The sequence below is a fragment of the Capricornis sumatraensis genome, chromosome 1 (assembly GCF_032405125.1).
Source record: "Capricornis sumatraensis isolate serow.1 chromosome 1, serow.2, whole genome shotgun sequence".
In the NCBI taxonomy this organism is placed as follows: domain Eukaryota; kingdom Metazoa; phylum Chordata; class Mammalia; order Artiodactyla; family Bovidae; genus Capricornis; species Capricornis sumatraensis.
Genome location: NC_091069.1, coordinates 173,258,986 through 173,383,446, shown reverse-complemented (window position 1 = coordinate 173,383,446; position 124,461 = coordinate 173,258,986). Strand labels below are relative to the sequence as shown.

The following is a 124,461-nucleotide window of genomic DNA, read 5'->3' as shown; positions in this document are numbered from 1 at the left end:
TCCACAGTTTGGCTCAAATAAAACTCTTTTCTATTCCTATTATAGATTGTTTCTTGATTATTTTGTGGATAGAGGTATGTATCAGATTCTTATGTGTATCCCTTGAGGAGGAATCAGGACCCTGACCGTCACTGCACAACTGCTTCTTGACCTCTTTTCCTTTGTTTCTGCATGCCCTCACTCTAATTAGCAGCTGTTTGACCCTTCCCTTTGGAACGCAGGGAAGATCTGGGAGGCTGAAATGTTCTTGTTTGTTCTACAAACAAGAAATGGGGGACCCGAAAATGCTTTTGTACCCAAGAGGACCCTGCGTTGTTCTGCTCAGTTTTGTGGGGCACCTAGCGAGGGCATGGAGGTTCCATGACCTTTCCCCATATGCATCTCTTCCATCACCGACACCATGGACATAAGTCTGAACAGACTCCAAGAGATGGTGAAGGACAGAGGAGCCTGGAGTGCTGCAGTCCTTGGGGTCGCAAAGAATTGGACATGACTGAGCGACTTCACTTTCACTTTTCACGTTCATGCATTGGAGAAGGAAATGGCAACCCACTCCAGGGTTCTTGCCTGGAGAATCCCAGGGACGGGGGAGCCTTATGGGCTGCCGTCTATGGGGTCGCGGAGTTGGACACGACTGAAGTGACAGCAGCAGCAGCAGCAGCAAGCGACTGAACAACAAAATCTCTTCCATCTGGCTGTTCCTGAGTTATATCATTCTATAGTAAACAGTAATCTAGTGAGTAACCTGGATTTCTGACTTCAGTGAGCTGCTCTAGCAAATTAATTGAGCCCAAGGAGGGGGTCGTGGGAACCTCTGATTTTATAGCCATTTAGTCAGAAGCACAGGAACAATCTAGACTTGTAATTGGCTCCTGAAATGGAGGGCAGTTTGGTGAGATTGGGCCCTTACCTGTGGAATCTGATGCTATCTCCAGATAGTGTCAGATTTGAGTTGAATTGAAGGACACTCAGCTGGTGTTGGTGTGCTTAGGGGAAAATCCCACACACTGAAATTTTGCAGGAACTGTCTTTAGGGAAACATCAAATATCTCAATATTACTCATAATTCTTTTTTCTTTGGAGACAAAGGTGTCTTGATTTGCCAGTGCCTGGTGAGCCATCTCGGAGAAGGCAATGGCACCCTACTCCAGTACTTTTACCTAGAAAATCCCATGGACGGAGGAGCCTGGTAGGCTGCTGTCCATGGGGTCACTAAGAGTCAGACAGGACTGAGCGACTTCACTTTCACTTTCATGCGTTGGAGAAGGAAATGGCAACCCACTCCAGTGTTCTTGCCTGGAGAATCCCAGGGACGGGGGAGCCTGGTGGGCTGCCGTCTATGGGGTTGCACAGAGTCAGACATGACTGAAGTGACTTAGCAGCAGCAGCAGTGGGCCATCTGGGTAATGCAGTTTTAATGCTGGAAAGGTGAAACGAAAACTGTTGGAGCAAGGAGGGACAAGTGTACTCTGCTAGGTTACTACATATGCTTTCTTAGGAGAGAAGACGTGAAACCTGCAGCCGACTTTTACTTTTGTAGTAATCTATGTGTTAAGGAGGAAAAATAATAAGAAATGTGAATTTTACAGCTGAACATGGCTGTGGAGTTAAGAGTAGTTAAGTCTAATGTGATACTACTTAGCAACAGCTACACGCAAAACTGGGCTTCTCAGGTGGCTCAGTGGGTAAAGAGACTGCCTGCAATGCAGGAGACACAGGAGATATGGGCTCAAGTCCTGGGTTGCGAAGATCGCCTGGAGGAAGGCATGGCAAGCCACTCCAGTATTGTCTGGAGAATCCCATGGACAGAGGAGCCAGGCGGGCTACAATCCACAGGTCAAAAAGAGTTGAACATGACTGAAGCAACTGAGCACAAACACAAAACCAGGCAAAGGCATCTGCCCAAGTGGCATGCTGCACACTGACTGTATTGCAGGAAACACCCAGAATCTCAACCTTAGGAAAAAGAAAACGGAAATGGAAAAGAACACAGGCAATATGCTCCTTAAATGGAAATAACTTTATTTGTAGCAAATGTTGACAATAATACCTTCCACAGAGCAAAAGCAGTAATCCAAAGGCTCGACAACCACTCACACTATGAAACTTGCACACACGTTGCAATCAAGGATCCAGATCTTAGCAGGAACCAAACTTTTCTTTTTTGAAGCAAATTTAGCTACAATATCCACAGACACAAAACAACTAATTATAACTCTAAGACTTTAATGAATCACCAAAAACTAAACATCTAATCTGATTTGAAAAAATATATATATACCATTTACCTTAAATTTCCTCAACTCTCTAAACAAAGAAAAAAATTCTGGGGTTTAAAATTTTTCAAATAGGACTTCCTCAGAGGAAATCTACTTTGAGTACTGTGCAGGAATCCATTTCTGAGAGAAGACCCCTGTCGGAGACAGTACAACTCTGGGCACAAAAGCCTTTGAGTCACCCTAACTTCTTCCAATTACAGCACCGCTACTTATTATGGGACCTTTGTCAAGGTACTTACCCTCTCTGCACATCAGCTTTCTCAGTTATAAAATGGGGATACTAATAGTATCAATAGTTCAGATACAAAGTTCTTATAAAGGGGACAAAATAAATACATATCAACTATTACTGTCTGACCAACAAAATTGTATGCATGTGTTTTTAAGAAAACAGCATCTCATTCATCATTTTTGGAAAAAGACTGGAACATGGATAACGAGATAGTTTGCTATTAAAACTTGTGAGTTGGAAAACCATTTAGAAGTACATTTTGGCATGCTGACATTCCTTACAGTAGGCGCAACTTGAGCCTTTTCTCTGTCCAGTCATTCTGAGGGAGAAATAATTTAAAGGAGAAAGCATGACATGGTGGGACTTAGCCAAAGGAAGAAGAAAGTGCTGTGGGGACTACAGTTACTGAGAAAATGATAGTCTATGGACATTTTTGTGATTTATCTGTTGAAACACAAAATGGGGTATGCATAAAAGTACAATAATATCCAGAGAGAAAAAATGCCCAGAGATGTGTAGCATTACTATGGCAGGGGAAGCGCACACCATTTGGCAGATTAGAAGGATCAGCAGGGAGCAAGGACAAAGTTTGGCCATTCAGAGTTCAGAGGCCATGAGTTCTGGAGTAACAAACTCATTTTCCCCAATAAGTGGTGAGGAGACTTCCAGAAATGGCTTACAAAGCCAATGGCTTCCAAGAGCTCTGCCAAAGATTTAGGGAATATATATTTCTCTGCTGGGTTATTAGCAATTTGAGTCAGGCAGCAAAAATTCAGTAAGCATCAACTATACTCCAGGTTCTGTGTCCCAAACACTGGTGGCTCAGATGGTAAATCTGCCTGCAGTGCAGGAGATCCAGTTTTGATCCCTGGGTCCAGAAGATCCCCTGGAGAAGGAAATAGCAACCCACTCCAGTATTCTTGCCTGGAAAATCCCATGAGCAGAGGAGCCTGGAGGGCTATAGTCCATGGGGTTGCAAAGAGGTGGACATGACTGAGCAACTTAAAGAGAGAGATTCCATTTATTACCAAAAGTTGCTCAATTTCTGTCCTGGACACCTTTCTGGCCATGGGATAGGGAAAGGAATGTGGTTCTCTAATTTTTCACAACCAAAGCCTTCCTCCCCTCCCCTGCCTCCATTCAGATTAGGATTTTACTCTTAGGATAGAGTTTAAATGGCAAACAAACCAAACTAAAGGACTATCGCAGAGATAGCAATAAAAGGAGGATCAATTGGCATCGAGTACTTCAGCTGAACAACACAGAAGGTGATTTCAAACTCAGCACTTCACCCCTGTAACCCCAACAATGATGACATGTGAATGAGGTGCAATACCTCTGCAGCAAAATTACAAAGATCTCTGGGACTTTTTTCATCCATAAAATGTAACACTCCAGAAATGACAACCTTGCATATACAAACCACTTCTTGAGATGAAAAAATGTTTAAGGTGTTTTTACACAAGGATTTAGATTAGAATTTACTCTACTTCTTCAACTGCGCCTTTTGGAAACTTGGCTTGAGACATCCTTTTAATACAGTCTTTTTACTCAATTCCTTTATCCTTCAGCTCTTGTTTGACACGTTTCAGATAGTGAGGATCAGGGTAACCATACCTGCAGAAGAAAAGATGCCCTTAGTTTCACCACAGATGTTTTTTAAAAAAATCTGTACAGTAGGTCCTTGACATTAACATTCAGAGGTGCAGATATTTACAAACCATCCTGAAGGCTGATGACTGATAATCATTTGTAAGTGTGCTGAGGTGAATCTTTTAGCTGGTGAATATGTCTAGTTACCTGCCCAGGATCTGCCTTCTAACAAGACTTTAATTTCAGCTCATGGTTAAGCAATGATTCTCATAAAGTTATAATATACTGTATTTCTATGGAGGGTAATAATTTTGCTATAAGAAGATTTTCAAATTTGGGAAATTAAGTCAGGATATATTCCCTTTTGAATACTAAGGGTCTGAAGTATTCTATCTGAATTTCATAAAGAGCAATTGGATTGCCCATGACACAACTTCCATCACCATTAACTAAGACTTCTCTAGAGTTCTATTGGTCAAGTGAATTTAGGATCTCTACTGGACTCATGGGAGAGGAGGGCAGAAGAAAGGGTGATCTTAAAAGAAGGCAAGTGACATTCCTAGGATCTGCCCTTCAAATAGATGTGGAGTATTAAAATTATACCAAATTAAATCACCTTAGATACCATTTATCTTGCATTCTGAAGATCCACTGCCCTTTGATGCAAAATTTATGAACTGTATGATACCTTGTGGTTGGAAGGTAGAAGGCCATGGGAACCAGTCTTTCTGTCTTTGAGATTATCATCCCTGATTAGCATCTGTCAAAATACTGCATCCAGTCTCAGTGATATAAACTGTCTCCTTACAGTCACATCTTCAAATTGCCATGTTTTATGACCTCTAAATTCTATTTAGCAGCCATTCTGTTTCAAAAGGTTCTCACCTTTGTGGTCCCCCAGTCCAGGACGTTTTGTGATGGATATCATTCCACGTAATGACACCTGAGACTCCTAACGTTCGAGACTCCCCCACTGTGAAAATCAGTTTTTGGTCAAAGGCCCTACGAAGCAGAGCCAAAACCTCGTTTCCTTCCTTGTTATCAGGCAAGTATGCAGTTCGCTGTATTCCAAAAAATCTCGCCCCTGGGTTTGGGTGCTCTTTCTGTATGAAGGCAAGAAAATGTCACATGAAAACATCTGTGTCTAAATTTCACTACATGTGTAGATGTGTTCATATGCAGATAGAGCAAACAAAAAACAAGAGCACTGAAGGGAAGCTCAGATTCCCCTTATAACTCATATTTCTCCTCTTTCCCCAAATTCATTCTGGGAATACAATCCTCCTTCCAACGCACAATCACCATCCACCCCTTCTCTGCCTTAATAGACAAGAAAGATACCTGTTATAAGTAAACAAAGTACTTTTTACTACTTACAAAGTTCACTTTATAAGCATTTAAAATCCTTTCATATGACCATGGAGATAACTGGGAAATCTACTGCCAATTGGTAATAGAACAGTCCCTGTGGCTTTGATAATCTCAGTTTACTGGAAAGAAATCCATGGAACTCAGAAACACTTACTGTTTGTATGCCTCCTTCAATATTATAAGTAATTACAATGGTGCCACAGGGTTCATAACCTGGAAGTGAATCTCTTACAACAACGACGCTCATTCTTCCATCTGGCTGATTCCCTTTCTGGACACCATAGGAAGTCTGGCACACAGGACAGACTGGCTTATATGAGAAGGCTTCCTGGATACAAGGGCTGCAGAATTTATGCTTGCACTTTGAGAGCACTCGTTTGTTGCTAACAGTGCTCAAACAGATGACACATGTGTCCTGCTCCTTATTCACTTCTGACACCTCAGAACTGGCGGGGTGCTGCAATGTTGGTGAAGCTGCTTTAGAATTATGACTATCAGTGTCCATGAGTGTTTCATTCCATTTCTCTGTAGCTGATGGAGACACTCCACATCTGTTTAAGACATACTGTCTTGCCTTTGTAAGATGATTTGGCAACCCAATCAAAGTCATTGACTCTTGATTTAGCACAAAGTGTATATCTGGATGCCTTTTCCTAAAATCATCAGAGAACTTTGCCCCATGTAAGTGTTTTCTCTCCTTGCCCAAAAGTTTCAGGGAAAGAACTTCTCTCGTAATCTGACAAGAGACATGTTGATAGGTGTCGATGAAACTTGAATAAGCATGTATGGATAGATCCAATCCCTTGGTTTTGGGTTCAAATCGAATGCAGGTTTTCTGATTTATCCCCAAAATGTTACTTTGAGTGTCGTACTTTTTTTCTATCTTTGATATCTCCTGGGATAATTCTGCTTCTAAAAGCTTATAGTGAGTGGTATCAACCTCAATTCCCTTCATCATGTCCTTAGGAGTCAATATTTTCACAGGTGGCTTGACAAAACTTTCAAAATTCTTTGAGGCAAGAAAATGTTTGGCAGCTGAAATGTCATCTGCAGTCCCAAGGAGAGTTAATTCTCCTCCTTTCTCCTTTATGAGGAGCTTTGCAAACTGGTGATTTAACTCCTCTTTGATTTTGGTTGCCTGCTTACTGTCTGCTAGGGTAACACATTCCTGCTTCAGAGTCTCTACACACTTCTGAAATTCTCCGACAAAATTCTTGCCAGCTGCTTCGAGGTCACCTGATTGACTGGAGGTGAAGTCTAAATAGACCATATTCGGAGAACTTGCCTGACTTATTATTTTTGTACCAAATCTTTTCTCTATGAAGGCTATTTTTTCGGGCCAGGAGTGTGTGAAGTATTCAAAGAAAGCCAAGGGAACTTCAAAATGGTTGCTTTTGTCTTCTGACCTGCTTTCTGGTTCGAAGGGAGAAACACAGCTGTTCCTGTCCTGCTGACTGAGTGGCTCCCTCTCTGATGTCAAAGGGGAAGATTCATGTTTCTGCTCCCTTTTCAGGAGCTGGTCACTTAAGAAGCCATGTACTTTTTCAATTTCTCTGAAGTTACCACAGATTCTCTCAGTTCCATCATGGTCCTTCACTCGTGCGACGTTGGGGCAGTGAACAGTGATGAGATCCCTTTGCTCTTTAGAGAACAGTTGACAGTTCAGTTCCGCCGTGACAGTAAGAAAGATCTGAAATTTTAAAAGGGAACCAATGAAATATATTAAACATCCAGGTCTATGTTCTCCTCTCAGTAGAATGTCTAGAGATGAGAGAAATAACCACGATGACTTCTTTCAGTTCCTTTCTGCAGAGCGGGCACTGTACTGCAGCCCAGAGGCACTCTTGCCCTGATGAAACAGCCAACTCTGTTTGCACACTGGAATCGCCCAGGGAGAAGAAAAGGCTGAGGCCCAGGCCCATCTTCAGAGACTGTGATGTAAATGTAGACTCTGGGCATTAACATTTTTAAAAATTCCAAGGACAAAAAGTCTGGATTCTAGAGCTGCCACTGTTGGTTTGACCTTGGCAAGTCGGGTGGAGGGTAGGCACTTCATTTTCTTGGTAAATTGCTATGTTTCTGACTAAAGGGTGTGAGCCTGGGAGGGGGCCATACATGTGAGGATGAAGTTTTTTCCTTTTATTGTTTTTTCTCTCCTATGAAAATCCCATGGACAGAGGAGCCTGGTGGGCTGCAGTCCATGGGGTCGCTAAGAGTCGGACATGACTGAGCGACTTCTTTCACTTTTCACTTTCATGCATTGGAGAAGGAAATGGCAACCCACTCCAGGGTTCTTGCCTGGAGAATCCCAGGGACGGGGGAGCCTGGTGGGCTGACGTCTATGGGGTCGCACAGAGTCGGACACGACTGAAGCGACTTAGCAGCAGCAGCAGCATGCTCCTTCTTTAAAAACAAAACAAAACAAAAAAACTAACCCCCTAACTGCATGCAATGTTGCTAGTCCCTCTAAACCGTGGCCTTTAGAAACTCAAATATGAGAGAAACCCCAGATTAGGCAAAAAAAAAAAAAGTAGAGTGGCAAATTGAACATAATATAAACATAATATAAAAGCAAGATTTCTAATGTTTTGTTCTCCCTCAAAATCTTTGCATAAGCTGTTCCCTCTGCATGTAACACTTTTCTTCTATCGTCCTTCAAAATGTTTCCTGAATCCAGCTACTTCTCACACCTCCATCAGGATCACCCAGAGTCCAAGCCAATGTCATCTGGCACCTGGCTCACTACAGCCCCTCCTACTTGGATTCTGACCTTCCACTTCCGCATTTTCCTAGACTCAGTCCTCCACACAGCAGCCAGAGGGATCCTTGAGAAATGTGAATCAGCTCACTCTACTCCCCTGCTCAAAACTACCTAAGGATTCTCTTAATATCTAAGCTGAAATCCGAAGTCCTGACCCTCATCCCTCAAAGACCAGACTTCTGCTACCTCTTCAAGGTCCTCTCTCACTCTCTTGCTCTCTGCCCTCCAGCCACAGTGGCCTCCCTCCTTGAAGCTTCTGGGCTCAGGATGTAAGCTCCAGTCTGGGTGTGTTTGGGGTAGGGGTGGCTGTGTCAGCTTTACACTTGTTACTTTCCCTCTGCCTAAAATCTTTTTCCCCTAGAAATCCACTTAGCTAGCTCCCTTACTTTATTCGTGTCTGTACTCAGAAGTCACCTCATTTGAGAGGTTTTTTTTTCCTAATATCCTATTTAAAACAGTAGTCCTTTACTATCATTTATCCTGCTTTATGGGCTTCCCTGGAGGCTCAGTGGTAAAGAATCCACCTGCCAATGCAGGAGACGCAGGTTCAATCCCTGGGTCTGGAAGATCCCCTGGAGGAGGGCATGGCAACCCACTCCAGTATTCTTGCTGGGAAAATCCCATGGACAGAGGAGCCTGGCGGGGTACAGACCATGGGGTTGCAAAGAGTCGGACATGACTGAGTGACTAAACAACAACAAATTCTGCTTTGTTCTTCTTCCTAGCAGATATTTATCACTGGCAGATATTTTATTCCCTATCTATATGATTACTATTATTATCTGGTTCCCTAGAAGGTAAGGTCCCTGAGGGCAGGGTCTGCTTGTTCCTGGGTATACCTTTGGCTCCTGTGACAGTGCCTGGCACATAGCAGGCAGCTGATTCTGATTTGTCAAATGTCTCTGCATGGCTGGTCCCTTCTCATCATTCAATTCTCAAGCCAAATATCATCTCCTTAGTGACTTCCGATCAGAAATAACACAAACTCCTTCTCTTTCCTTGCCCCATCCCTGTCACTCTCTAAGGCAAAACCCCATTATATTTTCTTCTTAGCACATATCACTCTCTGAAATGACTTTAGTTATTTTGTTTACTTGCTTATTGTCAATGTACTTCTCCATCCCCAGCAGGGACCTGTCTGTTGTGTTTATCTCTGTGTACCTCTCTGCTTCCCTGGTGGCTCAGATGGTACAGAATCTACCTGCAATGTGGGAGACCTGGATTCGATCCCTGGGTTGGGAAGATCCCCTGGAGGAGGGCATGGCCACCCACTACAGTATTCTTGCCTGGAGAATCCCCACAGAGGAGCCTGGCAGGGTACAATCCATACGGTCACAAACAGTCGGATACGACTAAGCAACTAAGCACAGCTGTCTTCCAATGTCTACAACAGTGCCAGGCTCATAATAAATCCTCAGCAAATGGTCCTTGGACTGGAGAGGAAGTTGCAGGGACATACATAGCTCCCTTCAATACCCACCTTCTGGAGACAGGAATCCACGTCATTATGAATGTCCTTTACATTTGGAAGCTTCTCATCGTGGCTTGCCCCTTTTTGTGACTGTGTCGAAGAAGACATTTTGGTCTTCTTCTCTTCTGCATTTTCATTGGGTTCCAGGAAAATAGTCACAAGTTGGTTGTCAACCACAATTTGGTGCTCTCCTTTTTTCAACACACCATCCTTACCTTCAGTAGAGATATTAAATATACACATAGAAATGAGAGCAATTTCAAATAACCCTCTTACTCATGCATCTGTACCTTGCCCCAGCACCCTCACAGTAAGGGCTGCTCCCTGCATCCTGGAATGGTGGGTTAACCAGAGGGTGAGGGGCCTATACAAAACTCTAAAAAAAAAGAAAGTTACTCAGTCGTGTCCTACTCTTTGCCATCCCATGGACCATACAGTTCATGGAATTCTCCAGGCCAGAATACTGGGGTGGGTAGCCTTTCCCTTCTCCAGGGGAATCTTCCTGACCCAGGAATCAAACTGGGATCTCCTGCATTGCAGGCGGATTCTTTACCAGCTGAGTCACCAGGGAAGTCCTAAGACTCTAAAGAAGGCAGCTTAAGTTATATTGTAGAAAGGAAAGCTTAATGATGATGGAATATCATCCACTCTTGAAAAGTCACGTTCCTGAAACTGTCATGAGTTTCCCATTTCAATGCCATGGAATAATGCTCATCACAAATCAAGTGAGAGGAGCAGGAATCAAAGAGTAGATTCAGGTTTATAACTACATATATGTTTGCTGACACTCAGAGGAAAAGGCCAGGAGGAAATACACCAAAATATTCACATTGTTTTTCTCTGGGTGTTTTCTTCTTTATTATTTTCTCCCCTTTCCTTAGTATCTATAACTCTTGCAATTCTAAAAAACGAATCAATGGAATAATAATGGAAAACATCAAAGTGAAATACCTAAGTGACAGGGGCGTCTGGGGGCGGTACGGGTGCTCTGACAACACGGGGACACTGGCAAGTATTAACCAGACCAGAGACTGGGCACTTCTGGGCTGTGTCCTCTGCGTTGGGGTTGCGTCTGTCAGCAGGAGCCCCCACTTCCTGGCTCCCACCGGACGGTACCAGACTTTCTCCCACCCTCTCTCCTAGATAAGCTTGAACTGGGTCTGCATGGAACGCCCGGGGGGCCCCTCCAGGGACGGCGGTTCCCCCCCCCCGCCCCCCCGCAAGCCCCGGCCCTCCGCTCACCCGCCCTTTGCTTGAACTGCACCCGGAAGGTGTTCGAGTTGCGGTCGCTGCGGTCCAGGGCCACGACGGTGCACTCCCCGCCGCCCGATCTCCGGCTCTGGAAGTACTTTTCCAGCTTCCATTCCAGGCGCGTGCCGGGATGGGACACCCGCACGAGCAGCGGGGACGGCGGGCCGAGGCTCGAAGCCATGGCTGTCCGCTCGGGGATGGCGGCGCGAGTGGCGGCGACGCAGCTGGGCCGGGCCGGGGCCGGGGTGCCTCCGCCCCGCCGCTCTGGGGCGCAAAGTTTCAGTTTCGCTTCCCCGGAGATCCTTCTCGGTTCCTGGCAGAGCCGCACCCCCTCCTCTCTTCGCCGCCCTCCTGGCCGCGGACTGCCAGGTGAGTAGGTCCTTTTCTCTGTTCCGCGGGGGGTGGGCGCAGAGGCTTCCCGGGGGTCCTCTCCTGCGGGCTCGCGCCGGGGCGGAGAGAGGCGCGCGAGGCACGGGCGAGTCCTGGGCTTCCCTGGGGAGGGTGGAGACGGGGCAGATGCTCAAGACAGATAAAGTTTCTCCTGAGTTTGTGATTCCTTTTAACTCTTATTGTTACTGTTATTTGCAGGGAAAATGTAATTCACATTCTAAGTTCAGGTTAAACTTACCTACATTACTAAAAATTTGAATTTGTTCACCTGAATTGTGCCATATCACCTGTTACCTCTCTCTCACTCAGTGCTTTAGACTGGCTCTTCGGGCTTTTCCGCCCTCCTTTCTCCCTTTAGCCAACAATGCTGGACTTCATGGGGGCTTCCCTGGTGGCTCAGGGTTAAAGAATCCGCCTGCCGATACAGGAGACCCAGTGACACGAGTTCCATCCCTGAGTGGGGAAGATCCCCTGGAGTAGCAAATGGCAACCCACTCCAGTATTCTTGCCTGGAAAATTCCATGAACAGAGGATCCTGGTGGGCTACAGTCCACGGGGTCGCAAAGAGTCAGACAGGACCGAGCACGTGTGCACTGAACTGCACGGCTGCCCTGTGTACTATGGAATAAAGGTGAGAGCCGAGGTACCACACCTCACCTGCTGGTAACTGGAGTCAGACTTGGGATTCAAGAAGCAAAATCTCTCAAAGCCCTCAAGAGGACTTTGAAGTAAAGCAGAATCTTAAAAGAGAGAAGGAGAGGGAGGGATGGGGCGCATCAAAGGCACAGGGACCACCCTATTTGAAGCACAGAGGTAGCACGGAGGCTTTGGAAAGGATGTGATGGATAAGGGAGATGACAGAGGAAGGGTCTAGTGGAATAGAATGTGTCTAATAGAAATATTGGGCTTCCCGGGTGGCTCAGATGGTAAAGAATCTGGCTGCAATGCAGGAGACCTGAGTTTGATCCCTGGGTTGGGAAGATTCCCCTGGAGAAGGAAATGGCTACTAACTCTAGTACTCCAGTATTCTTGCCTGGAGAGCTCCAAGGACAGAGGAGCAAATATAATGTGAGCTACATATTAATTTAAAAATTTTCAATAGCTAGAATTTTTAAAGTACACACAGGTGAAAATAATTTAGGTTCTTTTGCTCACAGTATCCTAAATTAATCATTTCAGCATGTAATCAATGTTAAAAACTTATTAATGAGATATTTTACACTCTTTTTTGTCATCGTAGGTCATTGCAATCCAGTGTTATCTCACATTTGCATCATCTTTCAGTTGTGTTTGGCCACATTGCCACATTTCAAGTGCTCCAGAGCTGCACGTGGCTAACGGCCCGCACTGGACAGCACAGTTCTAGATGTCGAAAAGTCTTGAAGATCGATAGGGAGATATGGAAGACAGATGAGTAGGGCAAACGAGAGAGTGATTCGTCAGATGTGCATTTTAGAAAGGTGGGGTTGGCAGTGATGTGAAGGATACATTTCCATGCAAGGGTGAATGGAGGTGAAGAGGCCAGAGATAAAGTTTTTGCACATGTCTGGTAAGACTGGAAATGGGTGAGTCTTTATACAGAGCAATTTGGCTGTACTATCAGAATTATGACTGCATATTCATTCTTATTTTGCAGGTGCACTTGTAGGAATTTGTCCTGTTGATTGATTAGCACCTGTGTGAAGTGACCTATGTACTAAGTTGTTCTTTACAGACTTTTTTATAATAGCAAAAGATTAGGAACCACTTAAGTGTTCATAGGGCTTCCCTGATGGTTCAGATGGTAAAGAATCTGCCTGCAGTGTGGGAGACCTGGGTTCGATCCCTGGGTTGGGAAGATCCCCTGGAGGAGGTCATGGCAACCCACTCCAGTATTCTTGCCTGGAGAATCCCCATGGACAGAAAAGCCTGGTGGGCTACAGTTCATGAGGTTGCAGAGAGTTGGACACAACTGAGCGACTAAGCACAGCACATAGCAAGTGTCCATAAAAGGGGTTACTAGTAGTTGAATAGCTTACAATGCATCTATACGATGGACTATAGGCTAACATGGAAAGATCTCTAGGATACCTTAAATGGAAAAGGCAAGATGCAGAATAGTGCATATTAGATGCCACCTTTTGAGGATGGGCCCAGGCTCTGAGGAGCACTCTGACCAAAGCTGGTGTCCCAGAGCTTCCTCCCCAAGAGGGCGAATGCCCAGAGGTGAAGGAGAGTTTGGAGAGCATCAAGTAGTGCCATTCCGTAGCACTGAAGTTCTGCGGGAGCGTTAGGTATGTAAAGGGGAGGCTGGGAAACTGAAATTGCAAAGAGACCCTTGGATGTCAGGCTGAAGAGCTTGAGCTTTACCATAGGCAATGGAGTCTGTTGAAGGTTTTGAGCAGACAGTGCTTCTCAATATATGTCTACTTTATGAGAGTGAAAAAAAAAATGCTACCTTTTGTGTAAAAATGCCCCTGGAAGGATATTGGCAAAGCTAATAGCATTGATTGCCTCTGGGAAGGGGATTTAGTGAGGGGAGTAGGAGGGAGCCTTTTATACGTTCTGAATTTGAACGAGTAAATGTAACCTGTTAACTATTCAAACAATAAAGCATAAAATAACGTACATTTAAATCTTTAAAGAGAATGTTTTGCCATAGCTCAGTCAAGGAGCCCTGAAAGCTGTGAAGTGGTATCCGTGGGCAAGGAGGGTAGGGCCATATCTAAAAGTGATTTAGGTGGACAGGACCCTGTGATGAACTGAATATGAAACAGAAGAGAAGATTCTAGATTTCTGACTTGAGTAGATAAATGGTGTATTGTTTACCAAGCTGTGGAATCCAGGAGATAAAGCATGGATTTTGGAGGGATTGAGTGAGGGTAGGTAGCAATGTGGGGAGTGGAGATGAGATTATGGATCCAGATTTTCAGAGGCTATGTTTGAGGGAACTATGGGACGTTCAGGTAGACTTGAAAAATTCAGCTTAGGAGAGCCATAGCCTAGAGTTACAGGTATGGGAGTCATATTGTCAGCTGGTGATTTGAAGTCATGAGAGTAGATGAGATCACATTTGGAGAGTATTTAGAAAGAGTTGAGACATGCCTCTCATAAAATCCCGCGACAGCTGATGAAGGTTGAATCCAGTTGAAAGGTCTGTAGAGGCAAAGTGAGAGGTAACAAGAACCAGGGGAAGATGGCACTGGAGAAGCCTAAAAGCTGAGGTTCAGGAATCAGATCATGAAATGAATGAAACTATAGAGAAGGGCCAAATAAAGAGTAGGAAAGAGGAGAGGAGAGTCCACTGGGGTTAGCCACCTGGAAGACACTGATGAGCAGTTTCAGAGAAGGCTGGGGGTGAACTGGGAGCCAGACTGCTGTGGGCTGAGCAGGCAGATGGACAGAGAGTCAACTCCTTCAGCTGCCCATGAAGAGAAAGGAACATAGTAGGACCAGCAATGAAAAGTTGGGAAGGCTTTTGTTGCTGTTGTTGGTGTTAAAATAGAAGAGATTGAGTGTTTGGGGCCGTATGCTCCTTTCCTTGTTTCTAATTACTTTGGGGTTAAAAGAGTGCCTCCCCATACTGACCAGTCTGTCCCAATGCCTTAAAAACTCCCTGATGCCTCAGCGGTAAAGAACCCGCCTGCAATGCAGAAGATGTTAATTCCATCCCTGGGTCAGGAAGATTCCCTGGAGAAGGAGATGGCAACCCACTCCAGTATTCTTGCCTGGGAAATCCCATGGACTGAGGAGCCTAGCGGTCTACAGTCCACGGGGTCACAAAAGAGTCGGACACGACTAAGAGCTAAGCACAGCATAGCACATCGAAAGCAAAAACCCACCGGAAGCCCACAGCAGAAGCTGACTCAGTTTTCCTTCTTTTTGTGAAAACTGCAGTGCCCTCTGGAGGCAAAAATGTGTCTTCCCCTTGCATTTTAGGATTGTACTTGGACTTGCTTTTCCTGACATTTAATAATAGTGCTCTGATACTGCAGATAGCTGTACAAAATTTTCCTTTTGCAAAAGCATTAGAAATGATTTCAGAGGCCCTCAGGCGACTATGTGGCAACAGGTGTGAGCAGCTGTGTCTTTAAGCATTTTTATTCTTATTCTCCACAGTCTTTAATTCTTATGTTAGAAAAATCATTAAAACGTGTTTTCCCAGCGTTTCTGATTTTTATCCACATAATCCCCCTTATAATTAGATCAGGAATATTTATCACAAATTCAGTAATGTACATCCCCACAGGCACAAATACAGTTTTCTCTTCAGACACTGTCCAGGGGTCTTCACTCATTCATAGGCTGGTTTTCTCTTTTCTTTCTCTTTTGACTTTCCCATGTTTTATTAAAAATCTTTCAGGGTTTAAATTTTTAATTTTGCTGTTGTCTTTTTTCCTGAATGCAGTAGTCAAATTGCACGAACTGCAGTGTATTCTCAAGTCATTTTTTAATTAATTTTAGCTGAAGGGTAATTACTTTACAACATTGTGGCGGTTTTTGCCATACATTGACATGAGTCAGCCATGGGTGCACGTGTGTGCCTCCATCCTGGAGCCCCCTCCCACCTCATCCCCCTGGGTTGTCCTAGAGCACGGGCTTTGAGTGCCCTGCTTCATGCATTGAACCTGCACTGGTCATTGTTTTACATATGGTAATATACATGTTTCAATGGTATTCTCTCAAATCATCCCATCCTTGCATAGGCTTGTTTTTCCTCATTGCTCTCTGAATGCTGTGCTCACGTGTCGTCATCTTTCCTCTTCTAAAAATGCAAAAGCCTGCTTCATCCTTCAAGACCTGGCCCTAGCCTCACCTTCCCCATCCAGATTTCCCTGCTGTAGCCCATACAGCTCTTTGCCTTCTTTGAACTGCCGTTATGGTTTCCACTGGAAGCTCTCAGTAAAAGGTAAAAGGTAAACAACAGAAGCAAAAACAGTGTTTGCGTCTTCACCAATGGAATGAAGAATAACTCAAGATCAGAAATCATTGTGTATCCTTACCTGTTGTGTACCCTATCCTGTTGTGTATCCTTACCGAATTCCCTAAGATGCTCATCAGTGCTTCTGCATCCTTCTATTCATTCCTAGAAGGGGGGCTGCCGTATTTGGGAAACGCAAAACAGAGCAGACATTAAAAGACCTCAGAGACCTGGAGGATGGACTTTTCCAAGGTAAAAAGCGTACATGTGTAAGTAATAAACTTTGATCAGCACATCATAGTTCTTTCTATGATAGCAAAAGTTCTGAGATTTTCAGTTTATACCTGGCAGTCTTGTTTGGTTTTAATATCCCAAAAGAAAACTTTTATAGTTTTCTCCTTGCCTCATGTGACAGATGGGGAATCAAGGATGTGCGAATATAATCAACAGAGTCAACATGAGGATGGGTGATTTTTTCAGAATGTTGCCTCAGTATCTGTCATTTTTATTTCCTCTGCTTAGCAATTCTACTTTTGTAGCATGAGAGATGGAGAAGGAAATGGCAACACACTCCAGTGTTCTTGCCTGGAGAATCCCAGGGACAGAGGAGCCTGGTGGGCTGCCGTCTATGGGGTCGCACAGAGTCAGACACGACTGAAGTGACTCAGCAGCAGCAGCATGAGGGGAGGAGGTGGAGGGGGGAGAAATAAAAATAAAGGACGAGGAAAAAGGCACCTCACTGGTTTATCCTGAAAGTTCCACATTCAGGTTTATGTCATTGCTAAGTCACTTCAGTCGTGTCCGACTCTGTGTGACCCCATAGACGGCAGCCCACCAGGCTCCCCTGTCCCTGCGATCCTCCAGGCAAGAACACTGGAGTGGGCTGCCATCTCCTTCTCCATATGTCATTACATAAGCCATTGAAAGTGGGTCCTTTCAGGCTGATGGGGAGGTGAAGCTGATGAGGCGTCTGTCCCCACGTCTTCTATTCTGTCCAGGGGAACCCCACAAGGCTTTGGAGATTGGAGTCCTCTCTGAGGGTTTGGGGTCTTTTTGTTCTGTGACCTTTGAGCCTTTTCAGGTGGTAATCTCCAACCCTTTCTCTCTTCCAGGATTAAAAGTACACTGGCCTCTAGGGAAGAGGGGTAGAGTCAGTGTTGGCTGGAACACTTAGCATTTCAAGCATTCCAGGCACATTGATCAAACAAACGTGTTCCCCTTCCCCTCTCCAACCCAGTGCTCTCAGGAAGATTTCTGTTGCTATGTGATTGTGAGACTGTATTTGTCATCAGTAATCTGTAAATTATTCCGTCTCAGTATTTTTGAAACCCCTCTCGCTTTTCACAGGGTGTTGGAGCAGCAGCTGGCAGTGAGAAACCAGGTAGGATCACCTCACTCTCACTCTTGCCTCAGAAAATCTTTGCTCACATCTTTCCTCAGTGGAGAAAGGGGAATACAGAAGGAGACTATCTCCCCCACCAGTGCTCAGCTGCGTGACTGCAGGGCCTTGTGGGGACCCGGCACGTGTGTTCTCTCGGGCTCCCGTTGATCCTGTCCTTTGCACAGAAGATGGGAGACTCTTCTGACCACAGCCCTAGGACTGAAACTGGCATGAGAGGTGACCCACTGTTTGTCTTCTTGCTCAGCAAGGCTTGTAAGAGCCAGATGGAACCTGCCTCATCCTAGGGTGACCCCTTTGCGATTTTCAACCATGGCACAAGCCTATAGGCTCTGACAACTCATGTGCTGCTGCTTTGGGGTAATTGAGGCCATTAAAGTTCTTTCTAGATGGCTCAGATTAGAAATGGGAATTGAAGTAAAAAAAAAATCAATTACTGTTGTTCAGTTGCTAAGTTGTATCTGACTCTTTGGGACCTCATGGACTAGGCTCCTCGGTATTCCACTATCTCCCGAAGTTTCCTCCAATTCATGCCCATTGTATGGGTATGCTATCTAACCATCTCATCTTATGCTGCCGCTTTCCCTTTTGCCTTCAATCTTTCCCAGTCAGTGAAATTACTACATTCTATCTATTTTAGGACACAGATTTTTTTTTAGGTGTCTGAAATAAGGCTGCTTCCTATCCACTGATAGGTTTAGTTGGCATCGTTTTTCCTTTCTTGGTGGCATATAATAATGCTTTGGACCCCATGAACTACAGTGTCACAGGTCAGGTTCTCCAGGAAGCAGAAAATGAGATGGAGTTAGGAATGCTGAAGGCTTATTGTGAAAGGAAAAGAGAAGAAACTGGATTGGGTAGGTGGAGCCATCAGACTGTAATGAAAATCTGGCAAAGCTCTGCCAGCCCAAGATTGCTCATGGGCGAAGTTGGACATCAGTGGCTTTGTCCAGCTATTGATGGAGCCCCCTGAGAATAATGTGACCTGGGCTGGAAAGCTGAGGGGCTAACACCTGGAGGCTGTTGGCTAATCATCCTCCCCGCTTCACTGAAGGAGGATATGAGCAGCTAGCGCATCATCTTGCTGCCGCCTGCAGAAAATACTTTTTAGTCGATCAGTTTTAATTCCACCAAAATCATGCTACAAAACTAGAATATGATGAAGAATTATTTACTGTCCTGTTGTCAGTGCTCCTCCCATCTCCTGGACCATTCCCCCAGGAGCATCCTCGACCAATGACTGATAGAAGCTGGATAACCAGCTCCTTCACCCCTCTGGTGATATAATTCTAAGACACATGGTCTACACTGCCCCTCTGTGGAGTTAAGCTTCATTTTCTTTGTAACATCCCCGTTATTCATTTCTTTCCTTTCTCTGTCTCACTTTCCCACTTGATTCTCCCCATCCCACGCCCCTGGTGTTTCCTGGGATAACCTTCCAAATAAACTTATACTTAACCCCTACCTCAGAATCAGCTTCTAGGAGAACCCAAGCCAAGGTATTGACAAAGGCAAACAAGTTATAAATAAAGCCTCCAGATATTTTTGACTCATAATTAAGTCTAATACTTGTGAATGGGTCTTCCCAAACTTGCTATTTTTATGTAGGTTTTTAAAATCTATGAACCTTGATAAACAGTTTCATACCACCGTTATTGCATCATGGTAGCTACCACTTAGTGGGTATTTACTGTATGGCAGGCACACAACTAAGCGCTTTATGGTGATACCATGGAAAACTCTTAGATATTCTTGGTCTAAGGAATAAGGGAGAAGCAGGAAGAGGCCTAGAAGTCATCTCTCTTTTTGCATAGAGGAAGCTCAGTCTCCTGGTGTGAAGTAGAATTACATCCTTTTCAAAGGACTCCTTTCTCATTTCTTTATTTTTTTATCTTCTCTCCTCTTCCAGAGATTGATACTCTCAGAGGAAACTACAGTCAGCAAATTTCCATTAGTCATGACAACTTCAAACTTTTAACATATAATGAGAGTCTGCTGTGTGAAGTCCTCCAGAATAAATTTGGCTGTAACTTTACCCTGATGTCTCCGGCCCCGGAAGGTAACAACGAGTCTCTACGAGTCTTCAGAAAAATGCTGACTCCCAGGGTAGAGTTATCTGTCTGGAAGGACGACCTCACCAGACATGCTGTTGATGCTGTGGTAAATGCAGCCAATGAAGAACTCCTGCATGGAGGGGGCCTGGCCCAGGCCCTTGTGAAAGCTGGTGGCTTTGAAATCCAAGAGGAGAGCAGATCACTGATTTCCAAACGTGGCAGAATTCCAGCTGGTGAGATAGCTATCACAAGAGCAGGGAAGCTTCCCTGCCGACTCATTATCCATGCTGTTGGGCCTCGGTGGGCATCGATGTATAGCCAGGAATGTATTGATAAACTGAAAAGAGCCATTATAAATATTTTGGATTTTGTCAACAGTAAAAATTCTATGAACATTGAGACAGTAGCAATTCCAGCCCTGAGCTCTGGGATTTTCCAGTTCCCTCTGAATCTGTGTACAGAGATCATTGTGCAAACTATCAAATTGTATTTCCAAAGCGTGCCAATTGCCAATAATTTTAAAGAAATTCACCTGGTAAGCAATGAGGACCCTACTGTTGCTGCCTTTAAAACTGCTTCAGAAATCATCCTAGGGAGGAATGAGCTGGAATCCCAGCTAAGTCAAGGAGCCACCCAGCCTTTCAATACTATGGTTGTGAACAGCATGACTCTTCAGATTGTCCAAGGCCTCATTGAAAGGCAGGCGGTAAGTCTTTGTTTTATTCTCTTGCACTGCCAAAGGGATTCCCTGAACTATGCATTACCTAGCAAGTATGTTTTGAGCATATACTATTTCAAACACGGTTTAGAAAGTATCTTGTTTAGGTTAAGAGCATGGATTTCAGAGCCAGACCATCTGGATTTCAATATTAGCTTTGCCATTTACTAACTGGATGACCTGAATTGAGTTACTTTACCTTTTGGTCCTCAGTTTCTTCATCTGTAAAATGAGGATAATAATAGCACTTATATCTCAGAATTGGAATCAGAACGCATAAACTGCTTAGGATAGAACTTGGCATGTGATAAGTATTTATAATTATTGTTACATTATTCTCAAGCACCATGAGAAAATAGAACAATCTTTGATTCTAAAGAAGTAAAAATCTACTATAGTCTTTTCATATAAAAAGATTCTCTAGTTGAAAAGTCTCACTGGGAAGACAACTCATCTGAATATTTCTAAAGCAACCTATCAGTAATAATAAACAAAATCAATACAAAGTGAATTCATAATATTTCAGAGCATGTACATTTTGTCACAAGAGTGGAGTATAGTAGATCAAGAAGGATTATTTCAGAAGATACGAGTTTGAATTTGATCTCAAGTTATGATGGTTATGAATTGGCAGGAGAAGAGGCCTGGGTAGTTAGAATGACTTACCAGAGAGACACAGAGAAATTGACAGATCAAAAGTTATAGGCTGGACCAGTCAGGAGTACTAGGTGGAGCTGAAAATTGTATGTGAGTACATGGCTCTGTGCCAGGGGCTGTGGAGGATACAAATCGTAACGTAGCGTTTAGCCAGGGATAGTAGGGCACAAAGATGAGGGCATTGACAGGGAGGGGATCGAGTCGAGGTAACAGTGAATTAGGTGTTTCTGGATTAGTGCAGCTTCTCTACCAGCCAGAGAGCACCTTGACGGTGGGGATTGCCCCGTGTTCATCTCTGTAGCCCTGGAGCTGGTCTCTGGGCATGCATGTTGGTGTTCAACAAGTTACTGACAAATAACAAAGAAGGCAGCAGAGAGCAGGGGCTGCAACAGAGGAAGAGGAAGAATATAAGGCTATATTCTCTATTATCCCCATGGATCCGTGACTCTCCTGTGGCCATAGTCAAGCAGGATTAATCACAAGTGAAAAAAGTCCATTTATTGCTTACAAGACAATTAGAAAGAAGACTGAGGGGACCCCATGAGATGAAATATTTATTTGATAAATCATTAATATGCCAGTTTAAAATTAAAGTGGAAACATCCTGGTTGAACAGCTTATTCCTTTAACTAAAATTTTATTATATTTAATTATTACCAACATTAAGAATTTTAAAATTTGTAAAGGGTGCCAGTGCCTCCAACTTGCAAATTCTGGTTGCATTTTCAAAGTGACACATTCATTAATACCCATGAGAAGTACATAAGTTACCCCCAAAAGGAGCCAAAGCCGTCAGGATGAATTAGGGGGATCTGGGGACCCCCACCAAGAGGGAGACCTACTTCCTACTGTAGACTTTTTCATCTCATTTGTGCTTTCTTTAACCATGTGCCACTTACTTTAAAAAACACGAACTTTAGGGGGTAGAAATCTCCTTATAAATGTTATTCCCACTCTGTGTAAGACAACATGAACATTCACATAGGAACAGCGAAAAGTGAAGACAGTGGATTATAGAATGAAACTGCTTATTGATGAAGCTTAAAACAAATCATAGAGAAGGTTCTGAATCTGGGAATATTGGGAGTATAAGCCAGCAAGGGGCTGACAGATGTTTGCAATAAAAATTGTATCATCTACATGTTTTATGTAATTTCTGATTAGCACGAACAGACTCGTGGTAATCAAATGATCACTCTTTGGAAATTTTATATCCATTATTAAGTGATAGTTTTGTGGATTTAGGATCTTCAAAAGTATTTTTCAAAGCTCTTCAGGAAAATAAATATTTAAATTAGTCATTTAAGAAAAAATAATATAACACTGAACCCTGTTCATTTTTTTTTCCCTTTTCAGACAGATGTAATTGTTAATTCTGTGTACCCCTGTAATGGTCTTAGAGATGGGTCTGTGTCAAAAGCAATTCTAAAAGCAGCCGGAGATGAAATAGAGTGGGAATTACAGCAAAAAATAACTAAGACTCTACTAGATTGCCAGTTGGTACTGGTCACAAGAGGATTTAAATTGTCTTGCAAATACATATACCATGTGTTATGGACTTCACAATATTCTGAACAAAAACTGGTAAGGTCAAAATAAATTTATCTTTCTGTGTCTCCAAAGTCTATGTAATAGTCTGTTGAATTTCCATCATGTCATGACATTCATGATATGTTATTGTCAAGTGGAATATTCCCCATTCTCTACTACTGTGAATACCTGAAACAGTAAACAGATGTTGTGTTCACAAATTGTCTTAAGAAGTTTAATTTAAATTATCACTTTGTCCATGTCTGAATTTTAAGTGGGCATACCACAGATAGACACAGAAACATCAGGGCTCCCTATCTGCACTTGTTCACCTCTGCACCCAGTGGCCCTACAGGCCTCTTCTTACATACAGTCCAGGCATTCAGCCTCTCCATATCTCCTGCCATCTGTTAAATCCCAGGATGACCTTCCAGTACCATTCCAGTCAAATCTGTTACCTGTGACGTCTTCCCTGTGGTGAAGTACCTGTGGTAAAGCTTAGCTTTCTGGCTGACTCTACAACTGAAGGGCATAAATTGCATACATTAAGGACTAGGGGGAACCCACTGAAATGTAGAGAGAGGGAAACTTAATCTCCTTTTCTGTCTTTGTCCATATTTATTTTATCACCATTTCTGATCTTCTCTTGTCTAGAGAGCCCTCAAATCCCAAATTGGTCATCCAGTCACTCTCTGCTTCTTCCAGTCACTCAGTTTTCCAAGGTCCTTGCACATCAGTATAATCTTCTTAAATTAGTATAACTAACGTACTAGTATATTAGTATAATATAAGAAAGTTATCCAATAACCTTCCTACTACAATGTTCAGTTTGAATGTTGAAATATTGATGGAAGTTTAAATCTGCCAAAAATAAATTACATGACCGATCTTAATGACTTTAAATAAATGTTGATCACTTACTTTAACCTCTCCCTCCTTTATTAAAGCTCTTTATGTTGATCCAGAAGTGGCAGGTAAGTGGGGATAAACTGAAAATTGGCTCTCTAATCTAGGGAGAAGGCTACATAAATTGAGGGCAATCCCAATGCCCAAATGTCCTGAATGGCACAAAATATACAGTCAGTCACTTCAGTTTCTCAACCCTTTCATGTCTCATCATCTAACCTTACAGCTGTAATGGGTCCCCTACTGAGTGGTACCTTTCCTGTTCTCTGAGGAGGCATGGGCATGGCCCTGAGGAATAGTGGAGGTTGGCGTTATAAAATATGGGCAGGATTAAAGGGTAAGTGGGTAAGTGAAGTCTTATTTTTGACTCAAAAGACTAATCTTAAATTTGTGTTTTTCCTGTAGACATTGAAAGCTGCGATGAAGAAATGCTTGGAAAAATGCCTTGAACTAAATATAACTTCCATTTCCTTTCCTGCCTTTTGGACTGGAATCACTGGTATGAAGAAAAGTGAAACAGCAGAGATTATGTTTAATGAAGTTTTAACATTTGCCACACAAAATCTGCAACAATTAGCTGTAAAGTTTGTGATCCTCCCTGAAGAATTGGAGACATATAAGGTAAGTTAATATCTTAGAAATGTCCTGCGGTTCGTTCACATTCATTTACTCAACAGCATCTATTTAGTATCTCCAAAGTAAGATACAGGGTTTGTTAAGTGCTGTGGAGCATGATGATGGTCTAACTTGGTGAAATTTAATTTTTATAAATTATTCACCTCTGACCTAGTAAGCAATGTCATTGTAGAAGCTGTGTCTACCCCACTACCTAGCTTTTCTCTTGTCCTTTGTTGGCATTTATTCTTCCCTCTGCTCCTTAAAGGTATGCAACCTCCTAGTTTTGTGGGGTCCTTTGCTCCCCTTCTGTTTCCCACTTTCCAGCCTGTCTCCATTGTGGGTAGTTGCCATTTTCTCTCTCTCTACAAGAAAACAAGCTTAGACTTGTTCTAGCTTGCGCTTTCCTGGAATAAGTGTAAATGTTCTTATTCCTCTTGCTGCCTTGCTAGACAGGGGGAGGTTTGTACAGTTTGCTGATTTCCATTGCTGACCTCAAGCTACCTATGTTACATCACTGAAGGAGGAACTGTAAAGAGACATTCACCGTGGAGTCTCATGAGCCAGTTTAAGCCAGCTCTAGTACACCACTGTCTCATCCACAGCTGACCTGCAAAACTGGTGAATTACCCAGGGATGTAGCTTATCTTCTTGACAAAATTAAACATCCTGTCATTCAAATGAAGTTCACCAATTCCACCCACCACCCACTGCAGAGGACTATAACTAGGCCCAGATGGGTGCTCAGAATACATCCCTGGACTGTCCATAAAGCACCATATCCCTATAAGAGGAATTAGCCACAACTAGAAAGGAAAGTGGGGCTTCCCTCGTCAATAAAGACTCAGTAACGCTTGGTCAGTAAAGAATCCTCCTGCAATGTAGGAGACCTGGGTTTGATTCTTAGATTGGGAAGATCCCCTGAAAAAGGAAATGGCAACCCACTTCAGTATTCTTGCCTGGAGAGTCCCATGGACAGAGGAGCCTGGCAGGCTACAGTCCATGGCATCACAAGAGGTGGACATGACTTAGCAACTAAACCACCACCAGAAAAGAAAGTGCTCGTGCTCGTCAACATACAAGCAAAAATGTACATGGCAGTTCAACAATACAGAAAAGATCAACCATAGTCTGAGAGTTCCCATGGGAGCTAATAACAAAAGTGGTTGCCATGAGTTGCATCAGCCAGGTCCTGTGCCAAGAAGCTAGCCATTATTGTCATCTCCATCTTACAAGTGGGACCAGAGATTAATATGTACATACCTAGTCCAGTGGCTGAACTAAGAGGCTAACCTCTTGTCTGTTGGTCTGACCCTAAAGCCTGTGTTCTGAAACACTAAACAAAAATACAGGGAAAAAAATATCTTGAAAGATGAAACAGCTTTCAGTTTTGTGACTCAAAGGAGAAGATTATCTTAAAAAGTAACTTAGATTGACCATTCCTTCAGGCTTTTTTCAGTGTTAACACTACATTTTAGGGCTTCCCTAGTGGCTCACATGATAAAGAATCTGCCTGCAGTGCAGGAGACTCGTGTTCAATCCCTGGGGTTGGGAAGATCCCCTGGAGAAGGGAATGGCAACCACTCTAGTATTCTTGCCTGGGAAATCCCAGGACAGAGGAGCCTGGTGGGCTATATTGTCCATGCAGTCACAAAGAGTTGGACATGACTGAGTGACTAACACTTACTTACTACATAATATCCATGTGGAAGTATGACATGTGCATACACATATGTATACTCCTCTAGTCTTTTTCTAAGCACATCTTTTCCTCTTAAATAGGTCTTTCAACAAGGACTTTATATTCAGAAAGAATAGAGGTAGTTTGCACACTTCTTCATGGGGGGGGGCATTACCTTGGCAATGTCCCTACAATCCAGAGAATGGATTTGTCAGACCTGGCTCAGGAAGACCAGCATATACTGAACTCACAATAAAGTGATACTTATGTTCACACACTGATGAATTTCCAATTCATGAATAACAATGAGCAAATAACTCCTCAGCTGACCTATATACTGTGTTCAGTAGTATTTCATGATGATAAGGCTCCTGGGTGGTGCTGAGTATGTATGAAAGGCAATGGATACTCATTCATTTGGTTATTTAACAAATATGTGTTGCATATCTACCTTGTGCCAGACACTACATCTCAGAATAAGAAACTCCTTACTAGGAACACTCCTCACATTCTTCACATGAGTTGTTGGTCTTTTGTGGACAGAACTGGGAAAACTGCCAAGTTCTTGCCATTTGGATCTGTATTTCCAAACTGCTTGTTATCCACACCTTCTAAATTTTTGGTCCTGATTAAGTTACAGTTTTCTTTCATTTTCAATTCAAAAGGCAAGGCTTGCCTCATTGATTTCTAAGCCAGGAATGCATACTGACTTTAAGTGAATTTGGAAAAGAGCTGATTTTTATCCATTTTGTGTTTGACAGCTATTGTTAGTCCATTTATCAGCAGATAATATTATCTTGTTTATTTTGGAGGGCAAGGAAGCTCCTCCCTGTTATGACTACTCCAGGTACTAAGTAAATATGAGGGCTTTTTTGCTCTGGAAATAGCAGTTGCAAATATAAGTTTTGAAGAAAAACTACTACAGGTTCAGTTCAGTCGTTCAGTCATGTCCGACTCTTTGCGACCCCATGAATCGCAGCACACCAGGCCTCCCTGTCCATCACCAACTCCCGGAGTTCACTCAGACTCACGTTCATCGAGTCAGTGATGCCATCCAGCCATCTCATCCTCTGTCGTCCCCTTCTCCTCCTGCCCCTAATCCTTCCCAGCAGCAGAGTCTTTTCCAATGAGTCAACTCTTCGCATGAGGTGGCCAAAGTACTGGAGTTTCAGCTTTAGCATCATTCCTTCCAAAGAAATCCCAGGGTTGATCTCCTTCAGAATGGACTGGTTGGATCTCCTTGCAGTCCAAGGGACTCTCAAGAGTCTTCTCCAACACCACAGTTCAAAAGCATCAATTCTTCGGCACTCAGCCTTCTTCACACTCCAACTCTCACATCCATACATGACCACAGGAAAAACTATAGCCTTGACTAGACGGACCTTAGTCGGCAAAGTAATGTCCCTGCTTTTGAATATGCTATCTAGTTTGGTCATAACTTTTCTTCCAAGGAGTAAGCGTCTTTTAATTTCATGGCTGCAGTCACCATCTGCAGTGATTTTGGAGCCCCCAAAAATAAAGTCTGACACTGTTTCCCCATCTATTTCCCATGAAGTGATGGGACCGGATGCCATGATCTTTGTTTTCTGAATGTTGAGCTTTAAGCCAACATTTTTGCTTTCCTCTTTCACTTTCATCAAGAGGCTCTTTAGTTCTTCTTCACTTTCTGCCATAAGGGTGGTATCATCTGCATATCTGAGGTTATTGATATTTCTCCCAGCAATCTTGATTCCAGCTTGTACTTCTTCCAGCCCAGCATTTCTCATGATGTACTCTGCATATAAGTTAAATAAAAAGGGTGACAGTATACAGCCTTGACATACTCCTTTTCCTATTTGGAACCAGTCTGTTGTTCCATGTCCAGTTCTAACTGTTGCTTCCTGACCTGCATACAGATTTCTCAAGAGGCAGGTCAGGTGGTCTGGTATTCCCATCTCTCTCAGAATTTTCCACAGTTTCTTGTGATCCACACAGTCAAAGGCTTTGGCATAGTCAATAAAGCAGAAATAGATGTTTTTCTGGAACTCTCTTGCGTTTTCCATGATCCAGCGGATGCTGGCAATTTGATCTCTGGTTCCTCTGCCTTTTCTAAAACCAGCTTGAACATCAGGGAGTTCACGGTTCATGTATTGCTGAAGCCTGGCTTGGAGAATTTTGAGCATTACTTTACTAGCATGTGACATGAGTGCAATTGTGCGGTAGTTTGAGCATTCTTTGGCATTGCCTTTCTTTGGGATTGGAATGAAAACTGACCTTTTCCAGTTCTGTGGCCACTGCTGAGTTTTCCAAATTTGCTGGCAAATTGAGTGCAGCACTTTCACAGCATCATCTTTCAGGATTTGAAACAGCTCAAGAAACTTCATTATTAAAGTTCAGATGAAATGAAGATTCTAGACTTTACCTCATTATCTACCATCTTTTTCAATGAAGAATTACTGCCAATTGCATCAACTTTAAACAAAGAAGACCCTGTGTATGGTGGTTCCAAACCCCAGGAAAGATGAGTTTTTTTAAACGGATACTATGATAAAGGATCTACATGGCAATATACATAAATCTCAGTGTGCATACTGTCATATAATTAAAACAATAGCTAACAGCTTGAATATTTACAATAGCCTGGGTACAATTTTAAGCACTTTACAAGAATTGATCATTCAGTCTACAGTGTGGTGTGCATATAACTTTTTAAAATGAATTTGTTTTATTGATTACAAGAACATCCGCCACTATTTGTCTCTTCAGTGATATACCCACGCCTTTAGTTCAGTGCCTAATATATAATTTGTTATTGTTGTGGGGTGTGTGTGTGCTCAGTCATGTCTGACTCTTTGCAACCCCATGGTAGCAGGGCATTAATATCTATGAATGATTATATTTTGCTTTGGGATGTACATTCTCCTGTTTTGTGCCAGATAAGAGTTTTCCCTTTCCATTTTTCCTATACTTGTTTCCCCTATATGTTCTCATAGATTGTAGTGCTGCATTGGCTGTTCCCGAGGACTTTCTTAAAGATTGCTTTAGATTTGTGACAGTGGGAATAGGGATGACAGAGTGGGTGAGGTCAGGTATGGTGAGTGCAAGTAAAGAGAGGGATTTTGATGACAGTAGCTAAAAGCCCCACTTAGGACTCTCTGCTCTGTTTTGCTTCCTGCAGGCTTTCAGTGCTGAAATGGAAAAGAATAAGTTCAAGCTGCAGGGTCCCAACAATTACCCTGGTGGTGAGTAAGAAACTCATGGGTCTAGAAATATAGTCTCCCACTGTAGGCTCATTCTGTTCTTGATCATCTGAACTAATGGAGGGGAGAAGATGAATACATAACCCACATATGTTTCATTGTGCTCCTGCCTGGATACCTGTGTGCTCTATACCTGGCCATGATTCTATTTTTGCTCATCCTAGTTTCATGATATGAGCAGAGAGAGGCTAAGTTACAGTCATAGTAGGTAATCCATAATGTGGGTAGTTCATTCACAAAAAGCTGGCTATATTTTTTCATTAGCTTACTAAACCAGTTAGTCTTTCTGTTTTGAATGGAGTGATGTCTAAATGGGGTTATTCATTAGTAATCATAGAAAATACATCTCAGTAATACCAGATAATAATAAGTAGATTAACCCAATGCTAGTCACCCTGAGGAATCAGTGGGATCATGATGGAAACTTTAAAAAACAAATAAAAATATGTATGGCCCAACTCTACAGATTCTAATTCAGGAACTCAGGGTCTGGGCCAAGCATGTATATTTTTCAGTGCTTCCTGGTCAGTTTGGCTGCTGAACCCGATTTGGGAATCACTGGATTAAACTAGTCCTGTTGTTGTTGGAGAAGAATTAACTTTGTCTTAGAACTTCATTCCTTTAGAGGAGTTTGAGTAGACTGAGATGGAATTGTGTCATGACAATTTAGATATGTAGTTCTGAAATAGTCTTTTTTTAAAAAGTAGATTTATTTATTTATTTATTTATTTTTAATTTTTTTGGCTGTGCTGGGCAACATGTGGGATCTTATTTCCCTGACCAGGGATTGAACCTGTACCCCCTGCAGTGGAAGCATGGAGTCTTCATAACTGGACTGCCAGGGAAGTCCCCTGAAATAAATTTGTAATCCACAACATTCTATAGATGTTAAGAACCCCAGACATTCAACCAGCAATAGAAACTTTTAGGACATTTTCCATTCGGATCAAGATGATTTGCTTATTCCCTTTAACATAGGAGTTAATTTATGGACTTTCAGTGTCCAGCAGTGTTGAAAATGAAGAAAAGGGAACTTTAAGAGCTCTAGCCTGTGACTGCACCTCTTATGAGCCCATTTATCTATCTGAATAATGATGATAATGACAGTGTGGTGAGAATAACTGGAGATTACATATGTAAAAATGTTCTGTAAATTATGCAGCATTAAACAAAGGCCAGGGGATAAATAATGAATGAGAGGATGGACAAACTCCTCAGGTGACCTAGAAGAGGGAGGGATGCCCTGTAGCTGGAAGGGTGCAAGAGTGAATTCATGGACAAGACGATTCTAAGTTGTGCTTTGAGGATGGCAAAATTTTTCTTTTTTCTTACAGAATCTTTTTTATTGTTATTATACTTTATTTTATTGGAGAATAATTGCTTTACAGTGTTGTGGTGATTTCTGCTATATGTCAATGTGAATCAGTCATAATTTTATATATATACACACACACACACATATCCCCTCCCTTTTTAACCTCCCTTCCCAACCCTGGCAATATTTTTCAACGTCCAGAGTTGGGCTGGTGGGGTTAGGGCACCCAATGTGAAGAAAACTCACAGAAGCAAACAAATGTTGTGCATGTTTGGGAAACCACAGTGAATGTAGGGAACCTAGATAGGAGGAGTTTTAGGAGACAACAATATGGAAGAGGAACATACAAATGTCCCTATATCATGAATCTGAAAAATGGGGCCAGACATTGCCATTTCAGTAATTCTTGAGGATATCTGTAAAGGAATTATAGCACAGGTTAATAACTGACATTAATGATGATGATAATCTCAGATAATTAAGGAAAAGTTGGACTATTTAGGAAGGCAAAGAAGTATGCTTCCATTATAAATATTTAACTAACCAATAAAATGAAATATGTTTTGGTGCTAAAAGAGACTCCAATAATGTTTTGAACAATTTAGTTACCTGGAAGAACAACTCTTCTCTCCTGATAATGATGGATAAACGAAATATCACCATGTATTTTTAAAATTTTCTCCTAAAAAGTAATATAAGCTCCCAAATAGAACACGGGTTTTTTTTTTAAAAAGTATGTCATCAATTTACGAATCTCTTGTCATTTCTTACAGTTGTATAAAACTTTGGCTTTTATTGTTACCAGAGGGAGGCCATTCTCCCCCTTCTACTTCTAGGTATGTTCTGGTACTTTTTCATAGCTCCTGATACCACCCAGTTACTATATGAATGGAAAAGATGCTAATGACCACTAATGAGATACTGAGATCACTCACTGGGAAGCAAGATTTTGAGCAATGTGGTCGGGTTGCCCACATCTACAAGCTTCCTGGACACCACTTAGTCTTATAACTATGGGCATGTTACTTAATAATATTTCTGAATCAATTTCCTCATTTGTAATATGGAAACTACTAATAGTACCTACTCATCTCATAGGACTGTGAGAATTGGAAACAGAATACATTTAAAGTACTTAGAATAATGCCTAGAAATAGTAAGTGTTCAACTTACTTTTTCCCCCTCAAAATATGTCTCCGAGATTCATCCATGTAGCTAAAAACTCCTTTTCATTGCTATGATATTCCATTGTTGAAGGACATCTGGGTAGTTTCTAGTTTCTTGTGAACTCCTCGTGTACATCTTCTGATAAACAAGTGCAAAAGTTTCTTTAAATAATATAATTATAGGAGTGGTTGTCCCACTTTTACATCTGTCATGAATATATAGGAATGCCAGTTGCTCTATATGTTCTCCTAAACTCTTGGTATTGTCAGACTTAGAATTTTTGCCAATCTGGTTATTTTTCATTTCCCTGATTATCAAAGAAGATGGGCATATTTTCACACATATATGGGCCATTTATATTTCCTTTTCTATGAAATCTTTTGCCCAACTGGCTACTGGTTTGCTTGTTTTTCTTAATAATTTGAGGGAATTCTTTATTTATTCTAGATACTGCCTCATCTAGCAATTCCCTCTTAGCTAGTCCATTGGCCTCCCTCCTTTTTTTCAATTTGGATTCAGTCACTCTAATCTATCAGAGATTCTTCTTTGTATAAATCTTTTCTCCTTGTGGAGGCAGATTGTGGAGAGAGGTACAGTGGGTGCGTCGGAAACAAGTTCCATTTCCTTTTCTGCTGCAATATATACTGTGTTCAGTATCAATAGCTATAAAGTTCCAAATGCTGGTTATGAAGTTGCAAAATGTCCTGTCATAAAACAGATAAGATATAAAAAGGAATCTCAGGTTATGAAATTATGGGTATTTCCTTCTTTCATTATACTCTGATAATTTCTAATTTTTCCATAGTAAACATGTATATTTTTTACAATCAGAAATACATGTCATTTTTTAAAAACAATTTTCATTCTAAGTTCTATGGTTTTCAGAGATGTCTGATTTTAAACCTGGTGGTAATAAGAGTTTATGGAAAATCCTATCCAGTAAGAAATAATTGTTGGTTAACATCCAGGATGAGATTACAAGGTGAATTCATCTGTAAATTGACCAAAGCAACACAGCAGGGGCAAGACATAATAAACTCTGTGTTTCCAAGGAGACTATAAGCTATGCTTTTAGATTTTCATTGTACCCAACACAGCTCTCAGAGATAGGTACTTAATTGAAGCTGCTACTGTTAAGGATGCTAAGGGCAAACACTGGCTATGGTGGTTTAAAACCCACCTGCCTTCTGTGGTTTCTTATGATAGTGTTTTCAGTCCCCCAGGAGACCAAAGAGAAGAAAGAAAACAGATTTCCTGTCATCAGTCTGATGGGATCCTACTGGGAAAAGGTAGATGAGGCCCAAGCGTGGATCCAGAGGATACTGAGCTCCGAGGATTGCTACATCATTGAGGACAAGCACATCCTCTACCTCGGAAAAAAGGAACACAATGATTTGTCTCTGCTTCAGGAAAACTTATGCGTCTCTATCTCAGAGATCGTCACCCTGGGAAAGGCACATTTAGAGATTAGAGGAGCTCAGGCTAACCTCATTGAGGCAGTTATGAACATTGAACAGATGCTATGTGAAGTTCAAGAGAAAATGGCAAGAACAAAGGAGCAAGTCCTTTGGAGCTTGTCAGGTGAGTAACTTTCTATTAAATTAGAAAGTCAGCTCTTCCAGCTTTCGAGTGTGAGCATTCCTATGTGTAAGTGGGTGAGAGAAAGAATGGAAGAGGAGAGAGAGCAAATTATGCTGGGTCTGTTTTAGGCCATAAACTTTTTTTTTTTTTGGTTGGTAACCATAAAAGGCCATAAAATTTTATAACCGTTTTTTGACTCTACCAGAAAGGTTAATTATTAGTAACTGAACACACACACACACACACACACACACACACACACACGCACGCATACACAATTGGATTTATTGATGATGACATGGATTGCCTAAGAGGCAACTACATGCAAAACCCAGGGTATTCCAAGCCCAGGCTCTAGGAAAAAAAAGTACATCCCTAATTCTGCAGATGGAACATTCAGATACAAACACATTCCACTTATTTAATTCATTTCTTTGAGTTTTATTGGAGTTATTTATTGCTGGCAGAGTTAAGAGCCCTAAAATTACTTACTTTGAGCCTTCTCACCAGAGTAAATTGTTCATTGGTATTGTGAGATCCAATCAAACATCACTCATTCAATGGGGCAAAATCCATCAGGATAACTGTGAGAATTTGGGTCTTGAGAGATCCTTTAACTTAGTCCTAGAGCTCACTAGGAAATTATACCATTAAAAATACTGCCTTGGGAGACTGAGGCTAATTTTTTCATTTATTTGACTAATGTAAGCAGGTTAGTTATGAAACAGGAAGGTGAAAGTGCTGTGGACACAACTAGGTGAGGCACCTAACCCAGACTTGGGACTTAAGGGAGAGGTGTTGCAAACGGAGAAGTGAAGACTAGGTAGGAGTTAGTAAACAAAGAAAGAACTTTCAAGAAATCAGACCATCGCTAGGCCTAGGTTATGCAAGACTTTATAAATCACATGAAAATATTCAAGGTTTTTCTTGAAATACATGGAGAACCTTGAATGATTTTAGGCAAAGACAAGGTCGCATTTGTATTTTAGAAAGATCATTGGTTGTAGTGTGGAGAATGAATTTAGTACAAAAATTCAGATGCATAATTTCAAAGAATACCTTATTTTCCCCATGTGTTCTTAAAAATAGTTCAGGCAGATATAGTCGAAGTGAGTGGGAGTTCACAATAAATGTTGAGTCCATACTCCACAGAAAACCCAGTGTCAAAAAACACGGACAAAAGTAATATTCAAGAATGAGACCCAATATTATTACTGAGCTTTTGAAATGTAGTGAATGTGGGTCTTTAAACTGACATTGATACTTCTTAAGAGAACAAGGTTGAAAATAATACTGATCTCCTCTAAAGCTTGTGACATTAAGTTCATTCATAAAGTCAGCCTACTTTCCCAGCCACTGGCAATTTAGTCATGTAAGTCCCCTGCTATGCTGCAAGGTGGCATTTTTTGGCAGTTGGTGACTAAGCATAGTATTCCATAGCAGTGTTTCAGAGGTTCATAAACCCTCAGCCCCTTCTAATCAGGTTAAGATCTTCATTAACAAAATGGACAATTTTGAACATCAGCTGTCCACATGAACAGTATGTTTTAAATAATAGAAGTTAGGCATCTCCTCTTTTATGGTGCTCTTTTAATCTTTCCTGGTGAGTGTTCCTGATAGCAGCAGTTTGTGGATCTTTGAGTTTCCAGTGCTCAGCCCAGTGCCTGGCATGTAATAGGAACTCAGTAAATGTTTGCTGAACTCTGAGATGGTTGGATGGCATCACTGACTCAATGAACATAAGTTTGAGCAAACTCGTGGAAATAGTGAAGAACTGGGAAGCCTGGTGTGCTGCAGTCCATGGGGTGGCAAAGAGTCGGACACTAATTAGTGGCTAAACAACAGCAACAATATTATACTTTATAAATGTGAGTCATTACTCTCCAGATTTTTTTTTGTCATTTGCCACTTAGTTTATTTCATTTTGGAAGTTACCTCAATTTTTAAATAATTTTGTTAATACGTAATTTATATACCATGAAGTTCATTCATGTAAAGTATACAATTCAATGGATTTTAGTATATATACAGAGTTGTACAATGATTGCTATGATCTTATCTTTTTCATTTTTCACTGGAGAATAATTGCTTTACAGTGTTGTATTGGTTTCTGCTATACAACTCTCCACATTTAACTCTTCCTTTGAAATGTCCTGGCGTGGGAGTTATCTGCTATGGAGTTATGTCCCTCCTGCTCTGTTGCTTTCCAGAGTTACAACTTGGCCCTGGCCCTCTCTATGAGTTTCTCTGAATTAATCATATGTTTTTTTTGTGGTTAAATTGAGCCTACTCAGTTACATAATGTGCTGGGGATTAGGTCATTTTAGTATATTCAGTCTTAAGTCAAAAAGAAAGTAAACTGAAAGAAAAGAAGCCTTTTGGCGGGTTTTCATTTGTTCACCCATGTGTAGATATTTAGTCCAATAAGGAGCTCCTCTGGGCAATAAACAGTTATCCCCTAAATGTAAAATTAGAATGAAGGAAAGAAATTAAGGAAGGAAAGAAGGAAGAAAAAGAGGGGAAAGGAAGGAAGATAGGAAAGACATTACACCATAAACTCAATCTCCAAATTTTGTTGTCCTTGGCTGGGTGGCATATGAATAACATATGTACTAAATATTCTGCCTTGCCTCTTACAGAAAGCACTGGGGAAAGCCAGGTTTATAACCTTAGATCTGTACTTACTAGCTTTGTGTTATTGAGCAAGTCACTTAACTAGTCTGAGTTTCTATTTTCCTGTTTGTAAAATTGTGTTAATTATTTCAGTGGTGGTGTTGTAATACTCAAATGAGGTAGAAATATGAAGCTGTTTTGAAAACTTTGAAGTGTTACATAAATGTCTTATTGTTTTCCATCACTCCTTAATATTTTCTTATGTTTTTCTCTTTTTGTTGATTGGCATCCTGGCTAGAAATATAAACATTTCCTATTAACAAAACAACTATACATCATCATTATGGCATTGATAGGGAAAATATATATTAATGCTCTTTTTCCTCTTATTCCTTCAACTTCATAATCTAAATCAATCTGAGGACAAATTTATTACCCACCCCCCATTTTATCCTATGATTTCTCATGGGATTATAGCTGTCATTGCATGCCATAAATACATGAGGCATACAAATTAAACTGCTAATCTTCTCCAAAATTTTATAATTTATTTCATTTAATTTCTGCTTATTTATTTATTTGGCTGGGCTGTGCTGCTTTTGGGATCTTAGTTTCTCAACCAGAAATTGAACCCAGGCCCTGGCCGTGGATACACTGAGCCCTAACCACTGAACTACCAGGAAATTCCCTCATTTAATCTCTTTACAAACCTTTTCCTCTCATAGATCACTGAGACAAAGTTTTGTGTTACTTATTTTTAGGGCAGCACACTGATCAGCAACCAGAAAACCAGAATCAAATGAAGGAAAATACATTTCTGAAATGGCTAACGCTTTCAGCTCCAGAAATTCAGGATAAAAAAAAACAGTTTGAAGACTGTGGTTTGCGAGTTATAAAGGTATACTTAATTAAGGGAAGAATTTGACTCATCTTGCTATCATTTGGTTCCACAGCCAGAAGAAAAACTTGCCCACTGATGACTAAGCTAGTTGCTCACTGTCCTGTAATCCTAGGAGTTTGTCTGAAAGGAGGGCAGGGATGGGTAGGGATGAGGGGTATTGTTGGAATAAAGTGGTAGAAATGATGTTAGGATGTATAGAAGCATAGTTCAAGACTCAGAGAAAAACTATCTGCCTATCTTGAAACAAAATGTTTTATTACATAAAATATATATATGTATATATGTCACATAAAATATATATGATAAAAGAAGCATTTATCACACTGTATTGTAATTGTTTACCTATTTTTATCTCTCACTAAGCTGTAAGCTTTAGGAGAGCAAAGACTGTGTCTGCACTTGCCCATTTCATTACTAGTTCCTGGCACATAGCGACGGCTCAGTGAATTTTTATTAAAGAAGGGACAGGGAATTTTGAAGAGATAGAAGTCAAAACAGGAGAAAGTTGGAGTCAGGAGAGACTCTTCTGCAACTTTATATGAAAAGCAAATCACATGCGAAGTAATAAACACATAAGTGCTTTTCTTTTTGAAGCAGAGTATCAGGCAATTTAAGTAGCATTTCTCCAGCATCTTTTTCAGTTTTTCATTTCCTTGGGCTGTAGGTAGAGAAGATAGACAATGTGCTTCTCATGGCTGCCTTCCAAGAAAGGAAGAAAATGATGGAAAGGAGAACCCCTGGAAAACCTGTGAGCTACAGGTTGTTTCAGCAAGTCCCACATCAGTTCTGCAAAATGGTATGCCGAGTCGGCTTTCACCGAGTGTACTCCGTGCCCTGTGGTAGGTGTCAGCCCCTCATAGTTGGGTTACTGTATGTGGGAGTTGGTGAGCAGACATCAGCAGGTAACTTACCACTAAGAGCATTTGTTGCTTCAGTGAGGGCATCATTTACACCTGGGATTTAGTGGTAAAGTCATTTGGAAAGGGTAATATTTAAAATTTATCTTTTATGTATTTTGTCACTGGTGGGTTTTATTTTGATGAAAGTGTTGGCAGTAAGAACTACATTTCACTGTTTTCCCCCTTTCTGTGTTTGTGGCCTCTCTACAGAGAACACCCTGGAGCTTTTTTTTCCTTCTCTTATCTTGACAAAAAATTATCAACACTACCAAACCATCTTCCTCCTTAATTAAAAGAGCATTTTCCTGAATTTAATAAAGTTAGTCTTTTCTCTTCCATCCTTTTCATTTCCTATAGCTGCTAGAGAATGAATTAGGCATCATCTGGCAGGTGAAATGAATATTTTAAGTCCCTTCCCAGTTATGGGAGTCCTATGTATAGTAGCTTCTGTGTCTCAGTTATACAAAAATATTGCATATTTTACCTCTGTATTTTCCACTTTAAATCTCTCCAGTTGAAGGTAAGTTTTTGTAGCCATCACAGAGGATACCTGGCAATGCAGCTTGATTTTGCCTGGTCCATTAAAGAGGTAGGTCTTGATCTTTACCTTTCAAATATGTAGCATGATCCTTGTTGTAGAGCCTACTCCAAGTCTTGATTTCCGGAAGGCAAAGGGTCTGGGAATCATCTTCTCTTTGCCCCAGAGAAAACATAAGCAATACCTAGGGTAAAAATTGAACATGAACAGTTTTTCACCGGGGAATACAAACTGATAAATGAATCCCCACCAAGAAGTTTTTGAGTATAACCAGGAAAGAAATAATCAGTATGGTCCTTTCATTGGCAAAGTCTTAAAAATTTATGACTCCCATTTGCTCCTAAACCCATTGTAACTGGCTTTTCTGCACTCCACCACTGCCCCTTCTATTTTAACTTAAATTACTCCAAAAACATTAAGATCCTCCTATTTTCCAAATCCAGCAAGTGCCTTCTTTTCAGTTCTGTGACAGGTACTGCTAATTGTCTACCTGTCTGTATATATTTCTTCTCCAAACAGCTAAGACACACACCATTCTCCCAAGGAAGACAGTCCCAGACACTCATCTTATTTCATCAGTCTCAAGTTCAGGCAGTCTTCTCTTAAAGCTTAGAGGCAAACCTATTGTCCTAATACACTCATTGTATAATGATGTGAGAGCGAGCAGGAAAATTGCAATAAAAAGTCCCCATTTCGAAAGGGGAGAAGGAAAACACACAAGTCACTGGTCTGTACCACTAACCACATGCTGCTGAACTGGAATAGTAAGAACTCTATTCGGGGAGTGAAGTAAGACCCTTGTTTGCACTCTGGGGAAATCTTCATTTTGTATTGCTGCCTTTGGTCACTTCTAGGTGTACTGCTTACCAGGGCTTGCCCCAGGGGTCTAGAATGCTCCCAGGCTACTGATAGCTGGACTTGTAGGTGTTTTTTTCAGCCATACAGCTCCTTTAAAAACTAAGCAGCATGAGGCCTGTTTGTTTCTGGCCAAGTTTGTGTCTTTTTAACCCAGCCAAAGATCTTGTCTCCATCTAGTCTTTAAGCCTCAAGATTCCAGTCTTTTACCTACTGGCCTCTGTGCTCTGCTCATCTCCCTAGCCTTTAGCTTAACAGCCACTACCTTGAGGCAAATCAGACAGTAGATTCAGTGGGGAGATACTACTCATAAAGTGACTTGTGCCTATGTGTCTGGTGAGAATGCTTAACTGCAGGTGCCTGAAAAAAGTGTCCTCTGCTAGATAAACCACTCTTGTTGTTCAGTCACTCAGTCATGTCCGACTCTTTGCAACCCCGTGGACTGCAGCATGCCAGGCTTCCCTGTCCTCCACTGTCTCCAGGGTTTGCTCAAATTCATGTCCACTGAGTCAGTGATGCTATCTAACCATCTCATCCTCTCCCGCCCCTTTCTCCTTTTGCCTTTAATCTTTCCCAGCATCAGGGTCTTTTCCAGTGAGTCGGCTCTTTGCACCCGAAAGCCAAAGTATTGGAGCTTCAGCTTCAGCACCAGTTCATTCAGTAACTGCCTCAGGGCTTGGTCTGAAGTCAAGCTGTGGGGTTGGGATGTGATGGCGTCGGGCTCTGACTGTGTCTGAGGCCCAGTAAACCTGACACCTTTTCTTTCTCTGATATTCAGCCATCTTCTCTAACAGACAGGCAGGGTTTTAGCCCCTGGCATCGTATCCAAGCTCTAGGACACTTACTCATACATAGTAAAGTGACTGCAAGCTGCAGATCTGGAGATGTTTCTGTTCCTCACTGTGGGTATGTCTCAAGGGCCAGAACTAATGGGCAGGTGAACGATTACATGGCATGATTTCAGGGATACCAGAAAGGCTGCCCTGGGTCTTTGTTGCTGCACAGGCTTTTCTCTAGTTGCAGCAAGCAGGGGTTACTCTCTAGTTGCAGTGCGCAGGCTTCTCATCACGGTGGCTTCTCAGGAGTACGGGCCCTAGGGCGTGTGGGCTTCAGTATTTGCAGCTCCCAGCTCCAGAGCATAGGCTCAGTAGTTGTGACACACAGGCTTAGTTGCTCTGTGGCATGTGGGGATCTTCCCTGACCAGGGATCAAACCCATGTCTCCTGCATTGGCAGGATTCTTTACCAGTGAGCCAGCGGGGAAGCCCTATTAGTGACAATTTGCCACCACTGAACAACTTTGGGTGTCTTTGCTTCAGACACAGGGACTTGAGATCAGGAACTAGTGAGTATTTGGAGGACTAGGGAGTGAATACATATTAGTACCCAAATAGGCAATACAGTTTGTCAGATCATAATAATCTTTAAATATTTTTTCTCTTATCAGACCAAAAATATGGAGCTGGAATATACTTCACCAAGAACCTCAAAAACATAGCACACAGGATCAAGAAAACATCTGCCACAGAAAAGCTGATCTGTGTGTTTGAAGCTGAAGTACTCACAGGCTTCTTCTGCCAGGGTAATGAGTTAAATATTGTTCCCCCACCATTGCAGCCTGGAGCCATAGATAGCTGTGACAGTGTGGTTGACAATGTTTCCAGCCCTGAAACCTTTGTCATTTTTAGTAACACACAGGCTGTGCCCCAGTATTTGTGGACTTGCATCCAGGATCATGTACAGGGTTACTCAGGACAAATGATGCTCACTCCACAGCAGTCTTACAGTATGTTCTCAAGTGGCAGCTCTGTTGATTAACCTTTACATTATTTTGACCTTGCTTTGGAGGAACTAATCAAATAATAACTATCAGTGACTCAAAGAATGGTTTGAATATGTCAAATGGGTTGTCTTTATGGACTGACTGGGTGATTGAAGGATCAGCTACAAACCAGCATCTTAGTGCCTTCATCTTTGTCTCTGTCTCTTGGGGTTGGGGTGGATAGATACCAACTAAAACACTTTCAGGACTATTCCCTCTCCTTCAAGTTGTCTTTTCATCTTCTTTACCATAGGTAACAGCAAATATGCTTTATATGTAACAAAGAAATTTTCCAGTATATAATCCAGATCCTTTTATTTTGTAAAATGATAATAGTGTAACATATTAAGACAGCAAGATGATTTCATATTTTCCAGAAAATCTTACAAAGTGCTTTGGATATCAAAATAAACACCTTTATCAAAGTAACTGGCTCTGAAAATTATGTGTAAAATGAAATTATTTGGAGTGGAAGGATACCAGAAGGCTGATATTCTACTGATCCCCTTTTTGGATCAGTAGAGCTTTTTCAACCAATGCCACTCAAGCACCATGAGGCAAAATTATTAATTCATCCAATATATCTTGGCCACTAGATGTGTTTCAGTCACTTTCCAGGTGCTGGGAATATGATGCTGGACAAGACAAATGTCTTCTTAAAGCTTCCAACCTAAATAATCACAAAGGCGGCTATGGACAGCTTACCAAGTGTGACTTGGTATAACAAAGAGGAATTACAAATTCTTTGGAAAAATTTGGGGAGGAGAGGGATACATGAATCTGGGGTTGGGAGGAAGTCCTTTAAAAAGAAAACAAAACTCAAGTTGAGACGTGAAGAATTTTTAAATTAGGTAAATTAAGGATAGAGCACACTGGGAGCAGAGTTGGAAGAGTTCTTAAAAAGCCTGAATCTACTTACTGACTGCACTCATACTTGACTTCAGATTTCTGCTATGTAGTAGCCAGCTAATCTCAGCAGGTGTCTCTTTCCTATTCTGAGATCAATATTTCTCTACACTTCCAGACTTTTCTGACCCTCCTATCCTCAACCTCTTATCTAGAATACTTCTTCTTCCTCATCTTACGTTAACCAGCATTCTTTATCTTGAAAGAAGCATATCTACCATCTCATATGGTACTGCCCTTGAATTTGGGGCAAGAGGCATCCCACCATGGACTTCCAGTTCGAGAGGATTTCACTCTGACCTTCATCTGGCCATGCCTATCTCCACAAGGTGAGGAATGCATGGGGTCAAGAGAATGTATCCATTTGGGACCTGCACACCTTACTTCTAAGCCACCTACTAGGTACCTGGAAATACTAATTTCCTGGCTAAATGTTTACAAGTCTGTTTCCAGGGCCTAATTGGGCCTCTTCTCAGGTATTTCCTTCCAAGGGTGGACTGTTCCACAGCCTACATCAAGAATGGTCATGGGGTGACTGTTTTCAGGAATGGAGCTTAGACATGAGGGCTGATACGTTCACAGGTCTGTGCATGAGGCTGTGATACAGAGCCAAGGGTAAGAGGACTGATCTGAAAGATCTAGCTTATGTTTAACAGAGATTTCAAAACATGATGGAGAACAGGCAGTGTTCACAAGGATAAGGAAAAGAACCAAATTCATACCAAGAATATTGAAACTGTAGGCCACCAAAGAGGTGAACTTAAAAGCAGGCAGAGAGGACAGTCATTCAAGTCACCTACAAACGAATGACAATTAGACTGACAACATATTCCTTGTTGTAGTTAGTATAATGTCCTCCCTCTGCCCTTGCAAACATGTCCACGCCTTAACCTCCTGAATCTGTGAATTTATTACCTTACGTGGCAGAAGGCATTTTGCAGATGGGATTAAAGTTACCCTTCAGATGGGAAGTTACCAGGATTATCCAGGTGGGCCTAACCTAATCACCTAAGAGATGGCAGCATGAGAAGAGTTTGATGCCCTGTGCTTCTTCTGAGATGTAGGGGATTATGTGCAGGGACCAGTGAGAAGCTTCTAGGAGCTAAGGGTGGCCTTTAACTGACAACCAGCAAGGAAACTGAGATCTTAATCCTTTAACTGCATGGAACTGAATTCTGTCAATACCTGGAGTGAACAAGGAAATGGACTCAAAAGCTTTCAGAAAGGAGTGAAGCCTGCTAACATTTGATTTTAGTCCAGTGAGTCCTACACATAACTTCTGACCTACAGAACTATAAAGCAGTATAGTTGTGCTCTTTTAAATCCCTAAAGTTGTGCTAATTTGTTATGGCAGTAATAGAAAACTAATCTGAAGCCTGAAGACATTAGTGTAATATTTTCAAAGGGCTGAGAAAAATGAACTATTAACCTAGAATTCCATAATTAGCCAAACTTCTATTTTGCCATAATTTTTGAATAAAGACACTCTCAGATCACCAAGAATGGAATTTACCAACAATAGATAAACTGTCATTAAGGAATTTAATATTTAAAGGATATAATTCAGGGAGGAGGTAGAAAACACAAAAATCTAGGCTGCAAGAAGGCAGGATAAACAAAAAATGATAAATATGTAAATGGTAAACAATCATTGTCTATAAACCAATAATTTGGAGATTAAATAAGACAAAACACTGACTAAAAAGAACGATGTAAAAAAGTAAAATGGTGAAGTAATGAATACAGTTAAGTAGTTAAAAGGGATTTAAAGTCCTTGTGTTATTCAAGAGATTAGTATTATTAAGTTTATTATGTAGATTAAAATTTAAGGACAGCCACTGAAGGAAGTAAAGTACCTAACTTCTAAATAGTAGACAAAAAATAAAGTAGTTAAAAATTCCAAAAAAGGGAAAATTGGAAAAGAGGCAAAAAAAAAATCAGAGTTAGTTTAACCATGATACCAAAAAATAGACAGCAGTACAAGATAGGAAAAGTACAGATACGCATTTACATAAATAGATTCACAAATTCGAATCACAATATTAAGAAATGTAATTCAGTTCTGTATAAATAAATTATGGTCGAGTTGGGTTTATTTCAGAAATGCAAACATAGGTTAACTTTAGAATATCTACTGATGTAACTCACTATATAACTATATTAAAGGGTATGTTCATTGGAATATATAGAGAGAAATCATCTGATAAAGAATTTATAAAAGGATATCTACCAAAAACCTAGAGCAAGCATCATATTTCACGGTAAAACATTAGAGTGATTCCCTACAAAATCGGGAATGAGACAATGCTGCTTCCTATCACCATTTATCTTCAGCAGTGTATTAGAGCTTCTGTCAAGCACAGTAAAGAACAAACCAAAAGACTAAAAATGGAGAAACAAAAATGTCATTAAATCACCGTAAATATGATTGTTTATAGAAAGTCCAAGAAAATCTGGAGACAAATTACTAGAATTAATAAAATCATCCTGCAAAATTCTAAATAGGAATTTATATAAATCAATTTCATTTCTATGCATAAGAAACAGTAAATGTAAAGGCTTTTTTTAAACTAATATAATAGCAACAGAAAAAATAATATAAGTAGAATTAAATTTACAAAAGATATATAAACATTTCATGAAAAAAATGACAAAACATCATTGAAAGGAATCAAAGATGACCTAAATAATGGAGAGATATACTATATCTCATTAAGAGGAAGCCTCAATGTAATAGAGATGTCTATTCTCCAAAAACTTAATCTCATCAATTCAATATAATTTCAATCAAAATCTTAAGAGGTTTTCTTCATAGGAGCTGATGGAGTAATTATAAAAAATATTAAACAAAAAGGTCCAAGAAGATCCAAGGCAATTTTAACAAAGAAAAACAAAGTACAGGTGACTTGACCTGTAATGTACTATGACTTATTATACTAATACAGTTATTAAGACGTGTTATTGGTGTAGGGATAGACAAAGAGACCAACTGAACAGGATAGAAAGCTCCAAAACAGACCTGTGCCAATATGGAAACTTAAGAATATGTGTATTTTGAATACATATATCAAATGTATATGTATTGCTGCTGCTGCTAAGTCACTTCAGTCGTGTCCGACTCTGTGCGACTCCATAGATGGCAGCCCACCAAGCTCCCCCATCCCTGGGATTCTCCAAGCAAGAACACTGGAGTGTGTATAGGTATTGACTACCCGCCAAATATGTAAATTTATATGATAAAGACAGAAGAATTACAGTGAAACAAATTAACAGGCCGGTTCTCCAAAACTGTCTAATAATCCTTGAAGAGGCCCAAAGGAGTCTAGAAAAGAATGAACCAACTGAACCTGAATTATTCAATATTATATGCATGTTGTGACAAAACTTCAAAAAGTAAAAAACCAATTTGTTGGAAATAAGACTGTTTCAGACTTAAAAAACCCACTCCAGTATTCTTGCCTGGAGAATCCCAGGGATGACGGAGCCTGGTGGGCTGCCGTCTATGGGGTCGCACAGAGTCCGTCATGACTGAAAGCGACTTAGCAGCAGCAGCAGCAGCAGCAGCAGACTTAAAAAAAAAAAAAAAAGGTCCTTAGGAAAAAGGGCTTCTAGGTAGCTCAGTGGTAAAGAATCCGCCTGCCAATGCAGAAGACACTGATTTAATCCCTGATTCGGGAAGATCCCACGTGCTGTGCAGCAACTGAGCCCATGTGCCACAACTACTGAGCCTGGGCTCTAGAGGCCTGTGAGACAACTACTCAAGCTCATGTGTCACAGAGCCCATGCTCTGCAACAAGAGAAGCCACCGCAATGAGCAGCCGTGCACCATAACTAGAGAGTAGCCTGCGCCCTGCCACAACTAGAGAAAATCCTGAAGACCTACCTGAGCCAAAAATAAATTCTTTTTAAAAAAGAAAACATCAACCAAATTAAACAGAATTTTCTGAATTTCTTCACTAAAACTGTAAATTCATTTGGAATGTAACTTCAACTTCACAATTTCAAATTACTTCTATGCTTTAAAACCATTTTCCCTGGGGAAGAGAGATCTAACTTTTGATGACATACAATGTGCTTCAGAGTGTTTTAAAAACAATGGGCATTTTAGATATGGAGATGGTTAATTTACATGTATGGATGTGAGAGTTGGACTATAATGAAAGCTGAGCACCAAAGAATTGATGCTTTTGAACTGTGGTGTTGGAGAACCTTGGACTGCAAGGAGATCCAATCAGTCCATCCCAAAGGAAATCAGTCCTGAATATTCATTGGAAGGACTGATGCTGAAGCTGAAACTCCAGTACTTTGGCCACCTGATGTGAAGAACCGACTCACTGGAAAAGACCCTAATGCTGGGAAAGATTGAAGGAAGGAGAAGGGGATGACAGAGAATGAGATGGTTGGATGGCATCACCGACTCTATGGACATGAGCTTGAGTAAGCTCTGGGAGTTGGTGATGAACAGGGAAGCCTGGCATGCTGCAGTCCATGGGGTTGCAGAGTCGGACACAACTGAGCAACTGAACTGAACTGAATTTACAGATGCAAAGGACCTGACTGACAAACAGTTGATTTACCAAAGTAAGTCTGTATATACAAAATTGGTGGACATTTGGGAGAACTGGAAATAAATTCCTACAATTTTAAAAACCTGCTGCACTAATAATTAAAATCCTAATTCTTCTTTGCTTAAACACTCATTTGTACCAACAATAGCAAGAATTAGTACTATGCAGGCAGAGGAACAGAGCTGCCAAGTCAAAAGTAATTTTGTTTGGCTATATTCAGTTTTACCATTATGTAAAAGAATAGATACCATAAAGTTTCAGGCAGTTCAGCGAAATATTGATGAAAAAGGAAACAAGAAAGTATAAAAATATCCCATTGTATCACGGGACAAAAACATATCATTTTTTTTAATGAGATAGAATTTTTTTTAATTTATTTATTTTAGTTGGAGGCTAATTACTTTACAGTATTGTAGTGGTTGTTGCCATACATTGATATGAATCAGCCATGGGTTTACATGTGCTCCCCATCCTGAACCTCCCTCCCACCTCCCTCCCCATCCCATCCCTCTGGGTCATCCCAGTGCACCAGCCCTGAGCACCCTGTCTATGCATCAAACCTGGACTGGCAATCTGTTTCATATATGATAATATACATGTTTCAATGCTATTCTCTCAGATCATCCCACCCTTGCCTTCTCTCACAGAATTCAAAAGACTGTTCTATATATCTGTCTCTTTTGCTGTCTTGCATATAGGGTTATCGTTACTATCTTTCTAAATTACATATATATGCGTTAGTATACTGTATTGGTGTTTTTCTTTCTGGCTTACTTCACTCTGTATAATAGGCTCCAGTTTCATCCACCTCATTAGAACGGATTCAAATGTATTCTTTTTAATGGCCGAGTAATACTCCATTGTGTATATGTACCACAGCTTTCTTATCCATTCATCTGCTGATGGACATCTAGGTTGCTTCCATGTCCTGGCTATTATAAACAGTGCACGATGAACACTGGGGTACATGTGTCTCTTTCAATTCTGGTTTCCTAGGTGTGTATGCCCAGCAGTGGGATTGCTGGGTCATATGGCAGTTCTATTTCCAGTTTTTTAAGGAATCTCCACATTGTTCTCCATAGTGGCTGTACTAGTTTGCATTCCCACCAACAGTGTAAGAGGGTTCCCTTTTCTCTACACCCTCTCCAGCATTTATTGCTTGTAGATTTTTGGTTAGCAGCCATTCTGACCAGAGTGAGAGTACCTGATTGTGGTTCTGATTTGCATTTCTCTGATAATGAGTGATGTTGAGCATCTTTTCATGTGTTTGTTAGCCATCTGTATGTCTTCTTTGGAGAAATGTCTGTTTAGTTCTTTGGCCCATTTTTTGATTGGGTCGTTTATTTTTCTAGAATCGAGCTGCAGGAGCTGCTTGTATATTTTTGAGATTAATTCTTTGTCAGTTGCTTCATTTGCTATTATTTTCTCCCATTCTGAAGGCTGTCTTTTCACTTTGTTTATAGTTTCTTGCATTTTGCAAAAGCTTTTAATTTTAATTAGGTCCCATTTGTTTATTTTTGCTTTTATTTCCATTACTCTGGGAGGTGGGTCATAGAGGATCCTGCTGTGATTTATGTCAGAGAGTGTTTTGCCTATGTTTTCCTCTAGGAGTTTTATAGTTTCTGGTCTTCCATTTAGATGTTTAATCCATTTTGAGTTTATTTTTGTGTATGGTGTTAGAAACTGTTCTAGTTTCATTCTCTTACAAGTGGTTGACCAGTTTTCCCAGCACCACTTGTTAAGGAGATTGTCTTTTCTCCATTTATATTCTTGCCTCCTTTGTCAGAAATAAGGTGTCCATAGGTGCGTGGATTTATCTCTGGGCTTTCTATTTTGCCATTGATCTGTATTTCTGTCTTTGTGCCAGTACCATACTTTCTTGATGACTGTAGCTTTGTAGTATAGCCTGAAGTCAGGCACGTTGTTTCCTCTTGTTCTAGTCTTCTTTCTCAAGATTGCTTTGGCTATTCGAGGTTTTTTGTATTTCCATACAAATTGTGAAATGATTTGTTCTAGTTCTGTGAATAATATCATTGGTAGCTTGATAGGGATTTCATTGAATCTATAGATTGTTTTGGTAGTATACTCATTTTCACTGTATTGATTCTTCCAATCCATGAACATGGTATATTTCTCCATCTATTTGTGTCCTCTTTGATTTTTTTCATCAGTGTTTTATAGTTTTCTATATAAAGGTCTTTTGTTTCTTTAGGTAGATATATTCCTAAGTATTTTATTCTTTTTGTTGCAATGGTGAATGGAATTGTTTCCTTAATTTTTCTTTCTGTTTTCTCATTGTTAGTGTATATGCTAGGGATTTCTGTGTGTTATTTTTATATCCTGCAACTTTACTATATTCATTGATTAGCTCTAGTAATTTTCTGTTAGAGTCTTTAGGGTTTTCTATGTAGAGGATCATATCATCTGCAAACAGTGAGAGTTTTACTTCTTCTTTTCCAATTCGGATTCCTTTTATTTCTTTTTCTTCTCTGATTGCTGTGGCTAAAACTTCCACAACTATGTTGAATAGTAGTGGTGAGAGTGGGCACCTTTGCCTTGTTCCTGACTTTAGGGGAAATGCTTTCAGTTTTTCACCATTGAGGATAATGTTTGCTGTGAGTTTGTCATAGATAGCTTTCATTATGTTGAGGTATGTTCCTTCTATTCCTGCTTTCTGGAGAGTTTTTACCATAAATGGATGTTGAATTTTGTCAAAGGCTTTCTCTGCATCTATTGAGAGAATCATATGGTTTTTATCTTTCAATTTGTTAATGTGGTATATTATGTTGATTGATTTGTGGATATTAAAGAATCCTCGCATTCCTGGGATAAAGCTCACTTGGTCATGATGTATGATCTTTTTAATATGTTGTTGGGTTCTGTTTGCTAGAATTTTGTTAAGGATTTTTGCATCTATGTTCATCAGTGATATTGGCCTGTAGTTTTCTTTTTTTGTGGCATCTTTGTCTGGTTTTGGTATTAGGGTGATGGTGGCCTCATAGAATGAGTTTGGAAGTTTACTTTCTTCTGCAATTTTCTGGAATAGTTTGAGTAAGATAGGTGTTAACTCTTCTCTAAATTTTTGGTAGAATTCAGCTGTGAAGCTGTCTGGTCGTGGGCTTTTGTTTGCTGGAAGATTTCTGATTACAGTTTCGATTTCCGTGCTTGTGATGGGTCTGTTAAGATCTATTTCTTCCTGGTTCAGTTTTGGAAAGTTATACTTTTCTAAGAATTTGTCCATTTCTTCCAAGCTGTCCATTTTATTGGCATATAGTTGCTGATAGTAGTCTGTTATGATCCTTTGTATTTCTGTGCCTGTTGTGACTTCTCCAGTTTCATTTTTAATTTTGTTGATTTGATTCTTATCCCTTTGTTTCTTGATGAGTCTAGCTAATGGTTTGTCAATTTTACTTATCTTCTCAAAGAACCAGCTTTTAGCTTTGTTGATTTTTGCTATGGTCTCTTTTGTTTCTTTTGCATTTATTTCTGCCCTAATTTGTAAGATTTCTTTTCTTCTACTAACCCTGGGGTTCTTCATTTCTTCCTTTTCTAGTTGCTTTAGGTGTAGAGTTAGGTTATTTTTTTTGACTTTTTTCTCGTTTCTGGAGGTAAGCCTGTACTGCTATGAACCTTCCCCTTAGCACTGCTTTTACAGTGTCCCATAGGTTTTGCATTTTGTTTTCATTTTCATTCATTTCTATGCATAGTTTGATTTCTTTTTTGATTTCTTCTATGATTTGTTGGTTATTCAGAAGTGTGTTGTTTAGCCTCCATATGTTGGAATTTTTAATAGTTTTTTTTTTCCTGTAATTGAGATCTAATCTTACTAAATTGTGGTCAGAAAAGATGATTGGAATGATTTCAATTTTTTTAAATTTACCAAGGCTAGATTTATGGCCCAGGATGTGATCTATCCTGGAGAAGGTTCCGTGTGCACTTGAGAAAAAGGTGAAATTGTTTTGGGGTGAAATGTCCTATAGATATCAATTAGGTCTAGCTGGTCCATTGTGTCATTTACAGTTTGTGTTTCCTTGTTAATTTTCTGTTTGGTTGATCTATCCATAGGTGTGAGTGGGGTATTAAAGTCTCCCACTATTATTGTATTATTGTTAATTTCCCCTTTCATACTTGTTAGCATTTGCCTTACATATTGCGGTGCTCCTATGTTGGGTGCATATATATTTATAATTGTTATGTCTTCTTGGATTGATCCTTTGATCATTATGTAGTGTCCTTGTCTCTTTTCACAGCCTTTATTTCAAAGTCTATTTTATCTGATATGAGTATTGCTACTCCTACTTTCTTTTGGTCTTTATTTGCATGGAATATCTTTTTCCAGCCCTTCACTTTCAGTCTGTATGTGTCCCTTGTTTTGAGGTGGGTCTCTTGTAGACAGCATATATAGGGGTCTTGTTTTTGTATCTATTCAGCCAGCCTTTGTCTTTTGGTTGGGGCATTCAACCCATTTACATTTAAGGTAATTATTGATAAGTATGGTCCCGTTGCCATTTACTTTGTTGTTTTGGGTTCGTGTTTATACCCCCTTTCTGTGTTTCCTGTCTAGAGAAGATCCTTTAGCATTTGTTGAAGAACTGGTTTGGTGGTGCTGAATTCTCTCAGCTTTTGCTTGTCTGTAAAGCTTTTGATTTTCTCCTTCATATTTGAATGAGATCCTCGCTGGGTACAGTAATCTGGGCTGTAGGTTATTTTCTTTCATCACTTTAAGTATGTCCTACCATTTCCTCCTGCCCTGAAGAGTTTCTGTTGAAAGATCAGCTGTTATCCTTATGGGAATCCCCTTGTGTGTTATTTGTTGTTTTTCCCTTGCTGCTTTTAATATTTGTTCTTTGTGTTTGATCTTTGTTAATTTGATTAATATGTGTCTTGGGGTGTTTTGCCTTGAGTTGATCCTGTTTGGGACTGTCTGGGTTTCTTGGACTTGCGTCACTATTTCCTTCCCCATTTTAGGGAAGTTTTCAACTGTTATCTCCTCGAGTATTTTCTCATGGCCTTTCTTTTTGTCTTCTTCTTCTGGGACTCCTATGATTCGAATATTGGGGCGTTTCACATTGTCCTAGAGGTCCCTGAGGTTGCCTTCATTTCTTTTATTTTTTCTTTTTTCCTCTCTGCTTCATTTATTTCTACCATTCTGAGATAGAATATCTTTTTAAATAGTTCCATTGTATTTATATTCTCCTTTACAAAATTCCTTCATTTCTGTATCTTAAGAATGTAATATTTAGTTTAGTTCAGTCTCTCAGTCATGTCTGACTCTTTGTAACTCCACGAACTGCAGCACACCAGGCCTCCCTGTCCATCACCCAGCTCCTGGAGTACACCCAAACCCATGTCCATTGAGTCGGTGATGCCATCCAACTATCTCATCCTCTGTCGTCCCCTTCTCCTCCTGCCCTCAATCTTTCCCAGCATCAGAGTCTTTTCCAATGAGTCAGCTCTTCGCATCAGGTGGCCAAAGTATTGGAGTTTCAGCTTCAACATCACTCCTTCCAATGAACACCCAGGACTGATTTCCTTTAGGATGGACTGGTTGGATCTCCTTGTAATCCAAGGGACTCTCAAGAGTCTTCTCCAACACCACAGTTCAAAAGCATCAATTCTTCGGCACTCAGCTTTCTTTATAGTCCAACTCTTCATCCATACACGACCACTGGAAAAACCATAGCCTTGACTAGATGGACCTTTGTTGGCACAGTAATGTCTCTGCTTTTGAATATGCTGTCTAGGTTGGTCATAACTTTCCTTCCAAGGAGTAAGCATCTTTTAATTTCATGGCTGTAATCACCATCTGCAGTGATTTTGGAGCTATAACATAGATTACAAAATTTGTAAATGCCAGAGTTTCTAAAAAAAGTTAGAATAAGTTGCCAAACCAGACAGAAACAAAAATATTGTTATGAAAAATTGTATTCTTCTCACAAATTATTTTCTTAATTAGTTGTGTTCACAAAAGAGAATTTTACTCCACACTGCTTGTGGAGTAGAAGTAGGCATAACCACTTGTGAAGTAATTGGACAATATCTAGTATATTAGTTTTCCATTGCTGTGGAACAATTACCAGAAACGCAGTGTCTTAAAACACATTTATTATCTAACAGTTTCTGTGAGCTAGGGTTACAGGCACACTTGAACTGTTTCCTCTATTCAAGGTTTCACAAAGTTGCAATCAAGGTGTTAGGTTGTCTTCTCTGGAGGCTTCATTGGGAAAGAATCCACTTCTAAGCTCTCTAAGATTGTTGGCAGAATTCATTTCCTTGTGGTTGTAGTGTTGACTGGTTGACTGGTTGTAGCTTCTGACTGGTTGCACCCAGGTTCTAGAAATCATCTACACTTCCCTGCCACCAGGCCCTCTCCATAGGCAGTTCTCAACATGAAAGCTTGCTTCTTCAAAGGCCAGTAGCAGTGTGTCTAGCTCCAGTCAGGTAAGATAGAGACATATAATGCAATGTAATCATTTTTACCATATTCTATCGGCCAGAAGTAAGTCATACGTCCTGCCCACACTCGAAGGGCAGGGCAAAAGCAAGGGGCAAAGACCATGGGGGCCATCTTAGAATTCTGCCTACCACATCTAGTAAAGTTTACGATGCAGTGTCTTAGGATCTAGCATTTTCCCTGTACCCATGAAGATACATACAAGAACATTCATAACAGCATTGTTTGTAATAGCAAAACCATTGTTCTATAAGGTAAACTTAAAAAATTTTTAAATACAAAAAGATTTAGTGAGAGACATTAGCTAACAAAACACTATGTATGGTACAAGAACATTTTTGTAAAAGTAACATATTTATAGGAATTCTGCTTCAGCAATGGACTACTATTATCTTGAACAAGTCTTCCCACCACTGATTACAGCTGGGCAAAATATAATAAACATTAAAGCACTGAGGAGCTTACCACAGCAGTGAGAACTTGTGGGTCCAAGATCTGGAAGAAAGGAAAGGGAACCGATCAGAAGTGAGCATGATGTTTGCCATTATCTTTCCACGTGAAGTTATTGCTAATTCTGAAAGCAGTGGCTGAAAACCTGTGTAGAGTTTTTGGCTGTCTCATGGGGTTGAAGAGCCTGAATCAAAAGGAAGAGTGAAGTGAAAGTCACGTTTGACTCTTTGTGACCCTGCAATTCTCCTGGCCGGAATACTGGAGTGGGTAGCCTTTCTGTTCTCCAGGGGATCTTCCTAACCCAGGGATTGAACTAAGGTCTCCCACATTGCACGCACATTCTTTACCAGCAGAGCCACCAGGGAAGCCCAGGAATACTGGGGTGGGTAGCCTATCCCTTCTCCAGCAGATCTTGCTGCCCCAGGAATCAAACAGGGGTCTCCTGCATTGCAAGAGGATTCTTTACCAACTGAGCTATCAGAGAAGCCCTGAAAAGGAAGAGTGGCCCTAGTAAATACTTCAGATTGGTCAGGACCCTCATGGGATACCCCAACTAGAAGAAAGGGTGAACTGCAAAGAAACTAGTTTTCATAGACCCTAAAGTCCAGCTCTGAATAATATTAATATTAGCTCCTGATTGGAATAAAGTGATCTGTCCTCAGCTCAGCGGTGGTGAGGCATTTGTTATTGTTTAGTGGCTAAGTTATGTCTGACTCTTTTGCAACCCCGTGGCCAAGTCTCCCCCTTAGAACACATTCCCTTTCACCAGGGCCCTTGATCAAATACAACACATCGTAGAAAACACACTTTAGTGGGAAACACTGATGTGGCAGAAAGACATCCAGGACAAATGAACACTGCATCGTATGGTCCTCTCTCCCGCTCTAATGTTACAGAGTTATCCCATTTCTTTCACCCTGCTTCTCCGTGTGTGTTTTAGGTTGATTTGATAAACCGTTATATGTGAGACTTTATATTCTGTGACCTCTGCTTGGCTGCCTTCAGTCTTTCTTCAGAAGCCACTGCTCAAAAAGAATCCCCCAAAGAGAATTCCGTCAAATTTAACAGTAACAATTATTTGCCCCAAATTTTCGTTGGAGAACATTTGTTGAGAGTAAAGCCAGCGTTCATGTTTCGTTTAATTCCTTAATGAATTCTGACACTGCTCAGTGCATTACCAGGCAAAGCGGGACGGGACAGAACCAAAAATGATATAGCCCGAAGTTTTCTCAAACGTGCTGCACGTGGACGCCTTAGCCATGAGACGCTGACTTATAACTCTTGTAAAAATCCCTCAGCCTTCATTCATTCCATTATTTATTTAATAAACGTGTTTTAGTTAACAACCGTGTCAGTGGCTAGCTATAGACAGAGGTGAGCTAAGATCGACCTGCCGCCCTGGAAGAACTTCGAAGACAAAACATAACTTTGCAATTCAGCCTAAGAACTACCGTTTCATTGTCACTCCAGCATGACTCTCCAACCCTTGTCATTAACTGCCCACCTTCTCAATCGGACCTTCTCCCGGACTCCAGACTCTCTCCACTGGTTCCCAGCTAACCGCCAGAGCCTCCAGAGAACGAGTTGAAAGACTACATCTCCCGGCAGCCTCTGCAGCAGAGTGGTGGAGAGGCACGCGCAAGTGCGCGGCCCGGCCCCCGCGCGCAGGCGCACTGCGAACGCCGGCTGAGCTAGGTCTCGCTGTGCTGGGTGCGCGGTGGCGGAGGCGACGAGCGAGGCCTGGTGAGCACCGCGCGGCGAGAGCCGACTCTTTCGAGGTTGTGTGTAGAAGACGGACGGCAGGCGAGCGAGCGAGGCAGAGGCTCACCCCAGAAGTGGCACCGGGATCGGTTGCCTTGAACCTGGTGAGTGCGGGGCTGTGGCGGCCCCCGACCCCTCCCCCTCCCGCCGGCCGATCCGGCAGTCCTCGGCGGGACCCAGGAGAGGCCCCGCGGCGAGGGCGGGCCGCCGCCTGTGCTCGAGCTGGGGTTCCTGGGCCTGGGCACTCGCGGCGCGTCCGTGCGTCACGGGCCCGGTTGTCCTAACGGCCGCGCGGCAGGCGGAGGGGACGGTGGGGGTGGGGAGCGCTGGTGTGTTCGCCATCGGGAACGCCGGTGGAGGCGAGGCGAGGCAGGGCGGGGCGGGGTGGCGCGGCAGCCGGGCTGTAAGCGGCGCCGGGGACTGCGGGGCGCAGAGGCTGCGGGGCGGCGAGGAGGCAGCGCGGAGCCGAGCGGGCAGCGCGGAGCCGAGCGGGCAGCGCGGAGCCAGCGCCGCGGCCCCACGCAGACGGGCGTGGGGGCGGGGGTGGGCTGCGCAGAGTGTGCGTGACTGAGCCAGGTGAGAATAGGGGATGGGGGTGTGTGTAAAAACCCTAACTGAGGCAGTAGGGAACGGTCTGGTCTCGGAAATTGTCAAGTTTCAGCCAGAGCCGGAGGTTCGGGGGAGGGGGCAGGGGAGTGGAGACGGCCGACTGCAGTTTACAGATGTCATAACAACATGGGCCTGAAGCGGCTGACAGGGGTGTGGTAATTATAGGAATGACAGAACTTAGTCTGCACACAGCGTGTGTCAGTGGTGATGCGAGGGAAGCTCAAAATGGGAGGAGAGGACTGAAGGATGACTGGAGTCCGGGAAGCCGTCATGAAGGAATGTTTTCGGTTTGAATGGAAGTATTTAATGTTCGGCTTTTAAGCAAACGATGTCAAGATAATTGATTTTTAAGGTTTAAATTCTGAATAAACAGTTTGAAAGTAATTTTTCTAAGCATACTATTAAATAACATTTCTAACTTTTCAGTCCTCTTTTCCTTTAATAAACACTTCCTTAAAAACCTGTTTCTTAACAGTAGATGAGTAAGTGATTTTTCCCTTCATGTTACTTCAAGGCTCATTATTGACATTTTCCCCTTGTTCTTGCGTTTGTAATATTTTGAAAGTAATTCACAAGCTATTCCCCTTCCATTTTAAATATTGAAGAGATGAAATTTTAACTTCAAAGGAAAGGAAGGATGAACTCTGTTGTACTTTTACTGAAATAATTTATTCTTTGATGGCACTGTTGTGTTTAACACCGGGTTTTCAGTTGGAGAACTTGAGAGAAGTTAAAGGGGTAACGTTTAATGAGCTTTTTTCCAGATACTGTGCTAAATACTTTCTGTAGAGTAAAAGGTTTAATGCTTACAGTAACTCTGAAGGGTGTTATGTTTTTCCTTTTCTACAGATTAAAGCTTTGAGGGTTAGAGAAGTTAAGTAACTTACCTAGGTGTTGCAGCTCTTGTTAGAACAGAATCACTGCCATTTTAGGAATTATTTCTCCTCTCCTTTCACACTTGGTTGTGTTTTCTTTTTTTGGTCCATTCATATGCTCAGAGACTGTGGATGTGGACATGATCAAGACATTGTTCCTGTCCTCATGGAATTTATAGTGTTGCAGAGAAGACTAATAGATAATGACTATAAATATTGACTGCGTAAAATTTTATCGGTCATTATAATTGAGCGGGAGCTGGACTAAAAAGCAAAGGAAGTTCAAATGGAATCAAACAACGTAAGCCTTGAGTGTTTACAGTCTGGTAGAGAAGCAAAACATACATTTATGAAAACCTAGACTAAGCTAAATGATAGAAAATAACACTTCACCAGTGTACTTGCATTATGTTACTTTAGATCCTTATAGAAATTCCTTCACAGAACTGTGAATTAATATTTTGTACTTTAACTTTTATCTAGGATTGGGACATGAGAAAAGGAACATGAAAAAACTCTTCCTTGCCACCCAAGACACTGTTTATAATTTATTTACTGATCCTTAAAAAGTATAAACCTTAAAGACAGGTTCTTTTAAGCCCTCAGTGACAGGCCTTTTTGGTTTTTTTCTTTGCTTTAAAAAAAAATTTAAACAAATGACTCTTTTTATTAGATCATTTCTATTCGTAAGCCATCCTGTTTCTCTTTATACTTTGGCTGTTAGGAGGCTCAGAGCTGTGATCAGCTTTGGTAATTTTCATAATTTTCCTTTGCTTTAACTGTGTTATAAACTATACCAGATAGTCTGGAATTGCTGCTCTCAGTTGTTTCCTGGACTACTTGTTCTCTGTTGCTCTCAATTTTATTTTTACCTTTTCCCTCTCATTTGAGAGTAGGGTTTATTTTATCTACAGTATGTTAGCATAATGTTTGTTGAATTAATGATAAAGTCTTGATGGTTTATGAATTTAAGTCTGTCAGATTGTTTATAGAAGTATGTATGCTTTGTATAAAATCAGTTAAGACTTTTGGCCATGCAAGTAAAGGTGATAGACATAAAGATAATTCCCTGTTAGATAAAGATAATTCCCTGTTACTCTCTTTAAGGTTTGTGTATTTTGCAGGGTATTCTGAATTCAGCCATAATAATGGAAGAAAACATTGAAAATGGTAAACAATTCAATTAGCTGATTGGAGCTGATTTCACTCTATTCTTGCTGCAGTAAGCAGGAGGTGGCCCCAAGCCAGCTGGGAGCCAGATAGGACCTTCATTAGAAAATTTTTAAGTCTTTGCAGTGACAGAGCAGGAATGAAGACTGATGGAACATTCAATTTTTTGTTTGTTTGTTTTTGAAGTTGATAATGCTCCTACACAACAGACCTTAGTGATAAAATGGTTCTGATCGAATGTATTAGACTAATTGGAACAGTGTTTGAAAGCAGGCAATAATCCAAAATGTGGATAATGAGGATAATCTCCTTCACATAATAAGAATAATGCTGCACTTCATATACAAAGATAAGTCTGCTTACTCATCATGATTGATTTTTCAGTGTGAGGAGGGATATGTGCTGAGTTGTCTATGAGTCTTTGTATTCTGTGACCAGCAAGGCAGCTTGGGGTCAAAATGGGGGTTTTTAGCTAGGGAGCAGAAAGACAAGCAAAAGTTGCTCTAACATCTGTTGATGGGTCAAGTACTACATCAGGTGTTTTCACCTGATTATCCTGCAAAACCACATTGAGAAGGTGGTTACATGTATAGGATGGTTAAGTAACTTGTCCTACTTTACAGAGTTAAGTGGTGGAGTTGGGATTCAATCACAGGGCTATTTGTACTATGTTCTCATCAATCGTTAAAGTTTGATTTTGTCTTGGATTGCAGTTCAGTCTTCTGCTCCTCAAACTAGATATAGTTTGTTTAACACCAAGAAATAATATTGTGAAGATCTAATTTACTAAAAGCTGAAAGGCCATTGGAATTCCTTGCTTTACTGACAATAAAAAATACAATTTTTAAATTAGAATAGTATCTGTAAAACAACCGTTCCCTGTCCCACCCTTCACACTTGAGAGGCTACTTATTTATTTCTTTTAGCTGTTTCCTCTTTCATATTTATAAATAACTTGCTCCTATTGCTGTTTCTTGATACAGTAGTTTTAGGCATTATCTATTGACTTTCCACATTTACACATATCCCTTGAATATATTTATTTAGATGTTTATTAAGTCAGCGTTTAGTTATAACTATGTAAATAATTATAGCAGGACCATGCAGTATATTATGATAGCATTTATTCTTTTAACCAATTTTTGTTTTTCCAGGAGTAATACCTGTTTTCCCTTTTCCATTTTGAGACAGCTGTCCTAGAACCTTCTATCCTTTTAAAGCAATCTGGACTGATTACTTTCTAGGCTTATTGCACAGCTGTCACCCTGAAACTTCTCTTTATGTCACCTTAAAATTTTCTGTGCCCTGCTCTGATATTGGATCTCCTATTTTCCATGTTTTTTTTTCACTTCCAGAGAAAGGGTACCTGGGAAGCAAAAACTTTGTTTTTAAGATCTTGCATGGCTGAAAAAAAATCTTTATTTTACCTGTACATTTCATCAATCATTTGTCTTGAGTATAAAAATCCAGGCTTAAAAACTTTGGAAGTCATAGTTCCATTGTTTTCTGCATTCTAATGTTGCCATTGAAATCCATAGCCATTCTTATTCTTCATTTATATGTGACCTTCCCTGCCTTTTTCCCAATCTCCAGAAGCTTTTAGAGTTTTATTTTAAACCCCTGAAATTCCATAATGTGTCTAGATTTTTTTTTTTTTTTCTTTTTTAAGGGCACTCAGTGGGTCCCTACAGGCTGGGGATTTGTGTCCTTTAGTTTTGGGAAATTTATTATTATTAGGGCTTTAGGCTTCCCCGGTGGCTCAGAGGTTAAAGCGTCTGCCTCCAATGTGGGAAACCCGGGTTCAATCCCTGGGTGGGGAAGATCCCCTGGAGAAGGAAATGGCAACCAACTCCAGTATTCTTGCCTGGAGAATCCCATGGACAGAGGAGCTTGGTAGGCTACAGTCCACGGGGTCGCAAAGAGTCAGACACGACTGAGTGACTTCACTTTCACTTTAGGTTAAAAAAAGTTACACTTAACTATGCTTCCCATTTTTGGACACTATCATCAGACTATACAATCCTCTTTCATTTCTGAACCCTACTTCCATTACTTTTTCTAGTAGGTACCCACTGCATTATGGCTGATACATTCCTTGATTATACATGAATCATGAAATATGTAGTGTGTTGTGTGTATGTATATTTAGTTTTTGTATTGTGTTATATACCTTGTTTGGCTTCTTACTATTTTTACTCAGCATTGTTTTGGAGACCTTTCTGTTTTGTGTGTACATATAATTGTGTATAATGTGGAATTCCATAATATGCACATACCACATTTTACTTCTTATTCCCTAATCACTGACACCTGAGTTGCCTTTCTGGCATCACAAGTACACGGTGGTAAATATACTCTTATTTGTACATCCTTATGAACCTGTGTGAGAAGTTCTCTGGGATACATGGCCAGGAGTGGGATTCTTGGGTTATAGAATAGGAGGACTAGCTTATGTGCCTTCTAGCAGTGAGGAGGCTTCTTGTCTGCCCACATCTTTGCCAGTATTTGATTTTATCCAACTTCTTTATTTTTGCAAATCAGGTATAAAATGATGTCTTGTTTTAATTTACATTCTCTGATAATTAATGAGTTTGAGCATCTCGTATCCATTCAGGTTTTCCCTTTTGTTGCTTGTATGTTTTCTCCTTTGTGTTTCTTTTGGGTTTTCTTTTTTTGGGGGGTTTTAGGTTTTTTTTTTGGCTGCACCCTTCTATGCAGCTTGCAAATCTTAGTTCTCCAAACAAGGATTAAACCCAGGCCAGGGAATTGAAAGCCTAGAATCCTAACCATTAGGCCACCAGGGAACTCCCTTTCCTGTCTTTCTTTTTGGTTTGCAGGAGTTTTTTGTGGAGGTTTATTGATTATAGGATTGAAAAATACCTTCTCTTGGCCTGCCATCTTTCTGTTGGTTTTGTCCGTGGTATCTTTTATTGAATGAATATTCTAAATTTGATTCATTGTTTCTTTGATAATCTCTTCCTTATTTGATTTTTTGTCTCTCTCGGGATTTGTTTTATTTGGGTATTAGAATTTTTTGGTCATTTAAAACTTTTTTTCTTTTCCTTCCTCTTTTCCATCACTTAGTCTTTTTGTTCTGTTTCTTGAGAGATTTTTAAAAAATGTTATCTTCCAACCCTTCTATTGAATTTTAAATTCCTGTTCATATTTTAATTTCTTAGAGCTCATTGTTATGATATCTTTCTATTTTTTGGTAGACACTATGGGGCTTTTCAGGTGGCTGAGTGGTAAAGAATTTGCCTGCCAGTGCAGGAGATACAGGTTCAATTTCTGGGTTGGGGAGATCCCCTGGAGTAGGAAATGGCAACCCACTCCAGTATTCGTGCCTGGAAAATTTCATGGACACAGGTGTCTGACTAGCTGCAGCCCATGGGAGCGCAAAGAATTGAGCATGACTAGTGACTGAGCACAGCACCTCATCCTACCTTTAGAAATGCCTGGGGGCCCTCCTGTCTCTGAAACCTCCTGCTTGTGAGCTATATGAATCAGCTTCTTACAGGTGCTTCAGTTCAGTTCAGTAGCTCAGTCGTGTCCAACTCTTTGTGACCCCATGGACTGCAGCACACCAGGCTTCCCTGTTCATCACCCAACTCCCAGAGCTTGCTCAAACTCGTCCACTCGGTGATGCCATCCAACCAACTCATCCTCTGTTGTCTCCTTCTCCTCCTGCCTTCAGTTTTTTCCAGCATCAGGGTCTTCTCAAAAGAGTCAGTTCTTCACATCAGGTGGCCAAAGTTTTGGAGTTTCAGCTTCAACATCAGTCCTTCCAGTGAATATTCAGGACTGATTTCCTTTAGGATGGACTGGTTGGATCTCCTTGCAGTCCAAGGGACTCTCGCGTCTTCTCCAACACCACAGTTCAAAAGTGTCAATTCATCTGCGTTCAGCTTTCTTTATGGTCCAACTCTCACATCCATACGTGACTACTAGAAAAACCATAGCTTTGACTAGACGGACCTTTGTTGGCAAAGTAATGTCTCTGCTTTTTAGTATGCTGTCTAGGTTGGTCATAGCTTTTCTTCCAAGGAGCAAGCGTCTTTTAGTTTCATGGCTGCAGTCATCATCTGCAGTGATTTTGGAGTCCAAGAAAATCTGTCACTATTTCCATTGTTTCCCCATCTATTTGCCATGAAGTGATGGGACTGGATGCCGTGATCTTAGTTTTTTGAATGTTGAGTGTTAAGCCAGCTTTTTCACTCTCCTCTTTCACCTTCATCAAGAGGCTCTTTAGTTTCTCTTTGCTTTCTGCTATTAGGGTAGTGTCATCTTCTTATCTGAGGTTATTGATACTTCTCCCGGCAGTCTTTTTGATTCCAGGTTGTGCTTCATCCAGCATGGCATTTCGCATGGTGTACTCTGCATGTAAGTTAAATAAGCAGAGTGACAGTATACAGGCTTGACACACTCCTTTCCCAATCTGGAACCAGTCCATTGTTCCATGTCTGATTCTAACTGTTGCTTCTTGACCTGCACACAGATTTCTCAGGCGGCAGGTAAGGTGGTCTGGTATTCCCATATCCAAGAACTTTTTTACAGTTTTCTCAGTAAAAGGCTTTAGCGTAGTCAATAAAGCAGAAATGGATGTTTTTCTGGAACTCTCTTGCTTTCTCTATGATCCAGTGGACGTTGGCAATTTGATCTCTGGTTCCACTGCCTTTTCTGAATCCACCTTGAACATCTGGAAGTTCTTGGTTCATGTGCTGTTGAAGCCTGTCTTGGACTGCAAAAGATCAGTTTTTATCCCCAAGAAAGGCAATGCCAAAGAACGTTCCAACTACTGAACAGTTGCACTCATCTCACGCTAGCAAATACAGGTGCTTAGGCTTCAGAATTTGCCACTTAACTGGTAAAATATCATTAGATCATCTGTTTTAAGGATTCTAAAAAGTTTTTGACATCTCATCTGTGACCTTTGATACTCTCTTTTTGTGTTCTATCTTTGTAGTTCATCCTTTTTTAAAAAAAAGTTATAATTTTGGTATGGATTAGTCTACCAAATCCATCATTGTATTTCTTAAACTCTTTATCTTCTGGTCTGTTCGGTCTCTCCATGATATTTGAGTGTTGTATAATCAGTACTTTAGTGTTGAATAAAATTAAATTTCTGAGCATTAAGATGTTAATATGATTTGGGAGGAAAGCACATACATCCTAAAATGATAAATCTTAATTTAAATTTATGAGAACGCTTATAAGTGTATAAGTGAAGTCGCTCAGTCATGTCCGACTCTTTGCGACCCCATGGACTGTAGCCTACCAGGCTCCTCTGTCCATGGGATTTTCCAGGCAATAGTACTGGAGTGGATTGCCATTTCCTTCTCCATTTAAGTGTATACATAATAGATATATTAAATTCAGTAATGAATATGAATTGGATAAACACAAGTTCCCCCACTCCCATGAAGGAGTCCTTTATGCCTTTTTTGGGGAAAGGTTTCTGTTAAAAAAAATCTTAACTTATAAGGGAGGAGAAAGTTTTCACTGTTGATAAAGACCTGAAGTATTCAATCAGAGGGCTTCCCTAGTGTCTCAGATGGTAAAGAATTTGGTGAAATAACATGTTGAGTTGATAAAATTCTAAAAGTAAAAGTAAAGAAGTTTACTTTTTAAAAAAGTAAAGAAATTTAATGTTTTAGTTAGGCCGGGAAGCCTCATTGTAGTAAATTATATGTTTCCACCTTTACTTTTTGAAATTTTTCTTATTGTATAGTTAGTATATTATCTACTATAGAAAATTTGGAAGATAAAAGAGAATATTAATTTACATTTCAGATTTTTATAAGTTATGAAATATTTTTAAAAATACAGAGAATGGTATAGATTGGGGTTTTGTTCCCACCATCCAGATTTTTCACATGTTAATGTTCTGTTTTTCTTATTTCCCAATATATTATGATTATGTGTCATAGCCAAGCCCTCATTTTGGAATTTTTAGGTTTACAAGTTTTCAAGTATCAGTCATTCTGCTGTCATCATTCTTATATATAATATTGATTTTATTTCCTTTGGGTACATTCCAAAAGTGGAATTACTGAGTCTTGGGGTGTAAATTCCCAAAATCTTCGGTAAGTATCTTCCTTTAAATGTTTGGATATTGAGAATGTCTTCGTAGAGCCTTGCACAATGGAAACCCATAGATACTGGAAGGTCGAAGCTTATAGTAAATGTCTCAGTTAAAGAAGGTCTGAAGCTGAGACATGAAAGAAAGGATGGATTTCTGTTAGATTAATAGAGTTGAAGCTGTAAGATGTAATCAAAGATGAACACCTCAGAATCATATTTGTAGCATTGACTTCTCCCAGATGAGGCTTATTGCAGGGTTTTTCAAAACTTGCCCCCATTGAACACAAGAATGTTGTCACTAAAATAAGATACTCTAATGATTTTACAGGGAAGATATGGGTAGGATATTTTAAATTCCATTTTTCTTTCCTAATTTTTATTAAAATATTTTTAAGGGACCTGTTACTACTTGACTCCAAAAGTGAAAATCACTCAGTTGTGTCCGACTCTTTGCGACTCCATGGACTATACAGTCCATGAAATTCTCCAGGCCAGAATACTGGAGTGAGTAGCCTTTCCCTTCTCCAGGGGGTCTTCCCAACCCAGGGATTGAACCCAGGTCTCCAGCATTGCAGGCGGATTCTTTACCAGCTGAGCCACAAGGGAAACCCACTTGACTAGAGGTTGACAACAAATGAATAATAAATATTTACAAATGGGAGAGCATATACTCTGGAATGCAAACTCACACCTTTCCATTCTCTAATGAAAAAATAGATTCCAAAAATATTCACCAATGAACTGAAAATTTTCTATACTTAAGATTCATTTATGGTTAAATTCATAAATCTGTAACTTGCTTATTTTGCAGTCATACTTTCTTAAAGTTTTGGTTTTTTAGTATTAAGTACATGTCATGTTTTCTTATAAAATCATGCTTTATTTATACAATGGATTAAATATACTAATATTTTATAGTGTTGCACAAAGAATACTGTGAATGTTAAATATTTACAGTGGTTAGCATGTGTTTGGGATTTATTGAATGCTTGGATTGACTCAGTGTACTGAATATAGTATATACCAATATAATAAAAATGTCTCTACACTCATTGTATTTTGGGTATAGATTGGTGATGAAGAGTGGAAAGAGTATTGAATTAATCAAGGCCAAAGGAACTTGTAGGGCAGAGAAGTTCAGATTTGATCTAAGAAGTGCTGAAAACTCATTCTAGGTCCTTTAGTTCAGTTGACTTCAGTCGCTCAGTTGTGTCCGACTCTTTGCGACCCCATGAATCACAGCACGCCAGGCCTCACTGTCCATCACCAACTCCCGGAGTTCACTCAGACTCATGTCCATCGAGTCGGTGATGCCATCCAGCCATCTCATCCTCTGTCATCCCCTTCTCCTCCTGCACCCAATCCCTCCCAGCATCAGGGTCTTTTTCAGTGAGTCAACTCTTCACATGAGGTGGCCAAAGTACTGGAATTTCAGCTTTAGCATCAGCCCTTCCAATGAACACCCAGGACTGATCTCCTTTGGATGGAGTGGTTCAATCTCCTTGCAGTCCAAGGGACTCTCAAGAGTCTTCTCCAACACTACAGTTCAAAAGCATCAATTCTTTGGCGCTCAGCCTTCTTCACAGTCCAACTCTCACATCCATACATGACCACTGGTTCTTAGACATTGAAATTATGCAGTGACAAAGTGTTAAGATTAATTTGAGAGCTGTGTGAAGGATGAATTAAAAACCAAAGAGTCTGAAGTTAAGGAAGGGTGGTTAGAGCTGTTGCAGTTATCTAGCTGTAAAGAATTGGACATGACTTAGCAACTGAACAACTACAAGTTATCTATCTGTATGATAGGCACCTAAATCAGACGGGTGACAGTGAGAATAGATAGGAATAGATAAAATCAAACACTTTGGATGGAATAATAGGCAAATTTTGATTATTTTAACTAAAGAGACATGAAGGGGAAATTGGGAGATTTCATTTTGGAAGAGTACGTTTCTGTTTTACCACCAGTTTTGCATCTTGGTTTTAACTTTATTGCTTTTGGGGCTTTATTTTCCTAGAAAACGAGAAAAATCGGGCATAATGTCTTTAATTTTAAAGGCTTCTGGTTCCTGAGAGAGTGCAGTTATTGACAGTAACTTAAGTTTTTAAATTAATCACTTAGGTGATAATATCCTAAAGATGTTTGCTTAGTATAAAGATAATTTTCTCATTCTATTACATGTCCATTTGATTATAAATCTCTATAGAAATGATTTCATTTCTTTGTTACCTGAGCTCTCTTCAATCCAACTGCAGCCTACATTTCAGTTGTGTTTTGCATTGAAATGAAAAGAGTGTTAGTCGCTAAGTTGTGTCTCATTCTTTGAGAACCCATGGACTGTAGCCCTCCAGGTTCCTCTGTCCGTGGGATTTTCCAGGACAGAGGGTTGCCCTTCCCTTCTCCAGGAGATCTTCCTGATCCAAGGATTGAACCCTGATCTCCTACATTGCAGGCAAATTCTTTACCCCCTGAGCCACAAGGGAGACAAAATTATTTTGCATCCGTTTCCAGTAAAACTTTTGCTTCCACTGTGGAGATTTTCAGTTGCATGCAGACGCGTGTCAGAATACACTTGGTAATGTTCGAAAGAAGAAACAACACTGAAGACCTGGTATGTGTCAGACCTATTACTTCAAATTTTTGAAAGGACAGTTGTGTCTATTTTTCAAAAAACCTCCCACGCAGCAAATATAATCTCCTCATTCCCATGCACAGAGAGAACTCAGTCTCATTTATTTCATTTGTGAAGAAATCCTTGATTTTTTAAAAAATGTTGACTATTAGAGCAATTTTAGGTTCCCAGCAGAATTGAATGGAAACTACTGAGTTCCCATCTACGGCCTACCCCATATACACACAGTGTCCCTCACCACTTACATTTTCACCAGAGTGGTACATTGGTTATAATCCAGTGAACATTGATGCATCATTATCACCCAAAGCCAGTAGGCTACATTTAGGTTCATTCTTGGAGTTGTACACTCTGTGGGTTTTGACAAAAGTAAAATGACATATATCAGCTGTTACAGTATCCAACAGAATAGGTTCACTGCCTCCAAAATCGTCTTGCACTTTGCTATTCATCCCTTAAACCCCTGGCAACCGCTGATCTTTTAAATAGTTTTGCCTCTTCAGAATGTCATAAAACTGGAATCATGTGGTGAATACAATATCCACCCAAAGAGGGAGGAGGGTATTTTATTAAATAATCAATCTCATGTATGGATACTGATTTAACATTTTTAAGAAAACTAATAATTATAAAGAATAATACACTGTGACCAAATATGTTTATTCCAGGAGTCAACAATCATTGTTAAGAAATGTATTAATATCTCACATATTTTATGTGTCAGAGGAGATAAACAATAACCATTTTAATAACTGCCAAAAAGACATTTGATCTGATTCAACATACATTTGGTTTTTAACTTTAGTGACATAGATACGGATGGGTGGTACTTACATGTGATTTTTTAAACTATCTCTGCTGTGACACACCTGGAGCTATGTAAATTGCTGGTAGAGATGCATGATACTATGGCCCCTGTAGAAAGCAGTTTGACAATTTCTTGTAAAGTTAAACATACACCTACCATGGTGGTGGTTTAGTTGCTAAGTCGTGTCTGACTATTGCAACCCCATGGAGTGTAGCCTGCCAGGCTCCTGTCCATGGGATTTTCCAGGCAAGAATACTGGTGTGGGTTGCCATTTCCTTCTCCAGTGGATTTGTATGACCCAGCAGTCTCGCTCTTCATTTATCTAAACACAAGCTATATATGAATGTTTACAGTAGTTTCTTCATCCTGACCCCAAACTGCAATCTAGATGTCTATCACTGGTGAATAGATAAGCATATTGTGAAATACAATGGGATATAATTCAGCAATAAAATAAATCGGTTACTAATAGAGACAACAATATGAAGGTAGCTCAAATTAGTTAATACCGAGTGAAAGAAGCCACATGCAAAATGCTACGTTTTGTATGGCTCCATTTATTTGACATTCTGGAAAATGAAGATTATAGGGACAGTTTGCTTGGGATTGGGGCAAGTGGATTTATTACTGAGGGACCTGACTGAAGTTTTTGTAGGTGCGAAAAATGCTCTCATCTTCATAGTCATGATGTTTACTTAAATGGCAAGTTTTACTGTATGTAAATTTTGTTGCTGTTGTTCAGCTGCTCAGTTGTGGCTGACTCTGTGACTCCATGGACTGCAGCATGCCAAGCTTCCCTGTCCTTCACTACCTCCAGGAGTTTGCTCAAACTCAGCGTCCATTGAAAGTCAAAGAGTCTTCTCCAATACCACAGTTTGAAAACATCAGTTCTTCTATGCTCAGCCTTTATAGTCCAACTCTCGTATCCATACATGACTACTGGAAAAACCATAGCTTTGACTATATGGACCTTTGTGGGCAAAGTAATGTCTCTGTTTTAATATACTGTCTAGGTTTGTCATAGCTTTCCTTCCAAGGAGAAAGTGTGTTTTAATTTCATGGCTGCAGTCACCATCTGCAGTGATTTTGGAGCCCAAGAAAATAAAGTCTTTCACTGTTTCCATTGCTTTCCCCATCTATGTGCCATGAAGTGAGGGGACCAGATGCCATGATCTTAGTTTTTTGAATGTTAAGTTTTAAGCCAGCTTTTTCACTCTCCTCTTTCACCTTCATCAAAAGGCTCTTTAGTCCTCTTCGCTTCCTACCATTAGGGTGGTGTCATCTGCATATCTGAGGTTATTGATGTTGCTCCAGGCAATCTTGATTTCAGCTTGTGTTTGATCCAGCCCAGCATTTTGCATGATGTTCCCTGCATATAAGTTAAATAAGTAAAAAATACATCCTTGATGTAGTCCTTTCCCAGTCCTTCGTTCCATGTCCTGTTCTAACTGCTGCTTCTTGACCTGCATACAGGTTTCTCAGGAGGCAGGTAAGGTGGTTTGGTATTCCTATCTCTTTAAGAATTTTCCACAGTTTAAATGTAAATTGTACCCCAATAAACATAAGCTTTAAAAAACCCCAAAAAACGTGTCAAGAATGTCAGCTGAAAGTATCAGAAACAGAATTCAGTAGCTGATTTAATTCAGTGGCTGGCTTTAAAAAATTACCATAAAATAGTAATTTTCCTATAAACAATGACCAGTTATAATATAATGGAAGGACACATTACATTTATCATTGTAACAGAAGAGATAAGTGGAAATACATAATTTCTGACCAAACAGATATACATTGTAAATATGTTTCCTTAATCTATGAATTGAATGCTGTCTGAACATCAAAAGATTGTTTTCCCCCTCTTAAGACAGAGAAGATTATCTGAACCAAAGATTCTCAATATTTTGGTGTCAGATTTACACGGACTAAGGATCCTGAAAACTTTCATATTATTGTGTATCTGTTAATATTTATTGTTTTAGAAATAAAGATTACATTTTAAAACATAAGATATACAGCAAACATTCCTTTAGGCACAAGACTGCTGATATCATCTCATTAGCATACCTCTGAAAAACTTATGAGTGAAAGTGAAAAAAGCATATAACTGAGAGTATTATGGAAATAGTGTTCATGAGAAACATTTTTTGTTCACATGTCATACTGTCAGATATGGAAAATTTTGAATGAGCCTTTGGTTAGTGATGATGGTGGTGGGGAACTGTTGCACTCACTCACTGGTACATTGGTGCAGTAGTTTAGAGGGAACTTTGACCATATTAAAATTTTAAATGAACGTATTTTTGATCTTGAGATTCCATTGTTTTTATTTCATTTATGGATATAATTACAAATACATGAGAGAGAATATTGGTTACGGCATTGTTTGTAATAGAAAATTGAAGTGAAGTGAAAGTTGCTCACAGTTGTGTCCTACTTTTTGCAACCTTATGGACTATACAGTCTATGGAATTCTCCAGGCCAGAATACTGCAGTGGGTAGCTGTTCCCTTCTCCAGGGGATCTTCCCAACCCAGGGATTGAACCCAGATCTCCCACATTGCAGGTGGATTCTTTACTAGCTGTGCCACAAGGGAAGCCCAAGAATACTGGAGTGGGTAGCCTATCCCTTCTCCAGTAGATCTTCCCGACCCAGAAATCTAACTGGAGTCTCCTGCATTGCAGGAGGATTCTTTACCAACTGAGCTGTCAGGGAAGCCCCAATAGAAATCCTAGGAATAGGAATCTAACTGTTATTCCTATTTCTAGGAATAGGAATCCAACATAGGAATCCATCTGTTCTCTGTGTCCTTTCTCAGCACCATTAGTTATGATTCCTTCAGAATTATTTGCAAATTCTCATCTGCATTGCACCAGTCTTTCAGTCTGTCTAACAAAATACCACTGGATATATGTATTAGTCTGCTTGGGCTACCATTAAAAAGAAAGTTGAAGTCAGGCTTAATTGTCAGTGATATGTCTGGTCTAGTTATTATGCTATGAAAATTACTATGTTGTTAAAAATGATAAAGCTCTCTAGGAAAGTTGAAAGTTGACGCAGAGTGTAAAACTGGGTATAGAATTGCTCTGTCAGTATACAGTAATAACTGAAAGGATATGTATGTGTTTGTATAACCAATTCTTGAAAAGATATATGGAAAACTTGATAGTGGCTACCTTTAGAAACAGTGAGGGAGATACACTTTCATTTTCTTTTTATACCCTTCCATACAGGGAGGCCTGGCGTGCTGCGATTCATGGGGTCGCAAAGAGTCGGACACGACTGAGTGACTGAACTGAACTGATAGTGTCTTTCTTTTTTAATGTTTTGAAATTCAAAGACACAGGTGCACTGTATGAATGGTAGAAATTATTAGAATGTTGGAGTCATTTGTGAGTTCTTTGATACCAAAATTTAACCAAAGAAGTAATTAAAAAAACCAAGAGGCCTTTGCATTTCTCATGTGTACTTACTTCTTTTAAAGAAGAGTTGCTCTACTCAAACATGACTTACTACTGTTCTTGTCAGTTCTTTCTTTCTTTTTCTTTTTTTAGAGGGAATACATAAACTGTATATATAAGAATGTAATGTACAGTGAGGTGAATTCAAGCACATGACAGATGAACAAATGAACCTGCAAAAATGGGTTGACTTCGTTTCATTTCTATACGAGATCCTGTCTCCCTCTTTCCTCAGTCTCCAGTATGTACTGCTCTACTTGACTGTGTTCTATCATGCTAAGTCGCTTCAGTCGTGTCCGACTCTGTGCGACCCCACAGACGGCAGCCCAGCGGGCTCCCCCGTCACTGGGATTCTCGAGGCAAGAACACTGGAGTGGGCTGCCATTTCCTTCTCCATTGTCAGTTCTTTCTAAGGTTGTTCTTTCTAACGTCTCCGCCTTTGTGGGTCTTTCTCTTTTAGCCCCTGTAGTCCTATCTATGCCTCACAACCTTGCTGAAACACCGTCTTCTCTATGAAGCCACCCCTGATCAGTTTAGTCAGATGAGATCTTTTTTTGAACATTTAGAGCTATTTATAGCCATTTCTTCATTACACAAATATCAGGTGTGGTCTATATATGGGCCAAACAGTGGAAGTATGCTTTCATATGTTACTTCTCTTCACCTTATGAAGTATGATCTCCATAGTGCTAATAAGGAAACCCAGATTCACAGAATTTTAGTATCTTCCCTACATCTTGGTGCTTAGAAGTAAATTTGAAAATAGGGCTTCAGTGCCACACCTCTTCTCTGGACTTGCTTCTTATGTCACTTTAATAAAAAGCAAATGAATAATTAAGTTCTGTGTGACCATTTCTTTCCTCTTTAGAGTTTTTCTAGCTTAAAAATTTTTTGAAATATTTAAATCTTATAGACGAAATGTACAAAGCCCACCTGTTTACCTTTCATCCGCCTTCCCCAGTTGTTCAGTTTACCTTCTGCTCCATTTATGTTATCATTTTTTCTCTCTCTGTATGTGTATGCTGTGTTCCCACTTTGCCTTTCCTTAATTGCCTGCCCTTCCAGCTCCATGTTGAATCTAGGCTTCTAGTTATTTAAATCTAATCGATTTTGGTTGTAAACTTTATCTGGATCTTGCCCTGTTTCTATACTACTGTATCTTTAACCTGAAACTTCTGATTCTTCAATTTGGATATCATTGCAGCACTATTGATATTATGCTGTCCTGTGATATTTCAGAACCAAAATGCTACTTGCCTTAGGAATCCAACTGTTCTCTATGTCCTTTCTCAGCATCACAAGTTATGATTCCTTCAGAATTATTTGCAAATTCTCATCTGCATTGCACCAGTCTTTCAGTCTATCTAACAAAATACCACTGGGTATATGTATTAGTCTGCCTGGGCTGCCATTAAAAAAGTACCACAGATTGGGTGATTTATTAAACAACAGAAATTCATTTTCTCACAGTTCTGGAGGCTGCATGTTTAAGATCAAGGTTCCAGCAGGGTTGGCTTCTGGTAAGGCCTCTCTTCCTGACTTGCAGATGGTCACCTTCTGTCTTTTCTCACATAACTTCTCGTCTGAGCACAGGGCAGGGGGTGTAGGTAGAGGTCTCCGGTGTCTCTTGCTCTGGTAAGAACACCCACTCTATTGGATTAAGGCCCCATCCTTATGACCTTATTTGACCTTAATTATCTGTGAGCCTCCTGAATCCTTCCCTATAAAGGATGAAAATAATAATTCTTGCCCTGTACGCTTTTTTGTTTTTTAAAGAGATTCAAGTAAAATAGGTGATGTGACATAGGACATTATCAATCAGTGATTCTCAAACCAGGCTTGCATCAAAATCATCTTAAAAATAACTGTTTCTTTGACTTTTAAGTCTGATGGCATAAGAACTCTGCAGACCTGGTCACTAGTACAACAGAGGAAAACTATTAAAAAGCAACTTCTTAGAGATTTGGAAATAGTCCTAGGGCATACAGTAAATGCACAACTTCTGCTGGAAGGAATGTTTTCTTCCTAGGAGAAGCAGGACATCAGGATTTCTCATCTTACCCCCAGATGCCTGCTGTTGAGGCTAAGTTCTGGGCCAGTGTGTTGCAAAAGTAGGGGGCTACCTTCTGTCCAGCCCCTACTTGTGGAATAAAGGGTTACCTTGGTAACAGAGCTGCTAGGGAATAGATCACCTTTTCTGTAGGTTGTAAGGTGGTAGCTCTGTGTCAGGAGAGACAATCTCTGTTTGCTACCTGTCCACCACCAAATACTCAGTTCCTAAATGGATGTCACTCCAAAAAATGAGCTGTTGTCCACATCCTCATCTTGAGAGCCTCGATTGAGAGGTTTTGCTTGGGGGTAAGTTGGAGGAGAAGGGGACCACAGACGATGAGATGGTTGAATGGCATTACTAACTCAGTGGACATGAGTTTGAGTAAACTCCGGGAGTTGGTGATGGACAGGGAGGCCTGGTGTGCTGCAGTCCGTGGGTTGCAAGACTGAACTGAACTGAGAGGAGAGAAGCAGGTCATAAAACATAGCTCTTAATCTCTGCCTCAAGGAACTGACTTCATTTGCAGTAGAGCTGGAGAAGTTCAAACCTAAGAGTACTTTCACAAACAGTGGAGATTGATTGTGAAAACTACCTCCCAAAGGCAGTTGGAACATTTGTAGATTCAAGAAGATACAAACTAAACTGCAGGCCATTGAGTTTGCCAGCAAGAACCTGGGATAAGAGACAGCTGGAAGGAGCCTTTCTGGGGACAGTGAATGTCAAACTATGACTTGAAACTACTCCTTCCAAGGAGCCTGAATCTGATTGGATTTCTCTGTAGCACAATTTGTGCCTGAAGCTGTTGTTTAAAACAGTAGAGTGATCAGCTGGCAATTAGTGGAGGTTAATATCTGGGAGTAGTCACAGAAAGAGTCCTGACAAATTACTGTTAGGGCAAGATGACTTCGGGCATATCTGGGCTATTTCCCCGTTGAGGATCAACGTCAGATGTTCAACACTCCAAGTGGCTGGGTGTGTGTGGTAGGAAAGTGGACTTTAAAATAAAACAGCAGATTGCTAAACAAGTAAACAAATAAAAATATAAAACCTCAAAGATGGAGGAGTGTACTCAGAGTTGCCACATAGTATTATAAAAGATGGTGAGTTCCCAGTAAAAAGGTAAAAGATGTGCAAACAGAAACAAAATCCAGGAAAATATGGCTGATACACTGGGACGAACAGACAGTAGAAACTGCCTGTTGGAAAAGATGTTGGAGTTAATAGAAATAGGCTTTGAAGTAATCATTATAAGTGTATTCAAAGAATCAAAGGAAACCTTCATCAAAGAAGTCAAATATGATGACAACCCATGTGAAATAGATACTAACAATCAAGGGACAGAAATTTAGAAGAACCAAGTGGAAATTCTGGAGTTGAAAAGTACTATAACTATGAAACGGAGAAGGCAATGGCACCCCACTCCAGTACTTTTGCCTGGCAAATCCCATGGGCAGAGGGGCCTGGTAGGCTGCAGTCCATGGGGTCGCTAGGAGTCGGACACGACTGAGCAACTTCACTTTCACTTTTCACTTTCATGCATTGGAGAGGGAAATGGCACCCCACTCCAGTGTTCTTGCCTGGAGAATCCCGGGGATGGGGGAGCCTGGTGGTGGGCTGCCGTCTCTGGGGTCGCACAGAGTCAGACACGACTGAAGCGACTTAGCAGCAGCAGCATAACTATGAAAAATTAGGGGGCTCAATAGTAAGATTTGAATTGGTGGAAAGAAAAAATTAGTGAACTGGAAATAGATCTGTAGAAATCCAAGGAAAGGAGAGGAAGAAAATGAATAAAATTGAAAAGTGCCTCAGAGGAATGTGGGGCACCATTAACTGCACCACAGTGTACATAATGAGAGTACCAGAAGAAAAGAGGAGAAAAAACAGTGGAAAAGTATTCATGGAGATAAAACTGATTTTAAAAGCAGGTGTGTAAAATAATGTGTGTACAGTAAATCCCCTACATACAAATGAGTTCTGTTCTGATAGCACATTCATAAGTCCAGTTTGTTCATAAGTCCAACACAGTTAGTCTAGGTACCTAATTAACACAACCATCTTTATACCAACAGTACTATACTATAATAAGTTTATAATACTTTTCATAAAAATAATACATGAGAACAAAAATGAACATTTTTAATCTTCAGTACAGTACCTTGAAAAGTACAATAATAAAGTACAACAGCTGGTATACAGGGGCTGGCATTGAGGGAACAGGCAAGAAGAGCTGCTGACTAGAGTAGGGAGAGGAGATGGGAAATGGTAGAGCTGAAGGATCATCAGCAATAGGAGACGGAAAGCATGCTGCAATTTTACTCATGCCTGCCTGACATTGATGGCACAGGTTCTGGTTCCTTGCTGGATTCCGTTCAATCTACCTTCTTGAGAAAAAATGATCCAGTCATGTCTGGATAGTAGCTCTGTTCTTGTCATAGGTGACACGGTATCACTGGATTGCATTCTGAACAGCTGTTGCAACTTTCATGTACTATTCTATATTTGGGTCCTTGCCTCAAAAACTTAACAGTGCTTTCTCAAATAAAGAAAATCGCCTGGCAGTTCCCTGCATTGTGAATCTCTTCAGTTCTTAAGTTACTTCCTCTTCTCACTCTGCTCTCTCAGTTACTTTCACTTTTGTTTCTATCATTATTGCTTGGCACTTAGTATCTTAGCAGTACCAGCTTATGTCACTGCTGCTTTTACATTTGTTTCTGTACATCCTGGGCTTGAAATAAAGATACTAAGAAGAATGAGTGCCAAAGAATTGATGTTTTCGAATTGTGATGCTAGAGAAGACTCTTGAGAATCTCTGGGACAACAGGGAGATCAGACTAGTAAATCCTTAAGGAAATCAGCCCTTAATGTTCATTGGAAAGATTGACGCTGAAGCTCTAATACTTTGGCCACCTGATGCAAAGAGCCAGCTCTTTGGAAGATAGAATCTTGAGTCTGGTGCCTTAGACCACTCGGCCATCCTGACATGACACTGAGCCAGCTCTTTGGAAAAGACCGTCATACTGGGAAAGATTGAGGGCAGGAGGAGAAGGGAATGACAGAGGACGAGATGTTTGGATGGCATCACTGAGTCAATGGATGTGAGTTTGAGCAAATTCCAGGAGGTAGCAAAGGAAAGGGAAGCTTGGCATGCTGCAGTCGATGAGGTTGCATAGAGTCGGAGATGACTTAGTGACTGAACAACAGCAACATTCAGTACAGTACAGTGAAGTACATACACAGAAGCACAGCCACTTACAATGGATGCATGCCTGTGACAGTGTACACCAGAACGTGAACTACCTTACATGATTGGACATGTGAATGCATGTTCGCAGCGTGAAACTTCATGTGTAGGGGCCTTAGTGTAATATATTCTTGGGCCTGTAGAAATGTAATATATTTGAAATGTATCTGCTAATAGCTCAGAGTAGGTGAGTGGGAACAAACCTATGTTAAGCTAAGGAAATAACATAGATGATAAAGTAATAATAACTGTTGTTGGGTTTGTAACATTATATAACAACAGTATGATAAAATGAGAAAAGGGATAGAATTATATAACATAATGTTTCTATATGTCCTTGGAATTTAGGGAGTGTTAAGTCTGAAGCTGATTCTGAGAAACGAAAGTGTATGGAAAGCCCTTGAGCAACTCCTAGGGGGAAAAAACAAAAAAATACAGTGAAAAATCACTGTAGAAAATTTTAATTGCTTCATTAAAAAACACTTATTACAAAAGAAAGCAGTAATAGAGGAATAAAAGACATGAGACAGAAAATAAAAAATGAAAAAGCAGTCATCATGCCAACTGTATCAGTAATAACACTAAATATGAATTAATTAAACAGTCTAATTAGAAATGCAGAAATTGTCAGACTATATCCAACTATATACTCTCTATAAGAGACATACGTTATTTACCTTATTTTATTTTTTGGCTGGATCGTGGCACATGGGATCTTAGTTCCTTGACTGGAGATTGAACCCATGCTCCCTGCAATGGAAGTGTGGAGTCCTAACCACTGAACTGCTAGGGAAATCACTGAGACATATTTTAAGTTCAAACATACAGATACATCAAATGTATAAGTATGGAAAAAGATGAATAAGTAGCAACTAGGAAGAAGCTGGAGTGGCTATACCAATAACAGAATAGATTTTAAAACAAAGAATGAACACGTGTACACCCGTGGCGGATTCACGTTGATGTATGGCAAAACCAATACAATACTGTAAAGTAATTAGCCTCCAATTAAAATAAATTTATATTTAAAAAACCAAAGAATATTACTAGAGATAAAGAGAGACACTTTATGGTGATAAAAGGGTCAATCCACTAGATAGGTCCAAATTATTATATGTACCTAATAATAGCATCAAAATACATGAAGCAAAAACTGACAGGAAAGAAAAGGAAGTAATAGTTCAATAATAATGGTTGGGAGACTTCAATTACTGTACTTTTAATAATGGACAGAGCCACTTAGCATAACGTCAGCAAAGAAACACCACTATATATGGACATGCGGAGAGGGTGAGATGTATGGAAAAAGTAACATGGAGACTTACATGACCATATGTACAATAGATGGTCACCGGGAGTTTGCCTTATGGCTCAGGAAACTCAAACGGGCTTTGAATCAACCTAGAAGGGTGGGATGGGGAGAGAATATATGTATACCTATGGCTGATTCATGTTGAAGTTTGACAGAAAACAACGAAATTATGTAAAGCAATTATCCTTCAATAAAAAAATAAAAATGAAACAACACTATAAACCAACTAGACCCAGTAGATATGTATAGAACACATCACCACCTAGCAACAGCAGAACGTGTATATTATTCTCAAATGCATGTGGGGCATATTTTAGGACACACCGCGTGCTGGGCCACAAGACAAACCCAACACATTTAAGAGGATTGAAATAGTACAAAGGATGTTCTCTGACCGCCATGAAGAGAAATTAGAAATGAAAGCAGAAAGGAATTTGGGGAACTCATAAACATGTGGAAGTTAAGGAGCATATTCCGAAATAGTCCGTGGGTCAAAGAAGAAAAAGAAAGGGAAATCAGGACATACTTTTAAGATAAGTGAAAACGAAGTTAGCATCTAAGAAAACTTAGGGACTACAACTAAAGCAGTGCTTAGAGGGAAATTTCTAGCAATAAATGCCTCAATTAAGAAAGAGGAAAGATCTCAAATCAATAACCTAACCTTCTTTAGTAAGTCACTGGAAAAAGAAGAGCAAAATAGAAGGATGGAAGTAGTAAAAATAAGATAAAAATTAATGAACTAGAAAATAGAAAAACAGTACAGAAAATTAAGGAAGCCAAAAACTGGTTCTTTGAGGAGACCAGCAAAATTGAGAAACCTTAGCTAGGTTGAGAAAGAAGACTCAAATTACTAGAGTCAGAGATGGAGAAACCTTAGCTAGGTTGAGAAAGAAAACTCAAATTGCTAGAGTCAGAGATGGAAGAAGGAACATAACTAAAAATAAGAGAATGATAAAGGAAACTTATGACCAGCTGTGTACCAATGTTACATGCATTCGTGCATGCTTAGTGCTGTTTGACTCTTTGTGACCCCATGAACTGTACCCCATCAGGCTCCTGTGTCCATGGAATTTTCCAGCAAGAATACTGAAGTGGGTTGCCATTTCCTACCCCAGTAAGTTTCATGGCTTAGGTAAAATGGACACATACTTTTGGAAAGGCTAAAACTGGCTGAAACAGATAATCTGAAGAGACCTAAAACAAGTGAAGAGATTGGATTAATCATAAAAACTCCTGCAAAGAAAAGCCCTAGCCTGCTGAATTCTACCAGACGTTTAAAGAATTGACTAATTCTTCACCAACTCTTGCAAAAAACTGAAAGGAGGAATATTTCCCAACATATTTTATAAAGCTAATATTGCCCTGATGCTGAGGACATCATAAGGGGAGTACAGACCAATATCTCTTACAATTATGAACACAAAAATTTTCAATAAAATACTAGCAAACTAAAGTCAGCAACACATAAAAAGATTTATACAGCATGACCAAGTGGCATTTATCCCATAAATGTAAGGTTCACAAACCAATTATGTAATAATATATCAGTAAATAAAAAACAAAAGTTTTTGCAACAGATGGAAACATTTTTTTGACAAAATTCTAATACCCTTTACTGATCAAAAGAAAAAGCATGATAACTATGCATTAAGAAAGAACTTCCTACACATGATTAAAAAGAACATTTATGAAAATTTGGAAGGTGACATCACAGTTGGTGTTGAAATACTGGATACATTCTTGTAAAATTGGGAATGTAAGACAAGATTGTCAACTCTCCACTTCTGTATGACATTGTATTGGAAGTTCTGATTGTGGCAATTATGCAAGAAGAAGAAAAGGAATTGGAATGAAAGTAGCAAACCTATCTCTGGCAGGTGACAGATCTTGTACGCAAAAAATCCTAAAGAATCCACTAATACATTAACAAGTTCAGTTCTGCAAGGTTGTGGGATACAAAAATCAACATAAAAATTGATTGTATTTATATAGATTTGTTATGAACAATTCAAAGGTGAAATTAAGAAAATAGTTCCATCTACAGTAGCATAAAAATACTTAGTAAATTTGACAGATGTACTCTGAAAACTACAAGACTTTGTTGAAAGACATTAAATATCTAAGTAAAAAAAAATTGTCTTCATGGGTTGGAAGATTAACATTAAGGTGGCAGTACTCCCCAAACTGATTTACTGATTCCATGCAGTTCATATTGGAATGCCACCTGACTTGTAGAACTTGACAGACTGATTCTAAAAGTCATATGGAATTCTAATAGTCACATGGAATACACTCATAGTGTATCCATCCATCTAGGCAAGTCAAAACAGTCTTTAAAAAAATGATAAAATACTATTCATACTTTGTGATGTTAAGACTTACTTTAAAAAAATTGGTAATCGAGGCTTTGTGGAATTGGCACAAGGATACACATACAGATCAAGGGAATAGAATTGAAAGGTGAGAAGTAAAACTATCTGTAATCGACTGATTTTCAACAAGAGCATCAAGACTATACAAAAGAGAAAGGTTTTTCATTTTTCAGTAGTGCTGGAACTACTGGTAGCCATATGCGAAATAATGTAGTTGGATCCTTAACGTCAAATCATACCTAACTCAAAACGGATGACAAGTCTAAATTTAAGGGATAAGATGCTAAAACTCTTAGAATGAAGCTGAGGGTTAAGAATTGCTAAGTATGGCACTAAGAATATTAAAAACTTTGTGCTTCAAAGTATAACATTGGGACTTCCCTGGTGGTCCAGTGGTTAAGAACCCACCTTCCATTGCAGGAGACACAGGTTCAATCCCTCATTAGGGAACTGAGATATCCCACATGCTGCAGGCAACTAAGTCTGTACTGCCAGTAGAGAGAAGCCTGTGTGCTGCAACTAAGACCTGATGCGGCTAAAAATAAAACATTAAAAATTACAAAGTGTACTATCAAGAAAGTGAAAATTTGACAGCCTATAAAATGGAAGAAAATATTAACAAGTCGTATATCTGACAGGGACTTCTATGTAGAATAAAGAACCCTTACAGCTCAGTGGTAAAAATGACAACCCAGTTTAAAAATGGGCAAAGAATCTGAGTAGAAATTTTTATGGAGGATGTATATTGGCAAACAAATAGGTTTAAAGACATCTGTCCCACTAGAATGGCTGGAATCAAAAGGTTGTGATACTTTGCTATACACCCGAAACTAACAAAGTATTGTAAATCAACTATCCTTCAGTTTAAAAAAAAAGTTGTGATAACAGGTGTTGGTGAGGATGTGGAGAAATTGGCAGCCCTCGTACACTGCTTTTGTAAATGTAAAATGGTGCAGCCACTTTGGAAAAATAGTTTGGCACTACTTGAAATGATTAAATGGAGTATATAGATATATACCCACGAGAAATGACAACAGATCTGTATAAAAACTTGTCCATAAATCTTTATGGAAGCACATTTCAGAGTAGCTAAATGGAAAGAACCCGAATGTCCATCATTTGATGAGTAGATCAATATAATGGAGTTTATCTATACAATGGGATATTATTCAGTCAAAAAGGAATAAAGTACTAATATATGCTGCAACTTGGATGAGCTTTGAAAATACTATGCTAAGTGGAAGAAACCAGGCACAGAAGATTACATATATTAATTCATATAAAATATCCAGACTAGAAGCAATAGCTTTTTGAGGTGGTGAAAATGTTTAAAAATTGACTGGTGTTGATTGCATATAGTTGTGAATATGCTAAAAGACACTGAATTGCAGACTTTTATAAAGCTGTTTAGCCTTTAGACATTCCTATGGGGTAGGTCTGGGCATTTATATATTTAAAAAAGTGAACTGTTAAAGTAACAGAGCTCTTCCTAGTAAGCTAAGCTCCTCTGTTTCCTCTCTTATTTTTGTAGAAATCATGACTGCCCCAGGAAAAGAGAACTTTCGCCTGAAAAGTTACAAAAATAAGTCCCTGAATCCTGATGAGATGCGCAGAAGGAGAGAGGAAGAAGGACTACAGTTACGTAAGCAGAAAAGAGAAGAGCAGGTAAGTCCTTTACCCATACTAATTGTTCTTAAAGAACTCAATGTTCTATTTCAATCCTGACTGCACCTTCCTGTATCTTAATTTTAATAATGTTTTATATATATATATATCCCCCTCCCAACAATAAAATCAACTTATTTTAGGGGTATGGGAGTGGAGGTGATGTAGAATATAGGAATGAGGTTCTCATGTTCCCAATTACTATTTAATTACTACTTAATATTTTGGCCTGTTTGTTTTATTTTTCTAAAGTTACAACTTCTTGTAAGATTCTGTGTGTATATTAATGAATTCTCAAGTGACCAGTTTGAGAATTGGTCCCTTGCTTTTCCTTCTAAAGTTTAATTTGAAAATTTATCAACATGTACAGAAATAAAGAATAGATATTGAATCTTATAAACCCATCCTTTGAGTTCATTGTTTGTCAACAGTTTGCTGTACTTGCTTTGTGTCTATCTTTATATTTCTTTAGTACCTAGTATTTTAAACAAAATTTCAAGAAGTCAATCTTTTCACCCCTAAATTCTGTATTATTCATAATGACATTTAGGACAAGGATTTTGATCATTTTAACCTTAGAACATCTGCAGGAGAATCTGACACTCACCATCATTTTACCTTTCTCTAAAAATCCTTAGGACAAATGGTCCATCACTTTTGGCCAGGAAATTTTTTAGTTTTTTTTTTTTTTTCCGCTAAGACTTCAGTTTGGAAGGACCATTTGACCCCTACACTATAAAAAGCTCCATAAAAGGAAGGTGAATAGTCAGTACCCTTTATACCTGAGAAATAGGTATTCTGTTATAAATATTTTACAGTTACAGTGAGTTATTCAACATACACTATTCTTTTGCATAACACTGCACTGGATAATCCAATTATTTGAAGTCCAGGTATAGCAAATTAAGTTCTTAACAGTCTGTTTTACCATCTTTTGAAAGCAACCACTTATTCATAAAAGGATGAGTTTCTCTTGGTTTCTTGTTGCATCTTTATTCATCTCTGTGTCTTAGTGAAATGGAACATTTTCTTTGGATGAGCTCTTATTTAGCTTCTGTTTTGTGGGTAAATTGCACTATTTGGAGCTAACAGCACTGTTACATATTTATATTCACATGTAAATACGAATTACATGTATGTATGCACACAAGAACAAGTATAGATCTGAATATAACCAGTAGACTATGTGTTATATTTAGCATAAAGCCATTTGAAGATGACGTAATGGCAGTCAGCCAATAACAGTATTTATTTTATACTGTTTTCTTCTTGGTGATAGGAACTTCATGTTATTGGACTTCGTTGTAAAATTTATATAAATGAAATAAGTTTTTCATATTCAGTTGTCTGAAGGCAGATGCTCTGTCAGTGGCAAGTATGGTCCCATTTTCCTGACTAAAAACCTTTGTAGTTGATGTTCTGTCATCTTCATTGTATGGCAGCTGGAACTGTGATAGGGCCTTAATACATTTGTATGATAGGGTTCTGGAATATTGTTCTATTTAAAATTTTAATTTTGTTGTGTCATATATGCCATCTTATGTAGGGAGAACTGGTAAAGCAAATTAGGCTTCTTACTATCACGGCAGTACTTGTTTCATGCCTAGTTTGTAAAATAGTAAACATCAGTAAAAAGCAGATTGATTTAAGGACTGTTTCTCTTTTCACAGTTGCTCAGTCATCTATCTGGAAAAGGCACAGGCTTTGGCCAGCTGTGCAGCTAGATTTGAGGGTAGGACAGGAATTGATGCTGCCAAGTACACAGAAGATAACAGCAGAGCTGTTAGAGCTTTCCTTTCAGCGGACTAGTACTTAGTATCTGTTATTTAGGCGGCGCTATATAAATGACCTTTGTTTATTTGACGCCAGTAGAACAAAATTTTAAATTTATTAGCTGATGTCATTCTGATTGAGTCAGTTTTATATTTTTTTATGTATAAAAAGATGAAATTTATAGTTACTATTAAAATAGTAACTATTTTGAAATAAGCAGAATCTTGCTAACTCAATGTGAGTAGGTAACATAATGCTGCTAAAGTTTGTTTAAACTGTAATGATAAAGCATGAAGGTTTGCTTGATGTTTTTAGTTACAAGAAATATCTTGTGAAGTAAGCAAATTGATAAAACTTGTAGACAGCCAACTTTTCCCATTGAATAACTTGTTGACAGTTTCATGGTATATAATTTTATATGGTATATACAATTTATATTGTATATAAATCATGATTGTTTTGGTAGTTACTGTCTTTTTTAAAACTCATTTTTTGAGACAATAAGGATGGAATTTGGAGGCATTGTGTGGAGTGAGATAAGCCAGAGAAAGACACGTATTTATATGTGGAATCTAAAAACAAAAAACCTGAACTCCTAGAAAAAGAGATCAGACTTGTAGTTACCAGAGGTGGATGATTAGGGAAGGGAGAATTGGAGGAAGGTGGTCCAAAGGTACAAACTTCCAGGTACAAGATACGTAAATGCTGGGGATACAGTGTACATCATGACCGTAGCTAACATTGGTATATGATATATGTAGGAAAGAGAATTTTTTTTCCATCTGTGAGTCTGTTTCTCCTTTGACATTTGTTTTTTGTTTTAAATTCTACATGTAAGTGGTAACAAAGAGCATCTATTGTCTTTCTTTCTGACTTATTTCACTAAGCATAATCCTCTCTGGGTTCATCCACTTTGTTGCAAATAGCAAAATTTCATTCTTTTTTCATTTTTTGAGGAACTTCTGTAGTGGCTATACCAGAGTCTCTTTTGATACTTTAAATGTGTTTGATCCACACTCAGCGGCTTCCATTGTTTCCAGCAGCAAGTCTTCTGTCAATCTTACCTTTGTTTCCCTGCATGTGAAATGTCTTTTACCTTTGGCTACTTTGTTTTTTATCTTTTTATTCCTGAATGTAAACAGTTTGATACAATGTTCTATCATATTTTCTTCATATTTCTTCCTGGAGTTCTTAGAGATTTTGGATTTGTGGGTTTGTATTTTTCACAGATTTGGAAAAGTTTTGGCCACTGATTTTCCAAATTTATTTCCCTACCCCCACCTTGAGGCTCCAGTTGCATGTACAATAAGTACTTGATGTCACACAGCTGACTTACATTTTGTACATATTTTCTCAGCCTTTTTTTCCATCTCGTTTATTTTGTGATGTCCTTAATTCCCTAATCTTTTCTTCTACAGTATCTGCTCTTAATCACACCCAACATACTTTTCATAAAGTTGTATTTTTTATATCTAGGTGTTTGATTTGCTTTTGTAAAATATTTTTTAAAAAATCTCTCATCATGTTTATACTTTTTTGTAGTTTTGAACACATGGAATATATTTTTAACTATTTTAACTCCTTGTCCAGTTGTGCCATTTTTTTCATTTCTAGGTGATTTTGATTGATATGATTGCCTTTTCTTTTCCTCATAGGTAGTCTTTTCTTAGCTCTTGTGTGTGCTTGTAGTTATTGATTGAATACAGAGGATTGTAATTTTTACCTCCTGTTGTTTGAGTTTTTGTATTCTTTTAATATGTATAATTCTCTGAATTTGTCATTGCTTGTAGTTAAGTTACTTGAAACCAGTTTGCATGTATAATCTAGGACTAATTTACCTTACTGCTGAGGCGGTACCCTTCTGAGTATTCTACTCAGTGCCCCATATATTAGGTCTTCCCAACCCAGGGATGGAACTTGGATCTCTAGCATTGCAGGTGAGCTCTTTACCATCTGAGCCACCAGGGAACTGTACACTTTTCTATTCCAGCCAGGTGAAACATGAATGATTTCTTAACCTGTGTGACCTCTAAAATTATTCTGCATGCTCCTTGAAGGCAGTTTCTTTTCCAGCTTCTGACTGTTTCCTTACACCACCTGTTTTTTCAGTACAAAGCTAATTAAGGGGAATCTTTTGCAGGTTTTGGAGTTTGTTCTTTTTGTTGATTTCTTTGTCTTAAATATCCTGCCTTTAGATTCTAGATGTCTTGGCCTCCTTGGTTCTGAATGCCATCTCAGTTGAGGGGACTGCTTGACCCTGTTAGGTTCACTCTAACTGTGCTGTAGCCTAGAACTCCATCCAGGCAATCTGAGGCAATAGGACTAATCTTTTTTCTCTTCTTCTGAAGGATCACTGCCTCTGTTGCCTGCAATCTGGTGTCTGATAACTATTATTTTAGGGATTTTGTCTGCTTTTTTCAGTCATATGGGGCGAGAGGATAAGTTGTTGTTACTCTACCATGGCTTAATGAATAAGTGTACTTCCTAGTATGTAATGGAAAGCACTGTAGTGGGTTTCCTTTAATCAGAACTATTCTCCTTTGCCTCCACAAATAATAGGTGCTTTAAAAGTAGCATTCAAGCAGTCATCATTTGTCATCATTGGTTGCTGGACAGATTGGGAAGGTCAGGAAATCTTTATCCACCATCCATTAGGATTAGGAGGGAGGTATTAAGTTATCCCAGCATTTTTATCCTATTTTTCCTCATGTATTGGTATGTCTGTCCTGTCAACTACTTCAGGAGTGAAATGACCAAGCATGCCCTGCTTCTTTTTCAACTTTACTTTATGTGTCACGTAGTGTCCAGGCCTCTATTGGTAAGTTTTACCTCATCAAGTGTTGGTGATAATATCTTTTAGTAGTTAATTGCATTAGATTATAAGACTGGAGAATTCTGAAATAGTTTCTCATCAGAAAGGTTGAAGGAGGCACAAACATTAGAATTTTTTAAATGATTTTCTAAAAGCTCCATCTTTATTGCCTTTTAAAAGTGGGATGCCTAGTGTTTGAATGTTGAACTACCTTTGTTAGTTTAGTAACAATCTTTTATTTTTTAGTTATTCAAGAGAAGAAATGTTGCTACAGCAGAAGAAGAAACAGAAGAAGAAGTTATGTCAGATGGAGGCTTCCATGAGGCTCAGATTAATAACATGGAGATGGCACCAGTAAGTAGGATAATGAAATAAATGCTTTTTCCTTTTTTCTGACGAAGATACGAGGTTTAGATCTTTTTTAGAGTTTAAAAAAAAAGGTAGGGGAGTTCCCTGGTGGCCTAGTGATTAGGATTCTGGGCTTTCGTGGCTGTGGCCTACATTCACTCCATGGTTGGGAAACTGAGGTCCTGGAGGCCATGAGGTGTAGCCAAGAAAAGAATAAAAAAGAAATAGGTTAGATGGCTCCAAAAAGTACCTGGTGTTTCATTTTTAAAAGGAAACTATGTCTGTAAACTCATGGTTCATTAAGTGTTTATTATATTTTGAACTACATACAGTTTAACAGAATTAACTAAATTATGAAAATTAATTCAGCTGTTGAAACTTTAAAAGATGGTTATAAAATTATTCCTTAGAAGTTGATAACAAGGGCTTTGCTGTTCGCCTGAAACTGTCATGATATTGTTTGTTAATCAGCCATACCGCAATACAAAATAAAAAGTAAAAGAAGTGCTTTCTTCGGCAGCACGTATACTAAAATTGGAACGATACAGAGAAGATTAGCATGTCCTGTGTGCAAGAAGGACATGCAGGTTCATGAAGCAGTCCATATTTTTTGCATTTGAATCAGTTCTAATGAGGTGGATGAAACTGGAGCCTATTATACAGAGTGAAGTAAGTCAGAAAGAAAAGCACCAATACAGTATATTAATGCATATATATGGAATTTAGAAAGATGGTAACAATGAACCTATATGCGAGACAGCAAGACTCACAGATGTAAAGAACAGACTTTTAGACTCTGTGGGAGAAGGCGAGGGTGGAATGATTTGAGAGAATAGCATTGAAACATGTATATTATCATATGTGAAATAGATCACCAGTCCAGGTTTGATGCATGAGACACGATGCTGGTGCACTGAAATGATCCTGAGGGATGGGATGGGGAGGGAGGGGGGAGGGGGTTCAGGATGGGGGACACATGTACACCCATGGCTGATTCATGTGAATGTATGGCAAAAACCACTACAGTATTGTAAAGTAATTAGCCTCCAATTAAAACAAATAAGCTTAAAAAAAAGTTAAAGAAAAAAATGTTGATAACAAGGCATGCTTTAAAGGAATTTCCAATTTGTTACTCATTCCAAGTTCAAAATTGGGCATATTCATAGGTTTTAAAACATTGGTTCTACATCACAACTGTTGAAATTTTCTATTATAACCCATTTTGTAACTTTCTTGAGGGTTACATAAACAGATAAAAATTATGCTTTATTTATATGGATATAACACTTGTCTAGATTTTCAGTTTATTTTGATCAGTTGTGTGTAATGTTTTAAAAAATCATATATATACATGATTTTCAAAAAAAGAAAAATCTTTCTCTTTTACCTTACCCAGTTTCTTTTCCCACTGGCAGCCACTGTTACTAAATTCTCAACTTACTCCTTTTGAGAAAAATCCCCTTCTTTTTGACAAATAGTAGTATATTATGCACAGTATTTTACAGATTTTTTTTCTCTTTCAGTTTTTATGGACCAGCTTTCTTTTGGGATTAGAGCAGTTTAAATTGCTTTGAAATCTATGTAAACGTGTTGCCAACACTATTATTTTGTGGTGAATTCTTACAGACTCTTCAGGAAGTTGAGCTGTCTTTTTTTTTTCAAGTAGATGTTAAATGATTATGACGTATTTTGTGAACTGTATTAGGGTTCTACAGAGTTAATAGAACAAATTTGGGGATTGGGAGAGAGGAAGAGAGAGATTGGTTGATCTATTGATTATTTGAGTTTTCAGTAATTGGCTCATGGAGTTGGAGCTGGTAAGTCTGAAATTTGTAGGTAAGCTAGTAGGCTGGAAATTCAGGTAAAAGTTTGAGACTGATTTCCTTCTTTTAAGAAACCTCAATCTTTGCCGGCCCACACACATTTTGGAGGTTAACGTGTATTGATTAAAATGTTAATCACATCTAAAAAATAACCTTCACAGTAACATTTAGACTGGTGTTTGTCCAAACGGCTGGGTACCACAACCTAACCAAGTTAATGCATAAAATTAACTATCCCAATCTACTTCTTATCGTTGTGGCATCCATATGCAGCGCTTTAAACTGAGTCTCAGGTAAAGACAATGACAAGATCATACATCCTCATAACATGAGATAGCTGTCCTTCATGCAGCTGAAGATCTACTAACCTTTTCCTCAGAAGGAGAAAAATCCTTGAGTTATTTCACTCTTTGATATCCTTTAACTTGCTATGATATAAAGCTAACTGTATTTAAATACTGTGAATGTAAAGTCAATATATCTTACATGATAAAGAGATAAGAGAGGGAAGAAAAGATATTTGTGAAAGCATAGTCTTAACAGGATCATGTAAGTACTTTTGTTTATTCAGGAATCAGACTTAAAAGTTTCAAAGTTACTTTGAAAAGTTACTTTTCTGACTCTTAAGAGCAGAATGCTTCATTCTGCCATGGGTTATTCTTGTCCAGTCACCCAATTGTGTCTGACTCTGCAACCCCATGGACTGCAGCATGCCAGGCCTCCCTGTCCCTCACCATCTCCCAGAGTTTGCCTGAGTTCATGTTCATTGCATCAGTGATGCTGACCAGCCATCTCATCCTCTGATGTTCTCTTCTTCTGCCCTCAGTCTTTCACAGCATCAGGGACTTTTCAAGTTAGTCATCTGTTCGCATCAGATGACCAAAATACTGGAGCTTCAGCTTTAGCGTCAGTCCTTCCAGTGAATATTCAGGATTGATCTCCCTTAAAATTGACTGGTTTGATCTCCTTGCTGTCCAAGGGACTTTCAGAAGACTTCTCCAGCACCACAGTTCGATGGCATTGATTCTTTGGTATTCTGCCTTTTTTATGGTCTAGCTCTCACAGTCGTACATGACCACTGGGAAGACCATAGCCTTGAATATACGGATCTTTTGTCAACAGAGTAATGTCTCTGCTTTTCAACACACTGTCTAGGCTTGTCATCAGTTTCCTGCCAAAAAGCAGTCATTTTCTGATATGGCTGTAGTCACCACCTGCAGTGATTTTGGAGTCACGAAGAGGAAATCAGTCACTATTTCCACCTTTTCCCCTTCTGTTTACTGTGCAGTAATGGACCGGATGCCATGATACTTGTTTCTTAAATTTTCGGTCTTAAGCCGACTCTTTCACTCCTTCACCCTCAACAAGAGGCTCTTTAGTTCCTCTTCACTTTCTGCCATTAGAGTGGTGTCATCCGCATATCTGAGGTTGTTGATGTTTCTCCCACCCATCTTGATTCCAGCTTGTAACTCATCCAGCCTGGCATTTCTCATGAGCATATAGGTTAAACAAATAGGGTGACAGCAGATAGTCCTGTTGTACTCCTTTCTCAATCTTGAACCAATCAGTTTTTCCATGTAGGGTTCTAACTATTGCTTCTTGGACCGTATACAGGTGTTTTAGGAGACAAGTAAGATGGTCTGGTATTCCCATCTCTCCTAAGAGCTTTCCACAGTTTGTCATGATCTACATAGTCCAAGGCTTTAGCATGGTTGATGAAATATAGATAGATGTTTTTCTGAAGTTCCCTTGCTTTCTCTCTAACCCAGCAAATGTTGGCAATTTGATCTCTAGTTCCTTTTCCTTTTCTGAACCCAGCTTGGACATCTGGAAGTTCTTGGTTTGCATAATGCTGATGCCTAGCATGTAAGATTTTAAGCATGACCTTACTGGCATGGGAGATGAGTACAGTGGTTAGTACTCATCTGATTGTTAGCACATTCTTTGGATCTACCCTTCTTGGGAATTGGAATGAGGCTTGACCTTTTCCAGTCCTGTGGCCGCTGCAGGGTCTTCCAGATTTGCTGACATAATGAATGCAAAACCTTGATGGCATCATCCTTGAGGAATTTGAATAGTTCTGCTGGAATTTCATTGCATCCACTAACTATTAACAGCAGTGCTTCTTAAGGCCCACTTGACTTTGCACTTCAGAATGTCTGGCTCTGGGTGACTAACCACACCACTGTAGTAATCTGTTTCATTAAGATCTTTTTTATACAGTTCTTCCGTGTATTCTTTCCATCTCTTCTTGATCTCTTCAACATCTGTTATGTCTCTACCATTTTTATCCTTTATTTGTTATTCTTAAGTGTTAGATATTGCTTACCAACCATCTAGCATATACAACTTAGTGCAGTTTTCCTCTATTTATCTTATTATTACCTTTCATGAAATGATAAGAACTTTATTTCATTGTGACAAGTGATCCTGAGAAGTAAGTTTACTAATGCTGCGGATGGGTTTTGGGAAAGCACTAAGAAAGCAAGAGACTAGTGGAAAACTGAAAGGTTTTTATAAAGCAAGAAAATAGAAACCTTAAGAGTCAGCTGTTGAATTTGGTAGTGGCTAGAATCTGTGATTTATACAAGACTACTCTGTATTCATTAAGTAAATATTTGTTGAACATCTACAGTATGCCAGCCATCAGGGATAAAGTGGTAAGATAGGGTGTTTGGCTTTCATGAAGCTTATAGAATACTAGGGGACCTAAGCAATAAACAGGTAACTGAGAAGAATGATAGTGAAAAGGGCTGGGCATAGGATTAAAGTAGAATGATGTGGTAGAGAGCGAGGAGCTGCTTTAGATTTGGAGGTCAGGAAAAGCCTTGTTTTAGAACTTAACATTTAATCTGAATGCAAGGAACAGCCAGCCATGTGATGAGCAGGAGAGGAAGAAGAATAAATGCCTTATCTTAGTGTTTATTATTAAGGTTACTTTCTCAACAGTTGTGAGTTTTTTAATGATAGACAAAGATTTTTGGCTTCATCGCATTATTTATCATCTCATGCTTTTATACATGCAAAGATTATGCTACCTTTGTGTAACTCAGTAACTTGGCCACTTATCTTTGTTTTCCTTTGAATTTAAGTTAAAATTTTATTATATATGCTTTTTGTTCATGATTCCAGGGTGGTGTTATTACTTCTGACATGATTGAAATGATATTTTCCAATAGCCCAGAGCAACAGCTTTCAGCAACACAGAAATTCAGAAAACTGCTTTCAAAAGGTGAGTTCTGAATATGTTTTTTTCATTTATGTACAGAATATTACTTTCCCATAATCTATTTTTTCCACATAGATAACTTGCTTTGGAGTATGTCTATCAACAGAATAAAAGGATGCTTATAGACATGTATATTATGAGCCATGGCTAGTTTTTTTATTTCTTTTTTTTTATTTGTGTGATCTTACCAGTTCCAGAAGGTGGCATTATTTTCATATCTGAGGCATTTTATAAAAGAGCTTAAAGTGATAAGAGTAGCAACATTCCATGTTAATTTAAAATGAGAAACCCTACTCTTTTTTAAGAAAAACTTAAAGTATCACTTGGAAGAGTAGTGATTATTGATTTTAATGTTAGCAGTTTATTGCTGATTTAAGTATGGATTTATTAGTGGAAAGGATAACTGCCTTTTTTTTTTAATAATTAGAGTAGGATGAGATGTGATACTTCTTGTCTTCTGTGCATATAAGAACTCTGGAACTCTAAGCCACATAGAAATATTGATAGTAAATACTTAAAATAGTTGGCCTTCCTCCCTGCCCCTCAATAGTAGGTTATGGTTATTTGGAATCATTAGTGATAAATTAATATATCTCTTGAGGAAAACTAGAATGAAAACATACCACCATAGAAAAAGATAATTGTTTTGTGCACAGCAACCTGTTAAAAATACCTCCCTACCCCCCCACTCCCTTCTAAAAATGTCTTACCTCTTTACAGCATGCTGAAATGATTTTCTCAGACAGTGTGGTTTTCTAAGGCCTTTTGCCACTTTGCTACTTCCCTGCCTGTATTCTGGTTTGCCAGCCATTCTTAAAATGTGATAATTAGAATATGATATTTATTACATTCTTATTACTCTAAAGTGTGTGGGAGATTGTCTTCCTTGCTTTGAAACTATGTATTCCAAAAATGTACTTCAGGCTAGCATCATTTATTTTGGTGGCCATGGCATAGTAATGTTTCATTGTCTTTTCAACGGTCTATACTCCCTAGTAGAGAAAGCAATGGCAACCCACTCCAGTACTCTTGCCTGGAAAATCCCATGGACGGAGGAGCCTGGTGGGCTGCAGCCCATGGGGTCGCTAAGAGTCGGACATGACTGAGCGACTTCACTTTCACTTTTCACTTTCATGCATTGGTGAAGGAAATGGCAGCCCACTCCAGTGTTCTTGCCTGGAGAATCCCAGGGATGGGTAAGCCTAGTGGGCTGCCGTCTGTGGAGTTGCACAGAGTCAGACATGACTGAAGTGACTTAGCAGCAGCAGCAGCATACTCCCTAGTACTTCCCTTTATGAACTGTTTTCAGGTTTTGTCTATGTAGCCATGTGAATTTTTAAAATTGCTTTAAAGGCTGAATGTTGCTCTACCCGTTATTTTATTGCCAGCTTGTTGCTGACTTATTGTTCTTTCTATATATTGTTTCTGTAATCTAGCATATTCATTTTTAATGTAATCATCAAATTTATTTGTTGTGTTTTTATGAATGGTTGATAAAAATGTTGAACCAGGCAGAGGATATGTCATTAGAGCTTGCTCCAAATTAACACTGAACCATTAGTCATCTCTTTCCAGTGAGTCCATTGACTTGGCTGAGAGTCCCTAGTAGTGCTGTCATCCAGCTGCCATTTTTCTTCCAGAGCCACATGAATGTCATCAAAAACTTGGTCAGATCTCTTGCTGAAATTACAGTGCTAATTGTTTAGGACATTTCTTATCTATTTACCCAACAAATTTCTATTGACTGACTTTATTTTTAAGATACTCTGTTGTCATAAATGAAAATGAGATTAATTTGGCAAGTCATTCTTATTTTTGCTGGCCCTTACTTATCACTACAGCTGTAAAATTAGATCCTGTAAAATCAGAATCTCCTAATCCAGTTTCTTAAGACAATTTATATTAAAAAAAAAAGACTTAACAGTGGTTGTCTTTTGATGTTTTCCCCCTACTTTCTAAGTTTTCTAAAACAATAGAGGCAGTAATTTTTAATTTTTAGGAATTCTGCCCATCATTTCATGTTAAGGCATCCCTTATTTTGAAATCTTTTAAGCTACCCTAGTTTCAAAGGGACCGAACTCAATTTTACATTTTTTTTTTCTTTTTTAGATTTCCAACATGAAAGAGATGCTTAAATTGAGGGAGGGATATTATGAAGTTAGTTTGAGCTTTATAAAGTCCTTGACTTGAAATTAAAGGATTGTTTTTCTTCTTTTATTTTATGGGGAGACAGAACCTAATCCTCCTATTGATGAAGTCATCAGCACACCAGGAGTAGTGGCCAGGTTTGTGGAGTTCCTCAAACGAAAAGAGAATTGTACACTGCAGGTGCGGACCATTTTCATTTCTTGCCTCATATTTTAATTTCCATTGCAAAGTTATATTTTGTATACAGATTTGTTGCTTATTTTAATCTAGTTGAAGGATTAATTTTTTGATAGTGATGTTCTTGATAACCCATTGCAAGCTGCTTTCATTCCTTGTAAACATCCAGGTCCTTGGTTTTACTGTTTAAAATTCTTGTCATTTTTACTCATGTAAAAGATTATATTTTATAATGACTATGGATCATACTTAGCTGGTAGGGAATTCTTTGCAGTAGAGGATGACCCACTAAGGACCTAATGTGGACTCTGTAAATTTTGGTTTTGAAGGATTTTTAGATTATACTTGTTGGCTTTTTCGGGGCTTTGTAAACATGGGCTAGATCAGAGACTCACCGATTCCCAAACCTGGTTCTAATTAATCCTCTCCCCTCCCCACCCCAAAAGAGTTGACAAGGACGTAGCCTTGTTGGGAATCTGGGTGCTTTCTCCTGTGTTAATTTACTCTGTCAGTACTGTTGTATAGGAATTCCAAGAGAAAATTCTGTAACTTTGGTGTTAGATTATTTTTACAGTAAAAGAACCATGAACTAACTTGCATCTTGGAAGTTAGCTAGAAATTTAAAAACACTATATTGTTTCTGAATAGTCCAATCTTAAGTAAACTGGTAATTTTTCAGTAGCTAGGCTTCCTTGTAGTAACCAGCTGAATCAATTTCTGTGTTATTCTTTAACAAATTTATGTGATTCCTAAACTCTCACTTTTAGGATCTTTTCTGAGGGACTCAAGCCTTTTAGAAAGATTCTGCAACTCTAAAGATCAGTTAGGTCCCATGCAGATTACAAAATGGCTTATTTTTCCAAGTAGATACTTGCTAATAACAAGTTAATCATAAAGATAACTTTCATCCTCTTGTTTAATTACCTTTGCCTTACTCTAAGGCTGCAATAAGGACTGGGGTATTTTTTTAATAAGTAATAGCTCATCTCCCCAGGTTCCTTACTGTCCAGAGCACTATTGATAATTCATAAGCTTGATGCTTTGTCTTGATATTTTCTCTCCTTTCTTCCCATCCCATCTTTGTCTTTCTTTTACCCTTTGTTGCGGTGATGAGTTCCTTCCAGAGGAAAAACAAGAAATCCAGAAAAGGTAGAGTACTTCAGTGTCCCATCAGTTTTCTTCTCCAGTTTGACACTTACTAATTCCCAAGTTCATTTGAATTAAGATTCTGTTTTGCTAGCTGCCTCCTGGATTGTAATTCTGATCCCCATCTAAGGCCAGGATCACCATACACCTGGAAAATAATCAGGTTCACCTAGAGAGCAAAGAAAGAGGACGTTTCTCAGAAAAAAAAGGAAATCCAGACTACCAACACTGCAGAGATCAGAGCCTGAGCCCCTAAGCAACCTGTCAAGAGAACCAGAGGGACCAAATGAAGAGCCTTACTGCAGTTTATCATTTGAAAAGCTTTATAGGAAGAGGGAGGTAGGGAAAATTACCATTTTGTTTATGTGAAAATATGTTTCTGTCCTGTCTCTGACAGCAGGAGTAATTTGGAGATCCTAAATTTACTCTTGGACTTGGTTTTTAGTAGATGGTTGAAGAGGTCCAGTTCCTTAATGGATTCATTAAAGGAAGATGGTATATCTAGTCCTAAGATGAAAAATGTCAGAGAATTGGATCTTTCCCCATTCCTACCCTCTCCAGTCCTCCCTAAAGAGCACAGTATATTCTCTCAGACAGTCCCATCTCCTAGCTAACACTTGTAAATTCTACATCATTTTGATTCTGTAATCCTGGAGTTTGTATCTTAACATATCTGAAGATAAAAGCCTTCAGAAATCTTTAATTTGCTTGTATCAAAATTCTCAGATTCCTCCCTTGTACAGACTGTTAGTTAAGCTGAAAGATGAAGAAGTGATTCCTCTGGAAGTGACCACCTCATGATTTTCATCTTAGCAATCCAAAGACTGAGAGAGAAAACAAACCTGTCATCATCCTCAGATTTTCTTCTGTGTACATTTAACATAGTATTCTTTCTCCAGTGTGACTAATGGGTAATCTTGACTACCCCAAAAGCAGGAGGAATAAATATATTCCAAGAGGCTTCATGGTCAAATAATTAGGCATACTCTGGGAAGCTTGGAGGCTACTCCTTCCTCTGTCTCCTTGGAGAACACTAGGATGTGAGTTGTCACTGATACTCCTACCTGCATATTAGAAATTTGAATAGTGTGTCTTTTGGAATGAGATGTTTGCCATTTCTCTTCAAGAAAGAGAGTAATAATACATTGTCGTGATAGCTTAACTCACTAATAAATCCTTGGACAAATGTAATCCCCTCATTCCATATACAAAGAACTGTGAATCCTAGTGAAAGGTCTCTTCACTGTCTTTCTGGCTTTCCTCATCCCCAAACCGATGGGGTGTTGCAAACCAAGGTGATAGAAATGCCTGCTTTGGGCAGTGCTACCTAAATACTCACTTGCCCTCAAATGAGATGATCGTGAATGGAATCTAGGACTTTGGAAGGAGACTATGCCATTTAACTAACAGCGTTCTCAAGCTTGTTAACATGTAGGCCTCAGAATACTTGAGGCCTTGACATGAGATTGGTCTGCCTTATGGTGTATTCCCTGGACCTACTTTGTTTGCATATTTGAGTCCAGGTCCAACATTTTTGTACTATCCTTTGCAGTTCTGAGATGTATTCCCAAACCTTCTTAAAGAAACTTACAAAAATAGCTAGAATATAAGTAAATTGCCTCCTAGTTCCAGTCTTTAAACAGATATTCCTCTTGAAGTTGTAAATTTGAGTTAAATTTGTTTTCCCATTTCTACCTTTCTTGTTGACACTAAAAGCTTAATGTGATAAACTGCAGTAAGCCTTCATCCTCCTATGTTTTTCGCATCTTCATTGAGCCCTCTACCTATCTTGAAAGGTTGCTCAGATGACTCAGGCACTGTTCTCTCCAGAGTTTGATATCTGGGTTTATTTTTCTGATGTGAGCCTCTCTTTTCACTTGCTCTCCAGGTGAGCCTGGCATTTGCTAGGAACCAGAGTGGAACCGGCAAAGTGGCCAGCAACAGAGTCCTGATCCAAATGGAGAAAGGGAACCAGGCGTACTTCAACCTGGAGTGGGAAACTTGATAGGAGGTCAGAAGTACTTCAGTTTTGGATTCTTATTTTCCTTATTTAAGGAACTGGGCACCAAAAGGTAGAGATTGAGAAGGGAAAGAGAGAACATACCAAATCTTCAGTGTGCCCTTCAGATTTCAGTTGTAGGCTTATTTAGAAATTTCTGGACAGTGAAAAATAAGTGGAATTACAATTTGTAACCAGTCACAGCTGCATGACAGGTTGTTTCCTCGCATGATGCCATTCTCAGAACACTAAGAATATAGTAGTTTAGAACAACAAAGAGGAGTAAAGATTATAGTTATTTGGGGTATTACTTCTGATGGTACCATTTCTTGGATTTTTTCGTTTCATCATGTTGCCGAGTTTTTCTTTGAGTTGCATGGTTACTTACTTAGATTACCCTTTCTGGCCATTTCTATATAATTTTATGCAGTTGTTTTTGGTATCAACTCTCGTGTTAGAATCTAGTCTGGGACCTGAGGCTGAAACATTCATCCCACTCAAAAAATAATGACTGTAATACCCAGTGAAAGAGAAACATAGTTCAAAGTTCACCCAGTTTTTTAAAAACATACTTACATATTAAATACATGTAAACACAAGAAGAAAGTTGCTTCTTGCACCACTTTAATAGGAGTTTAACACATGGGGAATTCTCAGCCTATCCCTCCCTTTCTCTGTCTCTCACATACATACATAGATGTCACACATACACTTGGTGTAGAAAATTGCACAAACAGAGCTTGATAAGTTTTTACAAGGTAAACATCATAGTAATCTTCACCATTTGTGTGTGTGTGTGTATATGTGTGTATTTTAATGCCTCATTAATCCATGAATATGATTTGGTTTTCAGTGGCTCTCTGGTTATAGTTATTCATCTCCTTCTGTCTCCAGTAATGGCAAAATTACTATCTGATTTCCAGTCTCACCAAGAGAGTCTTTGACTCTTCTTTGGATTCAGGTTATAATCGTTATGCACTTCTTAGTAATAAACATAACTCTGGTACACTCTTTTGTTGAAAAGTCCTAATTTCCAATTTTCTTCCATTCGTGTTCTGGCTATTATTTACTTATTCTCCATTTTACTAATCATTATCACTCTATTTTGTTTTGTTTCTCCATTTTATTCACTTCGTTGGCATCTAGAATTCTTTCACTGGGAGACCTTTGGTGCTAAACCTCATCAAACAGCAGTTTCAATTCTGGGAGGAGTAGTATTCTGATTTCTTCTCATTGATAACTCTGTGTGTGTGTTGTGTTCAGTCGCTTCAGTCACGTCTAACTCTTTGTGACCCTATGGACTGTAGCCCACCAGGCTCCTCTGTCCATGAAATTTTCCAGCAAGAATATTGAAGTGAGTTGCCATACCCTTCTTCAGGGGATTTTCTCAAGCCAGGGATTGAACCCTCATCTCCTGCATTGCAGGCAGATTCTTTACCACTGAGCCACCAGGGAAGCCCTGATACTCTTTAATATATTGTTTATCTACTCAGGTTGTTGTTACCATTTCTTTTGCATCAAAATCTCATTGCAGACCTTTTCTCTCTTTGATGTAGATTGCTGTATATGCTGATTTTATTCATTTGTTACAGGTTGCATTTCCTCCAAGTTTTCATTTTTTTGACTTGTTCTCAGATGCTGATGACTCTGTTGAACTTGGAGCCTTCCTTCTTGTAGGAGGGTTTGCTTTTGTATTCACTTCAAATGTCTCTCTTAAACTAGTTAATTTTCCTAGTAAGCAAAAGAAACTACCTTGTAGGTGAACTGTGTTCCTTTTAGCTTTTCCTAAATAATCTGGCATGTCATTAATCAAAATTACGTGCCCTGGATACCAAACCCACAAGCAATTGAAAGGCTCTTGTCATTATTACAGGTGTGTTTCAGAGAGGAAACTGATTTGGTCCATAAGCCTACTAGATTAGGAGACTGTAATCTATTTTAATAGTTTTGACTTACATTACTCAAATCATTAATGATCATTGGATATTTTGCTGATAGTTTCCTCATTCATAAACTAGAAAAGCAAGGCATCTCTGTCTGGGTTGTTGTAAGGAACAGCTAAGAGTATGGGAATAATGCTTTTAAAATATAAAGGCCTGTATAAATGTCAAGTTTCAATTCAGACAGATTGAAAAGGGCTTGAACATTGGTTTGGGTAGTGATTTAATTACAGAGGTGATTTAAGATGAGTTTTTATTTTGTTATATTCAGTGTTTCAAAGTCTCCTGAACTTCTCAGTTCAGTTCAGTCGCTCAGTCATGTCTGACTCTTTGCAACCCCATGAACCACAGCACGCCAGGCCTCCCTGTCCACCACCAATTCCCGGAGTCCACCCAGACCCATGTCCATTGAGTCAGTGATGCCATCCAACCATCTCATCCTCTGTCATCCCCTTCTCCTCCTGCCCTCAATCTTTACCAGCATCAGGGTCTTTACCAATGAGTCAGCTCTTTGCTTCAGGTGGCCAGAGTATTGGAGTTTCAGCTTCAACATCAGTCCTACCAATGAATACCCAGGACTGATCTCCTTTAGGATGGACTGGTTGGATCTCCTTGCAGTCCAAGGGACTCTCAAGAGTCTTCTCCAACACCACAGTTCGAAAGCATCAATTCTTCGCGCTCAGCTTTCTTTATAGTCCAACTCTCACATCCATACATGACCACTGGAAAAACCACAGCCTTGACTAGACGGACCTTTGTTGGCAAAGAAAAGTCTCTGCTTTTGAATATGCTATCTAGGTTGGTCATAAGTTTCCTTCCAAGGAGTAAGCGTCTTTTAATTTCATGGCTACAGTCACCATCTGCAGTGATTTTGGAGCCCCCAAAAATAAAGTCTGACACTGTTTCCCCATCTATCTGCCATGAAATGATGGGACTGGATGCCATGATCTTCGTTTTCTGAATTTTGAGCTTTAAGCCAACTGTTTGACTCTCCTGTTTCACTTTCATCAAGAGGCTTTTTAGTTCTTCTTCACTTTCTGCCATAAGGGTAGTGTCATCTGCATATCTGAGGTTATTGGTATTTTCCTGGCAGTCTTGATTCCAGCTTGGGCTTCCTCCAACCCAGCATTTCTCATGATGTACTCTGCATAGAAGTTAAATAAGCATGGTGACAATATACAGCCTTGATGTACTGCTTTTCCTATTTGGAACCAGTCTGTTATGCCATGTCCAGTTCTAACTGTTGCTTCCTGACCTGCATATACGTTTCTCAAGAGGCAGGTCAGGTGGTCTGGTATTCCCATCTCTTTCAGAATTTTCCAGTGTATTGTGATCCACACAGTCAGAGGCTTTGGCATAGTCAATAAAGCAGAAATGGATGTTTTTCTGGAACTGTCTTGCCTTTTTGATGATCCAGTGGATGTTGGCAATTTGATCTCTTGTTCTTCTGCCTTTTCTAAAACCAGCTTGAACAGCTGGAAGTTCATGGTTCAAGAATTGCTGAAGCCTGGCTTGCAGAATTTTGAGCATTACTTTACTAGCGTGGAAGATTATAGTAAGGAGTTATCATGCAAAAAAAAAGTCCCTTTAACTGTGGTACTCCTAGTCTGGCTTCCCTGCTGCTTTAATATCAGTGTCCCAACTGGTTTTCAGACCACTTTATTTCACTTCTGTATTTCACATTTGTAGGTTTTTTTGAATATCCCCTTCTTTAAGTGAATTTACTGTCATTCATTCATTTATCTTTGGACTGTGCTAATCAGATTGCTTTCCCATTTCTTTCATTTTCCCATACCCCAAGTGATTGATTTATTTTTCTGTATGACAGCTACCTTTCAGTAGGCCCAAAAGCTTAAGAATCACAGCTCCATTTTTTGATGATTTTTAAATTGAGATTCTCATTGAAGTGGCATATCTCTAAATTTTTTTGCCCCTATGTATATGCTTCATTAAAGAATATTAAATAGGAGACAGAACAGGAGAAGGAAATAAAGCTGAAGTTTAATTAAGAACTCTAAATAGGATTTTAAGAGTTTATTCTTGGATTTCATCTTTTTGGGCTAAAGAGTCAAGGTACCATAGAGATGTGTACAATTAATAATGTGCTGTATTTTTTGTTGGCCATAATCCTTCATAATTTCCTTCTGTTTACCAGTTTATTAACCTTTAGGAATGCTCTTTTTAAAAAAGTCTTACCTCTGTGCCTTGGTTTGAAGGCTGCTCATTTATTGGAATCTCTTATGCTCTAAAGCTGCCATTTCTGTTAGTTGTATGCCTGTTAACTCCTTTTGGTCTACTTAATCATTTAAATTGTCTTCCGCCTTTTTCACTCTGCCTCTATTTTATACATTTTACACTAATATTCTTTCCCCACTTCACTTTTCCTATTTTATAGAAATTATTTAATTTTTTTATTAGATAATAAACATGGTTTAACGCCAAAAGGTATATAAAGGTTTTACTCTAATAAGTGTTTATCCTTCCTGTACTTATTTCTGATTCACCTAGACCTCTCTATGTAAGTAGCAAATATTTACAGTTTATTATGATTCCTTCAAGGGATATCCTGTGCAATAAGTAAATTAATGCATATACTCTTTCTTAACCCTTACAGTATGGTACCAAACACTCCCTCATTCTTCTTGTGGTCTCATGTCAGTCAGCTCTACCTGGATCTGAAATTTTAGATACCCAATCAGTATTCTTGATGAAGGTTCTTTCTTGGGGAATTCTTCTATTAAATTAGTATAGTGTTTACCTGATAGATTATATTCAAATAATGATCTCACATTCTTTCTTCATGCATAGAAAAGTTTTTTTTTTTTTTAAGAAAACCTTATTGTTGTAAGTAAACAACCTATTAAATTCTACTAAGATAATGAAATTATTTTTATCTTTATAGTTTGAATCAGCTTGGGTACTGACAAATATTGCTTCAGGAAATTCTCTTCAGACTCGGATTGTGATTCAGGCAGGAGCTGTGCCTATCTTCATAGAGTTGCTCAGCTCAGAGTTTGAAGATGTCCAGGAACAGGTAAAAGATGAAACAAGTAAAGAGAAGCAGGTTAAAGAACACAGTTTTTCCTGAGTCTTATATTCAAGAGTCTTAGTGTTACCACTTGGATATGACAGTCCATGGTTCTCACATGGAGTGTTCCAGAAATCTAAACTTAATCTAAATAGGAAGTTTCATAGTGAATATAGGCAGAATTTCTCCTAGAAACATAAAACCTTTTTTCCATTCCAACCCTGAAATTCTTGAAGTCTTATACATATACATTTTAGACCATGTAAGCACTTACTGAGTTTTGTGTGTGTGTGTGTAATACTCTTTAGTGTTGATTGAAGTAGCAAGTCTTTGTTACTTTTGTGCAGACAATCACTTAGAAAAAAATGCATTTTTCATTATTGCAAACTTTGTCAAACTCATAAATACAAATTGTTACTAAATGAGTATGATTTTATTCTACAATTTTATTAAGGTATAATCAAGCTACAGTTAACTGCATATGGTTAAAGTGTATAATTTGTAAGTTCTAACATATGTGTGTACCCATGAAAGATTACAGTCAAGATTGCTAGTATATCCACTTCCCAAAATTGAGTCAAGTTTTCTGCATTTTTATTGCTCTTAATTTCTTGGCTCACTGTTTTCTTTTGTAAGCAAGCTTAAAATACATTTTAAATCAGCTGAGTAAACCATTTGGATCTCTGATATGTTCCAAGGGCTGCACAGAATGTAACTTAAGGATAAGACCCCCCCTAAGGTAAAGCATATATAAGAACTGGTACCTCTTTTTAATGACTTCATTACCATAAGTATATTCACATGCATACTTTTAATATTACTGATCTTCTACCAGTCACATAACAGTTTCATTTGACTCCCTGATGAGTGAGCTTAGAAGTGTTAGTAGTTAATGTTCATGTACAATGTGTTGATTAGCTACTGTGTTATTGGCATCTTTTTTGAAAGAACTATGAGAAAATTAAACTCTACAGCCTGTCATTAATGAATAATTCTTTCACAGGCAGTCTGGGCTCTTGGCAACATTGCTGGAGATAGTACCATGTGCAGGGACTATGTCTTAGACTGCAATATTCTTCCCCCTCTTCTGCAGTAAGTTTCTTTCTGTTTTGTGAGTAATAAAAATATGGGACGTTCCTCAGAAACAAGTGCATCTTTGGAAATCATTTTGGATTTCCTAGTGTTGCTTTTCATTACAAATATTTTCTTATTAACTTGTTCAGCTCATTTCCTTGAGCACTGTCTTATTCAGGTGTGTAAAAAGAAGTGCCAAAATTCTGAATTCTTTGTGTTAGAATTCGACTTTATTGTTCTGGAGAAGAGCTATTTGAAGACATCTGTCTATCAGTAGCATTAAGTGGTTAAATATTTATCTTATGCCATCAGAGAATTGATGCCCATTATATCATTTACCAATTGCATCATTATACTTACAGGTTATTTTCAAAGCAGAACCGCCTGACTATGACCCGGAATGCAGTATGGGCTTTGTCTAATCTCTGTAGAGGGAAAAGTCCACCTCCAGAATTTGCAAAGGTAAGGATTATGCTTGTGGGAAATTGGCAGAAAAAGTACAGTTAAAAGAGTGTAGCAACCAATGTTAATGTGAATAGAAAGTGAATGATTTTTGATAAACGAAAATGTTAGAATTTTGTTTCTAGAAAACTAGGTATGCCAAGGAATGCTCAAACTACCGCACAGTTGCACTCATCTCACACGCTAGTAAGAGATGAACCATGAACTTTCTGATGTTCAGCCTGGTTTTAGAAAAGGCAGAGGAACCAGAGATCAAATTGCCAACATCCGCTGGATCATGGAAAAGGCAAGAGAGTTCCAGAAAAACATCTATTTCTGCTTTATTCACTATGCCAAAGCCTTTGACTGTGTGGATCACAATAAACTGTGGAAAATTCTTCAAGAGTTGGGAATACCAGACCACCTAACCTGCCTCTTGAGAAATCTGTATGCAGGTCAGGAAGCAACAGTTAGAACTGGACATGGAACAACAGACTGGTTCCAAATAGGAAAAGGAGTATGTAAAGGCTGGATATTGTCACCCTGCGTATTTAATTTATATGCAGAGTACATCATGAGAAACACTGGACTGGAAGAAACACAAGCTGGAATCAAGATTGCCAGGAGAAATATCAATAACCTCAGATATGCAGATGACACCACCCTTATGGCAGAAAGTGAAGAGGAACTAAAAAGCCTCTTGATGAAAGTGAAAGAGGAGAGTGAAAAAGTTGGCTTAAAGCTCAACATTCAGAAAACTAGAATCATGGCATCTGGTCCCATCCCTTCATGGAAAATAGATGGAGAAACAGTGGAAACAGTGTCAGACTTTATTTTTGGGGGCTCCAAAATCACTGCAGATGGTGACTGTAGCCATGAAATTAAAAGATGCTTACTCCTTGGAAGAAAAGTTATGAGCAACCTAGATAGCATATTGAAAAGCAGAGACATTGCTTTGCCGACTAAGGTCCGTGTAGTCAAGGCTATTTTCCAGTGGTCATGTATGGGTGTGAGAGTTGGACTGTGAAGAAGGCTGAGCGCGAAGAATTGATGCTTTTGAACTGTGGTGTTGGAGAAAACTCTTGAGAGTCCCTTGGACTGCCAGGAGATCCAACCAGTCCATTCTGAAGAAGATCAACCCTAGGATTTCTTTGGAAGGAATGATGCTAAAGCTGAAACTCCTGTAGTTTGGCCACCTCCTGCGAAGAGTTGACTCATTGGAAAAGACCCTGATGCTGGAAGGGATTGGGGGCTGGAGGAGAAGGGGACGACAGAGGATGAGATGGCTGGATGGCATCACTGACTCGATGGATGCGAGTCTGAGTGAACTCCGGGAGATGGTGATGGACAGGGAGGCCTGGCGTGCTGTGGTTCATGGGGTCGCAAAGAGTTGGACACGACTGAGCAACTGAACTGAACTGAACTGAACTGAGGTCTTTGTTTTTGTTTGAATTTGGAATAAGTCTTCACTACCAGTAGAAAGCTCTGAACTAACCTTAAATGTGGCATTTTTTGTTCATAACAAAGTATCTAAAATGTAGAATTTCCTGGCTTTAGCACTTAGGAAAATTGCTTTGTCTGTGAACCACAGAGAGTGTTTTGATAAGGAATCCCACCTTGAGAATTGGTATATATTAAACTTTGCTCTTTGAAATTGTTTTCCTTGGGCTCTGACTACTTCATCAAAGTAAACTACAAGGTGGAAATGTCATTTGGCCACTTATTACTCCATCTCTAGGAGTATTAATCACCCCAGAAGTCAGCAGGTGTGTGCCTGGTTGCTTTCTGGATCCCCGCTCCTCACTTGCTTTTATTTTATTGAATTTCATAATCATGTCACCTTTCCTTTACAGGTTTCCCCTTGTCTGAATGTGCTTTCCTGGTTGCTGTTTGTCAGTGACACTGATGTACTGGCTGATGCCTGCTGGGCCCTCTCATATCTATCAGATGGACCCAATGATAAAATTCAAGCAGTCATTGATGCAGGAGTGTGTAGGAGACTTGTGGAGCTGTTGATGTAAGATATCTTTAAGAAAGTGTGTTCTCTTGTCTCTCATACTAGTATTCTAGTTGCTGATACTCAAATATTAATGTATTATACTGATTTGTTGTGCTTTAGGCTACTGTCCTTTGTTACTTTGTTACATTCACATTAAATCTGTTTGTTTTTTTGTTTTGAGGATTATAAAGAGCCTCTCACTCTTTCTCTGTAAGCAGCCCTTCAGCAAAAACCTTTGGAAAACTGATCTACTTAATTCTAGCTCATATTTAGTATTCTGAGACAAACCACTGGATGGCAAACTTATCTTTTGTCTCGTGGTCTAGGCTCACTTAGTCTAAGTTCTTTAAAGCTTAACCTAGATTAGTGTCAGACTTTGAATTTTATTTTGCTATATCTCTTTGGATCCCTTTCATTTATGAAGTGGAAGATATGCTGATGGCATAACTAATTTGAGACTGTATTAATCAAATTTTTAGAAAATACTATTGAAGAAAAAATTAGAGTGATAACGTAATGGGGAAGTAGTATAATTATAAGCCATGTGAAATTTATTGGAGTAAGTACAAAGTAGATGGAAGGAAACATTGTCCCAAAGAGGACACATCAAATGGATTAGACGGTATAATATTTAGAGTATAAAACGCTGGGATGATAGCTGGCCCACAGACTGGGTACAGATCCCGTAGCATAGTGCTTTTGTGAATTAAAAGCAGTGTGACGCTGGAGGAGTCAGAAGTACAGCATTCAGAATCTGGGAAGTAATCTTTCGTACTCTTTAGTCACTTTTACTATATATTTTAACCATTTCTTTTTGGTCATCAGATCTTAAATGTGAAGAAACTGGCATAGTTTTGAGAAGAGTGATCAATCTCATTAAATGGGAGAGAAAAGATATCTAATGAAAGTTAAAGGATATTAACTTATTTAGCCTGAAGTCAAAACTTAATATCTGTCCTCAGATATGTAAAAGATTTTGGAGGGGGTTTTCAGACCACTAAGTGAGCTGAAGTTTAGTAGAAAGAGTTTAGTATTTGAAGTATGGAGCCTGACTCATTTTCAAGGTAGTTCAACTGTTGACGTGTTTTTATTTCTGTGAAAATGAAATAATTTGTAAAATGTTAAAAAGTGCTATATAAATGTTACTGTTGCTCTCTATTATCCCAGCAACCATGGAAACTAAGTAAAGAGGAAATGAAACCTGTTTTAAAGAATGAGAGGGAAAACTTGGACTCTAGGTGATAAAATACTTGAGAAAGGTTTTTAGGACAGATTGGTAGCTTTTATCTAAAAATATTAAATAAGGGAAAGACAGTCCTTCTTGGGTACACCAGAAGCATTTCTTCATCCTGATAGGGTTCCTTGTACCTTTCTGGTCCAAGATCCTATCACTTATCTCTTGGGTTTTAGCTCTAAGGAAAGGAGATTACAGATGTTACTGTTGGATATAATACATCTTTTCTTTTTATGGTTGCAGGCATAATGATTATAAAGTGGTTTCTCCTGCTTTGCGGGCTGTTGGAAACATTGTCACAGGAGATGATATTCAGACACAGGTATGAATTAATGGTAACTTTTCTTCCTTCCCAAATAGCACATTGAAACCTACCACCCCCCCACCCCCCCACCCCCCCCATGAATATATTTCTATTACAGTATTTAACTCCCTATTAGTGGGGAGAATTGATACTTTGTTTCATTAATGTTTATTAAATGTTAGCTTGGCTGCTACTTTCAATACCTTCACTACTTGTATCTCTGTCTTGATCTACTGCTTATAGCAGTCTTGGGTTCCTGAGGAGCCTGGTGGGCTCCTTGGGGTCACAAAGAATCAGATACAACTGAGCAACTGGCCACACACACAATAGTGCAGCTTATCCTTTTGGTTAGATTTATTTCTCACTACTTCTACTTGAAGGGATTCCTATAAGCATCAGAAGTTTCCAGTAGCATCCTTTCTGTCAGCTTCATCTCCTCTTCCCTAGTAGCTTCCTCCATTCTGTAAATGGTAAGTTTCCTAAGTGAGGAGGATCTTCCCTCCCCGTTCTTAATGTGATCCTCTAGTCCACTCAACTTTTATATGAAGATACGTCACTCACTTCTAGCTATTTTTTATTCTTGATCCCTCAGATGCATTGGCATCATCTTTAAAATTATCTTCCTAGGCTTCTGTGATGTTGAAGTATTTCGGGTCTCCTGCTTCATTGACCATTTGTTTTTCTTGAGCAAGCTCCTTTACCTCTTCTTTTTTCTTTATGGGATTATCCTCTGTAGGGGATTAGGTTTCTGCTGTAGCTGTTTCTTAACCAGCTCTGACTTTCAGCAAGACATTTAATGTCTTTACTTTTCTATTCTATAAAATTAAAGAGACTTTGTTGTCAATTGTCTTCCAGCTCTTAATATTTACTTTAAAATGATTCTGTCCACAGAGGAACTGTTGTTTTTCCTGGTATATCTGGCCCTCTGCTTATTTACATTCCTGTTTTGGTGAATGACCCCAGCGGTCACCCAAGCCAAAAACCTGACATTAGTTTGGTTACTGCCTTTCTTCTACCTTTCTTATCAGTCACTAATGATGGTCGTCTATGCTCATTCCTTGCAGTGCTTAGTTCACACATTTCTTACTGTACTATTCCCATGTCACCAGAAGGATGCTTGTAACATGCAAATTTGATCGTGTCATTCTCTTAAAGTCTTTTTATAGCCCCTGATTGTTCTTGGATAGTGTTCTAAGATCCTTTAAAGTCTGGCACCTGTATAATGAAATGCTATGCAACAGAATGAAGAACCTATTAAGCGTGTTTTAATACATAGAATGTTTTTCAGGTTCTTTTGTTCAAAAAGGAAAACAAGGCACAGAATAGTGTGTAGCAAACATTACTATTTGTGTAAGAAGGAGAGGAGAGGAGGAAAAAACAATAGATATGTGTGTTTGTAATTGCATAAAATTTCTCAGGAAGCACACACAGGAAACTAATAACATTGGTTGTCTCTGGGTAGCTGGGGTATAGGAATGGAAAAGAAGCTTAAAACTATATAGTCCTTTTTATTTTCTGAATTTTAAAACCATATTAGTGTATTTGCTATTGAAAAAAAGTTTGTCTACCCCTTCGCATGTCATGCTCTATGCTTTTGCCCTGTTTATTCCTATGTGTAATAGCTGGGACACACCTGGGTTCTGAGATTTAACACAGAGCTTGCTTCCCTTGGCGTGGAATATATGTCTCCATCCCCCATCCCTGCTCTGACCAGTTCCTTACACAAACTCGCACTCTGCCACTAATGTCTTGTCATTCTTCAAGTCTTACTTTTAATTTTCTTTGAGAAGCTAACTCTTAAATTAGGTGCTCCCTCCTTTGTTTCATCCGTCATAGCACTTACCACTGTATGATAACTGTCTGCTAGATTATAAGCTTATAGAGGTGGAACTGTGTCAATCTTGTTCACTTTTGTTCTTCTATAATTGTCCCAGGCACAGTGTGTAGAGACTCAAAAAATATTTACCTAATAAATGAAGTTCTGAATCTATATATAGTTCTGATCTCTTTCAAGTTCCAGTAACATGTTTCCAGTACGTGTCTCACTTTATCTTCTCACCCACAAAGTGAGTTCCAAGTTTTGATTTTTCCCACTTCAATTAATGGTATGATTTATTCCCCCACTCTTGAAACTTTGCAGTCATGTTTGCTGTCTTCATCTCTCATTACTTTTTTTGATAGCAAGTCAGCAGGTCTTATGGGTTCTTAGCGTTTTTATTGAATTTTGGCTGTGCTGGGTCTTTGTTGCTTGGTGTGGTCTTTCCCTAGTTGCAGCACACAGGGGCTGCTCTTCATTTTGGTGTGAGGGCTTCTCATTGGAGTGGTTTCTCTTGTTGTGGAGCACGGGCTCTAGGTGTGCAGGCTTCAGTAGTTGTGACATACAGGCTCAGTAGGTTGTGGCTCATGGAGCCTAGAACATGCAGGCTTCAGTGATTGCAGCATGCAGGCTCTAGAGCCTGGGCTCAATAGTTGTGCACAGCCTTTGTGGCATATGGAATCTTCCTAACCAGGAATCAAACTCATATCCCCTGCATTATTGGCAGGCAGACTCTTACCCACTGCGCCACCAGGCAAGTCCCTTCATTGTTTCTAGGTCCACACCTGATTACCTTAGTTTGGGCCCTGTTTTCTCACATACAGGGGTTGTTGCTGTAACCTACCGTATTTATCCTCCTGCTCTCCCCGGCATTTACCCCTCTCGGTGTCTTCTTCCTGCTACTGCTGCTGCTAAGTCACTTCAATCGTGTCCGACTCTCTGCGACCCCATAGACGGCAGTCCACCAGGCTCCCCCGTCCCTGGGATTCTCCAGGCAAGAACGCTGGAGTGGGGTGCCATTGCCTTCTCCAGTATTCTTCCTAATAAAACTGCTTAAACTTTTCTAAAATAACTTCACATTTTTTTACTCCTAGAAACATTGAGCTTTAATGCCTGTGAGATAAAGAACCTTGAAAGACTTAGGAATTTGCACTGCAGTGTTTTAGTTGCATTCTTCTTTCTAGCCTCCTGTTAATTTTTTTGGGTACAGAACCTTTCCTTAAGTTTCACTCATGTTTTCTTTTTTTTCTTACTACTCCTTCTCAAGGAATTCTTTAACTTCTGACATGCTTATTTTCCACACGACATATTCAGCATTTAACAGATTGCTTTGTGACTTTTTTATACTGTTATTTGGAATGACTGTACTTGTTAAACTACAAGTTTTGTTACTTTTTGAGTTAATAGGCAAAAATTGGCTTCATTTTAATTTTCATTTCTTTGTGAGGTAATTTGCTATTAAAATTGTAGTTTCTCTTATCAGTTTACATGCTAAAGACAGCAACCTTTTCTGTTGCAAATGCTTTTTCACATTGCTGTCCATTTTAATTTTCATGAATTTTTTGACATACACAAGTTTTTGTTTGGTAAAATTTTGATTTTTCCCCTATAATTTCTTCTACTGTTTTTAATGCTTATAAAGTCCTTCACTGTCCTCCAAACCAGCTGTTAACTGGCTAATTTATATTAATATTTTCTTCTGCTTTATGGTTTTTTATATTTACTCTTTAAATAGGTTGCAAATTTATTTTAGTAACTGTTTGGGGTTAAGAATTGATTTAAAATTTTTTTTCAACTAGTTACCCCTTATTTTAGTTGTCCTTGTTGTTCAGTCTGTCACTTGAGTCATGTGCAACTCTTTGCGACCCCATGAATTACATACAGCACACCAGGCTTCTCTGTCCTTTACTATCTCCCTGAGTTTGCTCAAACTCACGTCCATTGAGTCAGTGATGCCATCCAACCATCTCATCCTCTTTCATCCTCTTCTCCTCTTGCCCTCAGTCTTTCCCAGCATCAGTGTCTTTTCCAGTGAGTCAGCTCTTCACATCAGGTGGCCAAAGTATTAGAGCTTCACCTTTAGCATCAGACTTTTCAGTGGATATTCAGGACTGATTCCCTTTAGGATTGACTGGTTTCATCTTCTTGCAGTCCAAGGGACTCTCAAGTCTTCTCCAACATCAGTTTCAAAGTGTCAGTTCTTTGGTGCTTAGCCTTCTTTATGGTCTACCTCTCACATCCATACATGACGACTGGAAAAACTGTGGCTTTGACTATATGGACCTTTGTCAGCAAAGTGATATCTCTGGTTTTAAATACGCTGTCTAGGTTTGTCATAGCTATTCGTCCAGGGAGCACATGTCTTTTAATTTTGTGGCTGCAGTCACCGTCCGCATTGATTTTGGAACCCAAGTAAATGAAATCTGACAATTTCCACATTTTCCCCATCTATTTACTGTGAAGTGATAGGACCAGATGTCATAATCTTAGGTTTTTGAATATTGGGTTTTAAGCCAGTTTTTTCACTCTCCTCTTTGATCTTCATCAAGAGGTTCTTTAGTTCTTCTTCACTAGAACCATCTATTAAAAAAGACTACTAGTCAGTTAATCCTTTCTTGAAGAAAAAGGTATATATACTTAATTCTTGATAAATACTTGCATTTGTTTCTAGACTAGATATGCTGTTCTATTCTTTAGAGCCTTCCCTTGTGGCTCAACTGGTAAAGAATCCACCTACAGTGTGGGAGATGTGGGTTCGATCCCTGGGTTGGGAAGATCCCCTAGAGAAGGGAAAGGCTACCTACTTCAGTATTCTGGCCTAGAGAATTCCATGGACTGTATAGTCCGTGGGGTCGCAAAGAGTTGGACAGGACTGAACAACTTTCACTTTCACTTTTCTCTTCTTTAATGATTGATTCTTGAGCCTGTCACATATTATTTTAATCATTATAACTTTATGATTTTAGTTTCCGGTAGAGTAGATTTCCTTGTTCGCTTTTATTTGTCTTACTTTCTTCACCTTTGTAAGCTGTTTAATAGCTGGGGGCATGTATTTTCAATCTTTGTATCCTGTAAAGCACCTGGTATTCTTAACTAAGTATGTATTGATTTCTGAGACCACTTACTAATTTCTGGTCACTTACTGGAAAGATATTTTAATATTCTATAAGGCATAGTAAAGTGAATAAGGCACATTGTTTAGTGGTTGTGAGTATATATAATGAAATTGCTTTGATAATCTTAGAAATGAATTCTTACTAGCAGTGAATACTTTTTTACATATATAAAGTTAAGTCTAAAATTTCAAGGAGAGATTATTATTATTTTTTGCCTGTATTTTCCTAAAATAAAGTATGTGAATTAGAGATTTACTTCTGTTTGGATCAGTACAATAAGTAACCTTTTCAAACTTTACCTTTAGGTAATTTTGAATTGCTCAGCTTTGCAGAGTTTGTTGCATTTGCTGAGTAGCCCAAAGGAGTCTATCAAAAAGGAGGCATGTTGGACAATATCTAATATCACAGCTGGAAATAGGGCACAGATCCAGGTAATCTCATATCACCCATCTTTATTCTATATTTTTATTATTTGAGGGTTTTTCAGTCAGCATTTAAAGTGTATGTGTGTGTGTGTATATATTTTTTTCCTTATTGCCTTGGACACCACTAATTTCCAGTGCTGTCTTACGTAGTCTACACCTTGGTTTTTTATTGCATTATAGAGGTTAAGTCTTTTGAAACTTACACTCAGGCTTTGGCTTTTTCTCTTTGCCTTAAATATTTGAAAATTTGCCAAGATCTGAGACGTAGTATCTTGTATTTTCAAAATGTTTTGATGGACTTTATGCTAAGTAGACTGGCTTTTTACTCTTGCCAAGTAAAACATTTATTTATTTTTTAATGGACTTGTGTTAGATTGCTTCAGTTTTTCATGACTCTTTGGGGACCTAGTTTTCTCTAAATGGTTATCTGCCCTTGATTTTTGTTCTTGTATTAGTGGGAGAGTGACCCAGCTGAGAGACAGTGGGCCAGATGTTTCAGGATAGACCACGAGAAAGGCTGAAACAACAAGGTAGAACAGATATACCATAGACTTTGAGCTGAGTAGAATTGTAGAGGTCATCTAATCCAACATTCTTGATTAAAGATGAAACTGAGGCTCAGAGAAATAAAATGGTTTGCTCACAGATACCTTCAGTAAATGACAGAACCAAGATGAAGCATCGTTCCACTAAACTTAATTGATTTCCTTCAGTGGTGTAATAGAGTTCTTGACCAGGAAAACATTGTTAGTCATCCCCCAGAAGGCTGTCAGGGGCTGAGATTTATAGCTATAGCAATTTATAGCATGTTTTCAGCTGTAGTTTGTTGTCTGCTACCATCAAGCTCTCATGTAGAATTCCTCAGATTTTTGATACAGGAAATGATAACCCATTTTAGGTTCTTGAACTGAGGAGAAACATGAAGAAAGCAATTTGAGGAAGACTACTTTAGTATATGAGAGGGACTAAATAAAAGTACTCTGTCTAACTAAGGGCTATTCTGGTAATCTGGGTAGGAGGTTGTGGCTTGGAGTAAAATAGTGGCAGTGCTAAAGGAAAAGATGAATTGAGAATGTAAGGGAGACTTGGTGACTGATTGAATTTAGAATGAATAAATAAATACAGAACAGCCTTTGTGAACTAGAGAGGTTTGAAAAAAGACCTGATAGAGCAGATGATATGTTTAAGGTGGATAGCAGATATAAACTAAGCTCTCAGCCACCTTGGACTGCGATTCCAGTGAGAAATGGGGACTGGAGCTGCAGAACACACATGTGAGAGTGGATGCTATGAAAGAAAGGAGAATGGCAGAGGAACAGAGAATTGAACCTTTAAAATTTGTTATTGTGAATGGAATAAGAGAGAACAATAAAAGAGAAAAGAACCCATGTAGAATAGAAAAGTAGGAGATTACAGGGTCACAAACTCCAGGGAATATGTTAGTGTAACTAAGTGTAGCCAAAAAGTTTGGGATAATGAGGAGTTAACTCCTTCTGGTAATCTTCAACAGGGGAAGGGCGACATTAGTAAAGCTAGCTGAAAAGTTATAAGTAGCATCATGAATATTTTTGTATCTCTTGTAATTTCCTTGTCTTCAATTTTTTTTCTTTAATTTCAGACTGTGATAGATGCCAACATTTTCCCAGCCCTCATTAGTATATTACAGACTGCTGAGTTTCGGACAAGGAAAGAAGCTGCCTGGGCCATCACAAATGCAACTTCTGGAGGATCAGCTGAACAGATCAAGTAAGTACTAGCCAAGTTGTGTCTTATAAAGAAAATCATTCTGTCTCCCAGTTGAGAATGCCCAACTCTGACCTCTTGGAAGATTGTTATTAGTTTCATAATTAGACTCAAGTGTATATTTGATATCTTAATATTTTGCCCATTCTTTTTTGCTAAAGATAATTCTGGGATGTGAGAAGGAAGGCATAGTTGAGGTTTGAGGCCGTCGAAATACTTAAAGGGGGTGGCTTGAGCCTTCTCTGAAAGCTGCATAATCAAAAACATTGTGGGTAGTCCGGTAGGTTACTTGTAGAATTCTTAAGAGTCCAACTTTAATAGCTAACTTGCTATTTCTTATTTAGATGTCTTAATAATAGAAATGCACAGACTTGAAAGAGAAGTATGAAAGTGCCAAATTTAGTAGAGGCAAGTCTCCTAAAGTACTATTATTCAGTAAAGGGAGAGATCTATATTAGATTGAGACTTAAATGGCCCCTAGAGCAGCAACTTACAACCTTAATGGCTACACAGTGCATAAATATGGATAGGAATCAATTCCTCAAAAGAATAACATATAATCAAATGCTTAATTATGGATATATCTTGCCGTAATATACTTTGGGGAATTCAAATGAGGAGAAGATGGTTACCAATGAGTGTTAAACCATTCACCTTTTCTATATATGTAACATGGGGGAAACATAGCTACTTCTGATATTGTTTCTTTGTGAATTAAACGTAGGTGCTCAGCCAGTGCTGACTTTTAGTGCTGAGTTTGGAATTTCAACATGAGAAGGTAAAGTAGTCCTAAGATTTCAGAAATTGATCAGCTACAGAAAATCAGAAGTATATGCCTGAAATAATACAGTTTAAATAGATTAACACATGCAGTAGCCATTTCAGTAAAGTTCATCATGTATAGGAGATACTGCAACTGGTCTTCAGAACGTATTTGTATGAGATTGGGTCTTTTTTAATCTTCAAAATTCTGGTTTGGAATACTATGATTTTTAAATGTCACCACCAGATGGCGGTAAAATGAAGTAATATAGAAGTTTATTAGAACAGTTGATGGGGTTTCCCGGGTGGCGCTCATGATAAAGAACCTGGCTGCCAGTGCAGGAGACGTAAGAGACACGGGTTCAACGCTGGGTCGGGAGGATCCCCTGAAGGAGGACACAGCAACCCACTCCAGTATTCTTGCCTGGAGAATCCCAGGGATGGAGGAGCCTGGCGGGCTACAGTCATGGGGTCGCACAGAATTGGACATGACTGAAGCAACTTAACATACACACATGCAGAACAGTTGACAGTCAAGTTTTATGTTCAGATTCAGATTTATAATTATTGTCACTATATATTATACCAGTATGTTTTCTTAATTGACATGTATATATTTTAAAGACATTTAAAAAATACTATGGTATCCATCAGGAAGTATTCAGGGTGTTTTGCTCTGTTAGGAATGGAATGGCTCCTATCCCTTTTTAAAATTCAGCATAGCTATTTGTAATAATGAAGTTAATTATCAATCTCCTAGCCATTTTTTCTTAATTAAAGAGTTATATTGAAAGTTATTATGAAAATATTAGTCTAAATTATAGAAAATAAACTGACTTTATTACTGATAAAAGACATCTATGTGGCTTTTGGTTATTCTTGTTGAGAAGATAAGATTTAGATGCAAGGACCAGTTATGAATAACTTGGGAAGTTTTCATAATTTTAGGTTAAATATAATCAAATGCTAATACATACTACAGTTCTTAAAACTGAAGGATAAATAATGTTGCCTGGAGTTAAAGTTTCATAAAAGAGATGAAACTTGCCATTTGAGTAGAGATTTGGTAGTTTTGGAGGAGAGAATATCATGAAGGAATGTGCACAGTAAATGTTATTGGAAGAGGCAAATCAATCTCTCTATAGGGGATGAGGAATTTAATGATAGATAGACTTTGAAAACTGGATGAAGGCATTAATCTTGGCTATTGGGAAGACTTTGGAGTGTCTTTAATATTAAAAGTGATACGAAGAAGACAGTGTTTTGAGGAGAGGAAAGAGAACAGTTAAGGTGCCATTGTAGTATTAATAGTTTAGTACATAGTGATGGCCAAAATTACGGTAATAGCTGTAAGGACTTGGACTTCCCTCGCAGTCAGTGGTTAAGACTCCACTGCTTCCACTGCAGGGCATATAGGTTTGATCCCTAGTGGAAACTAAAGATCCTGCATGCTGTGTGAGCAAAATATATGTATAATAGCTGTAGCAGTGAGGTACGGGTCTAAATATGGGAAAGAAAGCTATAGGATTTGGTAACAGATCAAAAAGGAAATGAAAGAGCCAAAGACTGAAGAAAAAAGTGCCGCTTTTGATAAAAATGAGGACACAGAAGAAGCAAAATCCTGTCTTAAGAGAGATGGTTTAAGACACAGTGAGTTTGTTGCTCATCAGAAATTTTCTTAACGAAAGCCTTTCCTGACACAAAGCCACCTAGCATCAGTGATTGCTTTATCCGAGTGTTTGAAATACACCATTCGTTGGAGCGAGTTCCAGACTTGAACCATGCTTTTCTCAAAGTGGTATGACTTTCCATCTCCTAACAGCCCAGTTCCCCTGGTCCTCTGTTTTGATGAAGGTTACTTCGGAGAAACTTGTATCAATAGTGAAACACCACTATGGTCTCCAAAGATGAGTGATTGCAGCAGAAAATAGCACCTTAAATTCCTCTGATCTTGTAAGGAGGTATAATTTAAATGGCTAGAATTGGGAACCCAGAGCTCATTGAATGAACTGTGCCAGAATACAAGAAGTACTAGTACCATGTTTTTGCAGATAAAATCTGCTCACATCTTCAAAACTCTGAATTTACTTATTAGCACATTTTTTGGTAGTTTTAAAATAGTTTTAGTCAGTATTTATTCATTTAATTATATACAAGTTCTAGAAGCTTTTTATAACTTAAAATTTGTTTTTAATCCTGAATCAAGTTTTCAGTACACTTCTGCTGCTGCTGCTGCTGCTAAGTCGCTTCAGTCATGTCCGACTCTGTGCAACCCCATAGATGGCAGCCCACCAGGCTCCCCCGTCCCTGGGATTCTCCAGGCAAGAACACTGGAGTGGGTTGCTATTTCCTTCTCCAGTGCATGAAAGTGAAAATGAAAGTGAAATCGCTCAGTCCTGTCCAACTCTTAGCAACCCCATGGACTGTAGCCCACCAGGCTCCTTGGTCCATGGGGTTTTCCAGGCAAGAGTACTGGAGTGGGGTGCCATTGCCTCCTCCGGTTTTCATAATAAAACATTTTACAACCAGATAGTATTATAAAAGTAATGAGGTTTTAAAAGAAAATATAAGGATTAGAGGTCACTGAACCAAGATTTCTAGTGGGGAGAGGAGATCACATAAAACGTAGACCAGGATCAAGCTTGAGGACAATTTGGAGATTCTGAACAAGTCTCTGAAATAGCCAATTGCTGTTGCCTGTATAGGCCAATGGAGTTTAAGTGCAGATATGTAAGTCATCTGTTTAAGTAACTACTTTTAAAATTTTGCTGGCGTTTATTGACAGACTTAGTGTGGTTCCCAGATTTTTCTACTTGAGGAAACTAAGACACAGATTATATAACTTGTCCAAAGTCATCCTGCTTATATGTAGCACATTTCTGGATACTTCTTATTTTTCTTTATGCTTTTCTATGATTTTCAAATTTGCAGCAACTAATCTAAGGAGGCTTTTTTTTTTTTTTTAAAGAGAAACAATGAGAATTATATAGATATGTTGAAGGAATGGTTAACAGGTTTTAGTGACTAAAAACTGTGCTGTAAAGGAAGGGGAAATGGTCAGAAGTGGCTTTTGGCCTATGTAGTCTGTATTTGAGTGACCTAGCCTGTCAAAGGACATATCATCTAAATTATCAGTAAATATTTAAATAAAATTATGCATGATACTATTAAAGTCATTGCATAGTAAATAATAAAGCTAAATATGATATAAACTTTAAAAAATTAAGGCTTTTAAAAGAAGAGAAAAATTGAGATGATAGTAAAAGTTCCTGTATACTTTGTAAATTTCTTCTAGTAAAAGCTTGCTTTAGTATGGTTACATTTTTACAGTAGAACCAGTACTGATACATTATTAGCTTAAATTCATATTTTATATTGAGGATTATTTGTGTTGTACAATTACAGATTTTGATGAATGTTTCCACTATTGCTGCATCACTCACTGCTCCAGAAGTCCCCTCTTCCTCACTTGTTCATCACTACACCCTTACCCCACCCCTCAAATCCCTGGCAACCACTATTCTTTTTGTTGCCTTTATAAAAGTTTTATATTTTCCAGAATGTCATGTATTTAGAATCATGCAGTATGGAGTCTTTTCAGACTAATTTCTTTCATTTAGCAATATGCATTTAAGGTTCCTTCACATCTTTTCATAGCTTGATAGCTCATTTAATTTTTATCACTGAATCCCTGGTAGCTCAGTGGTAAAAAAATCCACCTGCCAATGCAGGAGACATGGGTTTGATCCCTAGGTGGGGAAGATCCCCTGGAGAAGGAAATGGCAACCGACTCCAGTATTCTTGCCTGGGAAATCCCATGGACAGAGGAGCCTGGTGGCCTATAGTCCTTGGAGTTGCAAAAGAGTTGAACACAACTTGGTGATTATATAAGAACAGTATTCCATTGTCTAGATAATTATAGTTTATTCATTTACCTGAGTTAGGAATAAAACTCCTATAGATATTCTTGTACAGGTTTTTGTGTGGACATAAATTTTCATCGTAATTGGGTAACTATCTGGGGAGTGTGATTGCTGGGTCATATGGAAAGCTTTCTTAAAAAAAAAACAAACTGCCAAGCTGTTTTTCACTGTGGTTATCTTATTTTCTATTCCCACCAGCAAAAAATGAGATGTTGTCTCAAGCAAAAAAAAAAAAAAAGAATGTTGTTTCTCCACATTTTTGTCAGCCTTTGATATTATCAGTGTTTTGGATTTTATCCATTTTAACAGATGTGTGGGGTCATCAGTTTTGATTTGCAGCCTCCCAATGACACATGTTGAGTGTCTTTTCATGTTTATTTGCTATCAGTGTCTCTTGGACTGTTTTGGACAAGGTGTAGGTTGTATGGTTGAATGAGTGCCTACTTTTATTTCTTCAGTGAATTTTAGGATTTCCCTCCCACCAAAAGTTTTATGAAATTAAAAGCTTTGTTTGACTAAATTGTTCTATCAATTTAGGTACCTCGTAGAACTGGGCTGTATCAAGCCACTCTGTGATCTCCTCACAGTCATGGACTCTAAGATCGTACAGGTTGCCCTAAATGGCTTGGAAAATATCCTGAGGCTTGGAGAACAAGAAGCCAAAAGGAATGGCACTGGCATTAATCCTTACTGTGCTTTGATTGAAGAAGCTTATGGTAAGCGAGATTAATAGATGTCCTGAAATTATTTTTTTTCCTCCGTGCTTTTCTGGCCTGTTCACACCTGTCATTAGCAAACTCATACAAAAAATTTCTCCTATAAATATTTAGTATGCAGGATGGGAAAACAGATGCATTGTAGATGTGAAGAGAAGCAAGTATCCTAAGTTTAGCCCTTTTTACATTGGACTGTTAGGATCTTCTGTTCCCTGATGCTGCCCGCCATTATGATACTTTTGTATTCTTACTAGTACATCTCAACCTCAAGAGCACCCATATCTACTGTAGACAACGCCCCATTCCACTTCTTTTCTAAGATTTTAGACTTCTGATTTTGCATTGCATTTCCCAGTTCTGTGCTCCTAACTGTAAAGATTTCTAGTTTCATTAGAAACAGTCGAGTCACTATCTGCCTTTTGGTTTCCTCATTCTTCCAATCTCAGTTCTAACTGTACCTTTAATCATTGGTTTACCATTGTACTTGATAACTTTTACATTCCCTAAGTGATTTTCATGTATAGCCACTATTGAAAACCACTACTCTAAGGTGTGTTTATTCCTAAGATTGGAATTAGGGGTCATAGGGGACAGGCATCTTCAGATTTATCAGATAATGCAGAATTGTTTTCTAAAATGACTTTAGCAGTTTACCACTTTGTAAAAGGCTTGATTATAAAAACTATATTCCTGCATAGTGTAAGAAGTTTTGAAATGTATAAAAAGACAAATGTTCCTTTATCCAGATATTTTGCTGTAGAAATCTTGTTAATTTTTGCATGTGTGTGTGTATATATATATATGGTTTTTAATATGTATATGTTTTTTTTTCTGAACACTGTTAACATTTATTTCCAGTATTGCTGTAGCCATTAGATTGCTTATAAGCTATAGGTAAAAGAAAGCCTAGCTCAGATGTACTTAAACTTAGTAAAGGGAGTATGTGTTGGCTAGTTGTCCTGGTTGGATTTCTTCCTTAAAGCAATGTAAATTGATTCTGGCTGATTGATTTATGGATGTTACACCTTTGTTGAAATGATACTGGTTAGCTCAGAGCCTGGATAGATAGAACCAGAGCTAAGAATAAACTTAGGCCACAGACACAGTCCAGTGGGAAAACTTCTGCTACTGGCCTTAGGCACAGGATGATGTGACTGTTACAGAAATTGCTGCTTCTGGGGACTGGCTGTTGCTTGCACACACATTTAAGATGTCAGTTTGCAATACTTCTGTTCATTTGTAACTGGAGGAATATTTTCTGTGTTGCAAAATGCTTATGAGAAGTAAGTAGAGAATCTTCCTTTACATCAGAGAAACAAACATGGCAAAATACAGTTTTATTAAAATTTCTAACAGATTTTTAAAAAATTCTTCATTTTAGGCCTGGATAAAATTGAATTCTTACAGAGTCATGAAAACCAAGAGATCTACCAGAAGGCCTTTGATCTTATTGAGCATTACTTTGGGACGGAGGATGAGGACAGCAGCATCGCACCCCAGGTTGACCTCAGCCAGCAGCAGTACATCTTCCAGCAGTGTGAGGCACCTATGGAAGGTTTCCAGCTTTGAAGCAATCTCTGCTTTCATGTCCCTGTGTCAGACCAGGCTACCCAGTCAAGTCCTCTTGTGGAGCCCACAGTCCTCATGGAGCTAACTTCTCAAATGTTTTCCATAATACTGTTTGCGCTCATTTGCTTGCCTTGCGCACCTGCTCTCTTACACACATCTGGAAAACCTTTGGCTCTCTGTGGTGGAATACCCTTCTAATAAAAGGGTAATAACCAGAACGGCCCACTCTGTTATGGAAAACCCTAGGCTTTCGAGATCCGCACTTACATATTATAGAGTCATGGGAATATGCACATGTTAATGTGGCTCCCTTTTTTTGTGGGGGGGAAAAAGAGGACTCCTCATTCCCTTTAATGTGGGAAAAATACTGACATTAAAAGATGAGACTAAATCTTTACCTTGAATTTCACACAACTACTTGCAACAAGGGAGATGTTTAGACCTGTTGTGTACTTCAGAGTACTTTTCATGAGTTCTTCCACAGTGAACCCTTGGATTAACTGGTGGCTTTTTCTAGCCAAATTTGCATTAATCCTTAGTGAGATTGGATGGTTTTCTTTCCTCTATTGATGCCATTCTCCACAGATAGTAAACCATCCGCTCCCTCACCTTCAGCCTTCAGTGAATGTGCTTCTAGTTGTCAGGAATGCTGAAGAATTAACACTTTGACTCTTAAATGTGATACTGGTTTGAAGATTCCCTTAGAGCAGAAAGGAGAGGGGCACATATTAAGTTGTATGGCTATTGCTTCTCTTTGGTCTTACATGTCTTAGGGTTTGGAAGTGGTACAGTTCTAATACTGGTATGAAGATTTAGAATCCTTAGTGATCAAAACCATATCCTGTAATTCAATAAAAAAGTTAAAAACAGGAAAAAAAAAAAACCCTCTGATTTCCCCAAACTTAACCAGTGTGACTAGGGCTGTTTCTGCATTAAAACAAATGTTTCAGGCTTTGTGGTCCTGATCAAGGTCCTCATTAAATTGGAGTTCACCCTAGGTGCTGTTCCCTTCTGTGACTGGCAAATAACATATGCTTCTAAAGGCTACTTAGGGATTTTTTTTTTCTTAGTTAGGTGCAGCTGGATTCTAGTGTATTCATGCTGCGCATAAGTAGCATCCTTATTTTCAGTGACCATCTTCTGGACAGACCTGTTTAACCCAAATAAGGGCAGTGATCTTTTTCTTATGACCTCATTGTTCCCTAATCATTTCATCTCCTACTAGTGCTGCCCAGTCAAGTCCCTTCCATAAAATAAAGTTTCTACCTTCTGGCTCATTTAATGACTACGACCTCTACCTACAAATGGCGCTTCCAGTACTGTCTTCAGTGATCCACATTTGTGCTCGGACTGGAATGAGAAAAATAAGCTTAATTGCCAAGAGAACTGCAACTGAGTTCAGTACGATTTCTTGGTGCTAGTTGGCCATCTTGACTCAATGTTGGGACATTATCAGAGAAGATTTTTTGTTGATGTGCTGTTCAAAATGAATTCTGAAGGAAAGTTGCTCAGTTCTTTTTAAGAGAATATCCTTTTAAACCTAGAATTCATTATAACCCCAAAGTGTAACTATTTGAAAGTTCCCCTGACAAGCTGTTATATCTCTGGTAAATCCTGCTGAACATTAGGGATATTCAGAGCTTTCATACCTCATCATGTTGTTTAAACCACCAACTTATGTGATCTGATTTAAACTTTAATAAGAAATCCACTTCATTCAAAATAGAAAGATACAAAGACAAAGAACATTTATCAGCCAAGTGTGTGACGCATTCTTCGCATCTAGTCTGTAGCTGTGTCTGTGCTCTGGAATGGATACCGTCTGCTGATGTCTGTTATTGATGGAGCAGCCACTGCAAAACTAGTCAACTCCTTCTATAACTCTTACTTTTTCTAGTGCTGCTTTGTGCTGAAAGAACATTTTAGTTTACTGCACTTGACCTGTAAAAGACTTTCTTTGTAATTTTAGGGACAAATTAGGTGGTTAATTTAAAGAAAAACTTTCAATGTTGCCTTTACATCACATATATAACTTCTTTCAGAAGGGTAATAGAAGCACTGAATGATAGTAAAACTCTTGTTTTTAGCTTTGACATTTTTTGTGGCTGAGTTTTTTTTTACTTGTAAATTACTGGTAACATCATTTCTCTAGGATGTTTTAAATCATGTCCCTTCTATTGGATAATTTTAAAAATTTCAGCTTGTTTTGATAAATCAATTTGAATGGAAAAAATATAAAATGAAGTTTCCCCTAATTAGCAAGCAAAGCATACACTGGGAGTTTTTGTTAGCAACTGCAGGTGTCTCAATGAATGAAGTAAAACAAAATCCATTTAACTAATATAGTCTATTGTCTGTCTGAAAAAAGAGGAATTTATCTTGCTCCTGTCCTAGAAGTTCATGAGCCATGAGATAGCTAATTTTTTCTTGCAGTAAGTTTTTAAAATATAAAGGTTGGAATTGATTAAAAATTAAATCCCATCATAACTGTTGGAACTGATAAAGCAGCCTTTTTAGTAACAGAAGGACATTTTAGAAGGTAGCTGTTAAAAGTCCTGTTTTTAGTTCTCTACCTGGCAGACTGTTAATTTACTTTCACTGAGATGTTAGTCATTACAAATGCATGCTAATTTCAACACAGGAAAACTCTTCTGTAGTTTTATATACCGCTCTGGGGGAAAGTGGCTTGATTTTCCTTTCTCCTTTATTATTTCCTCTAAACTTTCAAAGTGTATTCTTTGAAATGAGAACTTTAGTTGGGGGGGTGGGGTGGGAAGCATTGATAACATTTGGGATGTAAAGACACTTTGTATCTGAAGGATCAGCAGGTAGATATGTGTTAGACTGAAAGACACCTAGAAAGGTAAAGGTGATAGGTATGAAGAATGTGAGATTTAGGAGACACAGTTCTCCATGGAACACTTTATGTTGTCACTAAGTAATTAGAACCTTTTTACACTTTGTCAGCTGTACTGTTGAAAATTCTGTTGCCCTAGGATTGTACCTTCCATCTGCCAGAAAAAGCTGAATGAACTCTGGGTTGTTTTTCATCATTATTGTCACAGATATAAACTTTTGACAGTTACCCCATAATAAATCTGAATTATCCCAGATTGTTGCTGATTTTGCATAAGAAAAAATATGTTGTATATTTTATTAAGCAGACTTTGTCAGCTATCCTCTGTTGTACATGGCCACCCACGGGCAACTATGAATTTACTTTTCCAGTGCTAAATAAATATTTCAGTTATTTAACCCCCCCCCAATTTGAGGTTGCATTATGAAAGTTTTCCTCAGCTTAAAGAATTTTTCATTTTGTGAACATTTTAATATCAAGAGGCAAGTCATTATAGCTGTTTAAGGGCTTGGGACTTTCTGCCTATATTGGAAATTGTGATGTCTAAGAGTGATTTTCAGTAAAGAGGGGATCCACTTTTAGGAAGAAGTATTATTTGCTTTTCATACTTACTACGTTCTACCTCTTACATTCCAAAATTTGCTCAGACAGGTGTACCTATTGTGGAAGTCTCATCTGAATTTTTTGCCATCTGAAGCTGTTAGCTCCAGCTGTTAGCTTCTGTTAGCACCATTTTTCTTCTGTTATGAGGTAAGCAGAGTAAATATATATGTCTACCCAGCTGAGAAATATTTGTGGCTACCTTTTTCTATCATCAGAAGTTAAAAACTTTATATATGTGTGTGTGTGTTTTTAAAGTAATGAAGACCAGATGTGGCACTACTAGTCCAGTGAGTCTGCTCTCAT

At 39.1% G+C, this 124,461-nt stretch overlaps 3 protein-coding genes and 1 non-coding gene across 7 annotated transcripts; 3 read left to right on the top strand and 1 right to left on the bottom strand.

Annotated features, from left to right (window-relative positions):
* Positions 1–2,068: 2,068 nt before the first annotated feature.
* DTX3L (deltex E3 ubiquitin ligase 3L) lies at positions 2,069–11,139 on the bottom strand. The gene is made up of 5 exons (XM_068973785.1): positions 10,950–11,139; positions 9,717–9,922; positions 5,630–7,165; positions 4,990–5,207; positions 2,069–4,128 (listed from the first exon to the last, which is right to left on the bottom strand). Exons 1-5 carry the CDS (start codon positions 11,137–11,139, stop codon positions 4,059–4,061), a joined length of 2,220 nt encoding a protein of 739 aa, XP_068829886.1. The 3' UTR covers positions 2,069–4,058.
* Positions 11,140–16,412: 5,273 nt separating this feature from the next.
* On the top strand, positions 16,413–41,136 carry PARP9 (poly(ADP-ribose) polymerase family member 9). Of its 3 annotated transcripts, none has more exons than XM_068964686.1 (10): positions 16,413–16,500; positions 17,596–17,629; positions 19,557–20,407; positions 22,433–22,660; positions 23,918–24,133; positions 28,966–29,029; positions 32,745–33,110; positions 36,485–36,621; positions 37,289–37,463; positions 40,363–41,136. In XM_068964686.1, exons 1-10 carry the CDS (start codon positions 16,486–16,488, stop codon positions 40,731–40,733), a joined length of 2,457 nt encoding a protein of 818 aa, XP_068820787.1. In that variant the 5' UTR covers positions 16,413–16,485; the 3' UTR covers positions 40,734–41,136. The 3 variants fall into 3 exon arrangements, with proteins under 3 accessions (XP_068820787.1, XP_068820806.1, XP_068820797.1); XM_068964696.1 differs by lacking the exon at positions 17,596–17,629 and adding an exon at positions 17,662–17,739 and having other exon boundaries at positions 16,486–16,500; positions 19,559–20,407; positions 28,966–29,026; XM_068964705.1 differs by lacking the exon at positions 32,745–33,110.
* Positions 41,137–54,852: 13,716 nt separating this feature from the next.
* KPNA1 (karyopherin subunit alpha 1) lies at positions 54,853–123,359 on the top strand. Of its 2 annotated transcripts, XM_068986598.1 has the most exons (15): positions 81,022–81,153; positions 85,985–86,051; positions 88,444–88,458; positions 88,902–88,918; positions 91,042–91,141; positions 93,372–93,466; positions 101,451–101,582; positions 102,580–102,668; positions 103,013–103,112; positions 104,945–105,108; positions 106,568–106,646; positions 111,866–111,991; positions 113,604–113,731; positions 118,951–119,129; positions 120,511–123,359. In XM_068986598.1, the coding sequence occupies exons 1-15, from the start codon at positions 81,025–81,027 to the stop codon at positions 120,696–120,698; spliced, it is 1,608 nt and encodes a 535-aa protein (XP_068842699.1). In that variant the 5' UTR covers positions 81,022–81,024; the 3' UTR covers positions 120,699–123,359. The 2 variants fall into 2 exon arrangements, with proteins under 2 accessions (XP_068842692.1, XP_068842699.1); XM_068986591.1 differs by lacking the exons at positions 88,444–88,458; positions 88,902–88,918 and adding an exon at positions 54,853–54,980 and having other exon boundaries at positions 81,020–81,153; positions 85,985–86,092.
* On the top strand, positions 86,591–86,697 carry LOC138093462 (U6 spliceosomal RNA). Its single transcript, XR_011146096.1, has one exon. It is a non-coding gene; the product is annotated as a U6 spliceosomal RNA (small nuclear RNA).
* Positions 123,360–124,461: the final 1,102 nt, after the last annotated feature.

Coding starts and splice junctions, on each gene's coding strand:
- PARP9 (XM_068964696.1), top strand. Junction 33,111..36,484: donor AGTCCTTTGGAGCTTGTCAG/GTGAGTAACTTT, acceptor ACTTATTTTTAG/GGCAGCACACTGATCAGCAA. Junction 37,464..40,362: donor AGTGTACTCCGTGCCCTGTG/GTAGGTGTCAGC, acceptor TTCTCTTATCAG/ACCAAAAATATGGAGCTGGA.
- DTX3L (XM_068973785.1), bottom strand. CDS start 11,139: ATGGCTTCGAGCCTCGGCCCGCCGTCCCCGCTGCTCGTGCGGGTGTCC. Junction 7,166..9,716: donor TGGATTCCTGTCTCCAGAAG/GTGGGTATTGAA, acceptor TTAAAATTTCAG/ATCTTTCTTACTGTCACGGC. Junction 5,208..5,629: donor TTGAAGGAGGCATACAAACA/GTAAGTGTTTCT, acceptor GCCTTCATACAG/AAAGAGCACCCAAACCCAGG.
- KPNA1 (XM_068986591.1), top strand. CDS start 81,025: ATGACTGCCCCAGGAAAAGAGAACTTTCGCCTGAAAAGTTACAAAAAT. Junction 91,142..93,371: donor CAGAAAACTGCTTTCAAAAG/GTGAGTTCTGAA, acceptor ATGGGGAGACAG/AACCTAATCCTCCTATTGAT. Junction 111,992..113,603: donor GAAATAGGGCACAGATCCAG/GTAATCTCATAT, acceptor CTTTAATTTCAG/ACTGTGATAGATGCCAACAT.